Source organism: Pongo pygmaeus, chromosome 1, assembly GCF_028885625.2.
Source record: "Pongo pygmaeus isolate AG05252 chromosome 1, NHGRI_mPonPyg2-v2.0_pri, whole genome shotgun sequence".
Classification (NCBI taxonomy): domain Eukaryota; kingdom Metazoa; phylum Chordata; class Mammalia; order Primates; family Hominidae; genus Pongo; species Pongo pygmaeus.
Window position 1 is genome coordinate 149,459,373 of NC_072373.2, and position 144,179 is coordinate 149,603,551.

General features: G+C 34.7%; 1 long non-coding RNA gene across 1 annotated transcript; it reads right to left on the bottom strand.

The window, feature by feature from the left end:
* Positions 1–3,745: 3,745 nt before the first annotated feature.
* LOC129045039 (uncharacterized) lies at positions 3,746–109,970 on the bottom strand. The gene is made up of 3 exons (XR_008504879.2): positions 109,772–109,970; positions 39,185–39,410; positions 3,746–4,174 (listed from the first exon to the last, which is right to left on the bottom strand). It is a non-coding gene; the product is annotated as an uncharacterized LOC129045039 (long non-coding RNA).
* Between the last annotated feature and the right edge of the window lie 34,209 nt (positions 109,971–144,179).

The window sequence follows — 144,179 nt, forward strand, 5'->3', positions numbered from 1 at the left end:
CAACCATTACAATTTTATTTCAGTAATGGGAGAAACTGAGGCAAAGAGAGTATAAGGGCATCACACAGCATGCCGGTGGCAGGCCTGGGAACAAAACAAGTATCTTTAATTTTCCTGCCAAAAGCATACTCTAAAAAACTGAAGAAATTTCTTTGTCTTCAAAAAAACAGGAGTAGAGGGGAGACAAAAAAAAAATCCTACAGTAGTAGAATATCACTATTGCTGGATGTTATTAGGCCTAATTAATGTTTCTGAAAAATGTCTATGAGGTTTATTCTTTGCTAATAGTACATTTATTGTTTCACAACTTTGTAGAAAGTTCAAGTGCTTAGATGTAGAACAACTACAGAGCGATAGATGATGAGAGAAAAGCACATATAGAATGAATACATTATCTTGAGCTACTTAATCTTTATGCCTCAATCTATAAATTATCAGTTTGTATAATAATTGCATTATTTTCCCCAATCCCTCTCAAACACACACACACACACACACACACACACACACACACCCTTAATGACTTTGCTGAAAACATACAGTAGTTGTCAACAATGAAGAGTTTTAAAATAAAAATTACATCATTAATTTTGCTTATTGCTTATGGACAAGCAGGAAGATGTCTTTGCAAACTAATTAACATATAGTAATGAATAAGCTTAATATAATTTCTATTTAAGTGAAAAATAAAATGAAGTGTACAGTTTTGGGTTAATGCTATATGTGACAGTATTTCCAAAGATTGATCTTTAGTAAAGATATGTTAATAAAGCATTACTGGCTGCTCACTTAATAGAAGTTGCCTTGCCCTGCTGGGCATTAATAACATATGGATGATAAAAGAGTTCCTTTCTTCAGAGAGTAATTGCCTGTATTTCTCATATTTTCCAGAGCCGAAAGCCAAAAATCCTCATAATTGATAAGCATATGGACTGTAGTAGCATATTGCAGAAACTCTCCGGCAATAAACGTACCCAATTCTTTTCAATTTCATTCTACTTCTTTATTTATGCAAAACTCAACATTGTTTCTTCAAAACACCCTGGTTTCATTTCCTCTTCCCTGAAAAGCAGTTACACTTTAATCAGCATCACTGAAACATTTGTACTCCCTCACTCTTGTTATTTGGTTATGAGACTCTATTTTTGGCATATCAAATAATTATATTACTTATGAGCTTACTATTTTAATTTTTATCATTTTATTATTATCTATGAAAACTGAAATATGATAGAATACATTATTTTTAGTTGAATTTTTAATATTCTTCATCCAAATGGTAGCTGCATTTTGTGAGTAATGATATCATCAGACATGAATTCTTGTTGAGATTTCACATTCACTTTTAATTATTTTTGTTTGCTTGTTTAACAATTAGAACTAATAACTAACAATTATTTTGTTTACTTGTTTAACAATTAGAACTAATTTGCACTTACATAATTCAGGTTATGAGAAAATTCAACATATAAGTTAGAATTTAATTTGTATTTACATGAAGTTTTCTTTCTTACTTAATAGCAAAAACTTGTTTCCATAACCTTGTCTGTGATATTGTAGAGACTGTTCAAGCATCAGACAGGGGGTTATCCTCAATTACCTTCAGAGTCACTTTCAACTCTGATATTCTCTGATATCATGATGCTATATATGGAATAATAATAGAGACACCTTTTATATATCCTCCTAGATAGTTTTATGAAACTAATATTACTCAAACTAGAACTCCTTGGAATACTCGGAATTTCATCAAGTATTATTCCCAAAAAGTTATGTTGAGATTTAACAAAAAAAAAAACATATCACATGCACAATCATTGTTAAACAGAATACCATAGGCACTGAACAATTATGGGAAGCCTCAGGCTGTGGGCATTTACACTGGTTTCTTTGATCAGTCACCCTTAATACATTAAACTTCATTGCCCCAAACAAAATATCTAGCTTTCACTGATATCCAGGGTTTATTTCCTTGTTTGCTGCAGGCAAACAAGCTTTCACCAAAGGAACTAACTTAGCTTCTTTGACTAGTGATTTCCATCTTTTTTCTTAAGTCTTTATTTCCATTGTTTTGAAATGGTGTGTAAATAGCTGATCCAAATCTTTATTCTCCTGAACCCTTTTCATGCCACAGTGATTTTTTTTATTGTGGTTAAAAAAACACACAGCATGAGAACTACCCTCTTAGCAAATTTTTAAGCGTATAATATTGTCAACTGTAAGCATCATATTGTACTGTAGATCTCTAGAACTGTTTTTATTTTGCATGACTGAAACTTTATGCCCATTAAACTGCGTCTCTTCGGTTTCACTTCCCTACTATTGGTTTCCCTTTTATGTCCTCTTCTTTACTTTTTTCTTCTACTGTCATTTCCCGTTAGATCTTTCAGTACTTTTTGTATCTTCAGTCTTTCAATGCTTATACACCACTGCTGATTTGTTTAACATAATTAAGAAAACACAGTGTTATCATGTATTGTAAGATCCTTAGATATTAATGTACAGGTAGTCACAGCATCTTCTCATGTAGTAGGTACTTCCTTTACCTTCCATATCCAATCCCTGCTATTGCCACGGTTATTCTATGAAGGATTTGTCAAGCCCTGTTTCTCCTGAATATTATTATGAAGTTCAAGGTTAATGTGTGAGAACAAAAACCAGAAGAGATGAAAGTCTATGATTTGCAACTGAAAAGAACAATTAGGAAACATAGATCTAGAAACAGTAGAGAAATGGGTCAGGAATACCAAAAGGTAAAGTGGACTTAGTAAACAGTAGAGTTTTTGAGATTTTTAGAGAGAGTCTTCAGACGGGAGTTAAAAATATTTTGTAATCAACTGGTATTTGAATTTTTTCAAGAGAGAAGAAAATAAAAATTCAAATTGCTTTCATTTAGTTTTGGTTGATAGGCTATTGTCTAATGGATTTGAATAGGTATCTAAATTTGGGGAACAATTATTTGGGATTTAACAAATAAGATAATTACTGTATATCATACATGTTTAAATGAAGCAAAAACTTACTTTCACAGTGACCACCAAACTGCCAGTAAGCAGAGTGCAGGTTGATTTTAAAAAACAACCATAATCTCACACTTGTAATCCCAGCACTTTGGGAGGCCAAGGCAGGCAGATCACGAGGTCAGGAGTTCAAGACCAGCCTGATCAATGTGGTGAAACCCCATTTCTACTAAAAATACAAAAATTAGCTGGGTGTGGTGGCAGGCGCCTGTAATCACAGCCACTCAGGAGGCTGAGGCAGAATAGCTTGAACCCGGGAGACAGAGGCTGCATTGAGTCGAGATGCCACCACTGCACTCCAGCCTGGTGACAGAGCAAGACTCCATCTCAAAAAAAAAAAAAAAAAACAACAAAAACAAAAAACAAAAACAAAACAGCCATAATGTTTCTTGGAATATGACAGCATTATTGGAGGAAATTTCAGAAATTTCTTTGAATTTTACTTTTGGAAGACAAAGAGATAATTAAAAAATGGATGCTCCAAAAAGGACAAAACTTATGAAACTCACCATATTAAGAAAACCAAATACAACCTCTCACAAAATTATAAAATCAACATTAGTTTTTAACCCATCCTCAGTAGACCCTCACCTTCATAGAAGGTAGATCCTACTGGATGTGTTGCATGACTTTTTCTTAGTTCAGCTAAAGCAGGCAGGGTTCTTGTCCATCCCACAGCCACGAAAATTTAGGCTCACAGACGTTGCAGAGGATGAGTAAAGCAGGATTTTATTGGGTGAAAAAGAAAAAAAGGGGTAAGCAGGGAATCTCTGCAAAGCTAGAGTCTCAAGCTTGAGTGCTTCCCACCCTCAGCTCGAATCCCAAGTTCCACAGAGGAAGAGGAGGGGCCAGGATCCTCCCTGCTGCACAGGTGGAACCTTCCCGAGGCTCCACTTCAGTGAGCAGGCTGGATGGAGTTTCTCCAGGGACCCCCGCCCATCTGGCTGTCTCATTCGCCCCTCTAAAGAAGTACATCTAACTGTCGTTAGCATAAGGATAAGGACGAAGACCAATATTAACTGCTTCCTGCTGCCAGGGGGTGTTGTTCTGGGGAAACAGCAGTCAGAGCTCTTTCAGAGGCCGATCTAAGAGTTCCCAGCAGAAAGGACAATCATCAGAGGCTCCCATTGCATGACTGTTTGGAGTTTGATGATCTGAAGGTAAGAACAGAGAGGGGGTTATTAGGAAACATGTATCAAAATGAAACAAGGGCAGGGGCAAGGACAGCTCAAAAATTCTGAAGCCTTTTACCAGTTTGCACTGGGAGAGGGTGGCCAAAAGCCCAACTGGTTAACAAAACTTTACTTTTTTGCCGGCATGTCAGGCTTCTGGGTTCCTTTCCCCTGAACCCTATCCTAAGCCAACCAGTTTAAGGTTTGGGAAATTAACTCTTTCCAGTTTGGAAGATGCATCTGAGGGAAGTGTCCCATAGTACTGAGTCAGTTACCTATTAGGGAAGAGAGAACAGAGGAGGAGAAAGGAATAAAAAGAAGGCATTTTTTCAAAGGAGTTCCATGGGTTGAGGATGCATTCAAAAGGGGTACAGACTCACGATGAGAAAGAGGGGAGCAGGCATCCCTGGTTCCCTTCTCTTCCTAGCAGATACCCAGGGGTAAGGGACGGGGAGAGAGAAGAGCATCCTCTTTCCCTCTTCTGTTCTTGCATCCCTGAGTTCCGGTGACCTTGGCAGGTGTCGCCATAGGTGTCAAAGCGACTTGTACCCATGAAGCAGGGGGGCCTAGAGAGTAGGAATTATCTGTTCTCACCTATGTCTCTTTCCCACCTACTGTCAGTAGCCTTAGAGTTCCCTAGACCTTATTTATGCCATGGGTATGAATGTGGTCTTTATCCATGAAACAAGAGGCTTGGGGTTGACTTAATCGGCAGTGCTGTGCTGTGCCTTTTAACCTCTGTCATCACCTGTGCTGTGCATTTTAACCTCTGTTGTCATTTGCCTCTGGATCCCTCAGATCCAGTTTTCCTCCCTAGGGCTTTGACCTGAAGCATGGAATTGAGTTCTGGACAAAAATGTGTCTTGAGGGGTTACATGGACTCATTATAAGCCAAATGCCAAAATGAAACTGTGGAACTGAGTCCTCCTCCGACAAGGAAGAGGAAAGAATATCTTGCGACACATCCAGATAACTGGTAGCTAGGGTTATGCTTGCTAGAATTTGAGTGCATGGTGCTTGGCTTTGGTTAGTTCCCTTGGTTTTACATTCCCAAAAAGGAAACCTCCGGGTGATGGGCATTGTATTTATTCCCTATTTATTCTATCACCTGGCAGGATTTGCAGGATAATTGCTCAGAACTAGAGTATCTATCCGGATTTCTACATTACCCATTCCTTTTGTTCTTTCTGAGCTACAGCCAGGGATTGCTGGTTGGTTCACAGAATCAAGCAGGATTAGTCTAAAATGTAGATGAAAACTTAAAAACAACTAGTGAGTTTAGAATTTGATGACAAAGATATACATTTTGAACATAATTTCTCTCTCTCCAGTCCTCATGTTTGTTAAAAAATAAATCATTGTAGGACTGAGTTGTTTGCAAAATAGACTTTAGTTTTATACTTGGCATGATTATTTGCATAATTCCAGCAAGAATAATTATTTCTACATAGGCCTTTTGGATTGGCTTTGATGGAATTCTGTTCCACAAGGAGTCTCAGATAAGACCTTTCAAAGCTGAGCCCAGCCATGAGTTAGTATCCTCAAACACCTGTGAGTTGGGTGATCCTCTCCTGTTAAGGTCCCAAGATAAATGTGGAGGTCCTAGACCTGTTAGAAAGTGACATTCTTTACTGAATACAGGTCAGGAACCCTGTACAGGGACTATGTAGGCAAGGGTATGAGGCCAGTTTGCCCACTGGGCTTTTATTGACTTTGCAAGGAGAGATTGGCTCCTTAAAGGGAAGCATACCCTTCCAGTCAAAGCCTTGGTAAAATTACCAGATTCTCCAATTGTCTCCTGTAGCAAAAGAAAACTGAATTCTTCTTTCACTGATGCAAACAACTATATTGCCGTAAGTTAAGAATACTCACGGACAGTTTCCAAATTTTAGAGGAACCAGGCAGAGAAAAACAAACATGCTCCAAATTTTGATCCCAAGAGTAAACCTTACTTAATTAATAAAGGCCATAAATAGTTTAAATAGTTTAAGTAAATAGTTTAAATTTCCTTGACTCTGAAAAACAAAAAAAATGATCAGCAATATTCCAAGCAAAGGTTAAACAGGTTGCTTCAGTTTTCTGAGTTCAGTCCATTTGGTTAACTCTTGTTTTGCTTGATATTCATGGACATTTTAGCTCTTCATGAGTCCTGTACATTTTCCTTTAATGTCACAATCTCTAATGTTACCAGAAGCCTGTATTTGAGATCACCTGTTTGAGTCCTACAGCTTATTATAAACCATTTTTTTGAAAAGGATTAAAATAAGACAACAATTTTCTGTGAATAGCAAAATATCCAGGGTAGTTACAGTTAAAAACACAATTGAGAAGTTTGGTTAGCTCTGTGGTTTACAATAACTTAAACATAACAACCTTAATTATGATTGATAGCATATACTCAGACATTAGAATTTGAGAAATCCCACAAATTTTGGAGCATGTATTAGCATTATTCACCAAGGTATAACCTAAAGAAGACTGAGCATCATGTTGGCAATCCCATGTACCTAAATATGTGAAATAATCCTGTTCACCTCTCCTTTCTGGACATTCCAGGGGCCCTCTGAAGTATTTGAAAAGCCAGGTGCCAGGGAAGACAATTTTGAAACTAAAGTTTGATTTGGGGAAGGCTGTCAAATAACGTTCAATAAACACTTGATATTATGAAATAGAATTCCAGATTACCATAAGTTATTTATTTTGCCAAAATGATGACTTGGAAATTTTAAAGAAGCAAAAAGCTTTTATAACTCTTTACAAATTTTGTGAAATAGCAGATTAGCGCCTTAAGAAAACTTTGTTATGCTTTTATTTCAATGTTCAATTTACAGAAAAACCATATAATACTCCTTTTGGAATTTAGTTAGTATGTTCACCTAGATGACCTCTTCTGCAAGAAGAATTTCCACAATTCTTCCACTGCTTCTTTGAACTTTCAGCTTTTTCCTATTTTAACTCAAAACAATCCTTTAACCCCAGACAAAAGTTTACATTTCCATGCCTTCTTATAAACTTTTACTAAAAACCACATTTTACTGTTCTTACACACCTTTCATGTAAATCTATTTCTAGTAGTTTCAATTAACTCCTAACAATTTTTAACTTTAAGGAAAACTTGGTAAGTTGTTTTAGTTGTGTGATAAGTGCAGCCAAGGTTTGCCTTCTTAATTAAGGGTGTGGTTAGTTCCATATGGCCCCAGGCCCTACCAATTGTGAAGCTGGCAAATCAAATAGTTCTCAAAACCCCAAAAGCAGTTTGCACCCTCAAAACACTTAGCAAACCTTGTCTCTGGCCTGCATTTTACTAATAATCTTTAAGGCTGTTTTTATTTCTTAAAGATTAAAGTCACATGAACTGAAAGCTTCCACAGTTTTTAACTTCCCTTTAAAAAATATTACATCCAAGTGTTTGTCTTTCTTTAGGCCAAATTAATTAGAGCTCTTTTGACAGACATTGCACACAGTATACACACAGACAGGCAGAGGAAAACCCAGTCACTGGATGGGAACCTTTAAGAGACAGGGCTAGGAAAAAGTGCAGATATGGAGCCTGAGAGGGCTCATCCCCTAAGGCAGGGTTGCCCAACAAAGCCTTGCCAAGGGTTACCACCCATGCCCTCAGGATGTAAAACAAGATGGAGGCTTGATTTCACAACCAAAACTTTGCAGAGAATACAAACAGTGATAGTGTCGGGGAGGGCTGACCTAGTAAAACATCTGATGAAGGAAAAAAACTTTAAAAGTTAGCTCCTGACAAGGTGGAGAAGGGGAAAGAAAAAAGAACAGTTTAAAAATGCCTGGGGAAGAACCTCTAATTCTTAGGCAAGTGGTTCCTCCACCAGGAGAAAATCTTAATTATTGTCCAATGGAGCTGAACCCCTTGGCGGGAGAAGGGGAAGGTTGCAGCAGTACCTGGCTGGGAAACAGCCGCATGGCAGTGCAGGATTCTTGAGCCATACATCCCAGCCTCAGCAGGGAGGGAGGAGCGGCTGGGAACTGCTGCTCACAGGTCAGTCCCAAAAAAGGAAGGAAAAGGCCATGAAAAGGCCCGGGGAGCAACAGGAGTTGGGGGCATGGTTTCCCCCACCCTCAGAAGTCCGAGGATGAAAAGGCTTAGAAGCGACAGTGAGAGGTTTTGAATCTCCATTTCACTCACCGCTTCTTGAGCCCCCACTTTGTGTACCAAAAATGTTGCAGGAATTTTCCTTAGTTCAGCTAAAGGTGGAGTTCTTGTCCAACCCATAGCCACGAAAATTTAGGCTTGCAGACGATTAGAGAGGATGAGTAAGGCAGGGTTTTATTGGATGAAAAAGAAGAAAAGGGGGAAACAGGGAGTCTCCACAAATCAAAATGACTGTATCTTTTCCCACAGTTCTTGAATTAACTTCACTGATATACGTGGCAGGCCTAGTAAGCTACCTATCCTTTGATTATTAATAGTTTTTCCCTTGCTAACAAGATTCCATTATTGTTCTACATAGCATTATGTCCATGCCTGGGTAAAATGGTCTAAACAAAAATGACAATCACATTACCAACTTGTCAGCTTTGCTGTCTATTTTACCAAGTATCACTAAAGAGGGGTAATGGCATATTTTTCTGTGAAGCTCGCACCTTGAATCCTAGGTCCCACATGGGAAGAGGAGGGGCCAGGCTCCTCACTGCTGCAAAAGTCATGAACTTCCCTTCCTGGGGCTCCACCTCAGTGGGCAGGCTGGTTGGAGTTTCTCCAGGGACCCCCTCCCACCTGGCTGTCTCAGATATACAGAGTTCAAAGTTGGATGCTTTTTCTCACATTTCTTCAGAGAGCAGATACATTGAGGACTTACCTGTTGTTGTAGGATGACTAACTAATTTCAGCTAGAAGGCGGTAATAATGCAGTCACAAGATTAAGAAAGAAAGACGTTTTGGGAAGAGAAAATGAAAGGTCACTAGTAGGCCTGTGACATTCACCATATTTTATTCTTCTCTCTCTCACACACACACATGCACACACACACATACACACACATATACACACACACACATACACACACATATACACACACACATTTGGCAGAATTCTTTAAATTGTGTAATTATTTAATCTATATTGAAACGGGAAAGGTTCCCTTGTCCTGCTTGCAGGGCATGTGATGGGGGTGTGGCTCGCTTCTTCAGTGCCCCATTGCTTAAACCTCTAGGGGAAGATAACAGACGAGCCGGCTATGGGGCTCCAACCCTACGGCAGTGTCTAGGGTTGAATATTTATAGCTGAAACCCAGTAGGCATGTGTTGCAGGGTGCTCTTTTAGTTTAGCCATCCATCGGTGGCTTGTGTTAGCTCAGTTAGACCCTGCCTTATAGCAAGGACAGAGGGCTTTATGTATCATGAGGTTCTTGCCTTGGTATACCAGAAGAATCAAATCACACGTGGGTTTGGAGAAGGAGTGCAAGGTTTTATTGAGTGGAAGTAGCTCTCAGGAGATGGGGAGCCAGAGGGGAGATGATTTCTCCTGGAGTCAGGCCGCCAGGCAGCCCTGGCTCTCCTCCGACTGCCTGGCCAAACTCCGCCTCATTCCACTAGTCCACTGACAGCATCTGTCGTGTGGTCTTCCACAGGCATGCACCTTTTCACGTCCTCTCGATGTCCAGCCGCTTGTGTGTCTGCCTGCTGGGTCTCGGGGTTTTTATAGACACAGGATGGGAGCGTGGCAGGCCAGGGTGGCCTTGAGAAATGCAACATTTGGGCGTGAAGGCAGGAGTGCCTCTCCTCACCTAGGTTCATGGGTACAGGCTGGGAGTGGAGCATCCCACCATTGCCTTCCCAGCACTTCCCTTCTCCCCTTCCGTATCGATATTACTCAACTCCACATCTGGTCTGTATCTTTCCCCACAGTTCTTAAATTAACATCATTGATATATGTGGCAGGACTTGTAAACTACCTATCCTTTGAGTATTAATAGCTTCTTCCTTGCTAACAATATTCCATTATTGTTCTACATAGCATATGTCCATGCCTAAGTGGTCTAAACCAAAATGACAATTGCATTACCAATTTGTCAACTTTGCTGTCTATTTTACCAAGTATCTCTAAAGAGGGGTAATGGCATATTTTTCCATGAAGCTTTGACTTTACTAATAAAAGGGGACGGTTGCTGCTGGCACTGTGCTTCCTAATGTAATTCTATGTTAAATCTAGATATGACAATGTGCTGTCTGACAATAGAGCACTCATTTCACAACCACAAGGTGACAAGCATGAGAAAGCCAATGAATTAATGACAGTCTAGCAGAAAAATAGAAAGGGCCTGGTTCCTTGATTGTATCTGTGATCAGTCAAAGTAATGCTAAGACCTACCTACTTCTACAATTGTTACTATGTGAGAAACATAAACTCCAATTTATTTCATCTACCCTTTTGGGAGTTTGTGTAACATGCAGTTGAAAACACTATTAACTTATACATTATAGCTTACAGAATAACGTCAAAGTCTCAGATCAAAGATTAGAAGCAGGTGAGATGAACATGAAACTATAATCTGGAATATGTTGTAATGGCTTTTTAAAAATTATTTACATGGTGAAACAGATATTTTTATTCTGAAATAACAGATAAGTAAATTAATATTTTAAGGAGTTAGTTAATTTTGCAACACAAGTATATAGCCAAAAAAAAAAAAGACAAATCTAATTCTTTCTGTGCCATTTTAACTCTACCATTTTTTCTATATCCAATTAGAGATACTGACTGAATACTTTATTGTTTTGTTTGCAAAGAAATGGTGTTGGGTATAAAATTCTACAAACCCTTAAAGCTAAACAAGGAGAAATATTAAACTGTGACTTCCTTGAAAGCAGTCACTGGATTATGCTTAGTTACTTGAAACGACACAAATTTATTATTTTACATTCCTGGAGGTCAAAAGTCCAAAAGAAGATTTACTGAGTGGAAACCAAAGTGTCAGTAGAGATATTTTCTTCTGTAGGCTCTGATGGGAGAATCCATTTATTTGCCTTTTGCAGTTTCTTGAGGCCGTTTGCATTCCTTGGTTCATGATCACTGTCCTGATCACTCCAATCTCTTGCTTTCATCATCATGTCTCCTACTACTAACTCTGATTCTCCTGCTTTCCTTTCATAAGAACACTGGTGATTACATTGAGCCCAAGCAAATAATCCAGGATAATCTTCCCATCTCAAAATTCTGAATTTGATAACATCTGAAAAGGCTCTTCCACCAAGTAAGGTAACATTGTCATAGGTTCTAGGCATTACCATTTGAACGTCTTTGGAGGATCTTTATTCAGCCTAGCACAAATAGATAAGGGTACAAATGAATATAGAAGTAAATTAATACTGTGAGATAAAATGACCCTATTCATAGTACATTGACATATTAGCCTCTTCTGTTTATTAACATATGGCTTTAATTCAACTCTTGCTCTTCACTATGCTATATGATCTCACTAACATACTGAGAGGCTGAGATACTGAAATGAAGGTCCTGCTGACTTGAAGCTCATGCATGAACTGTAATGGATTTCTTCTACACAGAACATAGTCTGAGATTATCCAGTGTGATGCCATCTAGTCTGAGTTCTCTGCCCTTCAATTGAAATATTTAGATCATTTACATTATTGTAATAACTAATTTTAGGTGAGTTAAATCTTTCTATTTATTCTACTCTTTCTTTTTTATATCTTCCTGCTTTTCGAGCTTTATTATTGTGATATTTTATATATACACATATATGTTATTATATAGATACACAGATATATATGTTTTCATCCACAGTTCCTGGCTTATAACTCCTGTAGCCCTTGTTACTTCCTACGTGACTAAAACAATGAGTATATCTTTTGTTAAAGTATTTGTCCTTGTGTCATTGGTACCTGAAGCAGATCTGGAACAGCTTCAGAATGATAAAGATGAAAGACAGTATTTTGTTATAATGTCAGGATGCTTTAGACCTCAGAAGCAAATCTCCTGCCCTCTTTTCACCTGCTCCTTTTTCTCCCCAAGGCAGACCGTAGAAACTAAAAATATTCTCTGATTTTCTCCTGCCTTTCTGTCTTGGAGCTGGCCATAAAGAAATTCTCTGACCTACCTTGTCTGATTGTAGGTCATAAGATTTCAGATACAATTTCAGAAGGAGTTCTTCCCCATACCCAGGAGGAAGGAATACTGCACAGAGAGACTGAGAAGAGTCTGAACAGACAGGCCTTGTTAAGTTCCTTCACTCAATCTATCAGTGTTAGATCATACTCATTTGATCCAATCACATTTCTACCTGGTTGTCCATGATTCAATTATGCTTATCCAATGAAGTCTCCATAAAATGTTCAACAGGACTGGTTGAGAGAGTTTACAAAAAGCTAAACATGTGGAGGTTTTTCAAGAGGGGCAACCCTGGAGAGCACATGGAAGTTTTGTGCCCCTTCCCCCATACCTAGTCCTACATATCTCCTCATCTATATCTTTTGATATATCATAATGTTTTGTTATCCTAATGCCTCAAAATGGAGTCACTCATGTCAAGTGGCATTGAGCCCACAGTGAAGTTCTTTCCCTCCTCAAAGCAATAAACATATATGTAATAGATTGAGGTGATAAGATACACCTGCTATTGCCCATATGACCCGAGACCTGAAACAAACCAACAGAAAGTGAAAGGTGGTTGAGAAATTGAATATGCACATATCTGTGGAAGATCACAAAAGCAGCAAGGATGCCATCTTATTTGACACACCTTCAGAGGCTCTGCTGGTGAGAACTCCAAGGCCTTCTCCTGACTTGCCAGCTGCTGCAGGAGGCTCTTCCTGAAAGAAGTAGTAACCCCCCACCTCAAGATTATGTCTCCAAGGTGTGGACCCATCTTGTCAAAGATGTTTGAATAGACTTTAAAAAATTATATTGTCTCCTTCCGAAATAGCAGGTTTAATTTCTGTCCAGTATAATAAAGATAATATTTTCTTCCAGGGCAAAATTGGGGCAGGATTTCTTGCAACCCGTTATGAAAGATTGAGACTTCTTTACTTTTGGGTTGCTGGCTTTTAATACAGACGCACTGGGTATGCAGCTTCCATCTAGTCCCATCAGTATCACCTCTGAGGGACTGGAGAGCAGAGGAAATAGGCGTGAACATGAAAGTCATGCAACTTGCTTTATCGTTGTGAACAAATCCTTTGTCTCTTACTGAGGAGTCTCATATTTTCTGCCAGCTTACAGGAAACTGTGGCAAACTAACCTGTTAATTTGAAAATAGGATAAAATGGCAGACACTCCCAGTGTGGTTTTCTTATGTTGCCATGTATATACCCAATTCATTATTTCCGGTGGTTGCATAATAGCTCATGGTGTACCTACCCTACAGTTTACTCCTGAAGTCTCTCAGTAATGAACACCCAGGTCTTTTTCAATTCCTTGACAAATAACACTGTATGAACAACTTCGTATATGTCTCTGTGTGAATTTGTGAGAGAATAATTGCTTGTTTGATGGGGGGGTGTAACATATCCAAGAGTAGGAGTGCTGTAAATATACATACACTTAATTTGTGTACTCGTGCCAGATTGCTTTCCAGAAGGGCTGCATCAATCCATACACCCACCTGCAATTCATGTACATATCACCTTCAACCTTTGGTATTATTTTGTTTTCAATTTTTTGCCAATATAACAACTGTAAAGCTATATATCATTTTAGCTCAATTTGCATTTCTTATTACTAATGAGAATTATGCTAATAAATTTGAGTGTCTATTCATCTGTTTCTTAGGTTTTCAAGTTAACTCTGTAAATTGCCTACACACATCTTTTTCTCGTGTTCTTATAAATTTTTCTCTCTTCTGCTTTTAACTTTTAGAAATTTAAAATATCTTTTTGTTATTAATATCTTGTATATTTTAAAATTTTCAAGTATCTTAGAATCACTAAATTATCTGCTGTTCATATCCTGAATTTTAGATGTATGACATTAATTAAGATATAATTCATCAATAATTTTGCTTTCTGGACCTAGCAACCAAAACAAAACAAAACAACCCTGGACCAGATGGATTCACAGCCAAATTCTACAACATATAAAGAAGAACTAGTACCAATCCTACTGAAATTATTCCAGAAAATTGAGGAGGAGTTACTCCTCCTTACTCATTCTACTAATCTAGCATCATTCTGATATGAAAATTTGTCAAAGACACATGAAAAAAGAAAACTTCAGGCCAATATCCTTGCTGAACATAGATGCAAAAATTGTCAACAAAATACTAGCAAACTGAAGCCAGCAAACACCAAAAAGTTAATTCACCACAATCAAGTAGGCTTTATTCCTAAGATACAAGGTTGGTTCAACATACACGAATCAATAAATGTGACTCACCACATAAACAGAATTAAAAACAAAAACCGTCCAGTCTCTCAATAGATGCAGAAAAGGCTTTCAATAAAATTCAACTTCCCTGCATGTTAAAAGCTCTCAGTAAATTAGGCATCAAAGGAATATACCTTGAAATAATGAGACATCTATGACAAACTCACAGCCAACATCATACTGATGTGGGAAAGCTGGAAGCATTCCTCTTGAGAACTGGAACAAGACAAGGATGCCCACTTTCACCACTCCTATTCAACATGGTACTGAAAGTCTTAGCCAGAGCAATCTGGCAATAGAAAGAAATAAAAGGCACCCAAAGAAGAAAAGAGAAAATCAAATTATCTCTCTTCACAGATGATAGGATAGTATACATAAAAAAACCCTAACTACTCCACCAAAAGACACCTAGAACTGATAAATGACTTCAGTAAAATTTCAGGATTCAAAAATTAACATACAAAAATTAATAGCATTTCTATACACCACTAATGTTTAAACTGAGAGCCAAATCAAGAACACAATCCAATTTACAAGGGCCACAAAAAGAATAAAATGTCTACAACTACAGCTAACCAAGGAGGTGAAAGATCTCTACAACAAAACACTACAAAACACTGCTGAGAAATCAGAGACAACATAAACAAATGGCAAAACGTTCCATGCTCATGGATAGGAAGAATCAATATTGTTAAAATGGCCATACTTCCCAAAGCAACTTACAGATTCAATGCGATTTCTATCAAACTACCAATGTTATTTTTCACAGATTTAGAAAAAACTACTCTAAAATTTATAGAGAACCAAAAAAAGTGTCCAAATAAAGAAATCTTAAGCAAAAAGAACAAAGCTGGAGGCATCACACTACCCAATTTTAAACTATACTGTAAGACTGCAATAACCAAAACAGCATAGTACTGGTACAAATATAGACACAGAGACCAATTAAACAGGATAGAAGATCCAGAGAAAAAAGCTGCACACTTACAACCATCTGAGCAAAGTCAACAATAACAAGCAATGGAGAAAGGACTCCTTATTCAATAAATGGTGCTAAGATAAGTGCAGAAGATTGAAACCTGGCTCCTACCTTTCACTGTATACAAAAATTGACTCAAGATAGAATAAAGACTTAAATGAAGACCTACAACTATAAAAATCCTAGAAGAAAATGTAGAAAATACCATTCTGGACATCAGCCTTGACAAAAAAAAAAAAAAAAAAAAAAAGTATGACTAAGTCCCCAAAAGCAATTGCAACTGAAAAAAAAATTGACAAGTGGAATCTGATTAAACTAAAGCACTTCTGCACAGCAAAAGAAACTATCAACAGAGTAACAGACAAACTATGGAATGAGTGAAGATATTTTCAAACTATGCATCTAATGAAATTTAATATTCAGAATCTATAAGAAAATTAAACAAGTCAAGAAAAATGGAAATAAACCCATTAAAAATGTGCAAAAGACATGAACAGTCACTTCTCAAGGAATACAAACTTATGGTCAACAAAAATATAAAATAATGCTCAACATCAGTAGTAATTACAGAAATGCAAATCAAAACCACAATGAAATACTATCTCACACCAGTCAGAATTGTTATTATTAAACAGTCAAAAAATATGCTGGCAACATTGAGGAGAAAAAGGAATGCTTATACAGTGCTGGTAAGTATGTAAATTAGTTCAGCCACTGTGGAAAGCAGTTTGAAAATTTCTCAAGGAACTGAAAAAAGAACTATCATTTGACCCAGAAATTTCATTCCTAAGTATAAGCCCAAAAGAAAATAAATCATTCCACCAAAAAGATACATGCACTCATATGTTCATTGCAGCAGTGTTCACAATAGCAAAAATAAGGAATCAACTTAGATGCCCATCAATGGTGGACTGGTTTAAAAAAATGTGGTAAATATATACTGTGTAATACTAAGTAGCCATAAAAAAAGAACAAAATCATGTCTGTTGCAGCAACATGGATGCAGCGGGAGGCCATTATCGTAAGCAAATTACCACAAGAACAGAAAATTAAATACAGCATCTTTTCACTTATAAGTGGGAGCTAAACATTGAGTACACAAGGATACAAAGAAGAGAATATACAATGGGGTCTACTAGATGGGGGAGGGTGGTAGGAGGGAGAGGGCTGAAAAACTATTGGGTATATGCTCACTACCTGGGTGACAGAATCATTTGTACGTGAAACCCCAGTGACACACAATTTACCATTGTATCAAACCTGCACATGAACATAAAATAAAAGTTGAAAGCAAAATAATAATAATAATAACAATAATGTTGCCTTCTGGTTTTGCTTTTGATGTTTGAAACATTCCATACTTATCTTTTAGTCCTAAAGATTTTTAAATATAATTCTATATGCATCCCTTAGACTGTAGCTTCTTCTGCAGATTGTACTGTTTTCTCCATAATGTGCATTCAAATTTTTGTAACTGAAAATTAGACTGGGCATGGTGGCTCATGTCTGTAATCCCAGTATTTGGGAGGCCAGTGTGGGAGGATGGCTTGAGACCAGGAGTTCAAGAACACACTGGGCAACATAACAAGACCCCGTCTCTATTTCATTCTAAATTTAAAAACAAAACAGAAAATTAAATTGTTCAGGTTTACTCATGTGTAGGTAGAGTTTTGGTGGCAGGTCATTCTTCAGCGCCACCACTGAAGTGCCACCATAAGATATTATGAATACCTTAATATTAAGGTATTCATAATATTAATATCTTAATATTAAGGTATTCATAATATTAATATCTTAATATTATGATCTCAATATTGTAACAAATAATGTATGCAAATACCTAGCTTCAACTTATTCCTACATTTATTTGTTTAGAAACCATCCTTAGTTTATTTGACTTGATAAATATATTAGACACAAATTTGTCTCTTTCTTATCAAGTCAGGCAAAATCATTTTTGACTGAATATTTCTATGGACATATCATAATTGATGACTCAATGAAAGTATTACAAAAGATCCTAAAACTTTTTGGAAATCTCATGAAGCCTTGGCTTCAGACTGTAGGTAAAATTCCTAAGGTCTCCCTTCAACCATGGGCAAGTAGACTATGCCAAGTCTGGGACAATGCAGATAATATCAGTACTGGTTTAGACATCTTTGTTACAGGATAACTACATGCAGTGGTTCGGTTTGCGTTTGTCTCTTGGTTTTCTAAAATTTTTGTCTAAATGTAATAAAAAGTATCAAATTATAAACTGTTACAATAGGGAGGCATCTCATTTCTTTAAGACCCTAACCTGATCACATTTTCATACGCTGCTAGAAAACACATTAAAGATCTTTCTTCTCTGAATATGTCCCCTCATTTAATAACTCTGCCTAGAATGTACTTGGCCTATATTATCCTTTGGATCTAACTTAAATGTCACTTTTCACCTAGGCAGAATTTTTTCGGGGAGCTGGAGGGCAGGGAGAGTACTACAATATCACTTATTAGATTGTACAACCCTATATCTTGAAATTATTATTAGTCCCTAATAACAAGAACCATTCCCTAAAAGGAAAAATAAAACACATTCAGTTGGCTTGAAACAGACAAGGAGCAGTATTCTACAACAACTGCTTGGGTTGGGTCTCTGTTCTCCTTTGGTTTGGTCAACTCCTATAGTAGCAGCCATTCCCTCTTGCAAGAAGAACTAGGAACCCGAGAGAAATGTGATTCCCTTAAGCCATTTCCATTTTCTTGAATTGTAGTACTATCACTGATAGTAAAGACTGGCTATTTAATAGAAATGAACTAACAATGGACAGAAGGAACTTAACCAGCAACATATGTTGGGGCCAGCTTACTTTGGGGAACTTCTCAGGCAAGTATATTTGTATTCAGCTTTGTTCACTCTAAAGCTACATTGTTTGGCATCAGAATGGATGTGTATATAAATCAAATAATCTATTGATCTATTGATATTGCTTAGGGGAGTTTTTAGGATTTTTACTTCTTAGGTGTAATCTTACAGCAGTTCTCTCAAAAAAGCAGTGAGGTCTGAAGGTTGGACTGTGCTGCGAAGGATACTGCTGGGTGGTTGCTTATTTGTAATATTACAGAATATTATAGCACTTACTGGAATTTTAGAGATAGGCAAGTTTAAATATTAAGGTCTAGCATTGTTTTCTATAAATTAGGATGTTTTACAAAGAGCTAAGCCCCTCCTCCTACCCACTTCTGATGAAACCTTCATATTCCACATTGAAAGCAATGTTCCTACTTATCTATTGGTGTGTTTTGTTAGGTAGTTGAATTGAAACCTGAAGAGAAACAGAATATGCTGGTTGTGGCTAAAGGGAAGAATGGAGGGGATAGGGTAGGTATAATAATTTACATATCTTGACCAGAGTTTAGGGTATGTTTAGAAGAGTGGTAGAAGATAAATTTAGAATATTATCTCATGGAAGTATCCTAGACAAGTAAAAATGAAGTAGGACCTGAAGAATAACTGTAAGATTTTGAGCAGTCAAGTGTCTTTATTAAAAAGAGTTGGATTTGAGAAATTTAATTTGTCAGTTTACTGTTGCATGAGTTTATCTAGAATAAAACAGGAAGCAAGAAGACCCTTTGGCAGCCAGTCAGACTTGTCCAGCTGGAAGGGCAGAGTAGTGATGGTAGTGAAAATGGAAATTAAGGGATGACAGATGCTCTGGAATCTGGAAATTCTTAGATGAAGGCAAAAGGAGAGAATAATTTCTAATGACTTATAGTTTTTAAGACTGAGTTGCTGAGAATACAGTGGCTTTATAAAAAAAGAATCAGAAAGTCAAAACTATTTTCATAAGTAAATGGTTAAGTCTGATTTTAGTATCCACAGCCTTTATTCTGGTGGTAAAATATCTGAATGTAAGTGCTTCAGTAGCCTCTAAAGATAAAGACAATAGGAAAATAGAATGGGCTAGTTTACAAACAAAATAAACATTAATTAAGAACTAATTATTAATATAGGAACAAGGGTAAATTTGTTAAGGAAAAGAGTAGAAGGAAAGCAAAGAAACTCTTTGGGAAACGCCTTTGTTTAGGGAGCAAAACATCTCTTTGTTCCATGATATATTTTGTTTATGTTCCCACCTAAACTGCATCTTCAATTCTCACATATTGTGGGAGTAACCTGGTGGGAGGTAATTGAATCATGGGGGTAAGTCTTTCCCATGCTGCTATTGTGATAGCGAATAAGTCTCATGAGACCTGATGGTTTTAAAAAGAGGAGTTGGCCTGCACAAGCTCTCTCTTTGCCTACTGATATCCATGTAAGATGTGACTTGCTCCTCCTGGCCCTCTGCCATGATTGTGAGGCTTCCCCAGCCACATGGAACTGTAAATCCAATTAAACCTCTTTCTTTGTAAATTGCCCAGTCTCCGATATGTCTTTATCAGCAGCATGAAAACAGACTAATATATCCCATTCTTTGATAGAGATAGTCTTATAAAATCCTTTGTCACTGAACATGAGAGGAAAGTTATATTTACCAATGACAAGATGTTCTACTGGTCAAGTCCAGTGAGTTTTCAGTGGAGGACACTATCAATCTTTAGCCATGGAAACTAAATTTAATATTAGTATCACTTTAGAGTGAGGGATATTCTGCATTTTTTAATGAGAAAGAGAAATCAAATGATTGGCTTATTTTGAAACAAATTTGAACCATCATAAAAATTGGTATAATCAGCGCTATAAATTAATTAATCTATTTTTATTTTTGGAAACTTGATAAGCTCTACTAGATGAGAAGGTAGTTGTGCGGTAGTGGGCTACCTACCAGTAATAGCAGAATATGTTATTCAGCAATCTTGTATCTTTTCATCTAGAACTAGGCATATGAAATTCAGTTGCAACAAGAACAAGGCCATTTGGCACTAAGGGTGAATAGTCAAGGCCAATTGCAGAGGTTGCTTCTGCTAATTTAATCAATGCACATTCCCTAATTAAACACTTGTTATATTCCAAAGACTCTTATAGACAATTAGCAGTAATTCTCAAACTTTTGTTGGTGGAAAAACAATTGCTTCACTTCTTGAAAATTCAGGATTATGGTATAAACACTATTTTGCTGATCCAAAATTGTGATTGATAGGTCAGAGTGGTACCCAGAATTGTATATTTTTAATCCTCAGCTGATTCCAATAGAGGTTATCTACAGAAAGCACTGACTGAAGATGAGGACAAATAAAGCTCAGACTCTGCCTTGGGTAACTAGAATGGAGAGCACACATAGTCTAGGTGCTGTAGAATGTGATTCTATAGAAATATGTATGTAGAAGTATGTGAATAGTATGAGTAGAAATATATACAATCTATATTAGGAGGAACAAAAGGAGGGCATTACCAATTATATTCAGTGCTATCTCAGAAGTGATTCCTTTGCTTGTTTTTATATGCATATCCATACTGATGGTCAACGTGAAAAATATTCTAAACAATGTAACCAGCATGACCCAAAACACAAAAATATACATTAGTATAATATAGTCATTAAAAATGTATTGTGGGTTTTTAATTTGAATTGGGGTAAAAGATAAAAAATGTCATAAGAAGTTTAGATTCGTCCTGTTTGCATTGGAAGCAATTGAAGAATTGGAACATTACAATGTACTATTGTCATCTGGGCTGTATTTCCTTAAGTTCACTGGCAAAAGAATGGAAGAAGATTCGCTGGAAGGTAAAGAAGTGGCTTAATTAAGTGCTGAGTAATCTAGACAAGAGCAGTTTAAACATATCTGAATGCCATGACTCAATTTTTGCCAAGACCCAACATAAGGTTATGAGAATGTCTGTCTGCAAGAAGATAAAATAACAAATAATTTACCTTAGGACCTTCTATTTAAAAAATGCTTTTCAAACTTATTTAAAAATTTGTTTTCAAGCTTATTTCCCAATAAAGTTTTATACAGAATCATAAAAGTTACAACAGATAACAATGGAGCCACTCTGCTCCAAGTGGGTGTGGTAAGAGATAGAGGAAATCCTCTCTCCTCATGGACTTCTTTTCATTTTGTATCCTGGCATGGCTCTTTAGAAAACTCTAGGGTTTTGAAAGAGTGTGAAAATCACTAAATTAGAACATTCTGTAGGTATTTTAAGATTTTATTTAGATTATTATGTGGATCATAAATTAAGGTGATTGCAGTAGCATTGTTTTAAGAATGGAATCTTAAAGGTGTATGCAAGAGAAATCTGTTTCTACAGATTTTCCTTATGTATGTATATATATATGTAACACATAAGGTTGATAGCAGAAGTAGGATATTAACAGTTTTTATGAAATTTAGACATCACCCCTTTTAGACCAACTTATTTTACATTTAAAATTGCACTGAATTGTGCATGAAATATTCTATGTATTTCCATGTCTTTATTTTATTTGATAAATATGAATTCCATTAGCTCCAATCTCAGAAACAAATCACTGCTCTTTTAAGCCTCCATCTTTTTTGTCTTTCTGTGTAACACTTTAGAATAATAGCCTAACATTCTCAACTCCTTTGGTATTTATTGCAAAGACATTAATTCTGATGGGCTCATTTAGTATTAATGTGAATGTCATAAGTACTTCAGTAGGAATAGGATTTCTACTGGAATTCAGCATTAATTAGCCAGGTCATTACTTCAAAGTGTTACTCTTTCCTTTTAAAACAGCTCCATTTCAGCATACTCCTTCCTGCAAAGTACATCCAGGCTGTTTCTATTAGAAGGGGTACTTACAAGTACTTGAATCTATTGAGATAAAGTTGTGGAAGTGAACAGGATACAATAGACAAGGTGTGGTAATTACTAGACAACTGATTAATAGAAAGCTGATGTTTTAATTGAGCTTCTGTGGTTCCTACAATAACTTGAATTGAATAAGGGACTTGACTGCACTTTAAATCTCTCTGGAGCATAAAGAAGCAATAGCATTAAATAAAAGGTTCAAATAAGCCTTCAATTTTTTGTGGAAAATTAAAAAAAAAAAACACCATACACACATCTAAGACCATAGCAATTGGTACATTAATCAGGGACTTTCTTGGACTAGAAACACTTGTATATTTTTATAACTAAAGGTATTTTTAATGCTAAATATGTGTTTTTGAATTTTATGGTGCTCATCTGAAGAAATATCAATGGCTTATGTTGTGATTTTAATCCATTATTCCTATGCCTTTCAGTATGTGAGCATAGTTATTTTTATGTGCATCCATAGTGCCAAGGTCAACTTATTATTCATTAAATAATAAGAAAGTTTAAGTGTCTTAACTATAGTACTGGGATATCTACCATATCACATATCTTTACAAAAAGATTGACTTGATAAGATAGAAATTATTTTAGATTAATTTAAATGGAAGAGTGAATTCGTTCTTTCCCCCACTGACTTCTCAGTAATTCATTCTGTAAGCATTTCAGCATTGCAGAAAATCTCTTTTTATTCTAAGTTTTGTTCAAAGCTAGGACAACTATTTCACCTCCACTTAAAAATTACATTTTATTGTTTTAATTTTATGTTAGAGTCAGGGGGGTACATATGCAGATTTGTTACATGGATATATTGCATAATGGTGAGATTTGGACTTCTGTAGTCATAACCCAAATAGTGAACAGTGTATCCAATATGTAATTTTTTAACCCTCACTCTCGCCCACCCTCCCCACTTTCAGAGTCCTCAGTGTCTATTATTTTTATCTGTATGTCCATGTGTACCCATTATTTAGCACCACTTGTAAGTAGGAACATGCAATGTTAGATTTTCTGTTTCTGAGTGATTTCACATAGGATGATGGCCTCCATTTGTATGTATGTTCCTGGAAAGGACATAATTTAATTTTTAATGGCTATGTAGTATTCCACAGTGTATATATACCACATTTTCTTTATCCAGTCAACTGTTGATGGACACTTAAGTTGATTCCATGACTTTGTTACTATGAATAGTGCTGCAATAAACATATGACTGCAGGTGTTTTCTTTATACAATGATTTATTTTCCTTTGGGCAGGTATGCAGTAGTGAGCTTGTTGGATTGAATGTTAGTTCTATCTTTTACTTATTTGGGAAATCTCAATGCTATTTTTCATACAGTTTATATTAACATACATTCCCATCAACAGTGTATAAACATTTTCTTTTCTTTGCATCCTTGCCAAGATCTGTTATTTTGTGACTTTTTAATGATAACCATTCTGATGGGTGTAAAATGGCATTGCATTTATTTGATGATTAGTGATATTGGGCATTTTTTCATGTTTTTGTCCACTTGTATAACTTCTTTTGAGGATTATCTGTTATATGTCCTTTTCCCACTTTTTAACAGGATGTATGTTTTTTTCTTGTTAGTTATTTGAGTTCATTGTAGATTCTAAATATTAGTCCTTTGTCAGAGACATAATTTGAAAATATTTTCTCCCATTTTTTAGGTTATTTACTTTATTGATTATTTGTTTTGTTCTTCAGAAACTTTTTAGTTTAATTAAGTCCCATTAGTCTATATTTGGTTTTGTTGAATTTGCTTTTTGTGTCTTAGCTATAAATTCTTTGCCTAGCCCAATAACCAGAAGAGGTTTTCTTCTAACATTTTTATGATTTCAGGTATTACATTTGGGACTCTAATCCATCTTGAGTTAATTTTTATATATAATGGAAAATAGAAATTCAGTTTTAGTCTTCTATGTATGGCTAGTCAATTTTCCAAGCATCATTTATTGTATAAAGTGTCCTTTCCCCATTGTTTATTTTTACTGACTTTATGAAAGATAAGTTGATTTTAGGTATATGGATTTATTTATTGGTTCTTCATTCTGTTCCATTGATCTATGTATATATATTTGTACCAGTACCTTGCTATAATTTGTAGTGTAATTTGAAGTCAGGTAAGATGATGTCTTCAGTTTTGCTCTTTTTGCTTATGTTTTCTTTCTCTGTTCAGGCTCTTTTTTTTTATTATTATTCCATAGGACCTTTAGATCGATATAAACTAATTTTGTGAAGAATGATGCTGGCACATTGATAGAAATTCTGTTGAATTTGTAGATTGCTTTGGTTAGTGTGGTCATTATAATGATATTGATTCTTCCAATCCATGAACATGGGTAGTTTTTCCATTTGTTTGTGTCATCTGTGATTTCTTTCATCAATGTTTTGTAGTTCTCCTTGTAGAGATCCTTCACCTCCTTGGTTAAATGTATTCCTAGAGATTTTATTTTTATGTGGCTATTGTAAATGGGATTGAGTTCTTCATTTGGTTCTCAACTTGAGCATTATTGTTGTATAGAAATGCTACTGCTTTTCATATGTTAATTTTGTATCTTGCAACTTTACTGAAGCCGTTTATCAAGTCTAGGAGCCTTTGAGAGGAGTCTTTAGAATTTTCTAGGTATAAGATTATGTCATCAGCCAACAGAGATAATTTGATTCCCTCTTTTCCGAATTGGATGTCTTTTATTTCTCTCTACCTTACCTATTGCTCTGGCTGGGACTTACAGTATTATGTTGAATAGGAGTGGTCAGAGTTGACATCCTTGTCTTGTTCTTAGAGGGAATGCTTTCAACTTTTCCCTATTCAGTATGATGCTGGCTATGGGTTTGTCATATATGGCTTTTACTATTTTGAGGCCAGTTCCTTCAATGCTTCATTGGTTGAGGGTTTTACCGTGAAGAGATGTGGAATTTTATCAAATGCTTTTTCTGCATTTATCATTTATGGTTTTTATTTTTAATTCTGTTGATGTGGTGAATCACATTTACTAATTTCCAAACGTAGAAACATCTTTGCATCCCTGAAATAAAATGCACTTGATCATGATTAATTATATTTGTGATGTTCTGTTGTATTTTGTTTGCAAGATTTTGTTAAGAATTTTTGCATCTATGTTCATCAGGAATATTGGCCTATAGTTTTATTTGTTGTTGTTGTTGTTGTGTCCTTGCCTGATTTTTGTATCAAGGTAATACTAATTTCATATAATGAGTTAGGAAGGAAACCCTCCTATATGGATTGTAAGGAAGAGCAGTGAGATCCAAAAGAAAGTTGAAAGCCAACACAAAGAAACCACAAAATCAATTCAGGAGATGAAAGATGAGATAGATATATTTAATGAAAACAAAGATATCTTCTATAAATAAAAAATTAACTGAAGGAATTTTGAAACACAGCTGAAAGCTTCAACAATAGACTAGACTAAGGAAAAGGAAGAATTTGGGAACTTAAAGATTGGTCTTTTGAATTAGCATGGTCATGCAACAACAACAACGACAAAAATCCTAAAAAATAAATGAAGCTTTCAGGAAATATGGGATTATATAAAGCCAGCAAAACTTTAACATATAGGCATTCCTAAGGGAAAAGAAGGAAAAGTAAGAAGTTTGGAAAATATATTTGAGGGAATAACTGAGAAAAATTTCCCCAATATTACTGTTGATATAGACATACAGATATAAAAAATTTGAAGAACACCTGGAAGATACTATACAAGATGAAGATCACCAAGGCATATAGTCATGAGACTATCCAAGGTCAATATGAAAGAGCAAATCTTAAAGGCAGCTAGAGAGAAACATCAACTCAACTATAAAGAAAACTCCATCAGACTATCAGTAGAAACTTCACAAACCAAAGAACAATCAGGGCCTATTTTTACCCTTCTTAAAGGAAAAACTTGGCAGTCAGGAATTTTATATCCTACCAAACACAGATTCATAAATGAAGGAGAAATAAAGTATTTTCCAGACTAGCAAACGCCAAAGGAATTTGTCACCACTAGACTCGTCCTACAGAAAATATTCAAAAGAATTCTAAGCATGGAAATGAAGGGGGACAATACACTCTATCATAAATGCATTCATATATAGATAGCTCACAAATCCTATAAAGCAATTAAATTATTGAGACTCCAGGGCAACTATCTAACAAAACTATGACAGGAACAAAGCCTCAAATAGCAAAACTGACTTTGACTGCAAAGGCCTAAATATTCCACTTAAAAGATATAGACTGTCAAATTGGATTAAAAAGCAAGACAACCATCTGCTGCCTACAAGAGACCCACCTATGTTTAATGATACCTACAGACTCAAAGTAAGGGGTTGCAAAAACATCATGTGAGTGGAAAGCAAAAATGAGCATAAGTAGCCATTCTTTTATCAGATAAAAGAAATTTTAAACCAACAACAAGTAAAAAAAAAAAAAGAGATAGAGACAAAGAAGGACATTATATAATGATAAAAGATTCAATACAACAAGAAGTTTTAACTATTCTAAATGTATGTGCACCCAACACTGGAACATCCAGATTCATAAAACAAATACTACTAGACCTACAAAATGAAACTGATGGCAATGCAATAAGAGAGGGAGACTTCAAAACTCCAACAGTAACACTAGACAGGTCATTAAAGTAGGAAGTTAAAAAAGAAACTCTAGACTTAAACTGGACTTTAGACCAAATGGACCTAATAGATATTTATAGAACATTCTAACCAGAAACTGCAGAATATACATTTTTCTCATCTCTACATGGAACATTTTCCAAAATTGATCATATGCTTGGCCAGAAAGCAAATCTCAATAGATTTTTTTTAAAAATTGAAATCATATTGAATGTCTTCTCAGACCACAGTGGAATAAAATTAGAAATCAGTACCAAGAGAAACTCTTAGAACAACACGAGCTCATGGAAACTAAACAAATTGCTATTTAATGGCTTTTTATGGTAAAAAAGTAACCATTTTTACTTTTTGGTAGCAAGAAAATTAAGGCAGAAATCTACATGTCTTTGAAATAAATAAAAATAGAGATACAGCATACCTAAACCTCTGGTATACAACAAAAGTAGTGTTAAGAGGAAAATTAATAGCATTAAGTGCCTACATAAAAAAAGGCAGAAAGGTCTCATAATAACAACCAAATGTCACATCTCAAGAAACCAGAAAATCAAGAACAAACCATACCCAAAGCCAAGAGAAGAAAAGCTATAACAAAGATCAGAGCAGAGTTAAATAAAATTGAGACCAACAAGTGAAACAAAGGATCAATAAAACAAAAAAAAGTTGGTTATTTGACAAGATTAACAAACAGACTTCTAGCTAGTTTAACCAAGATAAAAAAGAGAGAATATTCAATAAGCACAGTTGGAAATGTTAAAAAGTGACATTACAACTGATACTACAGAAATGCAAATGATCATCAGAGATTGCTATGAACATCTCTATGTACACAGTACAAACTAGAAAACCTAGAGAAAATAAATGCATTCCTGGAAAAATAAAACCTCCCAATATTGGATAAGGAAGAAATAGAAATCCTGAACAGACCAATAATGAGTAATAAAATTGAATTAGTAATTTAAAATCTTTCAACAAAAAAAATGCTCAGGGCTAGTTTCATTCACAGTCAAATTTTACTAGAAGTACAAAGGAGAGCTGGTACCTATCTTACTAAAACTATTCTAAGAATGACAGCCAGATTCCTAATTTAACCATAGGGAATACAGTTTTAGCTTTAAAATAATTCTGGGTATTCTCTGTGAAATCATCTGGATCAGGCTTACTTTCAAGTCTTCTATGAGTTATCAGTGAATATGATTAAAGGAACTCATTAGTTCTAATAAGTGGTGGTTCCTTTTGTGTTACATAAATATCAAAACAAATGCCTAAATCAACTGAAGACGGTTTTTAAAATTTCTAACACATTTCCTAATGGGTAGATTAAATATTATCTGATATTTTTAGCACAAAGGAAACATTTTTATTGAAACATTTTAAATTTAGAAATGTAGCTTGGATGGTATGGTGAAAACGATGCTAGACTGAGTGCCAGAATTGCTAGATTCTAAATTTGGATCTACCACCAATTGCTTAAGTTTGAGGTTCAGCATTAACTATAATTAAACTTCATCTCTCCTATTGTTAATACAGAGTAAGTCGAGAGTCTAGGAGTTACTCTGCAGTAAATGTTATGACACATATTATCAGTGGCAGTTTTATTCTGGCAATCTAATATTTACATATATTATAAACCATTTTATAATATTTGTTTCTGCATATTTGGAAGTTGAATACTTCCTTTGCTTCTCAAAAATATGGAAAGAATTATCCATAAAACTATTATAATTCAAAGCCTTTGGGGAGGTAATTCTTTGTCAATTTTCTGACTTATTTCAGTTATTGATCTCTTCAGGTTTTAAATTGAATCTTTCTCATCTTTCTTGTTTCTGAATGCTAAATGCCTCAGATCTGCCTCTAAGAACCTCTTCTCTTTTCTTTTTGCATTCCTTTCTTAGGTAACACCATGTACGCACAGAGAACTGATTACACTTCCATGTCGGTGGTCACCAAACATATTTCTCAAATGTCAAACATTTTTAAAAATTGCTTTATATCCAGCTATTTTCTTTACTTCTCCAATAGAAGGCTTAACAGTGATCTCAAATTAATATGACTCAAACCAAACTTGTAATTCCTCTTACCCCAACAAAACTAGTTCTACTCTAGTGATAAAGTGATAACTCCATTCATAGAGCTATACTCTTGCTCTCATGCCCCATTTTCTTTTTCTTTCTTTCTTTGTTTCTTTCCTTCTTTCTTTTTCTTTCTTTCTCTCTCTCTTTTCTTTCTTTCTTTTTCTTTTCTTTTCTTTCTTTCTTTTTCTTTCCTCTCTCTTTTTCTTTTCTTTTCCTTTTCCTTTTTCTTTTTTTTTTTGAGATGGGTTCTCACTCTGTTGCTGAGGCTTGCAGTCAGTGGCAAGATCTTGGCATACTGCAAACTTCTTCTCCTGGGTTCAAGCAATTCTCCTGCCTCCGCCTCCCAAGTAGCTGGAATTACAGGTGTGTGCCACCATGCCCAGCTAATTTTTGTATTTTTAGTAGAGAAGGGATTTCGCCATGTTGGCCAGGCTGATCTCAAACTCCTAACCTCAAGTGATCTGCCCGTGTCGGCCTCCCAAAGTGCTCAGATTACAGGCGTGAGCCACTCCGCTCGGCTCATGGCACTTTTTCAATTAGTTATCTGATACCAAACAGAGTAGTAAATGGTAAGAGACCAATACTGAACCTGGCAATAGCTAAAACATTCAGATCAATTTTAAAAATCATATATTTAAAACCTTTAGATATCTGTTGAGATAGTGAGAAAAGGATAGCTAAATTTCTCAACAACAATGACCTATTTCAATGATCAGGGCTTGGTCAATGCAGAAGGCTGCTATGGTGTGTGTGGCAAGATAGTGGGAGTTAGTAGAGGGGAATATTGAAAAATCAGATGAGTTTTACTGGTCTGATATGGTTTGGATCTGTGTCCCTACCCAAACCTCAATTTGAATTATAATCCCCAGTATTGAAAGTGGGGCCTGGTGGGAGGTGATTGGATCATATGGCCAAGTTCTTATGAATGGGTTAACACCATCCCCTTGGTGCTATTCTCTTGATAGTAAGTGAATGAGTTATCATGAGATCTGGTTGTTTAAAAGTGTATAGCACCTCCCCATCTTCCTCCTGCTCCAGCCTTGTGAAGTGCTGCTCCTCATTTGCCTTCTTCCATGACTGTAAGTTTCCTGAGCACTCATCAAAAGCTGAGCTAATGCTGCCATGCTTCCTGCACAGCCTGTGGAACTGTGAGCCAATTAAACCTCTTTTCTTTATAAAGTACCCAGTTTCAGGTATTTATTTATAGCAGTGTGAGAACAGACTAATACACAGTCCTACAAGGCTGGTAGAACAAGTTTGGAAAGCTGAGAGGGCTTTGGGCACCTGGCTAATTTTCCCCTTAGCACATTTGCTGAAATCTGAGATTGAAGAGGCTAAAGAGTCAGGTTGAAATGTTCAAAAGTGAGAAAAATATGTTCCAAAGTTTCATGCTATTAAGAAACAAATACTCACCCTGAAGCAATAGCCTTCTAAATAAAACAGGCAAATAATTAAAGCCCTGGTGAAAGTGAAGAATTTCAACTAAGATCTGTAACCACTTTTTACTAAGACACTTACAACATCTGGTGCAACTAGGGGTAAATATCCAGGCTTGGCTCTAATCAAGGCCTTTTTGGAGACAGATAAACAAATAATGACTTTGGCATTCACACAAAGCTGGAGTGACCTTGAAATGGCTTAAATCATATGACTTATCTCCTTATCAATACATCTCCAAAGTTTGAAGATACATGAGGAGGAATTATAAAGAGCTGAGCTAGACATAATGCCTCTGAAAAAAATAAAACTTAATATTCTACAGTTATTTGGGACTAAGAAGCCAAAGATTCAGCTCTTCTTTCCACCTTACATAAAAATTAACTCAGGATGGATTAAAGACTTAAATGTAAGACCTAAAACCTTAAAAACTGTAGAAGAAAACCGAGGCAATACCATTCAGGACATAGGCATGGGCAAAGACTTCATGACTAAAACATAAAAGCAATTACAACAAAAGCCAAAATTGACAAATGGGACCTAATTAAACTAAAGAGCTTATGCACAGCAAAATAAACTATCATCAGAGTGAACAGGAAACCTATAGAATGGGAGAAAATTTTTGCAATCTATCCATCTGACAAAGGGCTAATATCCAGAATCTACAAGAAACTTAAACAAATTTACAAGAAAAAAAAATCAAAAAGTGGGCGAAGGATATGAATAGACACTTCTCGAAAGAAGACATTTATGCAGCCAACAAACATACGAAAAAAGCTCATCATCACTGGTCATTAGAGAAAGCAAATCAAAACCACAAAGAGATACCATCATCTCGCACAATCATTAAAAAGTCAGGAAACAAAAGATACTGGAGAGGATGTGGAGAAATAGGAATGCTTTTACACTGTTGGTGGGAGTGTAAGTTAGTCCAATTAAACCATTGTGGAAGACAGTGTGGCAATTCCTCAAGGATCTAGAACCAGAAATACCATTTGACCTAGCAATCCTATTACTGGGTATAAACCCAAAGGATTATAAATCATTCTACTATAAAGACACATGCACACATATGTTTAGTGCAGCAGTATTTGCAATAGTAAAGACCTGGAACCAACCCAAATGCTCATCAATGATAGACTGGATAAAGAAAATGTGGCACATATACATCATGGAATACTAGGCAGCCATAAAAAATAATGAGTTTATGTCCTTTGAAGCGACATGGATGAAGCTGGAAAATATCATTCTCAGCAAGCTAACACAGGAACAGAAAACCAAACACTGAATGTTCTCACTCATAAATGGGAGTTGAACAATGAGAACATGTGGACACAAGGAGGGGAACATCACATGCCAGTGGGGTGGAGAGCAAGGGGAGGGATAGCGTTAGGAATAAATATCTAATGCATGTGGGGCTTAAAACCTAGATGATGAGTTGATGGGTGCAGCAAACCACCATGGCACACGCATACCTGTGTAACAAACCTGCACATTCTGCTCATGTATCCCAGAACTTAAAGTATAATAATAATAATAAAATAAGAAACCAGAGACTCAAAAGGCCCACAATTCAAAGACCTAAAGGATCAGTCTCTAGGAAAAAAATGTAAAGTAGACGTCGACTAAGTTTTATACAATCTGCAGCCCAAGTCCAGCAAACTTCAATCACTGATTGGATTATGGAAATAAGTCTTCTACCCTAAATACCCTAATAAAGAAGAAAGCAACTTGCTGTGGTGAACAAGGCATCATCTCAAAGATGTATACCCTTATAATATACAATGTCTAAGATTAAATCAGGAATTAGCAGATAGCCAAGTTTATTTTATAACTCTTATAGGAGAAATGAATAAAATAGAAACCAAATATGCAATGTAGAAAATCAACAGATCTAAAAGATTTTTTTAAAGATTAATAAAATTGGTTAGCCCAAAGCTAGACTAAATAATAAAAAAGGGAGGAAACATAAATTTCCAATGCCAGAAGTTAAAAGAAGCATATCACTATAGATTCTATAGACATCAAAAATATATTATGAAAAACTTTATATATTTAGGTATTCGGAAGATATTATAAACTAATTTACAACTATAAATTTGATAAATTATATACAATGGATATATTTTTCAAAAATACATTTTAGCAAAATTAAAAATAATTACATATCTGAATAGTTTAATGCCTATTAAAATTTTGAAGTTTTTATTGAAAAAGTTTTCCACGAAGACCGTAGGACCAGGGAAATTTATTAATAAATTATTTAAAAATATTTAAGAAATAAATGACCAGCTTTACCTATACTTTTCTGTGTAACAGAAAAACAACAAAAACTTTTCAATGTGTATTATGAGACAGACACAAAGCCATCATAAGAGCATTTTAAGAATTAAAAAATTGGCCGGGCACGGTGGCTCATGCCTGTAATCCCAGCACTTTGGGAGGCCAAGGCGGGTGGATCACGAGGTCAGGAGATCGAGATCATCCTGGCTAACATAGTGAAACCTCGTCTCTACTAAAAATACAAAAAATTAGCCGGGCGTGGTGGCGGATGCCTGTAGTCCCAGTTAATCTGGAGGCTGAGGCAGGAGAATGGCATGAACCCAGCGGGCAGAGCTTGCAGTGAGCTGAGATTGCTCCACTGCACTCCGGCCTGGGCGACAGAGCGAGACTCCGTCAAACAAACAAACAAACAAAAAAACGGAATAAAAAAATTACACACCAGTCACTCTAGTGAAAAATTGTAAACAAAATACTAGCAAAATGGATCTGGTAACACCTAAAAAATGAAGATACATAAAACCAGGTGGAGACTGTTCCAAGAATACAAGAGTAGTTTAATATTCATATGTAATTAGTGTAATTAACAACATTGGTGGAATAAAAGAGAAATACTTGATTATTTTGATAGATATAAAGCATTTGATAAAGTTAAAAAAAATTTATGGAAGTAATTCTTAGCCAACTAGTAGCAGAATGTAAGTCATTAATCAGTAAAAAATATCTACATATATCTACAGCAAATAACTTTCTTAATATGTGTTTCCCTTAGAAACTGGATACTTGCTATCACCACTCCTACTCAATACTATACTCATAGTCTTAGCTAGTGAAATTATGCAAGAAAATACAATAAAAAACAAAGATTTTTAAGGAAAATATTGTCATTTTCCACAGATAATCTGGTTGTGTGTATATATCTTAGTCAGTTTGTGATGCTATAACAAACATCAAAGTCTGTATAATTTATAAGGAACACAAATTTGTTGTTCGACATTTCTGGGGATGAGGAAGTCCAATATCAAGATGCCAACATTTGGCAAGGGCCTTCTTGCTGCATCATCCAATGGTAAAAGAAAGAGTAAAAGGATAAAAAGAGGGTAAGAGGAAGCCAAACTCATCTTTTCATAAGAAACCTACTCCCATTATAATAATCCCACTTCCACAATTACAGTATTAATCAATTTATGAGGGCATTGGCTCCATAACCCAAACACCTCTTAAAGGTCTTATCTCTTAATACTTTCACAATGGCAATTATACTTTAACATAAGTTTGGGAGTAGGCATTCAACAAATCATAGCATTCTGACTCTGGCCCCCTAAAAGTCTTATTCTTCTCACATAAAAGACAAATTAATTTCATTCCTTTAGCCTCAGAAGTCTTAACTTGTTCCAGCACCAACTCAAAAGTCCAAAGCCCAAAGTCTCATCTAAATCCTATAGGGATGAGTCTCAAGGCAGAACTCATCTGAAATAAATTATTCTTCAGTTCTAAGTCTATGAAATCAAAACAAGTTATCTGCTTCACAAATACAACACTGGGACAGGCATAGAATGAACATTCCCATTTAAAAAGGGAACAACTGGAAATAAAGGATTAACAGGTCCCAAATAAATACAAAAGCTAACAGAACAAGCAACATTAAATCTTAAGACTTCAGAATAATCTTTGGCTCCATGTGCCACCTTCTGGATACCCTGGGGTGAAGGAGGGTGGGCCCATCAGGCCTTAGACAGTTTTACCCCCATGGCTTTACTGGGCTTAGCCCATGCAGCAGCTCTCATAGGTAGGGGTCTCCTGCATGCAGCTCTTCTAGGCTGGGGCTACACCCTGGTATATCTACAGTTACGGGGTTGTGGGGACAGCCCTACTCTTATGGCTCCACTAGGTTTGCTCTAGTGAGCACTCTCTATGGTGGCTCAATCCCTACGAAAGATTTCTGCCTGGATCCCCAGGCTGTTCAATACATTATTTGAAATTCAGGTGAAGGCTGCCATGGCCCCACAGCCCAAGCATTCTGTCCACCTGCAGAATTAGAACCATGTGGGTGCTGCCAAGACTTATTGCTTGTGCCTTCCAGTGCAGAAGCATAAGCAGCACCTGGGCCAGCTTGAGCCATGGCTGGGGTGGCTGGAGGTGCTGCACTGAAATGCAGGGAGCAGAGACTCCAAGCAGCACTGGGTAGTGAGCCCTTTCTACCCTCAAGGTTCTAACATTCTGTGCCTGTGGTGGGAGGCACAGCCTTGAAGATCTCTGAAATGCCTTCAGGGCTATTCTCTCATTATTTTGATGAATAGCACCTGGTTTCTTCTAGCCATGCTAATCTCTTTAACCAATAGTCACTAGGCCACACCACTGATATTTTCTCTCAAAATGCTTTTTTATTTCTTTACATGGCCAGACTGGGAATGTTCTGTATGTTTACATTCTGTGTCCCTTTTAGTTATAAATTCTGTATTTAAGTCATTTTGGTATTCTCTTGCTGTACTATATGCAGACAAAAGAGCTATGTGGTTTCCTCAATATTTTGCTTAGGAATTTTTCCACCAGATGTGCTTGTTCATTGCCCTTAAGTTCTGCCTTCCTTAAAGCCCTAGGTCATGGACACAGTTCAGTCAAGTTTTTGCCACTTCATAACAAGGTTGGCCTGTACTTCAGTGTCCAATAAAATATTCCTCATTTTCATCTAAGACCTCATCACAACGGCCTTTAACATCTATATTTCTATCAGCATTCTGATCATAATCACTTAAGTTATCGGTAGGAAGTTCCATCTTTCTTTTCAGTTCCTCTCTTCTTCTGAGCCTTCACCAAATCACCCATAACACTTCTTTGTTCATGGCATCAGGCTTTCTCTAGACTGCTCCTCCAAACTCTTCCAGCCTCTGCCCACTACTCAGTTCCAAAGATGCTTCCAAATTTTCAGGTGCTTTTTATAGCAACACTCATTCCTCTGATACCATTTTACTGTCTTAGCCCATTTTCTGCTGTTATAGCAAAATATCATAGATTATATTAAATAAATATGAATTTATTAATTTATAATGAATAGAAATGTATTGACTGACAGTTCTGAAAGACAGAAATTACAATATCAAGGTGCCATCATCTAGTAAAGACCTTCTTGATGCATCATCTTATGATGAAAGAGTGGAAGGGCAAAGAGAGGGCAATAGAGAAGAAGAGCAAGAGGGGGCTCAAACTCATCCTTTCATAAGGAACTTACTCCTTCAATGACGAATAACATTAATCTATTCATCAAGGAGGTACCCATATTACCTGAGTATCATATAAAAGTCCTACTTCTTAATACTCTTACCATGACATTTCAACATGAGTTTGGGAAGAGACATTCAAACCATAGTAATGTAGAAAAACCCTAGAAGAAAACCTAGGCATTACCATTCAGGACATAGGCATGGGCAAGGACTTCATGTCCAAAACACCAAAAGCAATGGCAACAAAAGCCAAAATTGACAAATGGGATCTAATTAAACTAAAGAGCTTCTGCACAGCAAAAGAAACTACCATCAGAGTGAACAGGCAACCTACAAAATGGGAGAAAATTTTCACAACCTACTCATCTGACAAAGTGCTAATATCCAGAATCTACAACAAACCCAAACAAATTTACAAGAAAAAAACAAACAACCCCATCAAAAAGTGGGCAAAGGATATGAACAGACACTTCTCAAAAGAAGACATTTATGCAGCAAAAAGACACAAAAAAAATGCTTATCATCACTGGCCATCAGAGAAATGCAAATCAAAACCACAATGAGATACCATCTCACACCAGTTAGAATGGCGATCATTAAAAAGTCAGGAAACAACAGGTGCTGGAGAGGATGTGGAGAAATAGGAACACTTTTACACTGTTGGTGGGACTGTAAACTAGTTCAACCATTGTGGAAGTCAGTGTGGCGATTCCTCAGGGATCTAGAACTAGAAATACCATTTGACCCAGCCATCCCATTACTGGGTATATACCCAAAGGACTATAAATCATGCTGCTATAAAGACACATGCACACGTATGTTTATTGTGGCACTATTCACAATAGCAAAGACTTGGAACCATCCCAAATGTCCAACAATGATAGACTGGATTAAGAAAATGTGGCACATATACACCATGGAATACTATGCAGCCATAAAAAATGATGAGTTCATGTCCTTTGTAGGGACATGGATGAAATTGGAAATCATCATTCTCAGTAAACTATCGCAAGAACAAAAAACCAAACACCGCATGTTCTCACTCATAGGTGGGAATTGAACAATGAGAACACATGGGCACAGGAAGGGGAACATCACACTCCGGGGACTGTTGTGGGGTGGGGGGAGGGGGTAGGGATAGCATTAGGAGATATACCTAATGCTAAATGACGAGTTAATGGGTGCAGCACACCAGCATGGCACATGTATACATATGTAACTAACCTGCACATTGTGCACATGTACCCTAAAACTTAAAGTATAATAATAATAAAAAAAGAAAAAGAAAACGTAAAAATATCTACAGAAAAACTACTAGATTTGTTAAGTAAGTTTATTAAGCACACTGGTCACTATGGAAGCAAAATTGTTTATTTCTGTAACTGTAATACCTAGAAAATAAAAATGTTAAAATATATTACTTATAAGTGAATTTAAAACCCACCACACACCAAGAAATAAATCTAACAAAATACGTGCAAGGCCTCTACCTGGAAAACTGAAAATTATTGAAAGAAAATAAAGAAGTAAATACAGTAAAGATGTCGTGTCAAATTTTACTTTGTTAATCTGTAGATTTAATGCAATCTCAGAGGATAGAGCCACAAGCCACAAAAGATTTTTCCCCTGGCCTTGAAACCTGATGCCTGACTAGATTTTAAAATTGTTTGGAACCAGTGAATTACTTTTCCTTCAATTTTCTCCCCTTTTGAATGAATGTTTACAACTGTGATTTTATGCTGATCTCATTATTGTATTTTGGGGAAAAGATAACTTGTTTCTTCAGGTTAACAGGTCCACAGGTAAAGAAAAATTTCCCGTGGATGGATTCATTCGAATACTCACAACACCTAATTTATATGATGAAACGTGGGTTGTAAAAATAAGTAATTCATAACCCAAGCTGTTGGAACTCTAAATTATTTTGAGCCTTAAAGGAATGTGATTATGGTGCTTGGGTTACATGACAGCCACCTGTAACCTAGGCAGCACTAATGTAGGTAGCTGTAAACTTTGTTTATCTGTTATAGATTAGCCTTCTTCCTTGCTTACTTTGTTTTATAAAATGTAAATAACTAAAGGGCACCAGGGAAGACCCCTTCACACTTCATTGTTGATCTTTATTATAGATTAAATTCCGTCTTACCTTTTTCACACAATGACATCATGGCTATTATATTGCCTTATAATGGAATGTTAAATACAATCTTTTAAATCAGAAAGGAAATGAAAACTAGCTGTAAAGAAAAGAAAACAAGCTGTATGAAAGAGAAAATAAGCTGTATCTAAATAACTTGTTGTAACACATAAACTAGCCTTATATAGAAAATGTTGCAATCTTATCATTATTATTTTTTCTGCCTATATAAGCAAGAACTTAACTTTTAACATCAGGACACTGAACCATTTTTTCTGGAGTCTGTGTCTCCTGGATTGTCCATTCCCAAACTTTTGCTTGAATAAACTCTTTAAAACTGGATTCTGATCCTTTTGATTATTTCAAATTGATAAGTTCTTTTTAGCTGATTTACGTGAAATCATGGACTTCTAGTTGATGTTGTAACATTTTGAGACATTGGGTATGTTGGGGTGGGATTAAAGTATTAATATTAATATTCTGATGAACAGATTCTTTGAAGGTTAGAGAGTAGACTAAGGTAAACCAAATAATGCCCTCTCCCCAAAGCTCTTTATCTCTTAATCCTTGAAGCCTTTTAATATGTTATCTTGCATGCAGTAGAGACTATGAAGATATTAAGGATTTTGAGATGAGCAAATTATGTCTGTGTAGATCCGATGTGATCACAACGGATCTAACAGGGAAGCAAGAGAGTCAGAGAAAGAGAGAGATCTAAGGATGTTTGAGTTGAAGATGGAGAAAGGGGCCACAAACCATGTAATGCAGGTGCCCTCTAGAAACTGAAAAAGATAAGAAAACAGGTCCTGCCCAAGAGCTTCCAGATGGAACACAGTTCTGCTGATGTGTTGATTTTAATTCAGTGAACCCTATTACAGACTTCTGACTCTCATAACTATATAATAATAACTTTATGTTTGTTAATTTTTTATTGTGGTGAAAAACAAATATATTTGTCAGGGCTCTCTAGAGAGACAGAACCGATAGATAGGTAGATAGATAGATAGATAGATAGATAGATAGATAGATAGATAGATAGGTAGGTAGATAGACAGATAGAGAGAGAGAAAGATAGTAGATTTATTAGAGGAATTGGCTTACACAATTATGGAGTCTGAGAAGGCCCATGATAGGGTGTCTGCAAACTGGAGAACTCAGTCCAAGTCTAAAAGCACCAGAACCAGGCAGCTGATGGTGTAGTTCTCAGTCTGCGGCCAAAAGCCAAAGAACCCAGGGAAGGAAATGAGGATGCTCCTCCAAGTCCCAAAGTTCAAGAGCCAGAGAATCTGGAGTTCTGATGTCCAAGGGCAGGAGAAGGACATCCTAACTGTAAGAGAAAGAAAGATAATTTGCCATGAATTTGTCTTGTTTCATCCAGGCCCCCGGTCAATTGAGTGGTGTCCATCTACATTGATGGTGAATCTTCTCTACTGAGTCTGCCGACTCACATGCTATTCTCTTCCAGAAATACTCTCACAGACACACCGGAAAGTAATGCTTTACCAGCTATCTATCTAGATGTTTCTTAATCCAATCAAGTTGACACCTAAAATTAACTATCACAATGCATAAGGTGAAATCTCCTCTCTTAACAAGCTTTTAAGTGTAGAATACAATATTAACTGTAAGCACAATGTTGCACAGCAGGTATCTATGACTTTCTTTTACTTTGCATAACTGAAACTTTGTATCTATAAAACACCAACACTCCATTGCCTTCTCTCCCTAGGCCCTGGAAACTGCAATTTATTTTCTGCTTCTATGAGTTTGACTACTTTAGACACCTCAAATATAAGTGAAATCATATAGAATTTGTCCTTCTGTGACTTGCCTATTTCACGTAGCATAATGTTCCCAAGGTTCATCCATGTTGTCATATATGATAGTATTTATTTATCTTCTAAGACTGAAAATATTACATTTTATGTATGTATCAAATTTTATTCATTCATCTCTCAATGGACATTTATGTTGTTTCCATATCTTAGCAATTGTGAATAATAGTGCAATGAACATGAGACTGCAAATACCTTTTTGAGACACTGATTTCATTTTTTTTTTATGATAAATACCTAGACGTGGGGTTGCTGGAACAATATGGTGGTTCTACTTTTAATTGTTGGAGGAACCTCCATACTGTTTTCCATAATGGCTGCACCATTTTAATTTCTACCAAGAGGACACAGGTTTCACTTTTCTTCACAGTCTTGCCAACATTGTATATTTCCTTTTTTGTTTTTGGTAATGACCACCATAACAGGTGTGAGATGATATCTCATTGCGGTTTTAATTTCCATTTCCTTGTTTATTAGTGATTGATATGGTTTGAATGTTCATCCCTTCCAAATCTCATGCTGAAATGTGATTTTCGATGTTGGATATGGGGCCTAGTGGAAGGTGCTTGGATCATGGGGGCAGATATTTTACGAATGGTTTAGCACCATCCCCTGGGTGATAAGTGAGTTCTTGCTCAGTTAGTTCATACACAATCTGATTGTTTAAAAGAGTTTCGGACCTCCCACTTATCTATATCGTGGTACCTCTCTTGCCATATGACATTCCAGCTCTCACTTCAGCTTCCACATGAGTAAACACTCCCAGAGTCCTCATCAGAAGATGCCAGAGCCATGCTTCCTGTACACTCTGCAAAACCATGACCCAATTAAACCTCTTTTCTTTATGAACTACCCAGCCTCAAGTATATCTTTATAGCAATGCAAGAATGGACTAACATTGTGATGTTGATCATTTTTATATAACTATTGGCCGTTTGTTTGTTTGTTTATTTTTGAGACGGAGTTTCACTCTGGTTGCCCAGGCTGGAGTGCAATGATATGATCTTGGTTCACTGCAACCTCCACCTCCCAGGTTCAAGTGAATTTCCTGCCTCAGCCTCCCAAGTAGCTGGGATTACAGGTGTCCACCACCACATCCGGCTAATTTTTGTATTTTTAGTAGAGACAGGGTTTCACCATGTTGGCCAGGCTGGTCTTGAACACCTGACCTCAGGTAATCCATCTGCCTCAGCCTCCCACAGTGCTGAGATTACAAACTTTGTGTGAGCCACTACACCCGGCCTGCCCATTTGTATGTTGTCTTTGAAGAAAACCCTTTTGAAGTTCTATGTTCATTTGTTAATTTGGTTATTTGTTTTTGCTATTGAGTTGTAAGGGTTTCTTATATATTTTGGATATTAATCCTTTATCAGATATGTGGTCTGCAAATATTTTTCCCATTCTGTAGGTTGCCTTTTAACTCTCATGATTGTTTTCCTTGCTGTACATAAAGAAGATTTTTAGTTAGATATAGTTGCACTTGTTTATATTTAATTGTGTTGCCTTTACTTTTGGTGTCATATTCAGGAAATCATTGCCAAGAACAATCAAGTGAAACTTTTCCCATATATTTTCTTTTAGTTCTACAGTTTCAGGTATTAGGTTTGAGTATTTAATTCATTTTGAGTTAATTTTTAATATAGTGTAAGATAATAATTCTATTTAATTTCTTTTCATTTGTACATCCAGTTTTTCAACACAAGTTTTTGAAGAGACAATCCTTTTCCTAGTGTGTATTTTTGGCAAACCTTTTGAAGATCAATTGACCATTTATGCATGGGTTTATTTTTGGACTTTCTTCTGCTCCATTGGTCTATATGCTTGCCTTTATGCCAGTACCATACTGTTTTGATTACTGTAGCTTTCTGACATATTTGGAAATCAGGAAGTGTGAATGATTCAGCTTTTTTGTTCTTTCTCAAGATCGTTTTGTCTATTCAGAGTTCTTTGTGTTCTATATAAAGTTTAGAAATTTTTAATATTTCTATAAAACAGTGATATGAACATGGGACACCTTTGCATTTATCTGTGTCTTGTTTTTTTATACAGTGTTTTGTTGTTTTCAACTCTTTCATCTCCCTATTTTTATCCCTAAGTGTTTTATATTATTGTGAATGGGATAGTTTTCTCAATTTTCTTTTCAGATAGTTGCAAGTGTATACAAACAAAACTTTTTTGTGAGTTGATTTTGTATATGACAATTTTACTGAATTTACTTATTAGTTCTAACAGGTTAATTTTAATGAAATCATTAGGGGTTCTATGCATAATATTATATCATGGGTAAGCATATTATTTTATTTTTTCCTTTCTGATTTGTATGTCTTTTATTTTCTTTTATTTACTATTGCTCTGGCCCGGACTTTCAGTACTATGTTGAATAGAAGTTGCTAGAGTAGACATTTTTGCTTTGTTTCTGGTCTTAGAAGAAAAGCTTTTGGTTTTTCACTTTTGACACTAGCTATGAATTTTTCATAGACTTTATTAGGTTGAAGTAGTTTCCTTTTATTTCTACCTCGTTGAGTGTTTTTATCATAATGGGCATTGAATCTTGTCAAACAACTTTTCTGCATCTATTGGAATGACCATGTGATATTTATCCTTCATTCTCTTAATATGATGTATCACATTTATTTATTTATTGGAAGTTGATTTTTATTTAGTTTTTATCTTAAGTCTTTTTTAATTTCAGTAGGTTTTGGGGGAACAGGTGGTGTTTGGTTACATGAATAAGTTCTTCACTGGTGATTGCTGAGATTTTGGTGCACCCATCACCTGAGCAGTGTAGTCTTTTATCCTTCACCCCACTCCCACCCTTTCCCTCAAGTCCCCAAAGTCTATTGTATTATTCTTATACAGTATAATAATACCCATAGCTTAGCTCCCATTTATGAATGAGAACATATGGTGTTTGGTTTTCCATTCCCGAGTTACTTCACTTAGAATAATGGTCTCCAACTATCCGTATGTGAATACCACTATTTCATTCCTTTTTATGACTGAATAGTATTCCACGGTGTGTGTGTGTGTGTGTGTGTGTGTGTGTGTGTGTATCACATATTCTTTATCCACTCATTGATTGATAGGTATTTGGGCTGGTTCCATATTTTTGCAACTGCAAATTGTGCTGCTATAAACATGCGTGTGCAAGTATTAGGGTGGTGCAAAAGTAATTGTGGTTTTTGCCATTAAAAGTAGTGGCCAAAACCATAATTACTTTTGCACCAACCTAACATCTTTTTTGTATAATGACTTCTTTTCCTCTGGGTAGATACCCAGTATTAGAATTGCTACTGCTAATCAAATGGTAGATCTACTTTTATTTCTTTAAGGAATCTCCATGCTGTTTTCCACAGTGGTTGAACTAGTTTACATTCCCACCAGCAGTGTAGAAGTATCCTCTTTTCACCACGTCCACAACAACATCTATTATTTCTGATTTTTTGATTATGGCCATTCTTGGAGCAGTAAGGTGGTGTCACATTGTGGTTTTGATTTGCATTTCCCTGATTATTAGTGATGTTGAGCATTTTTCCATGTGTTTGTTGGCTGTTTGTGTATCTTCTTTGAGAATTGTCTATTCATGTCCTTAGCCCACTTTTTTATGGGATTGTTTGTATTTTTTCTTGCTGATTTGTTTGAGTTTGTTGTAGATTCTGGATATTTGTCCTTTGTTGGATGTATAGATTGTGAAGATTTTCTCCTATTCTGTGGGTTGTCTGTTTACTCTGCTGTGTTTCTTTTGCTGTGCAGAAGCCTTTTAGTTTAATTAAGTCCCTTCTATTTATCTTTGTTTTTGTTGCATTTGCTTTTAGGTTCCTGGTCATGAAGTCTTTACCTAAGCCAATGACTACAAAAGTTTTTTCCGATATTATCTTATAGAATTTTTATGGTTTTAGGTCTTAGACTTCAGTCTTTTATCAATCTTGAGTTGATTTTTATATAAGGTGAGAGATGAAGATCCAGTTTTATTTTTCAACGTGTGGCTTGCCAATTATCCCAGTACCATTTGTTGAATAGGGTGTCCTTTCCCCACTTAATGTTTTTGTTTGCTTTGTTGAAGGTCAGTTGGCAGTAAATAAAGTTGGCTTTATTTAAGGGTTCTGTATCCTGTTCCATTGGTCTATGTGCCTATTTTTATATCAGTACTATGCTATTTGGGTGATTATGACCTTATAGTATAGTTTGAAGTCAGGTAATGTGATGCTTCCAGATTTGCTCTTTTTGCTTAGTCTTGCTTTGGCTATGTGGGTTCTCTTTTGGTTCCACATGAATTGTAGGATAATTTTTTCTAATTCTGTGAAAAATGATGGTGGTATTTTGATGATAATTGCATTGAATTTGTAGATTGCTTTTGGAAGTATTTTCATTTTCACAATATTGATTCTACCCATCCATGAGCATGGGATGTGTTTCCATTTGTTTGTGTCTTGTATGATTTCCTTCAGCAGTGTTTTGCAGTTTTCCTTGTGGAGTTCTTTCACCTCCTTGGTTAGATATATTCCTAAGTATTTTATTTTATTGGAGCTATTGTTAAAGGGTCTGAGTTCTTGATTTGATTGTCAGCTTGGTCATTGTTGGTGCAAGGCAGTGCTACTCATTTGTGTACATGAATTTTGTATCCTGAAACTTTGCTGAGTTTATTCATCGGTTCTAGAAGCTTTTTTGATGAGTCTTTAGAGTTTTCTAGATATGTAGTCGTATCTTCAGCAAACAGCGACAGTTTGACTTCCTCTTTACCAATTCGGGTGCAATTTATTCTTTCTCTTGTCTGATTGCTCTGGCTAGGACTTCTAGTAGTATATTGAATAGAAGTGGTGAAAGTGGGCATCCTTGTCTTGGTGCAGTTCTCATGGAGAATGCTTTCATCTTTTTCCCATTCAGTATAACGTTGGATGCAGGTTTTTCATGGATAGCTTTTATAAAGATATGCCCCTTCTATGCTGATTTTGCAGAGAGTTTTAATCATAAAGGGATACTGAATTTTATCAAATGCTTTTTCTGTGGCTGTTGAGATGAACATGTAATTTTTGTTTTTAATTCTGTTTATGTGGCATATCACATTTATTGACTTGCGTATATTAAACCATCCCTGCATCCCTGGTATGAAACCCACTCGATCATGGTGGATTATCTTTTTGATACACTGTTGGATTTAGTTAGCTAGTATTTTGTTGAGGATTTTTGCGTCTATGTTCATCAGGGATCTTGGTCTGCAGTATTCTTTTGTTGTTGTTGTTGTTATGTGCTTTCCTGGTTTTGGTATTAGGGTGATACTGGCTTCATAGAATAATTTAGGGCGTATTCCCTCTTCCTCTGTCTTTTGGAATAGTGTCAATAGGATAGGTACCAATTCTTTGAATGTCTGAAAGAATTCAGCTGTGAATCCATCTGGTCCTGGGCTTTTTTTGTTGTTGACAATGTTTTAGTCACCATTTCAATCTCACTGCTTGTTATTGCACTATTCAGAGTTTCTTTTCTTTCCTTTCCTTTTTTTTTTTTTTTTTTTTTTTTGGAGTCTCACTGTGAAGCCCAGGCTGGAGTTTAATAGTGTGATCTCTGCTCACTGCAACCTCTGCTCCCTGGGTTCAAGTGACCCTCCTGCCTCAGCCTCCTGAGTGGCTGGGACTGCAGGCATGCACCACCATGCACAGCTAATTTTTGAATTTTTAGTAGAGATGGGGTTTCACCATGTTGCACAGGCTGGTCTCAAACTCCTGAAATCTAGTGATCCTCCCACCTCTGCTTCTCAAAATGCTGGGATTACAGGTGTGAGCCATGACACCGGGCTTTGTTCAGAGGTTCTATTTCTTTCTGCTTTAATTTAGGAAGGTTGTATATATATATAGGAATTTATTTATCTCCTCTAGGTTTTCTAGTTTGTGCATGTAAAGGTGTTCGTACTGGCCTTGAATAACTTGAATAATCTTTTGTATTTCTGTGGTATCAGTTGTGATATCTCCCATTTCATTTATAATTGACTTTATTTGGATATTTTCCCTCTTCTTAGTTAATCTCACTAATGGTGTATCAATTTTACTTACCTTTTCAAAGTCCCAGCTTTTTGTTTCATTTATATTTTGTATTGTTTTGTTTGTTTGTTTCAATTTCATTTAGTTCTGCTCTAATCTTTGTTATTTCTTTTTTTTCTACTGGGTTTGAGTTAGGTTTCTTCTTATTTCTCTAGTTCCTTGAGGTGTGACATTAGTTTGTATCTTTGTTCTCTTTCAGGTTTTTTGATATAGGCATTTAAGTCTGTCAACTTTCCTATTAGCACCACCTTTGCTGTATCCCAGTGTCAGTATTATTATCTTTCAGTTCAAAGCATTTTTTAATTTCAATCTTGATCTAATTGTTGGCCCAACAATTATTCAGGAGCAGGTTATTTTACTTTCATGTATTTGCATGGTTTTGAGGTTTCCTTATGGAGATGATTTCCAATTTTATTCCAATGTGGTCTGAGATAGTACCTGATATAATTTTTATTTTCTTAAATTTATTAAGACTTGTTCTGTGGTCTTTCATACAGTCTACCTTGGAGAATGTTCCATGTGCTAATGAACAGAATGTATATTCTGTAATTGTGTAGAATGTTCTGTAAATTTGTGTTAAGTCCATTTGTTCTAGGGTATAGTTCATTGTTTCTCTGTTGACTTTCTGTCTTGATGACCTGTCTAGTGCTGTCAGTGGAGAACTGAAATCCCCCATTATTATTTTGTTGCTGTCTATCTCATTTCTTAGGTCTAGTAGTAATTGTTTTATAAATTTGGAAGCTCCAGTGTTAGGTGCATACATATTTAGGATTGTGATATTTTCCTGTTGAACAAGTTCTTTTATCATTTTATAATGTCCCTCTTTATCTTTTTTAACTGTTGCTGCTTTAAAGTTTGTTTTGTCTAATATAGGAAGAGCTATTCCTGCTTGCTTTTGATGTTCATTTGCATGGAATATCTTTTTCCACCCCTTTACCTTTAGTTTATGTGACTCCTTATGTGTCAGGTGAGTCTCTTGAAGACAACAGATACTTGGTTGGCGAATTCTTATCAATTTTGCCATTCTGTATTTTTTAAGTGGAGAATTTAGGCTATTCACATTCAGTGTTAGTATTAAGATGTGAGGTACTATTCTGTTCATTGTGCTATTTGTTGTCTGAATACCTTGTTTTTTTTTCCATTGTGTATTGGTTTTATAGGTCCTGTGAGATTTGTGCTTTAAGAAGCTTTTATTTTGGTGTATTTCGAGGATTTGTTTCTAGATTTAGAGGTCCTTTTAGCAGTTCTTTTAGTGCTGGCTTAGTGGTGGCAAATTCTGTCAGCATTTGTTTGTCTGAAAAAGACTGTACTTTCCTTCATTTATGAAGCTTAGTTTTGCTGAATACAAAATTCTTGGCTGATAATTGTTTTGTTTTAATGAGGCTAAAGATAGAACCCCTATCCCTTCTAGCTTGTAGGGTTTCTGCCGAGAAATCTACTAAACCTAATCTGATAAATTTTTTGTAGGTTATGTAATGCTTTTGTTTCGTAGCTTTTAAGATTCTTCCCTTCATCTTGACTTTAGATAACCTGATGACTGTGTGCATAGGCAATGATAGTTCTGTGATGAATTTCCCAGGAGTTATTTGAACTTCTTGTATTTGGATGTCCAGATCTCTAGCAAGGCCAGGGAAGTTTTCCTCAATAATTCCCTCAAATATGTTTTCCAAAGTGTTGGATTTATCTTCTTCCTTGGGAACACCAGTGATTCTTAGAGTTTGGTCATTTAACATAATTCCAGACTTCTTGGAGGCTTTGTTCATTTTTTTGTTGTTCTTTTTTCTTTGTCTTTGTTGGATTGGGTTAATTCAAAAGCTCTGTTTTCAGGCTCTGAATTACTTTCTTCTACTCATTTAATTCTATTGCTGAAACTTTCCAGTGTATTTTGTGTTTCTCTAAGTGTGTCTTTTATTTCCAGAAGTTGTGATTGTTTTTTATTTATGCTATTTCTCTGAGGAATTTTCCATCCATACCCTGTAACATTTAAAAAAATTATTTAAGTTCATATTCACCTTTCTCTGGTGCTTCCTTAAGTAGCTTAATAATTGACCTTCTGAATTCTTTTTCTGGGAATTCAGAGATTTCTTCCTGGTTCAATGCATTGCTGGTGAGCTAGTATGTTTTGGGGTATTAAAGAATGACAGAATGTTGTTTTGTTATATTACCAGAATTGCTTTTCTGGTTCCTTTTCATTTGGGTAGACTATGTCAGAGGGAAGATCTGGGAAGATCTTCAGTTTCTCAGGTGGCAGGCAGGGCCATAGAGCTTCCAAGAGATTGTTTCCTTTGTCTTTAGCTACCAGGGCTGGTAGAGAAGGACCATCAGGTCGGGGCAGGCTTAAGTGTGTCTGAGCTCAGACTCTTCTTGGGTGGGGCTTGCCATGGCTCCTGTGGGATATAGGGGTGCCATTCTCAGGTCAATTGAGTTATCTTCCCAGGGGGATTATGGCTGCCTCTGCTGCATCATGCATGTCACTAGGGAAATGGGCAAAAGCCAGGCCTCACCCAGCTCCCATGCAGCTGTAAAGACTGGTCTCACTCTCATCATGCCCACCTCCCCCCACGCCCCTGCCCCCACCCCCGTCACTCCCCAGCAGCACAGAGTTTACTTCAAGGCAGCCAGTGAGCAGGGCTGAGACCTTGCTTTAGGCTACCAGCCTCCCCACTGGGAAAGCAATCAGGAATTTCCAGTTGCACGTCTCCCACAGCTTCTGTGCTCATGTCTACAAAACTGGTTTGCCCCGTTTTCTGAGTTCTGTCCAGGAAACTTCACGTTCCACTGAAATTGTTACAAAGTTCAACTGGAAGTTTCCTTCTCCCTGTGTTCTTTCTCTAATTCCACTTGCAGCCTTCCCCAAAGGACCCGTTTTGAGACAAAGTCAGAAATAGCTTCCCTGGGGACTAGGAATGTCTGCACTGCTTCTCCCACTGCTTTCTCTATGCCTGTATTTCGCTTGGCTCTCTAAATTTATCTCAGCTCCAGGTAAGATCAAATCCTTCTTCCATGATCTGGACTTTCAGGTTCCCTAGTGACAATGTGTGTTCAGGGGTAGACAATCCCCCTTTCACACTTTCCACACTTTGAGCACTCACAGCTTTTCAGCTGTCTCCTGGAGGCTGCAGCAGCAATCCACTTCCTTCAAAGTATCTGTGGATTCTCTCAGCTTTCCTGGTATGTTCCTGTGGTAGTTCTTGGAGCAAAAGTTCATGATGTGAGTCTCCACAGGCTGCTCTGTTCATCCAAATAGGAGCTGCAAGTTAGTCTTGCCTCTGATCTGTCGTTTTCTCCAATTCTCACATTGATTTATTTTTGTATGTTGAACCACCTTTTCATCCCAAGGAAAATTCCCTGACAAAAATGAAATATTGGATGCAAACTCTACTCCTCGTACTCTTGGGTAGACTCCTCCAGTTTTGTTCTTTCTCTCGGTTGCACAAAGCTCTGCCAACCACAGTAAGCTGCTTTTGCTTCCTTTTTTTCTCAGTGGTACCCAGGCATCTGAACTATTCCAGTTTGGTTAGTGCTTCAAGTGAGGTGAGACAAACACTAGTTCCTAAGGCAGTGCTCTAATAGGCAGGAGGTTGGACACATGACCCTCCCAACCCCACCCTGAGGAGTAGTTACTGCTAGGGCTTTCTGTCTCAGCACTGAGGTGTTTCACCTTGGGGAATGGGCTGTGGTGCGTAATGTGAAATTGCTCTTCTACCCATTTTAGTTCTGTTGTTCTCACCTACAGTACTGCAAATTCTTAACTAGGTTATGGAATTCTCATCAAGGTATTTTGGTTCATATGTTGTTGTTAAATCAGTATTTCTATGAAGGAAAAGGGCTTCAATTTTTTGCTCTGTCATCTTGCTGATGTCCCTCTCAAACTTGTGTTATTTTAAGCTACTACATTTGTGGCACTTTGTTACAGCAGCAATAGGAAATTGATACATGAAATATTTAAAATACTATATAAGAATGAGAGACAGGACTAGCTGGATTTCCTAGGCTGACTAAGAATCCCTAAGCCTAGCTGGGAAGGTGACCGCATCCACCTTTAAACATGGGGCTTGCAACTTAGCTCACACCCGGCCAATCAGAGAGCTCACTAAAATGCTAATTAGGAAAAAACAGGAGGTAAAGAAATAGCTAATCATCTATTGCCTGAGAGCACAGCAAGGGGGACAAGGATCAGGATATAAACCCAGGCATTCGAGCTGGCAACGACAACCCTCTTTGGGTCCCCTCCCCTTGTATGGGAGCTCTGTTTTCACTCTATTTCACTCTATTAAATCTTGTAACTGCACTCTTCTGGTCCATGTTTGTTACGGCTCAAGCTGAGCTTTTGCTCCCCGTCCACCACTGCTGTTTTGCCGCCGTCGCAGACTCACTGCTGACTTCCATCCCTCCGGATCCAGCAAGGTGTCTGCTGTGCTCCTGATCCAGCGAGGCACCCATTGCTGCTCCCAATCAGGCTAAAGGCTTGCCATTGTTCCTGTATGGCTAAGTGCTGGGTTCGTCCTAATCTAGCTGAACACTAATCACTGGGTTCCACGGTTCTCTTCCATGACCCACAACTTCTAATAGAGCTGTAACATTCACCGCATGGCCCAAGATTCCATTCCTTGGAATCCATGAGGCCAAGAACCCCAGGTTAGAGAACACGAGGCTTGCCACCATCTTGGAAGTGGCCTGCTGCCAGTTTGGAAGTGGCCCACCACCATGTTAGGAGCTCTGGGAGCAAGGACCCCTGGTAACAAGAAGACATATCAAACATATTTATGATTAATAATGCAGTGTGGGGTCAATTTTTATAATAGAAAAATAGATCACTAGAACAAATAGAGAATCCAAAAACAGATTATATATAGTCACCTAATTTGAGAGAAAAAGACTATTCCACTGAAGTAGGGAAAATAATGATCTTCTCAAGGAATTGTACATAATAAATTAGATATCCATATGGAATCTTTTTACCCCTACCTCATACCATACACAAAAATCAATTCCAGATATATTTCAGATGCAAATATGCAAAGTAAAACAAATAAAGTTGTAGAAGGAAACACTGAAAAACACCTTTGTGATGGGAAAAGCAAATATTTTTTAATCATGACATGAGATTGATAAATATGACTAAAAATTGGTAAATGAGACTGCTTTAAAATTGGAAACCTCTGTTTTTTTGTTGTTTTTTTTTTTTTTTTTTTCCTAAAAGTATGGATTTATTTTGCAAGGAAAAGGAAAGTGTATTTCTCAGTGTACATGGCAGGTTAGCACTAGACAAACTTGCCTAATAACAAGAATCGCCCAGGAAGCTTGTGGAAAATACAAATCCCCAGTCCCATCCTGGACCCACTAAAACTGAATCTCCAGAGTAGAGTACTGGTAACCAATATTTTTAACATGTTTCATAGATTCTTATCATCAGGCAAGTTTGAGAAGCATTGTAACAGGAGATAGCATAGAGCCATGTGTCCATTTCAACATATTCCTAGTCTCAGATACCACTGTCTCTTGCCTGATTTATTATTATTATTTTCAGGGCCTCGCTCTGTTGCTCAGGCTAGAGTACAGCAGCACAATCATGGATTACTGCAGCCTCGACCTCCCGGGCTCAAGTGATCCTCTCACCTCAGCCTCCTGAGTAGCTGGGACTATAGGTGTGTGCCACCACTCCTGGCCAATTTTTGTAGTTTTGTAGAGACAGGTTCTCATTGTGCTGCCCGGGCCAGTCTCAAATTCCTGGGCTTAAGTGATCCTCTCACCTTGGCCTCCCAAAGTGGTGGGATTACAGGCGTGAGCCACTGTACCCGGCCCACTTGCCTGAATCACAATGACAGCCTCAGAATTGTCGCTCTAGGTTTCTTCTTGGGTATCCTTTCAGGATCTCATCCTCAGAGCATCAGGAGTGAAACATTTACTACAAAAGCTGGGGCACCATTCTCCTCTGCTAATACTTCTTTTTCTTTTCTTTTTCTTTCTTTTTTTCTTTTTTTTTTTTTGAGACCAAGTCTCACTCTGTTGCCCAGGCTGGAGTGCAGTGGCACAATCTCGGCTCACTGCAACCTCCGCCTCCCAGGTTCAAGTGATTCTCCTGCCTCACCCTCCTGAGTAGCTGGGACTACAGGCGCATGCCACCACACCCAGCTAATTTTTGTATTTTTAGTAGAGACGGGGGGAAACCTCTGTTTATTAAAGCACATTCTTGCAAGAATGAAAAGGCAATTCACTGAATATGAGAAAACATTATCAATGCACATGTACAACAAAAGACAAATAATGTACTAAAACTACTATGAATAAATAAGATAAAATCATCCAACACAATTTTTTAAGTGTAAAATATTTGAATATACACTTCACAAAAGAGGTTAGGCCAATAAATATCTGAAAAGCGACCTCACATTAATCATCTTTAGGGAAATGCAAAATAAAATCAGAATGTGATATTATGCTTCCATGACAACAATTTAGAAAGATGAAAAATGTCACGTGTAGGTGAGAATTTGGAAACTCATTCAGAGTTAGTAGGGTATAAAATATTACAGCCACTCATACAACTATTTGGCAGTATCTATTAAGACTGAGCCTATATAGCTATCCTATGATTCAACAATTCTACCCCATAGTATATGTCCCACAAAATTACATGCATATATTCTCCAAAAGGCATATATTGGAATCTTCATGCCATCACCCTTTCCAGGAAATGCTTCCTTTCCTTAAACTTGAGGGTGGAATGTTCTAGATAAGAATTTCTTACTGTGAGAGTCAGAATTAAAGTAATTGAAGAAGACCAGTAGCCAACCATGATGAATATAACATGAGAAAGACATAAATCTCTGTTGTCTTAAGTCATTGATATTTGGAGCTTGTTACTACAGCTGACAAATATTAGCAATAGTATTAGTAATATTACCATTTATTATGATTATTATTATTATATGTTAGGAGTAATTGAAACCATGAATAGTCTAAAAGCAAAATCAGTGTGTCCCACTCACCACAAAGTAGTAAGTAGTGTTTTCACTAAACGAAAAAGCTGATTTGTTTAGTAAGACAATTGGCAATCAGAAAACATCTATCAAAGGAAACAATTGATGCTTGATATATATAACCTTAGTTGAATTTAGGCCTTTGGTGATAATTTGTTCTTAAATTTGAAGTGAAAATCAAATCCAAATATAATCTTAAATATTGTGACAGTGCATATCTGGAAAACTCATTGACTCTTGTAATATGATTTTCTCTTATAAAATTTTAGTTATATTTTCAGGTGTTACTAAAATAAGTTTTATTTATAGAATTCTCAATGAATAGAATTAATGTAGATTAATACTGGTTATAGTATCTTTTTATATAAGATGTATTTAGTAGTTGGGGTGTAACATAATTAAAATGTTTGTTTAAATGTATATTATAAATATTGTTAATATTGTTTCTTTGCTGGATTATTTAAGGTTTTCAAATACTGTAGAACTTTCTAGTTAAATTCCAGAATTTCTAGATACTACAAATGAGCTCTTAATGAAAGTGTGATTTACTAATCTCCTAGAATTAGAAATGATGAAAATCATGGAATAAGAATTTTTAAAAAGCAGAAAATTACATATCTAAGCATATTGTCATAAACTGGAAATCATTAAAAGTATGAACAAAACTCAACCAATTAAAATTTTAAAAAATGCTTTCAAATATTTATTTAACAAAAATATCACAAAGTTGCAAATGTAGAATAGTTGGACAACAATAATTGCAAGAAACTCATTTGTCTTAAAAATTTTCTAATATGTATTTTCTAAGGAGGCAAAGTCATAAATTATTAATATAAACTTGCCACATTATGCCTTCCAGTTTCTATGCAATTTCACCTGCATTTGTCTTTTCATTCTGTGGACTTGTGCCTAGATTTTTCGCATTTGGAACTGTTTAAGAAGCCAAAATGTTAATGGGATTAGCTTGTTAAATAGCACAATGTTATTTTTATATAGGATTGTGCTGGATTGCCATTCATGACCTGTTTCTCAGAATTTCTGTGAACTGAAAAAGCATTAAGGAATTTCATTTTGTTTGAGGAATTGGGTGATGCTGGTTTAATAAAACACATTCTATATAACTTTCCTATCAAAGAACACATCTCTATATACATTTAATAGATCTCTATATAATTAAAATGAATGACATATTCTTAAATTATATTAAGTAAGCCTACAATTCCTTTCCCTTTTAATTAGCAGAGTCAATACATTTCACAGTCAACATTAATGAGGGAACAGCAAAATAGAAAGGATAGATAGGGAAACACCATGAAGAATTATGGTTTATGTTTTTTTTTAACTAAATGAGAATTACACTATCCTGTTCCCTGAAAATGCCTCTTCCCAACTCCTCTCAGATTTGGGCTAATGAGAGGAACGTTTCCTAAACTGAAAACTGCTCTTGGTACACATTTGGTACTTCTCTTTTCTCAAACAAAAATCATGGAGACTATGAGAGTGAACGCCATCATTATCATCACCAGTAAAACAGGGAGAGTATATCATGATGACAACATTAGCAACATGTGGGGTTTCTTTAAATCAATTTTTTCCGTAAACAGAAATAAAGATATTGTGTTAATATAATTTGCACATTCATTAATAGATATCATTTTAATTGATTTATGAATTAAATTTTTAAAATTAATATCACCTATGTAACAAAGAAAATATGAATAATTAAACCTAATTAAGAGCACATTCAAGAGTTAGTGTATCTGGCTTCTTAAAAAGTTTAAGAGAGTACTGGAACAGCTACAGTAGACAAATTCATATAGGACAAATGGTGATACTCTGGGAGATTAATAACCACTGTCTACTTCTTTAACTAAGGCCATGCAAAAATGACACCTAAAGAGCATTTTCTGATCTCTGCAGAGAAGCATATGCTAAATGTTTGGGCAGTACCTATCTGCCCATCTGTTTCTGCAAAATGGCATCTTTAGGGGCCTTGGCTTGCTCCAGAAAGCCCACTGTTAAGCTGCTGAATGTTCAGCTGAGAATGTTTGTAGGGCTGTTGACCTAAAATCCATTTATCAAAACAACTCCCTGAAGTATTGTTTTTTCAATTATTTAGTTGTTGTAATTTTTTTAAATTACAGGACGTAAAAGACCAAAAGTAACAAACACCCAGATATCTACCATTCAGAATTAACAAATGCTAACACATATGATGTTTTTGCCTCCAAATGAATAGTAATTTTTTTTTTTGAGATGGATTTTTCCCTTGTAACTCAGGCTGGAGTGCAATGACATGATCTTGGCTCACTGCAACCTCCACCTCCCAGGTTCAAGCTATTCTCCTGCCTCAGCCTCATGAGTAGCTGGTATTACAGGCACCTGCTGCCACGCCCAGCTAATTTTTTGTATTTTTAGTGGAGACAGGGTTTCACCATGTTGTCCAGGCTTGTCTTGAACTCCTGACCTCAGGTGATCTGCCCACCTCAACCTCCCAAAGTGCTGGGATTATAGGTATAAGCCAGTGCACCTGGCCCTGAATAGTAAATTTTTTTAAAAGATTCAGATAAAAGTAAAGACCTTTAAAAAAAAAATACCATCCCTTTTTTTATTTCCCATCCAAACATTTACCACAAATATAATTCTATTATAAAGTCAAAGTGTATACTTCTTGCCAATGTTTTTATTTCACTGCATATCTATTATCCAGGAATAATATAACATTATTAACAACATTAATGGGTATATTAACTTTTTCACAGATGCTATTATACTAGGTTATCTAAGGCAGATTTATGAATAAGTCTCGCATCTAATGGAATGAATCTTTGTGACATACATGGGAGAGCTACAAGGTTCTTGAAAATTTTATATCAGCAGGAACACGGCCAACTTGGAATGAAAGAAACAAAGAAATATCAAATAAACCAAGGGAATTAAATTCTCAAAATTCTTACAGCAAGGAACAGGTTGATAAAACTACTCAGCTGCAAAGACCTGCTACCTTTTTATGAAAAAAGGGTGATTCTGAAGGCAGATCCTTAAAACCAGAGGGCAGACATATAAGCTGCAGAGGATTATTCTTAATGGAATTTGTGTGGCTCAGGCAATTTCTAAATTGTTTGATATGTTTCTGCAGTTTCACAGGCCCACATGTGGAAAGAAATTGTGCCTAATGATAGATTATACTGCAACTCACCCATACTTAACTTAGATGATGAGATTTCAGGATTTTAGGTGACAAAATTTCATTGAGATTGTTGGAGTTTTCATCGATGCTATAATGGGTTGAGATGTGGGGAACCTTGGAATGGGGTAATTATATTTGGGATGGACATGAATCTTTGGGGGCCAGAGGTTGAACTTGGGTAGACAGAATAATGGTCCCCAAAGATGTCCATGTCCTATTTATTGGAAGCTACGGATATGTTACTATGTAGCACAAAAGGGATTTTGCAGTGGTGATGAAGGTTATAGACTTTAAAATGGGGATATTATGCAGGCTCATTTTGGTAGTCACAATCTAATCATATGAGTCCTTACATTTAGAGGATGTTACTGGCTGCAGTCTGAGAGATGCAGTGATAGAAGGTAAAAGAATAAGATTGGTGTAGTAATGTGAGAAGAATTCGGCAGTGTTTTGCTGGTTCTGCAATGTGGACACTATGTGCGAAGACCAGATAGAGGATAGAGACCACTAAACACCCACGAGAGCCACCAGGCTGATAGGCAGCAAGGAATTAGACAACTCAGACCTACGACTACATGGAGCTGAAGTTTTTCAATGCCTAAGTGAGCAAGAGGGAGATTCTCCTCTAGAAACTAAAGAAAGGAAGACACCTTAACACCACATTAATCTTAGCCTGATGAGATCTATGTCAAATCCTGACCCAAAGAACTATAACACAACACATTTATTTCATTTACCACCTAAGTTTATGGTAAGTTTTATGGCAGCATAGAAAACCAATACATTATGGCTAATTCAAACTTATATTTTCAGATACAACTATAGGTTTAAATTTGCAATTAAAATTCATTTTAATTGCTGTTTCTGTCCTGACAAATATTTATGTTGTTTCCATTTCTTTCTATAAGAAACAATGGCCAGGTGTGGTGCCTCACGCCTGTAATCCCAGTACTTTGGGAGGCTGGGGTGGGCAGATCACTTGAGGTCAGAAGTTTGAGACCAGGCTAGCCAACATGACAAAACCCTGTCTCTACTAAAAATACAAAAAATTAGCAGGGAGTGGTGGTGCTGAGGCAGGGGAATTGCTTGAACCTGGGAGGCGCAGGTTGCAGTGAGCAGAGATCATGTCACTGCACTCCAGCCCAGTGACAGAACGAGACTCCAACTCAAAAAAATAAAAATGCAAACAAAAATAAATATAATAAACAACGCAAGAATAAATATCTTTATGTCTGTTAGTATTCAAACCAAAGGTTTCTGTAATACATATAGAGAATTACTGTATTGAGTCATTAATTATGCACATTTTAAACATTATTAGATATTTCCAATGCATATTAGAATGGTTACATTAATTTTAGTTTATGATGATAAACAAGATATCTGATCCTCCTGATTATTTTGCTGCTGTTCTTGGACTCACCTAATTTTAATTTTCTCCACTCTGCTCTATTGAACTTTAAAAGATTTGAATTTTATTTCTAATCTTTTAGTGGTTATTCTTAAATTTTAATATATAGGCTTAATTTAACAAAATATCTTTTGTTTTAACTTCTTTTTGAATAATATCAGGATATTAGTCACTTTAAATCTCCCTCCTCCCCCATCTCATTTTTCCTGTAATCTAAATTTAGTTTCACTTTGTTTTTAAGCACCCCATTCATCATTATTACAAAATTTTCAGTTACTTTTTATTTAAACATACCTGTATTTTAATAATTTCCTTGTTTACTACTACTTGTTGAATAAAACTACTTTCTTTTGAAATCGACTATCTATTTCTCAAATAAATTCTTTAGTAATTTTCTAAGGGATGGTCTGTGATCATTCATTTAAAATTGACATTTCCTTCACCTCAGTATGTTAAAGTTATCTACCATATTCTGATTTTTATTTTCCAAATGAGATCTATGCTATAATTCTAATTATTGTTTTTCTATAAGAAATCTTTTTTATCTTTTGGTAGTTTCAAAGTTTTTGAGGTCTTGCAATTTCACCTTTATATTTTAAGAAGTAGAAGATTTTTGACATTTTCAATTATGGTCGGGATTTGGTAGAATTTTTCAGTCTGATAATTCATAGATTTCTTTTTTAAATTTTTTAAAAAATATTTAGAAAATTTTTGTGAGTACATACTAGGTGTATATATTTATGGGGTACATGAGATGTTTTGATAAGGCATGCAAAGTGAAATAAGCCCATCATGGAAAATAGGATATCCATCCCCTCAAGCAGTTATCCTTTGAGTTAAAAATAATCCAATTACATTATTGATGTTATTTTAAAGTATACAGTTATTATTGACTATAGTCACCTGATTGTGCTATTAGATAGTAGGTAGTATTCCTTCTATATATATATATATATATATATTTTTATTTTTGGTATCCATTAACCATCCCCACCTTCCTCCCATCCCTCTGCAAAGACTCCCCTTTCCAGCTTCTGGAAACCATTCTTCTACCCTCTGTGTCCATGAGTGAGAACTCATGCATTTTTTTAACTCTTGAAAAGGAAATAATCCTCTATTATCATCCCTTTAAACTCTACTTCTTCACCATTTTCTTCACTTTTTCCTTCTGAAATGCCTATTGACATGGAAGCACTTCTCATTATATATACCACATTCATTTTATCTTTTATATTTTGCATCTCTTTATTTCTCTTCATTGCATTCCAGATGATTTTCTCAGGTCTACATTTAAGTTACTCAACATTCTTCTCAGCTGCTTTATCATATTAAATAAACTATTCAACTGTGTTCTTTTTTGCTTTTTAAATATAATTCCCTTATTCTAAATTTAATTGTGTTTTCCATTTCTAGAGTTTCTCTTTTTATTCTTTATTAAGTTGCCCTATATTTTCTATGTGCAGCTAATCTTATACTTTTCATTTCTTTCTTTTACTTCCAGGTGATTTTAAGCATACTTTTCTGAAAGTGTTTTTTTAAGTCTACTTCATTTTCTACGGTGGTTTATGAAATGTCATATAAGTTCATTTGCAGTGGCATTGTTTTCCATCAATACCCTTTGTTGTGAAATTGTCCGTATGAGGTAATTTGGTCAGTGCCCTGCCCAGGGTCCTATGTCTTTCATTGTTTCCAAACTACATTTTAATTTGACTTTGGGTTTCTGCATTGTCCTTCCGGAGTAATGTATATCCTACACATGAGTAAAAGAGGTCTTAATGTTTTGTATTTTTTTTCTCACCATCCAGGTAGATGAAAACTGTCCTCACTGCTGCCCAAGGCTTATGTCTAGAGTCTGTAGTCAACCAATTCCAGAAACAAATGTTAAACCTTCAGACTAACCATTAAAGTTGATGTGCGATTCAGGCATCACTGGGATCCCTGCGTCAACCTTTGTTTATTCTTCTAAGTTTGCATTTCCTTTTATTTCTAGTGTGTCTGGAATCTATTCCTTCTGGCGGGTTCGTGGTCTCGCTGACTTCAGGAGTGAAGCCGCATACCCTCGCAGTGAGTGTCACAGCTCTTAAAGGTGGCGTGTCCGGAGTTATTTGTTCCTCCCAGTGGGTTCATGGTCTCGCTGACTTCAGGAGTGAAGCCGCAGACCCTCGCAGTGAGTGTCACAGCTCTTAAAGGTGGTGAGTCTGGAGTTGTTTGTTCCTCCCGGTGGGTTCGTGGTCTCGCTGACTTCAGGAATGAAGCCGCAGACCCCCGCGGTGAGTGTTACAGCTCATAAAGGTAGCACAAACCCAAAGAGTGAGCAGCAGCAAGATTTATTGTGAAGAGCAAAAAAAAATAAAGCTCCCACAGCATGGAAAGGGACCTGAGCAAGTTGCCGCTGCTGGCTGGGGTGGTCAGCTTTTATTCCCTTATTTGGCCCCACCCACGTCCTGCTGATTGGTCCATTTTACAGAGTGCTGATTGGTCCATTTTACAAAGTGCTGATTGGTCCATTTTACAGAATGCTGATTGGTGCATTTACAGCCCTTTAGCTAGACACAGAGTGATGATTGGTGCGTTTCTAGAGCGTGCTGATTGGTGTGTTTACAATCCTTTAGCTAGACACAGAGTGCTGATTGGTATGTTTTTACAGAGTGCTGATTGGTGCATTTATAGTCCTTTAGCGAGACATACTGCGCTGATAACAGAGTGCTGATTGGTTTGTTTACAATCCTTTAGCTAGACACAGTGTGCTGATTGGTGCATTTACAATCCTTTAGCTAGACACAGAGCGCTGATTGGTGCATTTACAATCCTCTAGCTAGACAGAAAAGTTCTCCAAGTCCCCACTGGACACAGGAAGTCCAGCTGGCTTCATCTCTCATGAGCACTTGATATTTTCTTTGATTTAAGTTGAGGTATACATTTAATCCATTATTCTTGTGTATTGGGTCTGGAATTGAATCATTTTGAGTCAGATTGTGAGCTGGTTTTTCGTATCATCATTTTCATGCTTTTCTCAGTCAAACAATGATGGAATAATGGAGACAATCGATTTTTTAAAAGAGCATGCTATTTGTTCACCCACTTTGAATTGTTTATTTAGGAGGAAAGCTGACTGTAGCATGTTGTCACCCTGAGTTCCTAGTGTTCTTATAGACATCTGTGCCACATGGCAGCAAACCAGAAATGTTGGTACCACTGCTGGTGTTCTTAAAGGTGATGAAGTGTTTTGGTCTGGAATGCATTCAACCCTTCCCACATAGAACATCTCATATGAATGATTGTGAGGAGGAAATGAGGACTAGTTTTAGAAACAAATATGGAATGACTATAAGATTTATGGAAGGAAAGGAGAGTGGAAGAAATAATAATTTTGAAAAGCAATTTAATTCATGTGTACTAGGCTATTCTAGGGTTAAAATGAACACAAAACAGTGTCTCTGATTTTGCCTGTTGTGAATATTGCGTGACTTCCAACCATTTCTCCACAGATAATTGGTAGATTTCTTAAAGGGTATTAACATGCACCATTGAGCTGTTTTCCTTGATGGCTGCATGATTTCTAGCTTTTTTTTTTTTTTTTTTTTTTTTTGCGGGGGTGACATGGTGTTTTGATATCTCTGTGTTGTTCTGGTGCTGAAACCACCAGTGTCATCAGGGCCCACTGAAGGCACAAGAATAAGCCAACACAGGCTAGGTGCGATGGCTCATGCCTGTAATCCCAGTACTTTAGGAGGCTGAGGTGGGCAGATCACGAGGTCAGGAGATCGAGACCATCCTGGCTAACATGGTGAAACCTGGCCTTTACTAAAAATACAAAAAAATTAGCCAGGTGTGGTGGCAGGCGCCTGTAGTCCCAGCTACTCAGGAGGCTGAGGCAGGAGAATAGCGTGAACCCTGGAGGCAGAGCTTGCAGTGAGCCGAGATCGCACCTCTGCACTCCAGCCTGGGTGACAGAGCGAGACTCCATTAAAAAAAAAAAGAATAAGCCAACACAGAATATCCTCTTTTTCTTCTCCAGTATTCCAGATGTAGGCAAATCCAAATTTAGCTAAACCTGTTAAACATATTTTGCACTCTAACACAATTTAATGTATCCTCAAATAAGAAACATACATTTCAATAGCTTACAGCAGCAGCAGGACTAATTTAAGTAACATTTTGTTAAGAACTTAATATGTGTCAGGCATAGAAGTGCATTACTTATATTATTGCATCCAAACATATCTTTAATGTAGGTACTATTACTTATCTGTTTTTCCGTTATGAGGAAAGTTAAATGAGAAAATCTTGAAAAACTTTCCCAAGCTCCCTTAGCCAGTAACACAGTGTAGATCAAAAATAAATTTTACCTGAAAGCAGAGCTCAAGCTCTTAAACAATGTACTATAGTATACATTTAGATAACTAGTTTATTAATAACTTAATTGTGCCTGCCACTGTACTAATCCTTTATATATTGTATTTTATTTTTCCTGGAGAGTAAACACAAACATAGCTATTATTATTATAATCCTAATTTAGATACTGAACTCAGCCTCAGAAACAGTAACTGACTCATGATCACATACCTAAAGTAACAGAGGTTGATTCAAATCAAAATCTGTTGGCATTTTTCAGTCATAACCACTGTTCTGCTACATATTCTCCAGAATAATAGTGCTTTGAATTCTCAATGACTTGCTCAATTTTAAGTAAATTTTGTGCATTATCATTTGTATTTTATTTCAGACTCTTAAAAGACTGAAGCTGAGAGATAAGCATTGGGGGCTATATTTAGAATTGATCTTCCTTACTTCTTCTTACCCTTAATCCTTGAACTGGAATTTTTGTCCTTTGTAAGTTTTGCAAAGAATAAATTATTTACCTCAGAAATTAATGTAAATGAATTTCCAATGCACTGAACATTAAGATTGAGGCATGACCACAGTTTAGGATCAGTTTTGGAAAAGATAATATGAAGTCCTGCTCTTTAGCATAATACGTAAACAAAACAAAATAGAAGTTGAGATGTGCATTGAGATATCTCTTAATATCATAGCAAAAATATCAGTTATTTCACATATTTTTTTTCCTTTAGAAGTAACACAACTTTTAAAAGTTAATGTCCATCCTATTTGCCACTTTGTGGAACAGCTAAAACTATAATGTCATCCACGTGTCTTTATTTCAGTAGGCTTGAACTGTTTCTAAAGAAATTTGGAGAATCTAACTTATTTTTCATGATTTGACACAGGCATAGCAAAATAGTAAACAGTAAACTAATCATTTGAAGAAATGTTGATGATTTAAAATGAATATTATTATTGATGCTGTTTGCCTTTATCAATACATATGTTTTCTAAAATATGCAAAAGAAGTTCACTAAATCAAAAGTATTCTCAGTAATATTAAGTCAAAAGTATTTCTCAAATGTAATTAAAACTAAGTAACAGTTCAATATTTTTTTTTCTTCACTACTTTACAATATAGCAATGAAAAATCCCTGGAGAAAGTTATAAATGTTTCCAACAAACAAACTGAAAAGAAACATTAGTCAGTTCCAAGCCTCATTTACTCAATGATGGGTGGTAACAGTGTCATAAATCACTGACTACCTTTTAAGTCATATGATCTTTTGTGCCATGGGCCTTTCAATAATTATTTTTTGTTTAACCAACATAGAAATATGTAAAAAATAAGTATTTTAAGAGCATAGGAACATGGAATATGAACAACACATTTGAGTAATGAAGAGTTTTAATTAACAATCCAAGGCAGTTGGTGGCCCACAGTTTATAAATGTCATGTATTAACAATATTTGATAAAATTATCTGTATAAAGAAAAATCTATATCAGAGAAATGCATATTTAGTAATCATTATAAAATACATGCTGCAATATTTTAAGAGAGAATTTCAGCATTTCCAAAATGAAATACACCTTCATTTTGACTGAACAATGCAACATTATTGCTTAGCTAATTAACGACATATGTTTTACATTGTATCTTAAGGATCTGTTCTAATATTTAGGATGGAAACAAGACATTTTAATGGAGATGCAAGATTATGAACAACGGCTTATACTTGAAACCTAAACCATGTAATAAGAACATATTTTGAATTGTGTATCCCTATTTAAATGCCAGATTGGAAATTGTAAATTATATGCAATTTATTTAAAGCTTATATTCATTCCTCATTTCAAAATGTCACTTCTTTTGGGAAACAAAAAAAAAAGTTTTCCATTTTTATTATTGGAAAACAATGTTTTAAAACCAAAGGAATTGCTTCGAGAAAATAGTATGTCTGGAAGAATCATAGCTCTAAGCATATTACATGTTAAATCTACTAGGAATACAAAATAATTGCATAGAAGTACTATTTAATGCACATTAAACATTTGAATAGTGCCACTGATACTTTTTAAAACTTCAAAACAACTTTGTAAAAATTTTATAGCATTTTGTGCTTCAGTATTGAGTAAAAATTAAAACAATATTTGCATTCCAAAATGGAGCTATATAAAATAGATGGACACATTCACATATTTTAGTAAAAAATTAATCACATTATGACCATATCTATATCTATGAATATCTATTAGATATATGGATGTATAAACTTTTAATACCTATGTATTCTTCCTGTATTTCCCTCTGTCTCTTTCATATGTAATCTTTGGCTATTTTTTTCTCTCTCTTTCAGCAGTGAGACTCTCGTTGTCTTATTTCTTTTGTTGCCCAGTATATATTCTACAAGTGTAGGGTCTCTAAGAGAAGAAATAAATAAAATTTTGTTTCTTTGAAGATGTTACAGAAGTAATAATATCTTTTATAGAAAAATAAGGTTTTAGACTTTCTGAATGTCTTTGGCAAAGCCAATTGCAATAGGTTTTATACTTCGGTAGTGTTGAATTTAGGGAATAAATGATGGCTTTTGTATGAAATGTTCACCTATCCTTTTTTATTGTCTTCTGAGGAGGAAGTGAAAAAAAGAAATGCTCTAAAAACTAGACCTCTCTGGTTTTTGTTGAATGTAGATACACCTTTTTTTCATTCAAAATGTTGCAAGGAAAACTTTAGACAAATTAAATTTGGTGAAGATTATTTCAGCAAAGAAACAATTCATGAATTGGGCAGCACCCTTGATTAGTGATGCTTCAGAGAGCTCTACCCAGCAATGAGGACAGAGCATATTTACAGATAGAAAAAGAAAGTGACAGACAGAAACAGTCTTAATGGTTAGAGCTGGTTTTTGTTATATTTGGACATGTCTGAGCAGTTTGCAGCCTGCGATTGGCTGCAAGTTTGGCTCCTATGATTGGCTGAGACTCAACTACTTGTTACAAGTTGTTACTTAAGTTAGGATGCTGTTTGTTTACATATTAAGTTAAAGTTTCCTGTTTATGGAAGCAGCTTCAGGCAAAATGTAACTTAATATATCTAAATAGTCAGGCCTTTGTATACATGGATTCAATCAACGATGGTTCAAAAATATTAGGAATAATAATAAAATTAACAAGTTGACAATAAATAGAATGCAAAAGAAATATAGTATAACAGCTATTTACATGGTATTTACATTGTACTTTATCTTATAAATAATCTAGAGATGATCTAAAGTATGTGAATATGAATAGGTTATAAGCAAATAATATACCATTTTATATAGGGGACTTGAGCATCCTTGAATTTTGGAATCCAAGCAGAGTCCTGGAATCACTTCCCCACAGGTACTAAGGAACAACTGTATAACCAACTTACTCAACAATCTAAAATATGAGTTGCTTAAAAATGGTTTCAGTCTTTATTTTTTGAAATTATCATAAAGTTTCAAGAGTTCCTTATAATGATATTTTATAAAAAATTCACTTTCTATTATACCAAGCCACCTACAATTTGCCCAGTGACATAGAAAAATATAACTTGGCAGAAAAATCATTACTATTTTACAAAACAAATATCTTTATGTGACATTTTACTCTTTTTATCAGACTTGTAAACATAATATTGCTAGTCAGAACAAATGTTTAGTCAATCAAGGACCAAATTCAATTAAAGTTTTAATTTGAAAAATAAGGAGTAGGTGCCTTACAGTATGCATTCATTCTAGTAGATAATGTTTCAAAACTGAAAGGAAAAGGTAAAACAACAAAAGCAAAATTTAACAGAAAGTACTTTTGCTATATATTGACTTATGCAGTTGATAATGTTAGAAAATAGAGTTGAGAATGTCATTTTAAACTATGTATCATTACAGTACCATTAACATCATCATCAAAGCGAAAGTAATTCCCTTTAGAGAATTTATATATGTACATATTATGTATATGTATATACTCAAATAACAAAAAGTATATAACAATAAATTTATCATGTATGTGTATATACATATAAAATAGATCATATATATATATATATATATATATATATAATATGAGAGATGTTCAAGTGCCCTTGGAAGTAGGTAATTTGAGGTTCAATCTTCTGCTGTGCATCTTGAAGTATTTGCATGAGTTGGAGCAATCTACTTAATTTCTCACTTTGAGTAAAGTGTTTAAAACACTGCCTAGTACTTAATGAGAAATAAATGAGTGATATCTATCATTATTACTTTGACTATTATTATTAATAATATATTTTGTTGCCCAAATAACTCTATAAGACAAGTACCATAATTATTCTCCCTTTTATAGATAACTAAACTACTAAAAGTTGCCTTAGGTGATGTGTCTAGAAACAAATAAGGCAGGAATATAAACACAGGCAGTCTGACTCCATACCCTAAGCTACCTATGTGGTTACCTAAATGGAAAAATAACAATGCTAAATTATCTTTCTTAGTGAACTGTAAGCTTACTCAAGACAGAATTCATGTTTGAAAAATGGGATATTATCAATAAATATCTTTTGGATGAGCAACTTCTTACAAAGCATGTGTGAACTCAAATGCACTGCAAACATACAATTTTATGTGTGTTTACATAATTCTATCTGATTAATATGAATAAGCAAATTTGATTAAAACAAAATAAAAATAATCAAAATTAAATTAAATTTTAAAATAAATCTGATTAAAATATTTTGTCATAAAAATGTTAAGGTTTTCAGTCACACATAATCTTTCTTTTTCTAGAATAATTTAGATATAAACAAATCAAAATTAATCACCTACCATCATTTGTAAAGTAGCAAACAATACAGCAAAAATCCAATCATATGATAAATAATAAATATTTTAGCCTGGGTTTTAAAGGAAACCAAATAAAAGAATAAGAATCAGGAACATCCACTGTCAGAAATTATTGCAATTATTGCAATCTACTATAGAGGAAATATTAAAACAAAACAAAAACAAAGCAAAACAAAATGTAAGGGCTAAACTACTGGTTGACATTCTGCTACAGAAAGAAGTCTAACTGAGATTAAGTTAGTGATAGAGAAAGATAAAATACTAAATTTCTCATAGCAAATCTTTGGAGAGGAATTGTTTACAATGAATTGGAAATATAGCATTAAGACACAATAGGCTGTATTTACTGGTCCATTATTATATGCCTAAGGTATATTCTGAGGCAGAAGGTCATAGGCTCTTACCTGTAATATTTTTAAATGAAATCATTTCACAGAATCAAAGAAATAATATTAGCCACATATATTCTGAGCTGAAATATACCTTACAAATAAAATCAATCAATCAATTAATTTTATTGAAAGGCTCTCCATTTGATTGAAATAAAATTTCGCTAGGTATACAAATTAATCTCTGAGGAGCAAATTTAGTTTGATTAAGAAAGATGCTTCACTGAGAATTAGTAAAGAATATCTTGGCCTTATGCATATGCATTAAATGGCAATTTTCCAGAAAGTTCTTACAAGTCTAATTACACTCAATTAAAAATAGTTTATTTTTAAAGCCACATGGGATGCTTAAGTAAAGAACAAGAAAAAATAATGAAGAGAATGCACACAACTTGATAGAGAAGGGAAAAATGGTAGTTATAAAACATGAATATCAGCATGTGATGATTAATATTGAGCGTCAACTTGATTGGATTGAAGGATGCAAAATATTGTTCCTGGGTGTGTCTGTGACAGTGACTTATTTTGTGGACACCACTCAGCCTCTTTCCCCAGCCACCCCTGTATTTTCCCAATGGGCCTATGAACAAAGTGGCCATGGTGGCAGGGGATGGAGATAACACATGGGCTCAGTGACATGGACTTCCGCTAACCAAGGCTGGCCTGACTACAGCTACTGCTGAATGCCCAATTTGCCAGCAGCAGAAACCAACACTGATCTCTTGATATGGCACCATTCCTTGGGATGATCAGGCAGCTACTTGGTGGCAGGTTGATTATATTGGACCTCTTCCAACATGGAAAGGGCAGCGGTTTGTCCTCACTGGAATAGACACTCTGAATATGGGTTTGCCTATCCTGCATGCAATGCTTCTGCCAAGACTACCATCTGTGGACTCACAGAATGTCTTATCAACTGTCATGGTATTCCACATAGCATTGCCTCTGACCAAGGCACTCACTTTATGGCTAAAGAAGAGCAGCAGTGCGCTCATGCTCATGGAATTCACTGATCTTACCATGTTCCCCAGCATCCTGAGGCACCTGGATTGACAGAATGGTGAAATGGCCTTTTGAAGTTACAATTACAATGCCAACTAGGTGACAATACTTTGCAGGGCTGGGGCAAAGTTTTCTAGAAGGTGTATATGCTCAGAATTAACGTCCATTATATGTAACTGTTTCTCCCATAACCAGGATTATTCATGGTTCTAGGAATCAAGGGGTGGAAGTGGAAGTGGCACCACTCACCATCACCCCTAGTGACCCACTGCAAAATTTTTGCTTCCTGTTCCTGTGACATCATGTTTTGCTAGCCTAGAGATCTTAGTTCCAGAGGGAGGAACACCACCACAAGGAAACACAACAATGATTCCATTTAACTGGAAGTTAAGATTGCCCCCTGGCCACTTTGGGCTCCTTCTACCTGTAAGCCAACAGGGTAAGAAGGAAGTTACAGTGTTGGCTGGGGTGATTGACCTTGACTATCAGATGAAATCATATACTACTTTACAATGGAGGTAAGGAAGAGTCTGTGTGGAATACAAGAGATCCCTTAGGGCATCTCTTAGTATTACCATGCCCTGTGATTAATGTCAATGGGAAACTACAACAACCCAATCCAGGAAAGACTGCAAATGGCCCAGACTCCTCAGGAATGAAGGTTTTAGTCACCCCAGGAGGTAAAAAACTACAACCAGCTGAGGTGCTTGCTGAAGGGAAGGGGAATGCAGAATGAGTAGTAGAAGAAAGTAGTCATCAATACCAGCTACAGCCACGTGACCAGTTGCAGAAATGAGGATTGTAATTGTCATGAGTATTTCTTCCATATTTTGTTAAGAACATGTTGGTACATTCATACATTTGTACTAGGAAAATATCTTCATTTTTTTTCTTTTTCGTTTATCATATGACATAAAATTTATTGAATTCGTATCAACATTTAAGTGTCATTAACTTTATGTAATAGCATTTGAGTTGGGGATTGATGCATTTTCAGTTGTAAGAACGATAGCTGTATTACATTAGGCATAGTTATGACCTTATTATTGTCTTTATTTAAAGATTATGTATGATCTCAGGAGATGTGTATGGGTTCAAGTTGACAAGAGATGGACTTGTGATGGTTAATACTGTCAACTTGATTAGACTGAAGGATACAAAGTATTTTTCCTGGGTGTGTCTCTGAAGGTGTCACCAAAGAAGATTAACATTTAAGTCAGTGAACTGGGAGAGGCAGACTCACCTTCAAACTGGGTGGGCACCATCTGATCAGCTGCCAGTGTGGCTAGGATAAAAGCAGGCAGAGGAACATGGAAGGACTAGATTGTCTAAGTCTTCTGGCCTCCATTATAAATATTATAATGAAATACTTTATAAAATTTGATTGATGCTTGTACCATTGAATAACGGTAGGGTCTAATCTAAACTCATTCCAAAATTATTGATGATTATAATCAATGTATTTGTTGGATTGCCCAGTGAATGAAATCAAGAACTGTTTTGAACCTGATGATATTCTGCCCTAAACACTCTGATTAAATTCTGTAGTTCTCTGCCTAATATTCTAGCTACTTCTTCCACAGTGCCAGGTGCCACCTAGGCACTCAGAAACTACTTTCTTGTCAGAAAGCATTGGTAGGTCTTGCTTGACATGGCTCTATCTAATTACTACAGATAAAGTTCAGAAAGAATGCAGATACAAGTAACTAATTTACTCAAACCCCGATACAACGTTGATTAACAGAATAACAAGAAGATCTACACAGGAGAGAGAAAGAGGGAAGGAGAGAGAGATATTGAGAGGAGGAGAAAGACAAAAAAAGCCATAGCAGAGGAGCTGGCAGCTGGGAAGTGGAGGGAGAGACTATATATAGCTGCATGAATCCACTGCATTGCTTACAGCCCACCTCCCGTTTTTGCTGTTAGAGTTAGTTTACATATAGACCCCATCAGCATACTGAGTGCTTTATCTATAGTTATGGGTTTGTTTGGCAGAGTTCTGACTCCAGTGCTTTTTCCCGGAAGAAATTCTCAGTAGAGAATTCATTCAAGTTTCTTCTAGTTAATCATCATTATCTTAAACTACATTAAGCAAAGAATTAGAGTTTTAAATGAGGTCTAACCCATCCTCTTCCTCTGAAGAATATTACAATATACCAAGGTAAAATTGTTGCACATATTATTCTGTGTTGCATATCCCTCTAGGCTAAGAGTTTCTGCATGATCTTATTCTCGAAATTCTGCATCTAATGGTCCTTTGGGAAAGTTTTCCCCCCTATAAAACCTTAAAGCCTATAAAGGCTTCTGTTTTTTTTTAAAAAAAAAAAATTTCCTTTTTTATTATTTTTCAATTACAAAGAATCACTAGACAATCTCTGCACCCTTGGCATGCTTACCATTGTAATGATTATAATAGCAACAGTGATGATGGCAATATCTGTATTAGTTTTCTATTGCTGCTATAACAAATTACTACAAACTCAGTGGCTTAAAACAACACACATTATAGCTCTGGAGATCAGGTTCTAAAATCAAGATGTCAGCAGGGTAGCTTTCCTTCTAGAGGCTCTGGAGAAGCATTTGTTTCCTTGCCTTTTCTAGCTCATAGATGTCATCTACATTCATTAGCTTGCAGTCTCTTCCTCAATCTTCAAAGTCAGTAGCTTAGCATTTTTACATTTCTCTATACCACTGAGAGAATTTCTATTCTCTATTCTGCCTCCCTCTTTCACATGTTCGGGCACTTGTGATTGCATTGGGCCCACATGGATAATCCAGAATAATCTCCTCATTGCAAGGATAACTGATTAGTAACCTTAATCCCATTTTGCAACATTATATCCCTCTCACTCTATTACATATTATATTCACAGGGTCTGTAGATGATAGAAATATTTTTGGGAAAGTATTTTTCTACCCACCACAATATCTAACCTGTATTGAGCAATTACGACATGACAGGCACCATGTTAAGAATTTTGCTACTGTCTTATTTTATTCGTTGTTCTTCTGAATAATAAATCCTTTAACATTTTCAAAAATAAGGAGTTTTTATATCTTCAGTTGCTTATTTGCTGCCTTTGACTCTTTTCTCAACTGTCCATGCCTTACCCTATGACATAATTGTATTTGACAGGGTTTTCTAACTGGTGTATGAATAGTGAAAAAACTATGCAATGGAATGAGTGCTAAAATTATTATTTGAATGTATAAGAATAAAAGCAAACATTTATTGACCATCTGCTATCATTATTTGCACTACTTCATAGGACTAATCTTAATTCACACTACTACCTTCTACTGCTATAGATGAATGCATGTATACTTCCAAAATTCATGTGTTGCAATCCTAATCTCCAATGCAATGTGATAGTGTTAGCAGGTGGGGCCTTCACACTTGATTAGGTCCTGAGGATGGGACCCTGATGAATGGGATTGTGCCCTTATCAAAGGGACCTCAGAGAGCTCCCTCATTCTTCCAACATGTGAGGACACAGCAAGAAAGTGGCCATCTATGAACCAAGGAGCAGGCCCTCACCAGACACCAAATCTACTGGCACATTGATTTTAGACTTCTTAGCCTCCAGGTCTCTGAGAAATTCCCATTGTTTATAAACCATCCAGTCTGTGGTATTCTGTTATACCACCCTGAACTAAAATAAGTGCTTAATAATAAGTACTATTATTATCCTTTATAGATACAGTAACTGAAGAAAAATGATTATATAACCTACCTAAAATCATGAAGTTAGTAAGTCATAAAAGGTAAAATTCAAATTCAGGCAATCTTGAACTAGAGATAATTCTTGGTATGAACAAATGCTGCTGTCTCCATTAGCAGGAACAGCAGCATACTTAATGATTTATTTTATGATTTTTCTTTATGATGTTCCTGGCCACAACAAACTCTCATGCTATGAAGATAATAATTTATGTAATTGCCCCAAAGTATATGTTAAATTGTTTAATTGATTTCCAAATTTGGGATCATTCTTGTCTCTTGAACCATACTCCCCACATTACATGAAACCTATATCCCACTTGCACGTATCAGTGAAGAAAGTATGCTTCTCTAAGCCAGAGGCTCAGTGCCCTGGACTCTGAGAGAATAGCCATGTTGCTATCCTCCACATAATTCATATACACCCACTTACCATATGCCCCAATGTAAGCCAGAAAATCAGAACTTCTTTGATTTCAATAAATCTAAGTTATGCCTATGATTTTTGCCACCATCCAGTGGATGTTCAGTGCCTGATAGATAGCATGATAACTCTTACATACTCTTTGACACACTCATAATCCAGTTTGGAGATGAAGACAAATATACAAACAATGCCAAAGAGATTATTAAGTAAATTAACTTTATAGAATTATTCACTCTCTCTTACTATAAAAAATGCTAGGATACTTTCTCTTCTTTTATATGATAAAAGCAATAAGGCAGATATAAAATGACAGAGTTCACGGAACAAAGAGACCATTCACTACTTTGAGTATCTGTGAGTTTCATAAAATAAAAGGCATTTGAACTAAACCTTAGATAAGTTTTGTTATTTTGATTTGTGGAGGAAAAGCTATGAAAATTCTACAAAAGTAAGAAAAAGGGAGATATTGAGAAGTGGTCAATAACCCTTTGCGGCTGTGAACCCATGTGAAGGGTCAGAATAGAAAAGAAGGGCAGAATCGGTGTTGATGATGGATCACAGAAGCCACAAGCACCAGTTAAGATGACTTTGACTTTCCTCTTCAGGCAATGAGGAGCCCCTGAGAGCTTTTGAGCAGGTGAGCGGCAGGATCAGAGATGTGTTTTAGTGCAATTCATTCATCAGAGGTGTGCAGAATGGATTGAATGAAGTGTGTTTGAAAGATTACAAAAACATCTGAAAGATTTATTGAAGACTGACACATATTACATAACACGAATTGAACACTCATTCTCTAGATCTTCACAAGACTGGCTTCCTAATTGGATTCCAATATTTTCTCAATTTCCACCTCCTCAGAAAGGCTGTTCCTGATTACCTATCTCCTTCTTGAAATACAAGACCTCAGTTACTCTCTTACTTTCCTTTATTCTTCTTCATAGCACTTACTGTTGCCTATTTATATATTTAACTTGCTTTCTTTGTCTTCCCATTATGAATGGAGAAACTATGAAGACAGTGACATTGTGTTTTTTGTTCAGCACAGTAGCCCTAACCTAAAATAGTTTTGACACATAGGACACCATATATTGTTATTAAAATGAACGAATGACTTGAAGACTACGAATCCACATCAAGGTGACAGTGTCACTAACAGAAAATAGGGCACCAAGAATACCTATTATTACCTGGAAATGAAAAATGGTTCAAAATTTCTACCTGCCCTATAAGCATAAGAAATTATAAATCTAAACAAATATATTTCAAATGTATTTGAAGATAATCTCAAAATTTAGTGGCACCTAACTCCCAAACTGATTTGATCCTAACATATTTCTACTTTGATTCTCCAGCCATGAATTTTTAAATTTCTTGTTTCCAAATTCAACTTGCCACACTCATTCTGGTTTGGCATTTATCTTAACTCTTATTTTTCATTTGGATTTAAGAGGATATGCTCTTTAATTTAATAGTCCCTTGCTCTGAATTCTGTTCTTCCCCGGAAACCTAAACCTCTTACTAATCTCTTGATACCCCTGCACAGGTAGGGATAATTTGGATCAAAATTCAGTGAACTATCAATCTTCAGATTCAAAGATATGCTCAACGGTGTGGGTGTCATTTTTCCTGCTATTGAAAATTTCAATATTCACGCTCTACCCAACAAGTATTTAATTAATACTTACTGTGAGTAGAATCTAACCAACTTAGACTTGAAATGAAAATGTGCCTTTCAAATGTAATTAGACAAAAACTACTACCACCCACTTAGATTTAAGGGACTCAGTCAAATTAAACTTAAGAAATAAGTCCATATCAGAAAAAGGAACGTGAAGCTATGTTGTATAAAGCTCAATGTGTTGAAGTGCTCCTGTTTATACACAATGGCAGTATTAATTAACTAATACATTCAAAATGTGTGATCTGGATTGCTTTTCAGTTTTTTTGTTGTCCTTGTGAAAAAATTGGGATCATTCTTTATTTCCTAATGTAGCTTTAAAGCATGCCCTTAGCTGTATATAATGATCTAAACTGCACACTTATTCTCATAGTTTTATTTCATCCATGGCCTTATATTATATTGCAGCTCTTTGTACCTTAAAAAATAAATGCAAGCTATTAGATTCATAAAATTCATGTATTTTGACATAATAAAATAATTTTTAGTCAACTAACATGACATATGTTTGAATAAGAAACAGTAGAACCAAAAGAATTATCTAGGTAAGAAATGTTGATTAACATGATGAAAACATAATGCAACTTCTTTTCTATTGTTATACAATATATTTACTATAATTTTGAGGTTCTAGTGCTAAAAACTGCCTGTGATATCTGATAAATGTATTAAACAAGGAAGAAATTTGATCTAAAGAAGTCATTCTCATATTTTTCATATCCTGCAAACCTCAAAATAAAAGCTGAGAAAGAATTTAAGCAATAAGCTCAGATTTTGAAGTATTCGTTTTTTTGCTATTTAGAAGTATCTATGTATAAAAAAGGCAAGAAGCTTTTTAGTCATAATGGTCTTTCTTTCTCATGAACAATTAAATCTCAAGGGTACATTTCATTATTGGACATTGTCTTCTTTTGAGGTCTTCCAAACACCTCAAGAGTAAAAATGCTGTGTTTCTAACTTAAATATTTTGATAAAATACAGACTTTGGAACCTATCTATATAGCTACAAACTTTTCTTAAAAATTTTTTTCTGAGCAAAATATTTATTTAATTGAATCCTTTTATATTCTGGATATAGCTCAATATAGCCTGCCTTCCAGTTAATGTATTTATACAGAGATCATTTCTCTTACTAAGACCTGGCTGTTTTTTGTTTTGTTGTTTTTTTTTTACAAGAATCAGTTAGTTCAAGTTACTAGTTGATTACTATTATATTTGGGATCCTAGAAAAGAATGAGAAAAAAATAATTATTTCATTTTCTGTATTAAGAAAGCAAATTACTATATTATACTGAAATGGTTTGTTTCACATCTTTCTTTCCCCTACTATTATTTTTTCAGCTTTATCTCCAGTGCATAGTACAGAGCATGACATACAATAATTGCATATTAAATGCTATTTGAACAAGCCTAGCAACCACAAGTGATAGAAAAATTATTTGAATGTAATGAAAAAGTTTCATATAAAGGAGAAAAATTTAAGTGTTTCATGGTGTTAAGTATTTAAATTTAGTTATTAAAATCCTTAATATTATCATCATCATTAACCCTATGGAACTGATAATTTTGGATTTATGTTATCCAAATGTGAAAATTTAGGTTTAAAGAGGTTATGTAATTTTTTCAAGTCTATAAAGCTCGTAGGTAGGTGCTAATGAACCTCAGATATAAACTGAGGACTATCTCCAATTGCAATTCTTAACTACTACTATATTGCATCTATTGCTATATAGAAGAGTAACTAAAGAAGGGTTGACCTTGGTTCAATGTGCTGAATGAGAAAACATGCAGCATCTTTGTATGTGCTGGCATAAAATCAACATTTTTCTAGGCAAGTTTCTTTATTTAGTTGTTTTTGGTCTATTTTCCATACAGTGTTAACTCCTCAAAGGTAAGAAATGTGTCTGTCTTTTTCACTATCGTATCTTGTACTAGAAGTGGACTACATTTTATTATTGTAATAGAATTTTACCTAGTAAAAGCTAAATACATCTTTATTCAATAAATGAATGTGTGATAATATAAGAAATAATACTGTCAGTAATAATCTAAATTCATTGCTGATTTGCAATGAAACTATTATTACAATATTGCTTCTCATTTACTGGCCTAAGATCAAGTGTAATATTGCCATATGGGTAGAACAGAAGACAAATGCCATAAAAAGTTTTTTATACTCTTAACATCTTTAATATTTAAAAGACCAAACATATGCTAGTATCTTAGTATACGGTAGTTTTCTGCAGTGTAATGGAGACAAGGAATCAAGAAATCCAACAACCTAGGTTCAAAACAGAGCTCATGCGCAATGACAAACATGAAAAACAAATACAACTCAAACATGTATTTGTTATGTGACTTTTTATAAATTACTCAATCCCAACTGTATATGGCAATAATAATAGTGTCAGACTCTTAGCTTTGCTGTGAGACTAATATATTTTTAGAAAATAAATCCTTTAGCTCAGTGTCTAGCATATAATATGCACTTTTAAAAATTAATTATTGTTTAAGTTCTACCTTTCAATTACATCCAATTACTTCATAAACTCTGAGTCGAAAACAAAAGATAATTTACATATTCGGTAACAGGCTTTTAACCTTCTTTATAACTTAAGGAAGTTTTTATTTTGTTTTATTATTTCTAAAAGAGTGATTTGCAAGTTTTGGGTTTATTTTTCTTATTGGGCAATGCTAAATGACTAAATGTAAACTGCTCATTTATAGCTTCTAATTTTAGTAGTAGTAATATGTATGAATAATTGCAACAAACTGCTAATCCAATAATAGAAAGTGACGTTGTTATAGTCGGTTTTTAAGTGTGCTTATTATACCTTATTTTGCTAAGCCTTTCCTTCAAACTCCAGCTTCCCTGGGCAGAGTACAGCTATGTAAAGTTATCTAGCATACGAAGGGAAACTTTGAAAAGGGAAAACAAACAAAGCTTTACTTCTTTAAACCACTTGTTCAATGTGTTAACACACTTATCAAAGCTATCTGACCAAGAGTAATTCTAACTAAAGTACCCCGAGGTGCTAACATTTGTTTCAAGGGATCTAGAAATGAGTTAACCACATTAGTGAGTTAAGTGCATTTATTCACTGAATATTCTTATCCGTTAATGTAAAAGAAGGAACATCATCAACTTAACTTTCTGTGTCAATATTGATTTCCTAATTGAATCATATTAAAATTTCAATTTCAAAATAGTTTTTATTTTTTCACAGAAAGTTTCTTTTTACAATCTTATTTCTTGAATTATATGCTTATTAATGTGTTCAAATTAGTAACTAGAAAGAAAAAGTTAGATTGCATTAATTCATTGACACTGTCACTGCTGATCACTGACTAATATTCACGTGGAACTTGCCAATAGTCGAATGACTGTTTTAAAGAATTCAGTAATTGTTGAAGTCTAAATTTTTGTACACCATTGGAAAGATTTGTGTTATCAAAATTAGGTAATTTTGTTTTTGTCACTATCAGTTCTCTTGTAGGTGCAGAGGTCTTACTCTTCCTTATCACATTCTTGTCAATAGGGAAAAAAGAGAAAGCTTCAGAAACCTTTGCTCTTATGTATTTCTGCCAATCAATGTAATCCAGGAGATAAATGCAACAATAAGAAAAGACCTTATTCCTTTGTTCACCACTAATTCATCACACTTTTCACAGCTGTATCTTAACTGAAGCAACACAGATTTGACCTTTAAATCTTAGCTAGGTTGCATTTGATCCTATCTCCCACAGGTATAACTTCATTGAATTCAGTACTTCCATTGCCCTTTTTCTATAATTTGACTTTGATTTATCTTTTAACTATCAGCAGTCAACATTAACACTCTAAGCTGTAGGTGTGAAAATCAAGTGCGAAACATTATCAGGCCTGTAATCATATATATCTATTCAATACCATTCTATTAACTGTGAGGCAAAATTACAATTTGATTTTACTGATGTAACAACAGAACAAATTTGCACAATTAGTTATCTCTTGTTGTAACTACTTTATCTGCCTTGGGATTTTCAGGCTGAGGTACATTTTCACGAAGAAAATAGAAAGTCATTAATAAGGTCAAAATATGGCAATGGTTCAGGTACAATATTTGGTTGTTTCTGTGATTTCACATAAAACATTTTTATCAATATATTTCTTTATTTTTCCCCCTTCAACAGACACGTGGTGCATTCTAAAACTGCACTGAAAGTTAATTCAAGGAGGTTTACGGAACAATAAAAACTTAAATCCTTAAGGACCATTCCTTCTTAATAATTGTTTCTGTTAAACTGGTATAAAACCTACTTGACCCTCCAGTAATTTTTTACTTCTAGCCAACTGAAAGTTAATGAACCACAAATTACACTGGGGAAGAGAACTGGCTTTTTACAAGGAGCTGGAATGTGTTGAATGTGGTGAGAGAACATTAACAAATCTGTCAATTATCCTAGAAGGTGTTTCGAATTTTATGTGTTCTGTTTGCTTGCACAATATAGCAAATATAATTCCCTTCATTTTGTTTAGTATTATTTTTAATAATAACAATATCCAAACATCCTTTTTCTCAATCTATAATGTAACCTGCATGGCAGGTTTCTCAGAAGTTTCAACACAAACATTGTACCTAAGTGAAAACTTTTCAGGGTGCGGTGTAACTGTTATACTTGTGATCTTGCTTCATAGCTCATAGTACAGTAATCTCTGGAGAGTAGATAAGGTTACTTTTTCATAAATTTCTTATCTGTTCATGCTAGTAACTGATCTTAATTTGAATCAGGGTCCTAACCATATTATTTTAAAAATCTCAAGTGGAGAGCAATATATTATAAAATTTCCTAAAATTTTCAAAGCCTTTTAAATAATAAATCTGTTCTAATATCTAGAATAGACTATCCATTCATTGATAACTTGGGACATCATTAATATTCAGTCTTTCATAATATTATTAACAATTTCCCCAAGTGCAAAGCGAAGAAAGTTTATCTACTAACACTATCCACTACGTTTTAAGCCAAAGGTTTCCAAATCCTCTTAAAACTGAAAACCTAAATTTAAAACAAATTTGAAATTGTTAAATTCAAATAAATAAAATTGTTTCGAAAAGAAAAAGCAAGAAAGAAATGACACTTTTCTATAGTGGGAGAGAACCTTTATTTCCATTTATTTAACTTTCTAGGGCTCAGTAATTTTTTAAAAAATTATTGTCTGAAATATCATGAGCTAACATAAAAATTAATTATGCCATCTTTGGGGAAATAATAAAAAATTGAAGTATCAGGATTCTTCTTCTTTTGCCATAGGTATATAAAATTAAAAGGAAGTTAGGATTATTAATCTTTAGTCTAGAATTTTGTTAATTGCTTTCCACCAGGGTTTTTTGGTCTCGGAGTAAGATCACAATATAAAAGAAGATTAACACTTAAGGTTAGAGGTTACCTATGTTGATTATGAAGGAATTATATTACATTTGATATTTATCAATGCTCCCAATACCCAATTTATACTTCAGTATCATAACAGCCAAATAATGACACTGTAATACTTTATGAATTCAGTTGTGGAAATTATGCACAAAACAACTTATTGGCCAAATGGGGACCTATAATGGTTATTAAATTACAAAGATGTATATGCTATATCTAGTCATACAAATAGATTGGAAAATAAGAAAATGTTTTCTCTGAATTATTCCACTGCTAAATAGAACAACAACAACAAAAATAGGTACCAAATACTTCTGTCCCATAAATAATTTTTTAGACGCTATGATTCTTATACTATTATTTTGAGAACTCCATTTATTTATAATACATAATTAAAAACACATTCCATAAAAAAATTCTTATCTTTATTGGTGATTTTAAATATAATCGCTAGAGAGAGCCATACTACTGCAGAGCTTAACATTTAGTAATTACCTTTTTTTTAAATTTGTATTGACAACATTCTTTGGATTCATGGGGCATCCTGTTTGACTATGATTTTAGCCACATAAATGATATCATATGACATTCCAATTAATAAAAATAAATTATTTTCAGAAATAAAATTTAAATTTCCTTGATTATTCTTTTTTTTTACAAGTAGGTCATGAATAATCAAACAAAATTATTCTCAAAAAAAGAATGTTTATGTGATGATAGATCTCTCACTTAAACTACAAGAACAAAATTCTGGCTTTAAATTCATTAATCCAACTTTAATATTGTATTTACATTCTAGAGATAATGAACAGTGTATTTCCTTGCATGTTAGAAAATATTTATGGATAAACTAATAAGAGATTGAAGTTATCAATATTTACCAAATGTGAAAACCTCTCATTTATCTTTGACTCCTCCCCAATGTATCAGTTATCTATTGATAAAATAATACTGTAAACAAACGTACACACACAGCACACCACACACATACACACACACACACGCGCACACACACAAAATTCTCACTGGCATAAAACATCTATTTATTATTTTTGGGGAGCGAGTGGGTCATCAGACTCGTTCTATTGCCTTGGGTCAGGCTTGCCTGATCTGTTATGGGCTCACACATGTGGCTACAAGAAGGCGACAGTTCGGCTAGGGGCTGACTGGCTTATTATGGCCTTAACTGGGACCATTCACCCTTGCTTCATACCATTTTTTATCCTAGAGTAAGCTGGCTTGAGCTTGTTTTCATGTTGGTTGCAGTGTTTCAAGAAAGAAAATGGTAATTTGAAAGCACTTCTCAAATTTTTACTTGTGTCAATTTTGTTATTGTCTTAGTGGGCAAAATAAGTCATATGGCTAATGCTAGAGTTAATTTGGAAAAGGGGACACCACTTCTTCATGGAAATAGCTACAAAGTCAAATGGCAACGAGCTTAGGCGCTTGTATAGGTAGAATGTTGATAGAACTTTGGTCAACAATGCATTACCCCCTACATCTAGTTGTTACTAGTTTTCCTCTGAATGTGAAACCATGTGTTTCTGCCATGTTTCTAACATTACCACTCTTATGCAAAATCTTCTAACTCCTACTTTAATTATAGTATTGATCTTGTAACTAGATTTTATGTCTTCTAAGTCTTACTCCTCAATATTTCCTATACACATTTAATGGGTTTTCTTCTATGTTATTTAGTGACAATAACTTGAGAATAGGATTGCATTCTTCTTTATATCTTCGATAGTGTTGTACCTATTGGACACAAAATATACATACTTACTTTTGATTAGTGAAATATGTTAACAAATAAAAGAAAAAACACACAATAAGCAAATCTAAAATTCAACCTTAAGCATATTCATATATAATCATTTCACTGGAATCCCCATGAATTCAGGTCACTTTCCCAAAAATTCTTAAAGTATGACAGCTTTACTCAAGTGTTAATTATATGCTTTGTTTACTGTTAGATATGGGATACCAATTTTGTGATATTCTAAAACCTTCCAAATTCAGTTATACTCATTTGTTTTTTCATTATGATTGTCTTTTACATCTGTGAAATACATTGGGATATTTAAAGTAGAAGTGGTTGTGTGTTTCATGTTACATTTGCGTTTGAAAAGGTATCGTTTTGAGATAACTCTTACATCAGCAAAGGAGTAATATTAGAACAAATGCTCAATTCTTCGTTGGATTGATTGTCATCATGATTGTTGTTCCATATCCTCTCAGTATATATATCAGAACTGAGGGGTAAATTAGTCCTTTGGGAAGTTTTATCAACTCTTTAAAATATATGCTTCATAATTATTGCTTTAAGAAACTAATTGATAATAGTGTGGCTTGGAAATTTTTATAATGTTTTCCAAAGGCTTAACTACATCAGCTAATAATATATTCACTGTATTTTATGGCTCATTGCAGGTTCTAAATGCATAGTTTATATCAGATAGCTGATAGAAGATAATAATTTTTTCAAAATACCTGTAACATGATAAATCAAACCTCAGTAGAATGAGCATATAATTTATCCAAACAGGCCACTGTTTGGAGTGAAAAGAATGCTATCAATACCTATAAAAAGAAATAAAGAATTTTTTGAGGCAAAATGAGACTTATGATTACCAAAGATATTAGCAACTTTTGATAATACGATTACCAGATCAAACTGGGTGTGCAAATGTGTGTATTTCTCAGGGCAGATATTTGGAGAGCGATACTAAGATCATGTGGATAAATTTTCTTAATGAAGTTTATTGATAGTGATAAGAATATGAGTGTAGAATGGAAAAGTGATATATTCGGTGTTGTAGAATAAGTAGCTAGTTGGCCAATAGCTACAGCTGCCTTTCAGTTTTCTTCCTTTCTTCCAAAATTATTTGTTATGTAGATATAAAGGAAAGTTAAAAAATCTCAGGACCTCCAAACTCCTTATGCAAAGGAGAAGGTCAAGCTTGGAAGCTGAGTCATGTAATGCCTTCCTCCAAATGAATAACTGTCACTAGGATTATGTGTCAGCCAGATTCTGTCAAGGTAAAAGGCCTTGGGCATCTATAAAGGACGGCCCTCACAGATGATTCCTAAATAAATTCTTTGCTGGCCTCTCATAGACAAGGGCCTGACAATTGTAACTTCAGGTCTACACTGTAAATCTAGCTCCTAAAACTAGAGTCTGTTTTATTCCACACTGATGATGTCCATTACAAGCTTATCTTCCCAGGAGCAGAACAAAGACAAGATGGACCAATCATTCCTCCACCTACCTGGAGACATCTCCATAACTGAATTTTTCTTTACTCCTTTTTTCTCTTCAAACATTCACATTAGGTTATGTAAAATGTAGATTTACTGGGGGGCACTAACTAAAGTCTCAATTTAAGAAATGTATTGATTCACCTTACTGCCTACCTGCTCTCTTCCTACATGCCTTCCCCCACCTTTAAGGAAATAAATAAATACTAAATCTCCTGAAAAACCTCTTCAGAAAAATAGCCTCGAATGTGTCTGTGGCTTGTGTTTTTTCCAGACACTTCCTAAAGTTGGCTTAATAAACCTTGATTAGCTGAGACTTTTTGTCTCAGTAATTTTGGTTGTCACAGGCTCTGGGGGATATAACAATAATAAATATATATTTAGTCCTTGTCTTAATGCAATTCAAATTTTAGTGGGTGAGGCATGTGTTTAATTAAAAATTACACTATTAAAATTTACTTGTTTTTAAGACTGCAGACTACAGCGTGACAAAAGATCTGATAGAAATCTAACATTTTGGACTGCAGATGGATTTGATCAGAAAAATGTTTTCTGAGGAGGTAAAGTTTACACTGTGATCTATTCAATAATCTGAATTCTGATAGCCGAATGAAGAGGAAAAAATTGACTTTCAGTTAAAGGACCAAGGCAAGGCTACTGAGGTAAAAACAAGACAAAACAACAACAACAACAACAACAACAAAATAAATGAACAAAAAATATTCTCAGAATAGCTAGAAACAATAACTGGGAAGTTATCGAGAATGAGGGAAGAGGCTAGATTATGGAGAAAATTATAGCCAATTTAAGAATTTTAATTTAATACAAAGATCATGGTAAGTTAGGGTGAGTAAGAGTCTTATTACATTTTTGTTGCTATAAAAGAATACCTGAGATCGAGTAATTTATAAAGAGAATATGTTTATTTAACTTACAGTTCTGCAAGCTGAGAGGTTTAAAGGCACGGCCCTGTCTTCTGGTGAGGACTTTCATGTTACATCAAAACATGATGGAAAAGGTCAAAGCAGAAATAAACACATGTGAAGAGGGGAAAACCTGAGGGATGTTCTGGGTTTATAATGACCTACTTTCTCAAGAGAACAAATCCATCCTCATGAGAATTGATTCAGTGTCTTGAGAGTGAGAACTTACTTACTACTATGAACACAGCACCAAGCTATTTATGAGGGATTATTCCTCATAATCCAAACACTTCTCCTTAGTCCCCACCTTGCAACACCATCATGTTGAGAATCAAATTTCAACATGAGTTTTGGTGGGACAAACAGACCATATTCAAACAATAACAGTAAATCAGATAAACCTCCCCAATTCAGCAACTTAATGCAATTAAATATTATTTTTTTGGTATCAGAATACTATATGCGATTGACAGATGTTGTGGCATTGTTAGGGGAGGGAGTGGGGCAGAGGTAGGAACTCTGAGCTGTATACATTCACTCAAGGATTCAAGCTTCGTCAATTTCAGAGCTCTGCCACATTGTACTTATATCTCCAAATGTTGCAGTAGGCCTTCTTATTCAGCCACTAGATGAGGAACAATAGATATTTTATAGGCCAGTGTACATTTCTATCTCATTATATTGGCCAGAACTTAATCACTGAGCCTTACCTTACTGGAGAGAAAGCCAAGAATTGTAATTTGTCTGTATTGCTAGTGTGCAAGGGAAAAACAAAATAAGTTTGATAGGCACACAGCATTTTTGTGAGGACTAAAATCATTTACTCCCTCATTTATTCTGAACACTGCAAATAATAATACCTACTGTCTACAGTAATATGACTTTGCCTTTCCACTGTCTTTTCTAACAGTACTTTGCTTTTCCATGAGTTTCCTGCCTAGGCAAAGGATTTGGTTTTTCATTATAGGAACTTTCTGAAAGATCCATCAGCTCTTCAAGGGAAAGCATTAAGAGAGTTGTGTTACAGGATTATTTCACCTCAAAACTCACTCTGCTGTTCCCACTCACCCTTACCAATTGGTAGGAAATTCTTAGCAATTCTTAATCTATCCCTGCATTGAAAGACTCATCTTACATTCTTTCTTAATAAATTCTGACCTTACCACCCCTCTTTAAAAGAGGTGGTCTTCTTTTAAATTAAGGCTTGTGTTATTAACAATTTATGTCAGTGGTACTTGGAGAAGTCAGCATTCAAACATTTTTTACATTAAAGCTTTTATTTATTTAGGATATGTAGATTTGTTTTTTTTAAAAAGCCCTTGTGATATACTTTAGAATTTCCCTACGATTTGCACATGATTGTGCAGCCAGTAGTAGCTGGAAATAAATAAATGATCAAATCTCAGGAGATTAGGACTAAATCAAAAAGGTGTATCTTATATTCAGTTGAGATGATTTATAGTGTTAAACAAGAGAAGTTATAGAATCAAAATATATCTAAGTTGAGGGAGAGAGAGAAAACATTTACAGATTATGGTAATTCTGACAAATGCTCCTGTTTCATAAAAATTCAGTGTGGATAAGTAAAACCATTTTAAAACTCAAGTGAATTTTATAACTGAGATAGAACCAACAAAATAAAACAGACATACAAAAACCAAGAGTAATAGCGTAAATAGAGATGATTCATTCCCTAAGCTATTTTTCTAAAACACTGCCACTTGAAGGATGAATTATGTAGGGAATCTAATGAAAAAAAAGCCATTGTTATACACCTGCATAGATTTCTGTATGCAGAAATACATACAGTAGCAGAAATACATACTGTATGCAGAATACATACTGTATGCAGAAATACATACTGTAGCAGTAGAATAGTGATAGCTAAAATTACAGAAACAGCACTATTAATGAATCTTGGTCAAATTCTCAACATTGAACAAAGGTAGGTGTTGAGGCAAAGATTGCTTTGCAGTTATTTCTGCAAAAAACTGATTGTTCTAGTGGAACTATTGAAAGCAAGCTTATTGAACATACTTATATTCAATTACATAATTTCTATAAGTTATGTACTTCGGATCATAGGACACACGTAAGACAAAAGTGAGAGATGGAAAAATGTATTTTATTCAAACATAAAATTGTGACCAAAGAGAGCATCAGTGACTATAACAATACAAGATAAAATAGACTTTCAGTCAAAAACTGTTACAGAAGACAAAGAAAAACAATATATAATGATAAAAATCAATTCACCAAGAAAATATAACAATTATATATGCACCAAATAACAGAGCTCCTAAATATATAATGCAAACATTGATAGAATTGAAAGTAGAAACAGACAGATATAAAATATTAGGAGACTTCAATATTCCATTTTCAATAAGGAATAGAACACTAGACATAATATCAATAGGTAAATAAAAAGTTTGAACAATGCTATAGATCCAATAGACATAGCAAATATATACAGCACACTTCACCAAACAAAAGCAGAATACATATTCTCAAGTGCCCGTGAAACACTCTTGAGACTAGGCCATAGGGTAGACCATACAACAAGTATTAATAAATTTCATAAGAGTGGAATTATACAAAGTATCTTTTCTGATCACAATGGAATGAAATTAGAAATCAGTAGCAGAAAGAAAACTGAAAAAATCAAGTATGTGCAAACTAAACAACACAATATTAAACCAGTAAGTCAGAAAAGAAGTTACAGGAAATTAGAAAATACCTTGAGACAAATGAAAGTGAAAATACAGCATATCAAAACTTATTAAATGCAGGGAAAGCAGTGCTGAGAGGGAAAATTATAGCTGCAACTGTTTACAGTATAAAAAAGCAAAATCTCAAATAAACAACCTAACTTTATATCTGAAGGAACTAGAAAAAGAACAAACTAAACCTGAAGCTAACAGAAGGAATAAAATAATAAAGATTATAACAAAGATAAATGAAATGCAAAATAGAAAAAAAGGAAATTAATGAAACAAAGAGCTGGTTCTTTGAAAATGTCAACAAAACTGATAAACCTTTTAGTTAGACTACAATTTATACTCTGCCATTTAGGAAATAGAATCTGTAAGTGTCTCATTTTCCAAAAGCACTCATTTGAATTTGGCTCTGTGAGTCCATCAGTAAAATTATTTATAATATTTTACTCACAATTATTAGCATAGACAAATGTATATATTTTTCTAATACAAGTCGAGTACTTTTTTTTTCTTTCTCAAATCACCAAATAAAGTTCAAAAGCATTAAAATATTTGAGTGAAATAAAAGTTTGGTTTTCACCTGAAACAGACCCCAAAATAAAAACTTGGTGACCTTTATTTTATTGAGAATGTGATTGATGCCAAGAAATAGAAGGGAGGCATTGAGGAAAGTGGGCCAGTGAAAGAAGTAAAACCAGGAAAGAGTGTTTTAACGAACTGTTTACTGCTGAGGGTTACTGGAGCTCAATCATGCTGGGGACCTTCTAAGGAAATATGTAGAATGTACTTCAAATTTCCTCATTAGTCTATGTAAAGGCTGAGGTTTTTATTCACAATTCCATGTCCCATAGGTTGATTACCCTGAGAGATATTAATTTCCCCACAGTTTGTTGCCTACTGCTGCTTTGAGGAAACTGAACTAAGATATGCTAAGTTGTATTCTTAATTGCTTGGTCTAGGATATTGGCAATGATGCATTGGAATTGTTCCTTATAAAACTGCTGCAAATGGATGAGGGTGCCAGATATGGTACTGTGCAACAAAAGTGTCTAAGTTCATGCTTTGCATCACTCTGATATGCTCCATGCTGTACATAATTCCACTCTATCACTATCTCTTCAAAGTGGTGGATGATCACAATGTCAGAAAATTTAAAGAAAGACTTAATTATCTTTAACAAGAGAGTTTAGTTTCATACTTCTAATTATAACCTATTTTAATGTGAAAATGTTAACTTATATCAGTAAAATATATAAAAATGCCCTTAAAAATATTTCTAAGATAGAGTAAAAGTTTTACCATTTCATTACAGTGTTATTTAAAGTGATATATTTCTCTAAAAATGAAGGCCAGAAAGTGGCAATATATATTTGATAACATTTTAATTGAAACTTCTAAGATGATTTAGAAAATTGGCAGATTAAAAGGAGATAATTTAATCATTAAATGTGTTTGTTGTGTGAATAGAATGACTTTTGATAACTTTATCAAAATATTTATTTCACTTTTTCATTCCTTATATACCAAAAAAAAAACACGGATAATATAAACCTAATATAAAATTCCAAATGTCTTGCTTTTGGTGAACAGTGATTTCATGGCACAGAAGTACAGATTTTAAGAGATTATTTTTAGTATGCATAAAATTGTGCATATTATTCAATATCAGTTTGAGAATGTATTAGTTGTCATTTATATCTCTCCTACATCACAAACTAATTTGAAGCTACTACTGAACAAGAGAGATTAAAACATTTTTAAATGATTTTTTCTTGATGCTTCAATTTCAAGCATTAGCACCAATTGAAAAAATGCCATCTCAGTATCATGTAAAGTTGTTTTGTTAAATGTGTTTATTTCCTTTCCACTGTATGCTGTAATTTTTAAAATTCATGAATAAAATTTGGAATAAAAGACATAGTGTTTCAACATTAACTTTCAATTATGTAATAAACTAAAGGAGTTGGGAGAAAGACTTCCCTTTCTTTACTCAAAAAATATATATCTTTGCAAGAGAAAAATAGGTACAGCAAGTATTTTTAAAATCGAATCTCAAATGAATAACAAATAAGAAAACAATATCAATCAAAAGAGAAAGTAAAAATCGAACCACTTGAAAAATAAAAAGTACTTTTTAGTTATTCTTGAGCCAAAGAAAAATAGAAACTTATTGCTATACTCACTTAAGAAGTGTATCTATCAAAACATTGACTGATATCAAAGATACATTAGAAAAAACTTATAGCATAAAGTGTTTAGAAAAAACTAAAACAAGAAAAATGAGTAATAAGCACATTTTGCTTAAAAAAGTCCTAAAAAAAGATAAAATATAGAATAATAAATTATAAAAATTCTACTTAGTAAAAATGCAAAATTTATTTATTTGAAGAAACAAATACAAAATGCAAGCTGATGTCAAAAGATAAAATAAATACAGAATATGACAAATGCTAAAGATGATAGTACAAAAATTGTTAAATATATGATGGTTAAAATATATGATTTTATGGTAATAAATTTTAAAATTTTTAAATAATTATCTTATTGGTCAATGTTAAATTTGAGACACATAATAATTAAAAAACTTGTCCAAAAATTGACAAATTTTTAAAATGCTAAATTCCAAATAGATGGTTTCAGGAAATTTTGTGAGCAAGTTTTTCAAGGGACAGATCACAAATCAGTAGACATCATTGCTCTTAGTTTTGAAATACTAGACTGCTAATAAAAATTACTAAAAGAAATCAGTGATGCCCAATATTACTAATTTATTTGGCATTCTTCATTACCTATAAAACTAAAATGAAATATAAAGTATAAAATATTTTTATGTAGGACTTTACTGGGAAAACAAAAAAAATTAAAATGTTTATAATCAACACAAATATTCAACACAGCATCTAGTTACAAAAACAAAGATTGAAGACACATATCAGGAAGAGACTAAATGTATGCATTATCCTGTAAACAAATTTCTTAATATGTATCAAAAGACTTAAATTGCACATATCTTTTGAATTAGCAAATTGTCTCCTAGGAATTTATAATAATGAAATATTGACACAAATGTACTAGAACTGATGCACACATATGCTTATTACAGCTTAGTTTATAAAAGCAAAATATGAAAAATACATTAAATGTGTAATTATAATACATTAATGATATGCAATGTTATATAATTTATATTAGTAATTTCAAGTCAGGTTTTAATAACTTAGGTTTGATAGCTATTGAAAATGAAAATATGTATTTTTACAAACCAACTGGTATGTGTTACATTAAATGATTTATAATATACTAAGTGTACTGTTTGGAAGAATATATCCCAAAATCTTACATGTCATTATTTATTGTGGGATTGTTTACTATTTTCTTCTACTTCATTACTGTATTCAAATAAGAAAAATGGAAAAAAAGAAAGAAATAGCTTTTTCTTAAGGGGGAGAGGAAAACTAAAACTTACTTGAGGATAACTCATCCAACTAATGCAGCCAGGGGCACATTGGAGTATTAGGATGATTACACAAAGCTGAGAGCCACAGTTCTGAACAGAAGTACCATTCACTGAATAAAAGCCACCATCAGCCAGCATTATACAGAGCACAATAAAAGCAAACTGCTTATTTGAAAATACTGTTCCATTAACAAGCGATCTTTAAAAATTTCTAGACAGAAATATTAGATGTTCTTTGCAATTAGTACTAAACAACTATATATGGAGACATTTTTATTATGATACAATCATGAGATATCAACAAGGTCAGTAAGAAATCTTAAGAACAGGATGGAGACATTTTTCATAGTTATGCTTGGGTAAGATATCCACCCATTAGTTGGTGAGAAGGATTTGGAAACTAATGTTACAACAACACTCCAGCTTTTTTTAAAAAATGTGTATGTATTCCTTACTTAACTATTTACTTGTAAAGCATTTTCCTTCTGTATTAGGATTCCCACTTTCTTAATATTTTTGTTTTTATTATCAAGTACTAAAAAAGGATCTTTGACCCTAGCCAAAATTATTACATCAAGGCCTAGATCCAGACTGCTACAACCAACTGGTTTTTTGTTATTCATTCAATACTAGCCTTTAATAAATATTTTTTGAACACCTATTAATGCCATTTATATGTCTCCATAACATTATCACGTCCTAAAAATGAACCCAAATCTTTTCCCACAAACTCAGTTGTGAAGTCCAGACACATTTCCAGGAACTTTGTATCATTTCCCAAATACCATGTGTAATCCATCACTAAGTCTTGTCCCTTTTGCCACCTAAATTGCTCTTCGATTCATTTACCTTTCCACTATTCCAGTGTCGTCGTAATTGTAGCAGTTCAAGTCTCCATCATTTATCTTCGGGATTGCTACACTGTTTTCCTACTTGGCTTTCTTCCTTTCGCTGTTGTTTTCTCTCCTGCATTTCTTACACCTTCTTTCTATTCATACGGATATGATCATAGTACTTCATCTCTTCTACTTAAAATTCTAGAATGGCTTTCTTTCCCTTTGCTCAACAGATAAATATGAAAATCTTAACAAGGTTCTTCAAGGCCTTTCTGATTCTATAGATTCATCTCCCTTCATTCAGTATGTCATTCTGTGTGCTCAAAATTTATTTTCTTAAGTTTCTTAAAAGTTATGCCCCTTGTAGTCATCCCTAGCATCAGCTCCCACCGTCCCTTGTACCTTTGCTTCATAATACCAGCATTTTTGTTGATACATTTTAATATAATTCTCTCACATATGTCTGTCTTTTACATTACACTATACACTGAGGGTTAAAAAATGTGTACCTTTATCCATCGCATATCTCATTCCTGGCACTTATTAAGCATTGAATATTTTTCTTATTGCAATGAAGCCATAAAAATATTAGCACTTCTTATAGAAGTGTTTTTTTAAACTTTGTTTTGAAATAATTCTGCAGCCATCATCACTATCTAATTTCTGGAATTAGATACCCCTCAGAGAAACATTCACTGCCAGTCACTCCTCATTGCATCCTTCCTCTAGCCCCTTGAAAATAATAATCTACTTTCTGTCTGTATAAACTCACCTATTCTGTGCATTTCATATAATGTCAATAATATAGCACATGGCTTTTCTGTTTGGCTTCTTTGACATACAATACATAATATTTCAGTGTTCATCCATGTTGTAGCATGTATCTGTACTTTATTCTTTTTATGGCTAAATAATATTTTACGGTATAGACATACCACATTTTGCTTATTCTTTCATCAATTAAACAATTTGTGTTGTTTCCAGATTTTGGCAACTGTGAATAATGTTGTTACAAACAATTGTGTACAATTCTTGGGTGCACATATGTTTTTATTTCTGTTGGATACATATCTAGCAGTGGCGTTTTGAGGTAACACAACTCTTTTACTTTTTTGAGGAATTGACAAACTATTTTCCAAAGGAGCTGCACCATTTTATGTTCCCAGAAACAATGTAGGAGTGTTCCATTTTTCTACATCCTTGACGACATCCTCATCTTTTTAATTGTAGCAACATTATTAGTGGGTATGAAGTGGTATTGCATTGTGATTTTAATTGGCATTTCTCTAAAGATGATTTATAGTGAACATCCTTCTGGGTTCTTTGGCTCTTTGTATATCTTATTTGGAAAAATGTCTGTTTAAATTTCTCACCCATTTTAAATTTGGTTACTTGTCTTTTTGTTGTTGATTTGCAACAGTTCTTCATATACAATCTCAATACTACAACCTTATCAGAATAATATTTCCAAATATCTTATTCCATTCTGTGAGGTGTCTTTCCATATCTTTTTCTTGATAGTATCCTCTACAACAGTTTTACTTTTGACCACGTTCAATTTATTCTTTATTTTTCTTTTTGTTATACGTGCTTTTGGTGTCATATCTGAGAAACCGTTGCTTAATATAAAATCACTGAGATTTATGACTATGTTTTCTAACAAAAAGTTTTATAGTTTTGCCTCTTTTATTTAGGTAGTTGGTATATTTTGAGTAAATCTTTATTTATAGTGTGAGGTAAGGTTCCTATTTCATTCTTTTGTATGTGAATATTCAGTTGTCTCCTCATTTATTGGAAAGACTATTTTTTTCTTATTGAATTATGGCACCCTTATTGAAAATTATTTCACCATAAATGTAAAGATTTATTTCTGAATGTTCAGTTCTACTTCATTGTTATATATGCCTATTCTTATGCCAGTACCACAATGTCTTCACTAAATTTTGAAATGGGAATTCAAGAGTCATTACAAATTTAATTTCGAAAGTGTGAATCCTGCAACTTTGTTTTGTTTTATTTATTTTTTTCTCCAAGACAGCTTTCACTATTCTGGATCTTTTGCCTTTTCATATGAATGTTGGAATCAGGTTGTCAATGTCTGCAAAATGGCAGTTGGGATATTTATAGAGATTGCATTAAATCTGTAGATAAATTTGGGGAATATTGGCATCATCATAATAATGTCTTCCAATTCATGAATTCAAAAATGTCTTTTCATTACCTTAGGGTTTTTATAAAATTTATTTCAATAATGTATGTCATTTTCACTATATAATATTTGCACTTATTTTGTTCAATTTATTTCTAAGTATTTTATTTTTTATTGCAATTGTAAATGGAATTGTTTTCTTATTTTGGTTTTTGTATTATTCACCTCTAATTATTGAAAATATAATTTATTTTTCTGTATTTGTCTTCTAACCTGCATTATTGCTGAATTTGTTCATGAGCTATAATAAATAGGTTTTTTGTTTGTTTGTTTTATTTTGTTTTTTTTTTTTGTTCATTGGGCAGAGGCTCGCTCTGTCACCCAAGCTGTAGTGCAGTGGTGTGATCTCAGCTCACTGCAACCTCTGCCTCCTGGGTTCAAGCGATTCTCCTGCCTCAGCCTCCTAAGTAGCTGAGATTACAGGTGTGCAGCTAATATTTTGGTGTTTTTAGTAATTATGGGGTTTCACCATGTTGGCCAGGCTGGTCTCGAACTCCTGATGTCATGATCTCCCTGCCTCAGCCTCCCAAAGTGCTGGGATTACAGGCTTGAGCCACTGTGCCTGGCCAATAAATAGTATTTTTGTGGATTTCTTAGCATTTTCAAATTTGCAAGATCATGTCCTCTACAAATAGAGATAGCTGTACTTTTTCCTTTTCAATCTGATAATTTAAATTTATTTTTGTTGCCCAAATGCCCTGGTTAGAAACCCCAGCACAACATTGAAGTGTCAAGAGTGTATATCCTTGGCTTGTTCCTTGCTTTAGAGTGAAAGCTTGTGTTTCACCATTAAGTAGGATGTTAGTTGCGAGTTTTTCATAGATGACCTTACTTGGTTGAGGAAGTTTTCACCTATTTTTAGTTTGTTAAATATTTTTATATATAGCCAAATTCCCTCTACTCTAGTCTATGGAATTAATTTTATAAATTACAACTTTATACATATGTCCATCAATCCAGAATTATAACTATTATTCTACAAGTTGTATTTTAAATCAGATGTAAAAGTTACAGATAAAAACACATTAATGCTGTCTTTATATTTATCCATGTAGTTAACTTTGTGCTCTTTCGTTTCTTCATGTGAGTTAGAGTTACCATCTAGTAGTCTTTCATTTCAGCCTGAAGAATTCTCTTTAATATTTTTTCTAGGGAAGGCCTACCACTGACAAATTCTCTCAGTTTTTGTTTATTTAGAATGTCTTAATTGCTCCTTGTTTTTTGTTGAATAACATTGCTGGATATAGAATTCTTGGTTGATATCTTCATTTGATGCTTCAAATGTGTCATCCCACTGCCTTCTGGATTTCTTTTTTTTTTTTTTTTCCTAATTAGAAATCACGTGCAATTTTACTAATGATTTCTTATACATGATGAGCATCTTCTCTCTTACTGCTTTTAAAATTCAACCTTTGTGTTTTGCTTTTGACAGGTTGATTATGACATGTCTAGATATGGATCTCTTTAAGTTTATTCTAGTTTATTGAGCTTTTTGGATTTGTAGATTAATATGTTTCATCAAGTGTAGGAGTTTTGGGGTCATTACTTCTTCAATTATATTTCCTGCTTTTTGCTCTCTCTCCTCAACTTCTGAAACTCCTATTCTGTGTGTGTTGGTGTACTTAACACACACACCTATGGTAACCTATGTTACATGTCATAGGTCTCTGAAGCTGTACTCATTTTTCTTAATTATTCTTCTTTCTTTTCCCATGACTGGATAATAGTTATTGACCTATCTTAAAGCCTACAATTCTTTCCTCTGCCAGCTCAAATGCTCTGTTGAGCCTCTCTAGTAATATTTTATTCCAATTATTATACTTCTCAACACCAGAATCTGTACTTGATTCTTGTTAAAAAATCATTTTATTATAATAGTATTTTCTATATGCTAGCTGGTGAGGTACTGTTTTATAATTTCCTTTAGTTCTCTTAACATAAGACTCCTTTTTATTTTTATTTATTTATTTCCCTGTACAGGCCATACTTATTTCTATGTCTTGTATTTTAAAAAACTGGACATCTTAAATAATATTGTGTGGCATCTCTGGAAATCAAGTTTTCTCTTTGACCCAGAGCTTGCTGTTGTTGCTATTTGTTTCATGACTTTCCTGAGCTAAATCTTTATGGTGTGTATTGTTTTAAATATGTTGCCATTGAAGCTTCTGTTTAATTAGCTTAGTGGTTGGTTAATAATTAGACAGAGATTTTCTTAAATGACTGAAAGCCAACAAGTGTCCTAGCCTTTGGCAGGGGGATCCAGTGATTTAGGGTATGCCTTCAATGCTCAGGTAGGCTGTTTAAACTCTTCCTTAACCTGTACTATTTGCTTTCATAAAGCACCAAGGTCAGCCAGAGGTGAAATCTTCAAAACTTTTCAGGTGTTTCTTTGGTGTGTGAACAGCCATATGAATTAATGTGTCTTTCAACATTCCCAGGAATTTGTCAGAACTTTTCAAATCCTCCTATGGCAATTTCATTCTCTTCTTTTCCTTTTAAGTTTTTGTTCAGCTTCTTGTTAGCCTCAACTGCTATCACTGCCCCAGGCATGTGTGATGTTAAGCAATTGCTACTGATTTTTTTTTGACAATTGTCCCTTGGGAAAGGACTGATTATATTAGCACATCTATAAGACAGGCCAAATAAAAGCAAATACTGAGATTTGGGTTTTCCAGGGAATTTAGGAGAGCTACAAATCTGTTAAGTCATCTCCAGTGGCTGCTAGGCTGCTCATTGTCACTGTAATTGTGAGCTGTTGGCTTTCAAGAGTACCATGAAGTTGGAAAGAGGAGGATAAAAATAAGGTAAGTTAAAGTACCACAAAATTCACTATTTTAAATAAGATTAAACTGCTTTTCTTCATTAAATGATCCTTGGATTGTTGCACATGTTACATTATTTTCTAGAGTTTTAATAAAATGTTTTTTGCCAGTGTTTTCATTGTTTTTATGAAACAGAAAATTTTGGGAGATCTTAGAGATCTTTTTCCTACAATTTCCATTCTTATTACTCATAACAGTGGTTTTTAACCTTTGTTGTGTAGACAAAAAGAGTCAAACTCTGTAAAAATATTTGAAGAGATTTATTCTGAGCCAAATATGGGTGACTGTGGCCCATGACACAGCCCTCAGGAGGTCCTGAGAACATGTGCCCAAGGTGGTTGGGATGCAGCTTGCTTTTATAGATTTTAAAGAGGCATGAGACATCAAATACATTTGAGAAGTACATTTGTTTGGTCCATGTTAGAAATGTTTGTTCTTTGATGTCACAAAGAAATAGCACTTGAACATAAATTTATTTTTTTCAGCAAGGCTTTTTTTTATTTTTTTTTACTTTCTGCAGAAAGGGTACACTTGCTAGCAATTTTGTCATGAGAGTACACTGAACAAAGGAGACAGGGTCATTTATAACCAGATGTGTCCACCTTACTGCCGTGTCTGGTTTTTATTGGCTGGAACGGGACTTTACATTTTCTGTTTGTCCAGACTGGCTAGCAACTTAGAACTTTTTAAAAGAGGCGAAGGCAGAGGAGAACAAAGGAAGTAGGAAATAACTTGTGGAATGCTAAGAAAGGTAGAAACATCTTCAGATAAGGAAGAGGACCAGGCTATGGCCTAATGCCTGCTTGGACTGGTATAAGAATGCTAGGGCAAATATTTAGGCTAAATTGTGGGAGCTAAGAACGTAAAGTACATTGATTTCTGTATTATGGCTAGCAGATATTTAAGAATGTTAGTACTGGTCTTTGAATAAATTTTGCTTCTTTTTTTTTTTTTTTTTTTTTGAGGTGGAGTCTTGTTCTCTCTCCCAGGCTGGAGCGCAGTGGCACAATATCGGCTCACTGCAAGCTCCACCTCCCGGGTTCATGCCATTCTCCTGCCTCAGCCTCCAGAGTAGCTGGGACTACAGACGCCCACCACTGCACCCAGCTAATTTTTGTGTGTGTGTGTGTATTTTTTTAGTAGAGACAGGGTTTCACCATGGTCTTGATCTCCTGACCTCGTGATCCGCCTGCCTCGGCCTCCCAGAGAGCTGGGATTACAGGCATGAGCCACCACGCCTGGCCTAAATTTTGCTTCTAAGAGAAGTTACTATGTATTCCTAATTAGACTGGGAGGAAAGTCTCTTTCAAGAGGAACCTCTACTTTGTGTTTTACAGTCCAGAAAGGTGAGACAATTTGAAGTGGAACAGGTGGGCTTCCAGGCCATGAGTAAATTTAAACATTTTCTGGTTGACAATTGGTTGAGTTTGTCTAAAGACCTAGGATTAATAGAAAGGAAATGTTCAGGTTAAGATAAAAGATTGTGGAGAACAAGATTCTTTGAAGTCTCATAGTGGCTGACCTTAGAGATGATGGATGACAAATATTTCCTATTCAGACCTATAAAAGGTGCTAGACTCTCAGTTAATCTCCTCAGGATTGAGAAGGCCTGGAAGAAAAAGATCTAGCTATGTTAATAGAGATTCTTTACAGATGCACATTTTCTCCCAAAAAGGACAGCTCTGCAGGGCATTTAAAAATATTTAAACATATTTAAACATGTTTTGACATAAACTATTTGGATTTTCTTCTTTGTCAGTAATGTTATGCCAGAGTCAGATTGGAAAGTAAATCATGATATATAGAGTTAAATAGAACCCATCTGATGAAAATTTATAGTTTGTAGGGCATGACTCACCAAACTGCTTAGGTAGGAATTTGGGCAAGATTAAAAAAGAATCAGAGCTTAATCCTCAGTTGGTTCACCAACATTTTATGGCAATCTAATATATATTATACTCTTGATATGCTAAGCATTGCATTTCCTTATACCTATAAATTAATTATGGATAAAAAAATAATAAGGATGTGATACTGATGATAGGCATTTATTGTGTCTTTGTTACAGGAAAGGGGTTCAGATCCAGACCCCAAGAGAGGTTTCTTGAATCTTGTACAACAAAGAATTCAGGGCGAGTGCATATAGTGAAAACAAGTTTATTAAGAAAGTAAAGAAATAAGAGAATACCTACCCCATAGACAGAGCAGCCCCAAGGGCTGCTGGTTACTCATTTTTATGATTATTTCTTGATGATATACTAAACAAGGGGTGGATTATTCATGCCTCCCCTTTTTAGACCGTATAGGGTAACTTCCTGACATTGCCATGGCATTTGTAAATTGTCATAGTGCTGGTGGGAGTGGTGGGAGTGTAGCAACGAGGATGATCAGAGGACACTCTGATTGCCATCTTAGTTTCGGTGGGTTTTAGCCTGCTTCTTTACTGCAAGCTCTTTTATCAGCAAGGTCTTTATGACCTGTATCTTGTGCTAACCTTCTTTTTTTTTGAGTTGGAGCCTCGCTGTGTCACCCAGGCTGGAGTGCAGTGGCACGATCTTGGCTCACTGCAACCTCTGCCTCCCAGGTTCAAGTGATTTTCATGCCTCAGTCTCCTGAGTAGCTGGGACTACAGGCACATGCCACCATGCTCGGTTAATTTTTTTGTATTTTTAGTACAGACTGGGTTTCACCGTGTTAGTAAGGATGGTCTGGATCTCTTGACCTCGTGATCCACCCGCCTCAGCCTCCCAATGTGCTGGATTACAGGCATGAGCCACCTTGCTTGTGCTGACCTTCTATCTCATCCTGTGATATAGGATGCCTTAACTGTCTGGGAGTGCATCCCAGTAGGTTTCAGCCTCATTTTACCCAGCTCCTACTCAAGATGAAGTTGTTTTGGTTCACATGCCTCTGACACCTTTACTATATACCAGTCATTGTTTAAGTACTTTACATATATTACTTCATTTAATTTCTCATTCATTCTATAATTTTCAAGTTTATGTAACTGAAGCACAAAGAAGTTCAGCAAGTTAATGGAAGAGGTTTGAAACGGTATCTCAATAAACAATGAAGTCATAAAACTCTAGAAAATTTACACAGAATATACAAATTTACATAACATGTAAATTTTACATAAAAGTGTTAGAGATTCCCTGAAGCCTCTTAAGGGGCCAAATGTCAAGTACCAAATTACAGAAGACTATTTCTCAAAGATTTCTGTCATTTTTGCTTCATATTAAACATTAATAGAGCTGATGCATGATTTAAAGGATAAGATTTCACGTTATTGCATGCCAGGAATAAGTTTTCAGTGAGAACCTAGCATGTGTCAGACACTAAACTATGTTGTAGGCATTATCAGCTGTGAATAAAACAGACATGCTGATGAATAATGTATTGCATGTTATAGAACTTTCAAGGCCACTCCTCACATTAATGATAAGAGTGAGAATTTGAACTAAGATATATTTGATTCAACGTGTCTTGTTCTACTCTGCTGCACTTAAGATCATAACCATTCCTTGAATTAATAATTACATTAAAAATGCCCATTACATTACAAATAAAGTGGCCCTATATCAACACCTATCTCTAGGTGTAGACGTAAAGTTGTATCTACTCTGATAGGAGTAACTTAGATGCTTTTAATAGGTAAAATGTTGAGTAAAATTTTAAGGACATTCTTAATTCCTTCTAAAAGAGATACATTCTGTACCAGTAATAAGGTTTAACTCATCTAATTATAACTGTAGGCAAGAGTCCAGCAAAACCTGGCCTGATTCCATCAGCCCCTCACCACTTCCCACACAATCCTTCACCCTTTTCAACTGCTTCAAACATAATTCAAAAATGTAGCTCCTAACCTATACCACTGGTTTTTACACTGATTTATAGTGGTTAATAATGCTTTCATATTCTAATAGTTCATAATTAAACATGGGCAAAGAAAGTGAGAAAGCGTTGAATACTACTTTTTCAAACTTTAAATTGTTTTTAATTTAAAAACTGCTTTTGCATTTATTTTCTCATTTTATTTGTTTTGTTGAAATAGGTTTACTTTTAAAGTATCAATTAATTAGAAAATACCCTTAACTTTTACATTAAATCTCTTGATTCTGTAATTCTTGGATTTGTCATATAATATTGAGCTATTCATAGCATATGGAAGTTAATTATGTTGCATTGTACAATCCTTAAAAAAATCTCAATTTAGAATGTGTGACATTAACTTACAGGAAACACAGATCCTACTGTAGTTTACAAACTCTACAATAGCCAATCACCTTCTCAGTTTTCACAGTACATTGAGATCACATTTTATATATTACAGCCAGGAGCAATGTAATGTGTTTGATATTTATTTTTTCAAATATTAGAACACATTTCTTTGTCTTCCAGGAAAGTCATTTGATTTTCTTTTATTTTCACAGAAGTACTTACTTTGGGTTTGATAGTTTTAAAAATAATGTTTGCTCAAGGAATTCCAGTTAGCTCTTTCAGGGGATGAATTAGGCAAATAGGAGTTTCTTGCATATTGTGCTATTTCGTTTAAAATCCATTAGAACTATATTAATAAATATATTTACAATTATTTTTCATGGAAATAGGTATTTTCAATTGCTTTGTAGTGTAGTAACGATTGTTCATAAATGACACAAGATGTACTTTGTGAGCAGTCCTTTATTTTGATGAATAATAAAACCTACAATTATAGTAGTTAATAATTACATATAATAATAATTATAGAAAACTACAATTAAGTAGTTTTCAATTACTGTTTTAATGACTTAGGATGGGTATTACCAAGATAACAACTGCCTGAACTAGAAGAGGTAATATTTGGTTTCATCATAAGCAGTGTAGTATTGAGCTCAGAAGCACCTTTGTTTTATATTGTCTTCTCAACACAAGACAAATTATGACATTACAAAATAAATTCAGTTGCTCACTGTGTATCCTCATGTGCGCATAGCAGAGAGATTTTATTAAGAAAAGTCACCATTTTCCTAGACTTTTACTGATTTAATAACCAAGTGAAACTGCTTCATCAGGCCTGGTGTGGTGGCTCACGCCTGTAACCCCAGCACTTTGGGAGGACAAGGCGGGCAGATCACCTGAGGTCAGGAGTTCAAGACCAGCCTGGCCAACATGGGGAAACCCCGTCTCTACTAAAAATACAAAAATTAGTCAGGCATGGTGTGGCAGGCACCTGTAATCCCATCTACTCGGGAGGCCAAGACATGAAAATTGCTTCTACCGGAGAGGTGGAGGTTGCAGTGAGCCGAGATTGTGCCGCTGCACTCCAGCCTGGGTGACAGAGTGAGACTCCATCTCAAAAAAAAAAAAAAGAAGCTGCTACATCACAGGAATTATACAACACATAAAATGCTTTGCCACTATAATTTTGATGTCTCAATGAATTAGTCTGCCATCCATATCTCATATAGTAACATTATATTTCAATAATATTTTAGTTACATATTGGTAGAGTGTATTTTACTGTAAGTAAATGTGGCCATAAAAATTTATTATGTTAGGTGATTGAGACATCCAAGGGTTTTTTCCATGGCTAGTCTCTAATAGGGATTAATTGACTGACAGTTTTGATTTTCTATAGGGTTAATGATGACCAATGACTAACACATTAATAAATCATAATAAGTTTTTACAGATATGATGCAGTAATATGAATACTGCCTGTGACTTAATCTTTTATAATTTGAGAACTGACAAATTCAACACTTGGCAATATAACCCTCCATGGTTCAAGTGTTGTTGAGTTGGCAAATTTTTGCGATCAGTGCTCTTTCCATTTGCACATAATTAATTAGTAATAAGTGTGGAGATTGTATTATGACCTAGTTATATATCTCTGTGGAAATCTATGTATTGAGATAAAATGATAATACTAGATAGAATGCATGAAATCAATCTCAAATGCCATTTAAATTTTGCTTTTCCATTTATAAATGTACTTGGTGAGATGTATCTCATTAGAATTTTTTTAAACTGTTGTTACTGAATATGCTTTAAATATTATGCAACATATTGATATTTTGAACATGTATCTCAATATCTTTATATGTGAAATATCACCTCTGGTGAGATTATTATTCATCTAAACAGTTATCAATAACTAGTTGGATCTTTAGGAAAACATTTTTTTTGCTTACTCTTCTCTACTTTAATGCATATCAAGTTTATTAGAAGTCTTTAAACCACATACCTTAAATAAAATTATAGACTTATGATATATGATCCTTCCACCTAGACAAACCGACTAAATTTATGAACACAAACGGTATCCTTCCTCATTATTTTTGGAACACCCCTGGTAAATTTGTCTGATGACTTGTGGACATATAAGAAGAAAAAGTATTTGTCATTGGAAAGGTTAACGTTATTAACATTTTTTCAAGTAGCATTTTGTAAAAAGGTTGTTAGAGATGGGACTGCGTATATGTGTATATTTTATAATTTATGTATGTAAATTAATGACGTGCTGTGATTGCATTTAAAGATGATTTCACTGAAGCTCATCCTATGGAGAGGTAGCCTACATCAAAGTCTTAACTAAGAGTGACTAAACTAATGAAAATAAACACAATTACTTTCACTTTTTTTTAAATCAGCAAATGCCTCTACTTTCAGGCACAGAAAGGCCCCATGTAATCTATAAACTGTATTTATTTTATTAAATACCTATTCCTGTGTCAGGAGCACACACTCAGTTTCTTTTCTTTACACTCATCCAAAAATGTTTCAAAAATTCCATCCTGTGATTGATTGCTGCATAATTCCAACACTTGCTGTACCTGATATTCTACAGGATATCCCAGTTTCTTGAGTCACCTTATAAAAAGTGTGCTAAAGGAAATATATTCATTTTTGTTATTGTTTTGAAAAGAGGATCTTACTAAATTTCAACAGAAACAGCTTCTAAGAAAAAAATAAGAAATTATGCTGCAATGAAACTTATCACTTAACAATAATTACTAATTAAAAGATCATCAGCACTTTTTTTTAATGGTTCACTCAATTTTAGCACCCATATATTTGTTCGTTTGCTTCAAAAATAGTTAGGTGTCTACAGGTGCACGTTCTTGTGTTTGTTATTGGGGATATAGAGGAAAGAAGTCCCTGCTCTCTTAGAACTCAGTCTTTCAGGACACTGGATGTTAAAGAAATCATGACTCTGCAAAATATTTAGTTACAATTATGATTTGTGTTACAAACAGGAAATACAGAGTGCTGTAAAACATACAAAAGGGAAACTTACTAAATCTATAAGAGGGGCTCGGAAAGACTCCCATGAAGAAGTAACATTTAAACTAAGATTTGATGAATAGTAGTTATTCAGGCAAAAAGAACAAGGGGATGGGTGCTTCAGGGAGATGGAACATAAATAGAAGGCTTGGACTTTCTCCCTCCACATAGCAAAAATAAGCATAGCATCTTAAAAGTTCAACAATAACTACTACTATATGAATTGCTTTAACTTTAACCCAAGATTTTATAATAGCTGTACGTGCAACATGAAAGAAGCCATAATGGTATATAATTTATTCATCTTTGAAATAACTGGATTCAAAGAATACCTTCAAAGAAACATATTTCCCATGCAAACACATATTCAATTGTGGAACAATAAATATGTATTACACAGTGCTCCAAATTTAGAACTTCTTTGCAAGTTCCAAGATGTATGACTCATATATACATCTACTATGAAAAAAAAAAATTACACTCTGCTCCATGGAATGTCATTTAAGATAGAGTAGAATGAATGAATACTTGTAAGCAAGTTAGAAAGTACAGGTCCTAGTTGCAGTTTTACTGTGACCAGCCTAAGTTTTCATTTCTTTTTGCAGTGTAGGTAACATTATTTCCTTACAGGGGCATTATGAGAATAAATGTGTAATGTTTGTTTTGAATTTTGAAAATTGGTATAAACTATACAAATGGAATATTTTATCATTTTTTCCCCTGAAAATTCCATACCTATTTGGGTTTTTCTTATCTTTGATCTGATGTCTTCCCTTTATTGGAATGTTTACAACATGTACTCTTCTTTTTTTCCCCTAAAGGTCCAATTAAAATCCCATTACTTTTTTGAGAATTTTTTTCCACCATAGAAGTTATTTTCTCTTCCATCTCTAAACTCTCTTAGCACTTACAAATTATCTGGTGACTGGCATTTATTGACTTGTATGCTTATTTTAATGCGTGTTTCAAACGCATAGTATTTTGATGTTGAAAGGGAAATTAAAGTTTGGTCCAATAGATTTCAGAGGTCGGGCTTTCCTTTGAATCATTTCAACCCACTTGTCAAATAAATTTTGCTTGAATAGCTCCTCTGACAGATAGCTTGGTATCCTTTGATTAAGTATATTTTACTTCTTGACATCTCTAAGAGAAAGTTATTTGTTTTTAATTGAGACTAAATATGTCAAATTGCTTTCATACCTGGCAACTATTTCCTGATCCTTTCTACCATCGTCTTCCTTTTTCTGGGCAAAGCAAGCTTTCAGAGTTTCAGGTATTTTAGTTATACTTACTTTTCTTGCCTAAAAATATTCCAGGAGAATATCTATCTATCTATCTATCTATCTATCTATCTATCCATCCATCCGTCTGTGTGTGTATGTGTGTGTCTTATAGAGTATTTAGAACTGAATGTATTATTTAACTATAATAAAATGATTATCTTTTGTTTTAAATATTATAATTCTGGCATTTCAGCCTCAAACTTTATTACATTGTTGATGATCATATCAAGTTTATCTTACTTTATATTAAATCCACATGTCTTAGTCTCAGGTGATTCTGCTAAATCATATATACCCATCATAGATTACCGCAATATCTTTTTTAGATATAAGTTCCAGGATGCTAAATTATGTCCTGTTACTTCTGATGGTGGATAGTAGAGAGTAAGCCAGTAAACCATAAAATAAAAATGTATGTTTTCTTTTCTTAAATATACTTCAAGCTGCTTACAATGAGAAGCCATTTGCTTTTTACCTGAATTCCATTACATAATGAACTTCAAAGCAAATAGGTGCCCATTAAATACCTAAGATATGATGATGATGATGATGATGATGATGATGATGATGATGATAATGATAATGATGATTTGTTTATATGTATTTGTTGTTCATATGTATGTATGACTAAATTTGCATATCCATTGTGAAAATACATAGAATCATTGTCCAAATGATGACCTGCCCAAGAGTTTATTTACATATATGTGAAGATGCATTGACATACTCATAATATTGAGAAATAATAAGACATGCCCTTTCTGTAAATGGCAAGGAACACATACTTATTTGAGTCACTAGCAGGGACAAAATATTTTATCATATTGTGAAACACTTGATGTTTTGTGTTTCCAGCACAATAGTATATCTTAATCTTAACATAGTATAGTTAACTGAATATGTTTGACACATTTTCCTCTTTCTAATGTTGTGCTTACTTTTCTCATGACATGTAGCCACGAGACCTACCTTATTTATCTTGTGTTTCCATCAGTGCTTTATTTTTGACCTTTCGTTCTTCAAAAGCAGAAAAAAATCAAAGAGGTTACAAAAGGTAGTACTCCTTTATGCTATATAAACTTGAACCAATCTAGTGGATTTCTGCCCTACTAGTACATCACTTTCTCCTTTTATCTTGGTAGAGGATTCATTTAAATGTCATGATTAAACAAAAATGTTTTTGTATGCTGGCATATTCCCAAAGTTCTGTGTCATGTTCAGATCACAAAGATTAAGTCATATTTTAACAGATAATGCAATCTTCTGCACTTTAAGAAAAAAAATTTAAAAACACACCAACTGTTTCAGTCAGCAGTGTCACAGAGAACAAAATCTGTTCTACTTTAAAGACAAAGGGACTTATCACAGGCAATTAGTCACAAAGCCATACTGTAGAACTTGACCATAAAGGAAACTGCTGCCTCAGCCAACCATGATTAGGCAAGATGTGGAATCAGAAGGCTAACTATAGAATTGGGACATTTCAACTATATTTGCTAGTCCAGAACTGCACATCAATATTACACTCTCCAGCAGCAAAATGGACACTTTCTGTCCTGCCTCTCATTCCATGAAGCTCCAAATCGAAGTCTTACTTCCAAAACCATAATTATAAGGGAAACTATACATTGTATTAAAAAAATCTTGACCGGGCATGGTGGCTCACGCCTGTAATCCAGCACTTTGGGAGGCTGAGTGGGGTGGATCACTTGAGGTCAGGAATTCAAGACCAGCTTGGCCAATATGGTGAAACCCCATCTCTACTTAAAAATACAAAAGTTAGTGGCCAGGTGCAGTGGCTCTCGCCTATAATCCCAGCACTTTGAGAGGCCGAGGTGGGTGGATCACTTGAGGCCAGGGGTTCGAGACCAGCCTGGCAAACATGGTGAAACCCTGTCTCTATCAAAAAATACAAAAATTAGCCTGGCATCATGGTGCAGCCTGTAATACTAGCTACTCAGGAGCCTGAGGCAGGAGAAATGCTTGAACCCAGGAGGCGGAGGTTGCGGTGAGCTGAGATTGCACCATTGCACTCCAATGTGGGCAACAGAGCAAGACTTTATCTAAAAAAAAATAACAAAAATAAAAAAAATTAGCCAGGCTGAGACAGGAGAATAGCTTGAACCCTGGAGGAGGAGGTTGCAGTGAGCTGCAGTGAGCCGAGATTGCGCCACTGCACTCCAACCTGGGCAATAGAGCGAGACTCTGTTTCAAAAAAAATAAAAATAAAAAAATCTTTCCAGTCTTAACAGCAGAAGAAAACATACTAGAAGGGGATTGGTGTGCATATTAAGCAGGATGGTCTGTGTTATACATCACATCAAGCATTTATTTTCAAATTTTCATGTTGACTGATATTGAAAATAATCCTGTGTATTAAGAAATATCTATCATAATTCAATCCTAGATTATTAAAAATTACATGTTCACAGCTTCTAAAACTAACTTATTTCCGTTACCCTTCCTGTTTTTCTCTCTTATCGTGGGAGAGGAAGTGAGCCCTCTGAGGGGAGCAACATTCTAGACAGAAACAAAAACAAGGGAAAATAATTTTGTCCATATTTTTTTTATTAAAGAAAAAAGAAGAGGAAGAAGAAAAAGAAAAGAAAAGGAATAAAAAAATAGCACATGTAAGCCAAAGGCACTGGAGAAGAGTAAGTAGGAAATTAGAAGAAGGTGAAGTCAAAGAAGTTATGGAAGAATAGATTTAAAATAATCTTGTCATCAAACGGAATTTGTCTTTTACTCTGATAGGAAGCCCTTAGGGTTTTGAGCAAAGAAGAGATGAATTCACTTGACTTCTATGTTGAGAACAGACTGCAGGGAATACATCATGGGTATAATAAGGCAACTAGTTATCATACTAGTAATATGGGAAAACAATGATAGTGAAATGGATCAGGTTGCTATCAATGGAGGCAGGTTTTAGAGGTAGTGATGAGTGTTTAATGTACGTTTTTAGAGCATTTTACATAATTAGAATTAAAAGTAGTAGACATTGTAAATTGTTTTGAAAATTAGAAATAGATTTAACATGTAGGGCATTTGGTTAACACAATTTAGCATTCTTTACTGATCAGAAGATGCATTGTCAGTTCATGTGTAAGAAACAAAATTTCAAAATTTCAAAATTACAAATATATTGTTGGTCAGATATAGAGGAAATATAATTTCCAACTTTTGAAATGTCTTGGCTGAATTAAGCAATCTATACTGTTCTAAAGAACAAGATAAATCTTCAATGTCTCAAGTAAAATACTTTACTATTGGGAATACAGTCTGTATCAATATCAGGAATGTGTATATGGATTTCCAAAATTGTTGGTGATAGTAGAGAAAACTTTCCAAGGATTCTTCACTTCCAGATGACACTATACAACTGAGTGACCCCAGCCAATACAGCCTATTTTATTGATGGCTGACAACTAAGATTTTACATTTAAGTATCTTATTTTGCAAGTCACTTTCATAAAATGTTGAGAGTGATTTACAAAGCCTTTATGATTTGGAGGAGAAAAAATCAGTCAGAAAACAAAAATACATCTCCCTAAATAACAATGTTATTTAAATCTTCTACCATACAGAAACTACAGGTTTCTAAGGGGTATGAAATACATCTTGATCTACTAGTTACTGAAAGCATAAAACTAATTAAAAAATAGAAAAAATAAATATCCTTGCCACATGAACCATATTTTATTTACATTTGGCACTGTTAAAAATGGGATCAAGCACACAGAATTTCCAGTGTGTTAGATGCTAAGAAAGCCAGTTGTTGATAATCAGAAGTAATATGAGGTAGAAATTCTGTTAGTGAAGAAGACAGGTATAGCCTAGGATAATCCTGCTAATTAAAGCGTAACAGATTGCATGTCTTCTAGAAAAGAGGGATTCAAGATCAAATAACTTTGTGAGGAGCTGCTCAATAACTGGAGGTAACTGCAAGTCAGTGGTAGAAAGGAAGAACTGTAGAAGGAACCAATTAACCAGAGGCAGTTCAAGTTTGCAAGGACAAATCTGAAGGTTTCTCAAATAGTCATGGGTTAATCTTAGCAGGAAGAAATTAAAAAACTAATATGTATAATATGAGCTTTAACCAATTTATTGTGAGAAAAGAAGATAATTAAGAGAAAAGAGTTTTCTAACAAATGAGTAGGGGCATGCATAATAACTTGAAAATGATTAGGATAATTTATTTGTATACAGTTCACTTCTCTAAAAGAAAATTAGGAAGAGAAATATAGAATATTAAGGCATAATAAAGATCTTATTGAAATAATAACTGCATGATAGGTAGTAAAAGGAATGCAAGGGAGGTTTAGTTATTTAGATATATTAAGCAGCTGCTTTACAAATAAAATGTCAGAGGCTTAAAAGTGTTAACACAGTGTCAGTATCACCTCTACCCCTTACTAGGTGCTTGACTAAAGACTATGTCCTCAAACTTGCTGTGATCAGTTTTCTCCTTTATAAAGATTAAAATAGCATTTACCTCTTGGACTTGTGATACTCAATTTGTACAAAATGGTTAGAAAAGTCTGAGGCACTTAGGGAAGATTTGATAAATGTCAACTATCATCATCATTATTATTGTTATTTTAAATTATTACTTTATAATTAAGCAGAATCTATTACATTGATGATTGATTCTGCTTTCTACGTTATGTAGAATCTGAATTAATATAACAAATATTTGTTGTTTGCCTGCATTATTTGAGACTCTGTGTTAAGTGCCGGGGTAAAAACTGACCAAGATAGACACAGTCATTCTCTTTAGGCAGTCTGACTGGGGACATGTGCAATTAAGTGAGTTGAAGTGGAAAAAACAAATGCCTCAAGAGAGTCAAATGTGGATAAAAGTGCTTTAGAATCAGGTCTTTTCAAGCAGTAACTTCAGAGATCTGGCCTGGTATTTGTAAAGCTAAGGAAGCTTTCATTAAAAGGTAGAAGCCTTAGTTACTGCTCTTTTCTTAATCTAATTAAGTCTAAGGAAATATATTTTGAAAAAGTGGCTGTGAGATAACACATTATGATGGAAATTATGATAGGAAAAAGAAAGGGTCCTGTGTAAGAATCTAATGGAGCAAGTAAGTGTTCTGGGAAGAGGGAGCAGGGGTATGAATAATCACAGAAACGTAGTAAGAAAATTATATTCTCTTAATTAAATATTTTATAGGTCTATAATAGGAGTATTATATTAAAATACACCCTTTAAAACTTGTGATCTACTAAAGAAATGGAAAGATTGGTTAATAATATTGAAAGACTTAAGAACATAAACACTGAGATATGGTAACTGTTATTGAGGCTGCCTTTGACAAAAAGAGGGAAAAACATTTTTAAAACATAAAAATAATTGAGGGAATGAAAATTGTAGTTTGATATAAGAAATATCACGATAATGTTTTATCTCATGTTTTTTTCATAAACTCCAATCTTAACAGGATTACTATATGACATTACTGTAAAATATCTTTTCTCTTCCTTCCCCACTTTCACCACTCCATACAAGAAAGTGCCACATGTGGTCATAATCTGAATAAATGATAGAGGAAAGGAGAATCAACTCATAAAACTCAAAAAATAGAAGTCTTAGAAATAAGCATAATGTAAATTGAAACTAGATGTCCCATTTTAAAGACAACACCTTACCTTGACAAATGCTGTCAGGAAACACCACATTCATTTCAGAGCAGAACATTTTTTCTCTATTCCTTCCCTTCCATCCTACCTCATGAGGAGAATATTATACCAGTAAATCTCAAAATCATCTGGAATATAATTTCAATACATGAAAAAAATCTGTAATTTGTCAATAGTCTATTTAAAACTAACACTCAGAAAAAATGGCAGCACACTAAACATTATATGTCAAGTTAGGAGTACTTAAGACATCATTGTTGAAGTCCTTTCTGTTAACCTTTAACCTCCTGGTGTTTAGATAATAACTTATTCATTAAACTGCTAACTCCCTTTCCAGCAGGATTTGCCTATGAATTTTTAACTGGGGCCGAACCTCCAGATGTCTTCCTCCTCCAACTAAATTCTTACTATTTCTTTTCCATGCTGCTCACTTCTTGCTTCCCATAATCACTTAGTATCTAAGAGAGCCCAGTCTGTATGGCTCCCCAACTAAATATATCATTCTGAAATTATTCTCTCCACATAAGTTCAGTACACATTAGGGCTATAAAAATATTTCAAGTTCTGTATAGGATGTATTCTAGGCTCATATTTACTTATTTTTTTCTCCATGCTGATTACTCTGATTTTCACATTATTGAAGTAGAGTAAAATGGTCTCTTAACACCCATCTGTAACTCTATTTTCTTTTATGTTCAGATTCCCTAAATAGCCTCACAAGATGATCATTCCTTTCCATAACCTCTAAGAGAAGATCTAAGAAGGAGCTATGAAATCAAAGACCAGAGATCTGACTCTTCTGTGAGTCACTCTGCCCTCTACAGCGACTGTTCATTACTTAATTTTACAGCCTAGTGTTGGGGTCTGCCTTCAACTGTTCTGTGTCGTGTCCAACACACTTTGTCATTTTCTTTCTAATCTTTGTGATTATTATTATTGTTATTGTTAGCTTCCTATGTAAAACTAGTTCTCAGCTTGATGATATAAAAACTATTTTAGCCATAACTTTTATCTCTTGTATTTATATAAAAGGAAAAAGAGTATTTTAAACACTTCTGACAACTAATAAAGCCAGGGGTGTGTGTGTGCGTGTGTGTGTGTGTGGAGAGAGAGAGAGAGAGTGAGAGTGAGAGTTTAATCTAGGTGTTAACCCTGGGGTCTTGGAAAAGTTCCCATTTGAGTAATTGAATTTTTATTAACTCACTTCCTCTTGCAGGTATTTTTCATTTAATGCAGCACAGTGTTCTGTATTATTTCTGGATGCTAAGTTGTTGCTACATTTCTCCCTGTGGTGACTACATTTCGTCAATGAATAAAGCCGTAACTGATACATGAAATCATTTTATTTTGATATATGTGCTTTGGAATCCTCCCCTATTTTAAAACAGATACTGGAAAAGAAAAGAGAGATGATAGCAATATAGATAGAGGAAATTGAGATATCTGGGGGATTCCTATTATTGAAAAAATAGTCTTATTTCGTTTTGGTATTATTCCCTAAATTCTGTAGACTTTTGTTTCAGAAAATAAAGAAAATGAATGGATTCACTCATTTATAGGTGATCCATTTAGAGAGTCCTTGGGAAACAATAGCGTAGACTTAGAAAAAAAAGTAATAGGAGATAGATCTGGCAATTTTTTTTATTCTCGTCCTCTGAATAATGGCTGGTGACAACACAGATGTTAAACACAAAATATTACAGGGATTAATTCATAGCGCTCTAGTTTTCATCCAAGGTCATGTGCAGTGCAAACAATAAGTTCCAGCCAGGCAATCTGTAGTGGCAATTAAGGACCACCTAGGGTGGGGGTGAAGCTGAAGGTGGCTCTGACCCTAGGAGGTCTACAGTCACTTCAGTGTACCTCCTTGGAATGCCTTCTTGTTCGTATAAATTAAACAAAAGTGAATTTTCTCCCCTTTAGGGAACAAACAATCCATGCCTCAGCTCCTGCAGCCTAAGCATTTCCTCCTTTAGAATTGCAACTGAATCTCCTCTAAACAGCAATTAGCATTTTAATAGTATTAATAACATTCACGATTTTAACAATCTGAAGCTTTCTGCTTTTTATTGATGTCTTTTGTCGCAATTTTGTCTAATAGTGTGCCCAGGGTAGCAAAATATAACCAATTAAAACATTTGCCAAACAGCAAGGAATCTGGAAAGTTTCAATGCTGCTCGATTAAAAATGAAAATGGTTGTATGAAAATAACATTTCCAGCCAACAAGACCAGGGGACATACTGGCAGTCCTTTATGTTACGATTCTGCTTCAGAACTAAGGTGAATCAATCAGTGTTACCTTACTAATATCAGATTAGAAAAACCAAAGCTGGCAGTCTCACATAGAGTTCCTGGAAGCCTCAACTCCATATAGTTTACAGAAAGCATAAGTATACAGAAAACTGAGTAGTTTTAGTTTAGTATAAGATTGCACTATTTGTATGGAATCTTAATTAGATTCCTTGGTTATATATTCTCAAAACACCTTGTGTTTTTCTTTCAATTAACACAGCATATCTACTTATACAGTAAAATATTAACATTAAATACTGCGTGCTAGGCAATGAGTCAGCCATTTACCATGAATCATTTAATCTTCACAATAACTCGAATACTGGGATCTATTATTAACTTTTTCTTATAGACACTAAAGCTTAAAGATGTGATTTGTCCAAGGTTAAAGAGGTAGTCAATGATAGAGCAAAAATACAAACCCTGGTCCCCCTGACGTCAGAGTCTATAACCTAGCGTGTACTTTGGATGTGTAGGGAGGAGGGGTGTTGGTTTTATTTTGTTTTGTTACAATGTCTGCCTCAGTGACAAGGCTCTAAAATTGAAGAGAGAAAGAATTGTTCTTATTTGCTTCACTGCCTTCTGTCTCTAAATTAGGATGGTGCTCGGTGCATCGTAAGAGATTGCTAGATCTTTCCTAAATGAATGAAAAGTATGCATAGATTTGCCTCGTCTAACTAGATTACCATTGGGCTTTGTTTTCTTGCTTGGCGTCATTTATATCTTCTATGTTCCTGATTCCTAAAGGAAGTGTACAGAAGTTTGAGCGTTTATTAGTGCTTTATCTTCTTGGTGATGTTCATTTGCTTCTAAAGGTGTATGTTTATATACATGAATAATGTTATATCCTCTATTCGTTCCAAAAAAGTATTTAGGGTATATGGTTCTAAGAATTTATTCTGCCATTCGTGAAAGTTCTTGCTTTCCACAATTAATCATCAATTTCTCTATTTCCTAAGTTTCTTGTAGCTCCTATTCCTTCCAAATAAATACTTGTGCTTGTGTATACACTAGCCTGAGAGAAAAAGGTCACCATAAGAAATGGCTTTTGGAGCATTTAAGTGTTGCTCTTACCCAAATCTGACCCAATTCAGCTCAGGATATTACTATATAAAGCCTATTAAAAATAGTGATAGTTTATATCAAATATAGGAAACTATAGAGAGAGTCTTTTGACATGGTGAGATAGCAAGATGAATAGTAGAATTGGAATAATTTGTCCAAAAAAAGGGAAAAAGTAAAAAGAAATTTAGGGAATAGAGAAATGGCTGATTACTTGTGGGAAGCAAGAACTTTCACGAGTGACAGAATAAATTCTTAGGATCATATACCCTTTGATAGTCATGCTTCTCAAATTTAAGGATCAGAATCACCTTGAGGGCTTGTTAAAATACAAGTTCCAGGGCCCATATAGTAAAGATTCTGATTAAGTCTGGGGTGAGACTTGATTATTTGTATTTCTAACAAGGTCTCTCATGAGGCTGCAAGATTATACTTTAAGTAACACTGAACTATACAGAACTACACTGGAAATATATAAACTATATTAGAGCAGTGGAAGGTTCAGAAATCAGACATTGAGAAGAGTCATAGTAATGCTTCTGATTCTCTGCTATCTGATGCCTCAGCCTCAGTAGACCAGTCATCTAGTCCTAGAGGATGCCATCAAGCAGTGTGATGCTCTTCAATGTACCTCTTACAGGAAATATAGAAAACTACAAAAAAAAAAAGAACAGCTAGCGATTCTGCATCCAACTCTTGTATTCTTTCCACAATTCTGGATTTGAACACAATATCTAATTCATGGCCTTGTTTTTAAACATATTAAGCATGAAACAAATATATTTTTATTATTTTTTAGCAGATGGCTATTTAATATTTTTATTCAGTTTCCTATTCATAGTGGTTGCTGTTGCCAAACCTTTGACTCAGCCAACTATGCTCCTTTCTTTGATTTATTAGGCTTTAAAAAAAACTTTGTCTTTGTAAATTATATGATTAGGAACTCCAGGAAGAAATGACAGTCCAACCTATGGCTAAGTATATGCTCTGTACTTGACTAGTGAAAAGTTAGTCCTCATTAGACTATAACTCCCAGCCCAAAGGTCCACATTAAAACAAAGCAACTGAGAGTGATATCACTTATGCTGATCCAATCTGTGTAGAGGAAAAGAAGTGGGCCTGACTTCCATAATTTCCTTGGTATAACCACAACACAGCATTTACTTCTTGGCATTGACTCTACTGAGTTATTGAATCTTTCACTTGACAGGAAGCTCTTTGATGGGAGGAAAAAACCTCATCAAACAAAACCACAGTTTCTTTATCACTGTGTCCCTAGTGCATAGCACAGAATTTAACTCATTGTGGATGCTAAATTTCTATATACTAAATTAAAACCAATTCCCTCCTTGAATGACAATTTGTATTCTAATAATATTTTAACATGGGATTTGAGTACCTTCCAATTCCAAGTGAAATTGTGGTAGAGAAAAAATAATGAATTTCCACTTTAAAAAGTTCAAAATTTTCCATGTTTTGTGTGAAAACTTTAAAGGCATTTAAAATTTTCTATTTATAATAATTATCATGAATACAAAACTCCAAAATAATTTTGTTGCTATTCAGCTTTTAAAACAAGCTTCCCTTATTCTTTTTTGATCCATTAAGATCTGAATGAACTCAACACCTAACTTTTGTTGTTACTATATGAAGTACTAGGCATTCTGAAGTTTTACATACTTTACATCTAGCTTTTGCTAGCTAGGGAGCTCATTAACAGTTACTTCTTGTTGGCGAATAAACTGCCCCATGAGAGTAAAAGAACTGCTTAATTCATAAGTTCACATTCTTCTAAGAGGTCACTTAACCTTCTAAGTCAATTATAGGACATTAACCATGCTCTGCCTCCAACAATTATTTTTCTAGGTTATGTAGATGTAGCTGTTTAAGGCCTGACCAGATATATTCAGGCTCTATCACTCAGGTCTGTCTGCAAAGGCAGGGTTAAATCACTTTCTAATGAGATTCAAGATATCAAGGGAAACACTTCACAGTTATTTTGACTGCTGTAATATCAATATTCAACATGATGTATGGAAATAATGAAAAAAAGTAATAAAATTATTCTTTTTTATTAAGCTAATGCAGTGATTGATTGTGATAAGTGCAAGAATACTCCAGGCATCTGAAGTATTCTTTTATAAGAACAGAAAACATTAATAGCAGATAGGTAAGTTTCCTCTTTCTTTACAGTATATCTCAGTCCTTTCAAGAGTGAAATGGAAAGAAAGGTGCCGATCTTGGCATAGAGTTGTTGCATATTAATAGGAGCAGTCATAAAATGACTAACAATAAATGTGGTAAGTATCACAGAAATACAGACATAGGCATGGTCCAAACACATTAACACCTGCATTCTAAATTAATCCTTTTTCTTTCCAGAGGATTATAAATATGAGCCATTTCAAGTGTAGACTTCTGAACGATATAAAGTAAGCTTCAGCAATGTCAGTCTCTCTTAGAAAATAGACGAGTGGGAACCTTGATTACATTTATCCGGCAATGTAAGGAGATGAAAGTAACCAATACCTTAAGCCACCTAGGGTTGCATATTTTGACTAGCATAACTCTAAAACTTGAAGAAATGCTTGGAATTAATATTTTAAAAAGTTCTTATGCATCAAGAAATGTGATTCATCTACTAAAGTTTAATCTGTAATTGAAATATTATTCTTCAAATAAAAACCAAATAGATTTAGGGCATGGTTACTATTTTTTAATATTATTGTTAGAACTTTGAATAATGTTTCAGTAAAGCCACTTAAACATTACAAAAGCACACCACACCTGATACTGTGTTGTCAGCCCCATGTTCTATAACTAGTTGGTGTTTTACCTGATACCTTGTTAGCTTTCAGAATTGCTATTCAATTCTTTGCTTTGAATTTACAACATTCACAGAGCACTGCTGAGGGATTTGGAGAGTACTTAAGAAATATGAATTATAAATTGATACCCCCGTATCAAATTTTGCCATTTTTACTTGAAACTACAATTCTAAATTGCTTATTTAAATAGTTTTAGCTAATGTTCCAAACAAATAATGCCTTCAAGGGAATGGAGAATGAGAATCTTGCTACTTTAAAAATGTACCCTAGAGGTAGAGACTCCACATATGGTTGTAGTAACCAAGTCGAAGAACCTGGCCCAAGTGGCAAATCTATTACTTTGCAAAGGAAGAAGATAGTATTTCACTTCACACTGGCGATGGCTATGAAAATCTGCACATTGTGCTGTCTTTATGGAGTGCACGAATGTAAGGTCAGTCAGGAGATAAGGCAATAATTTGGGGTTATTTCTCTCTGGAAAATATATACCTTTCTGTTGTTGCTTTCTATGATTTTTTATATTAAAACTTTATTTTGGGCCGGGCGCAGTGGCTCGTGCCTGTAATCCCAGCACTTTGGGAGGCCAAGGCGGGCGGATCACCTGAGGTCGGGAGTTCGAGACCAGCCTGACCAACATGAAGAAACCCCGTCTCTACTAAAAACACAAAATTAGCCAGGCGTGATGGCACATGCCTGTAATCCCAGCTACTAGGGAGTCTGAGGCAGGAGAATTGCTTGAACCCGGGAGGTGCAGGTTGCGGTGAGCTGAGATCGCGCCATTGCACTCCAGCCTGGGCAACAAGAGCGAAACTCTGTCTCAAAAAAAAAAAAAACAACTTTATTTTGGACTTTTGATTTTGACAGAGAATTGAGAGATCCATGTTTCCTTTACGTGTTTTCTCACCTACAATTCCCAGTTTCTTGCATAAAGAGCAACCTGCATCACTATGATATTCTTCTAATATTCTCCTGGTAAAGCATCTGCACCATGTGGTGAAAAGTCTGATATCTGTTCCAATTGGTTGGTGTCAGTGCTGTAAGTTTTTAAATATTTTGAAAATCATCCTTGTAATATGACCATGGTAATAGCTAGGCAGAACAGGGAGGCCACAGTACTGCTCTTACTTAGTAGTGCTAGCTTATAAAATAATGAAATAAAATTGTATAAAGTTAAAATACCCTTAGGGCTCTATGCATTGCGTAGCTCTAGAATTGACAGGAAACAGCATGATGGTTACCAGTCTAGTAAGCCCTACACTTTCTCTTTCTCATACATTCATCTGCATCATATATACATGATTAGTAACATGTCTCCAGTGCAAACCAATTGGCAAGAAACCTAAGGAATAAGAACATGGAGAACAAAAATGTCTTCTAATGTATCTTCTTGGTCAAGACCATTGCACTGTTGATAATGCAGCTATCTTGTTGATAAATCCTTTACATAATTACATCACTAATTTCCCTTTTTTGTCGTCAATAATGAGTCTAGCAGGATTCACATGAGTCAGTTGCCTCATTTCAATTTACTGAATACTTGAATGTGTTAGAGTCATACATTTGAAATGAGCTTTATCAAAGACCAAGATTTAGATAATAAAGTAGTTAGATTATATTTGTCCAAAAGTTCTTCTATTACAGCCTCTTTAAATTTCAACAAATGTAGATGCTATGAAATATTTAGCTTTCTGTAAAATATTTGTATCAGCTTATGCTCATTATGAATGTTTTCATTTCAGTGGGTAAATGAAACTTTTTTGTAAGGCACAACAGTGTTCAAATATCAATATATTAAGCAATGTGTTATGTAAATTCATGAGTAAAACATTTTCCTTTCATTATTATAAATATATTTATTTAATGCAATGGTATTAATATTGTGTTTATCTTTTTAAAGAAAATGGTAATAAACTGTTGTCAGAGGCATATCAAACAAGTTTCTGCTGGGCCCAGGTAAATACAACTTAGGCATTATCGATTGAGAATGAAGACATTGTTTTCCTTTACTGATTCTTTAAAAGAATTCTACCCATCATTCTGCTACTCAATGTTTTAGTTTCTTTGTTGATCTAGTGGGAATTAAAAAAAATACCGTACACATAGTGATAAAAAGTAAATTATTTATTGTTTAAAAAAGTTTTGAATTTTTATGAACCTTTTAGGTATTAGGACTTATTACTTAAATGATATTCACTAAATAAATGAAAATGATAAATGTTGAGTCACAAGGGACTCAATTCTAAACTATTTTTCCAACATGAAAGAATGTTTCTCTATTATTTCCATAAAAGCATTTTTTAAATAATGATCTTTTTTATTTATCCTTGTTTCATTTAAGCTTTGAAATAAAGGAATCTATTAAAAAATCCTTCAATCCTTCAGTTGGAGTTAAATTATTTCTCAAGTGAGAAAAAATGATGATAGTATTCACATATAGACACAATCATTATCAGGCAATCTTGGTACTTATTTTGCCAATATAACTGCTAAAAGCCAAAGTTCCTTAAATCTAAATGAGCCTTTCCAACCCATGCTCTCTGGTGATTAAAGCACAGAATTTTTAGAAGCAGGCAGATCACAGAAAGAAATATCAAAAGCTAAGGTTGATGTCCAATCAATGCCCAGGTTTAGCTGATTCTTGTTATATTTGGTTTCAGCATTGATCTAATCTAGAAAATGCTGGGCTCACTGTGAACTCCAAACAGTGTACTTTTTACAGTGTAATGGTATATTTCATAATAAAACATAATGTTTGAAACTGCAAAATAAAATACCATCAAAATGTATATAAACAAAAAGGTATCTTCCTATAAAAATTACTGTTTTGTTTTTCTGTTATCTATCTACAGTACACATCACTAAGGAGTCTAGCAATCAGCGCCTTAAAAAAAGTTATCTTTCTAGTCCTCCTCAGGACCCAAATCTGTATTTCATTATTTCTATCACATTTTAGATACCCAATATATTTTGTACCTTTTAGCAGCAAAGCTTTATAAATGAGGAGACATGTTGATTTGACATAGATTTCATTGTCAACTATGTTTTTATGAGGGACAATATTTTAGCTAGTCCCTCTCTCTCCTCTATAAACAGATATTTATACTGATTGGATTTTGGTCTTTGGTATTAATAACAACAAGGTTATCACAGTTAGCTCCTAACTCATTAACAGATAAAAAATCTACTATTTGATGGTCAGAGTACTAAGATCACAGATGGATTATCTATGTTGTTATTTATTTCTAAAGAAAAATAAAATAATCTGGTAGGCCTTCTGCTTCCTAATTGAGGTGAAGCTTTTTTGGAAACCTATTTGTTTTTGTTTTGAACATCTGAATTACTTGAATGTAATGTATTTTATAACTACCGAAAGCAAGATGATCGATAAATATGTACAGGGGTTGTGAAATCAGAGTTTGTAGCTTTGGTAACAATACTTGTGAAAACAACAATATGAAGTGTAACCTATTCAGTAAAGAACTTTTCTCTCCTTCCCCTCCAATTCAATAGCCTAAGGATTGATTTTGAATGTAAAGATAATGTTTTCACTAAGTCCATTAGTTACTAACTAACTTTTACATGCTATAGCAAATTTAATAAACCCTATATTAATACAGTTTATATTTTCTTAAAATCATTATTTGTACAAGTGAATTTTACATCCTGGACAGTTAGAACTAAACTTTATCATAATTAGTCTTGCTTTCATAAACTAGTGTGAATATTCTTTTTGGGCGAGTGCATGAAGATAGACGATATACAAATAAATAGATTTATAAGTCTGGTGATCTATGTATCTATACATATCTCTATTCCAGTTATATTTAATAAAATCAGTTCTATCTACAAAGGTCAGAATATACTGCATTCTACCACTGTGGCCGAAAAGTTTCTCAATTTTAAAGATAATTCCATCTCTACTAAACAGTTGCATTTACTGCAAAACAAACAGTACTCTGATTCAGGGGTAATAATGAGTATTAAACGAAGCTCAGTTTTATTTTGGTGCAGTTTACATGACTCAAGCCTCTTGTAGTTACACTTTCCAGGTGAAAACTTCTCAGGTGTAGTAAATTCATCAAAGTTCACAGAAAAGCAACCTATTAATTACTTAAATGCTATTGCAACATCTTCAGAAAGGTAACAGAAAAATCATTCTGTATTAAAGCAAAGCATGAATACAGCCCTCAGTCTAGTAAGTCTGCAGTTTAGAAGCCTGGGAGCCCTGGGAACCCTGGGAAGATTAACGATATCTCTGGATGCCAGATCATATTCCTGGTAGTTGTCTTGCTTCTGTGTAGTATGGTTTTGACAAATGAAATTTCATATTCCCATCAAACAAGAGGTCCTTTCAAGGATTATAATGATTAGTGCAATTTGTAGAAAAGGAAAATCGTATTCACAAAGAGAATGGTAATGAACCAAAATCAGAGAATGTGATAGTTGGAGAGTAGATTATGAAACTTAAATAGTTGTTGATTCAGGTAAATGGTAAAAGAGTAATTGAGAAAGGAAAATAGAGCAGCCTTGTACAAAGTGTTTGTACATAACCTTTTAGAGGAACAATGAATGTGTGATTTAGTGAAAAGGCAGATTTGGTGACAAACTCAACTTCGATCATGAAATTAAAGCCCTGAATTCAACAAACTAGAACATTTCAAAATGTTTTATACTATTGGTCAGGTATTCAGGAATGTGTAAAGAAGTGACAATGATAGTCTTCATTGATTATTAATATAAAAACAAACTAAAATGTGGAAAAATAAATTAGTTGAAAATTAATAAAAATATTACTTAATTTTTTGCCACTGAATGGGTAATAACTATTAATTTGTTGGTGTCTCTCTCTCTCTCTATCTCCCAACTACTTTTCATGCAGGCAAAATAAATAAAACACTCTCAATTATAAAGGTAATTGACTAGATGAATTGTTGATTATTTTCTATCACCATTTCATATACTCATTTTCCAAAGGCATATATGAAAACGGAGAGGACTACCTATTTTTGCTTTATCACTGGTCAACATTTACTTTCTTCATTTCAGACTGACAACAAGATACAAAAAAATGAAGGTCATGTTTTTCCAAAGCACAACACTGATCTACTCCTTAGACCAACATTGTTGCTGCCCATTTATGACGTATTATTGCCCTGAGCTATGTACGGCTGTCTTCCAGTGCCATATTTCTTGAAAATTTGACATAGAAATCTATGACACAATCTGTCAGCTTGGTGTGGAAAAATTCAGGTTCTCTCATTAATATTAAACTTCTTGGGGAAAATATGTTGCTGAAACAAGCATTTCTTTTAAGGATGAAGGAATTTATATTTTACTATTGACATGACAATTGAAATCATATTCAACAAAATGAATGATGAAGAAATTATACCCATGTATTCTGAAAGAAGGGACAAAGATGGATCAGAAGAAGGAAAAGTGTGTATCACAAAATATGCAAGCACTCAGACATCCTTACCAAAGTAATGAAATAACGAAAAGGAAAATTATTGTGACCATCTATTATTATTTCCAATAAGTATCAAAGGGATTGTGATAAAGAAAAAATATTGTCAGTCATCGCAACAGAATATAGCTGAATTGCTACATCTTTTTATGGCAATGCAGCCAAGTATAATTTGGATGTAAATCATGTGTCTTATCCCCCACTTTATAACGGACTTACTTTCATTAATTATACTGTACACAAAATTTGGAACAGGAAGTGACAAAAAGTCAGATACTTGTCTCTGGCTTCCCCTCTAAGGACTCCTTATATAGAACTCCTGGTGACTTCAGAGGACACAAAAAACTGTGCACAGTGCAAGATCTGCTCTTGGGAGCTAAAGAGAAATGACACTACCATTTCTACCTTTTTTTTTTTTTTCATGTGGCATAAAAACTAGAGGCAATTTTAATTTTTCTCTATATCTCAACTGAAATAAATTCCTTTGATGTGAAACATTGGTGTAGGTTTTTTTATTCCCCCATTTTAATGTGCCAGTTTTTTCTTCCTTTTTCCCTTTGGATATATTCTGTCCATTTGAATTAAGAGATTTTTATTTTGGAGAGAAATTTGGGAGCCAAAGAAAATAAAACCTTAGTCTTGTTAGAAAACTGACTAAAGGAATTGGACCCTATATGTTAATGTGTAATTGTTGCCATAATAATGACATTATATGCATGTCAAGGTAAACTTATCTTCCAAATTCATTTAATAATAACACATATTTAAATAATGTTTTAAAGTTAGCAGGCATATTAACACACATTGCTTCTTATGATCCTGATAACAGTGTGTCATTTTATTGTCACTTCAAATATAAGCAAATTGAATGTCAGACATACATTAACTTTCTTGATGTCATGCATCTAGCAGAAAGCAAAGCTGTATGTCTTAAACACAACATTTCTAACTTAATTTTGGGGTTCTTTCTACTATATCACATAACCTCAATTGATTATTTATTTATTTATTTATTTATTTATTTATTTATTTATTTATTTTCCAAGATGGAGTCTCCCTCTGTTGCCCAGGCTGGAGTGCAGTAGTGCCATCTTGGCTTATTGCAACCTCTGCCTCCCAGGTTCAAGCCATTCTCCTGCCTCAGCCTCCTGAGTAGCTGCGATTACAGGTGCATGCCACCAGGCCCAGCTAATTTTTGTATTTTTAGTAGAGACAGGGTTTCACTATGTTGGCCAGGCTGGTCTCAAACTCCTGACCTTGTGATCCACCCACCTCGGCCTCCCAAAGTGCTGGGATTACAGGCATGAGCCACCATGGCCGGCCAATTTTTTAATATATATTACATTTTATTTGTTATTTTCATGGGTACATAATAGGTTTATATATTTATGGGGGATATAAGATGCTTTGATACAGGCAGGCAATGTTAATAATCACATCATGAAAAATGGGCTATCCATCTCCTCAGGCATTTATCTTTTGTGTTACAAATAATGCGATTATACTCTTTTAGTTATTTTTAAAGAGTACAGTTAAATTATTATCAACCGTAATCACCCAGTTGTGCTGCTACATACTAGACCTTATTCATTCTTCTGAAGATTTTTTTTTTACCCATTAACCATGCGCACCATCCCCTATACCCTCCCACTACCCTTCTCAGCCTCTGGTAACCATCTTCCTACTCTCTATCTTCATGGATTAAATTGTTTTGATTTATAGATCCCACAAATAAGTGAGAACATACAATGTTTGTCTTTCTGGGCCTGGCTTATTTCACCTAACATAATGACCTTCAGTTCCATCCATGTTGTTGCAAATGACAAAATCTTATTCTCTTTTTATGGCTAAATAGCATTCCATTGTGTATATGTACCACATTTTCTTTATCTATATCTATTAATCTATTGATGGACACTTAGGTTGCTCCAAATCTTGGCTATTGTGAACAGAGCTGCAACAAACATGGGAGTGCAGCTATCTCTTCATTACACTGATTTCCATTCTTCTGGGTATATACCCAGCAGTGAGATTACTTCATCATATGGTAACTCTATTTTCAGTTTTTTTAGGCACCTCCAAACTGTTCTCCATGGGGGCTATACTAATTTACATTCCCACAAAGAGTGTACGAGGGTTCCCTTTTCTCCACATCCTCACCAGCATTTGTAATTGCCTGTGTTCTGGATACAAGCAATTTTAACTGCAGTGAGATGATATCTCATTGCAGTTTTGATTTACATTTCTCTGGTAATCAATGACGTTGAACATCTTTTCATATGTCTGCCATTTGTATGTCTTCTTTCAAGAAATATCGATTCAAATGTTTTGCTCATTTTGTAATCAGATTATTGGATTTTTTCCTATAAAGTTGTTTGAGCTCCTTATATATTCTGGTTATTAATCCCTTGTCAGATGGTTAGTTTGCAGATATTTTCTTCCACCCTGTGAGTTGTCTCTTTACTTGGCTGATTGTTTCCTTTTCTATGCAGAAGCTATTTAACTTGACGTAATCTCGTTTGTCCATTTTTGCTTTTGTTGCCTGTGCTTGTGGGGTATTACTCAAGAAATTTTTGCCTAGACTAATGTCTTGGGGAGTTTCACTGATGTTTTCTTGGAGCAGTTTCATAGTTTGAAGTCTTAGGTTTTATTATTTAATCCATTTTGATTTTATTTTTATATGTGGTAAGATAGGGGTCTAATTTCATTCTTGGTATATAGATATCCAGTTTTCCCAGCATCTTCAACTGATTTTTTTAGTCATATAGTTTTTACAATTACCAAGTGAGGCAGGAATTAAAATTTTGGTGATTGCCAATTTTTTTAGGGCCTAGTATCACATAAAAGGATAAGTATTTTTTTCATAATGAATAAATAATTTGTTTTAGAGAGTTGAAGGGAACCTGAATTCAAGACGTAGAGAATTAGCTGGGGTGTTTTTTAAAAAATGTACAATCCTGATTTTAACACTCAAAGATTCTGATTTAGTACATCTCAGTGAGACTTTATATTCTGAGTTTTTTTTTTTTTTTTTTAAACCCACATTTGTAAAAACTCTGGTGTAGAACACTGTTTGCTAATTCAATGTCACAGGTCAATACACTGTATCAATACACTGTATTTTCATCCACAGGACACACATTTTTTCTTCACCTTTTCCTTTCCATTTCTTCCCCTCCCCTCCCCTCCTCTAACCCTCCCTTCCCCTCCCCTACTCTAACCCTCCCCTCCCATCCCCTAACCCTCCCTTCCTCTCCCCTCCCCTTACGCTTCCTTCCCCTCCCCTCCCCTCCCCTGTCTTTTCCTTCCTTTTTTCCTTTCTCTTTGTTTTTTGTACATTTATTTATCAACTTCATGTTCCCCAATTCTATTGTTTCTCTTCATTCATTTTCAATTTACCTGTTAAGGAAACATTTTAGACTGTTTACATGTACATTAAAATGTGTGTAACACAGCCAAGATTCCTGTAGAAGTTAGCTATCTCATGGATTCATTATTTCTTGATTGAAAATGAATACATATGTCTTGGAACTAGATGAGGAGGAGGTGGCAAGGTTCTAGGGTCCGATAACCTGGGTTCAAATATTCTCTGCCTTTGCTACTTTGAAAAAAATTTTAATCTCTCTATTTCTAAATTGCCACATCTATAAAATGAGAATCATAGCATTTTATGTCATGAAGATTTTTATGAAGATTAAATAAGATAATTCTTGCAATTTACTCAGTGCCTAGCACTGTCCCCAGAACATGGAGACTGATCAATGACAGCAGCTATTATTGTAGTTGTCACATTTTTACTAAAGTTGTTACTGTTATTAATTAGCTAACTTTATAATTAGGAAAAAAATAATAATGTTACCACTGACCATCTGTTTTTGATTTTTGGAATGTCTCTCAGGAACATTTAAATGAATTAATTTTCACAGCAGAGTTTCTTGATACAACTATTGGTCTTTAGAGAATGATGGCCAAAGGCAAAGAAAGATTTGCCTTTTGTACAGTTGCTACAAAACAATCCTGTTAGTTTGCTATCATGATCAGTCATATATTGAGCCATTTTTGTTCACCATATATTTTTATATTATTTGAGGTTTTTTTTTTAATTGTGGTTGTTGGTTTTGTTTTTAGTAAATTGTATAAACTCCCCGGGTTATATACACTTGTACAATTTCAAAATTTGAAGTGTGGTTGGTACTTAGTGATGGGGAGAAAAATCTACCTGAAATACAATATATGAAATTCTCAGATATATTTTCTCAAAGTGCAGTTGGTACATGGTAACTTCAGTCAATGAGTGCAAGTATCCAGTGATTGCATAAAAATGTCATTCATTATTAACATATAGATGTTAGCATTTATAGATGACAGGCAGGTGGATGATAATTTTAGGAATTCTATGCCTTTCTGATAAATTTTCTTAATTTATATTAAATTAGATCATCTTATATTAAACATGTGCTACCTATATTGATCTGAATGCATACAATAAGAACTGTAACCTCCTCTGCACGTTTATTTACTTAGTCAATGTTGCTTAGGCATGCACCTACTTATTTAAAGTTTTGAAAGTTCTAAGAAGTGTGAAATTGACTGAACCAAGTTTAAAAACTGTGAAGACCCTTAAAGGAAACACTAATGAAGCATTAAAATAAAGAAGTAAATGGAAGAATAGAGAGAACACTGAAAAATAAATTATAAATAAAATATAATGACATGCCATAGGACAAATAAAAGGAAAATAGACATATTGAATTTAAAAAATAAACTTATTTCAGCCTCAGAGTATTTTTATTTGCCATTGCATTCACCTCAATTGGTTTTTTTGGCTAGATACATTTATAATTTCTTCTTTTTCATCACATTAACTTATCTCAGATACTCTCTATTAAATAAGGCCTCCCTAGGCCATGGCACTAGTAGTAACACAAATCTCAGTCACTATCTACTTCATTATTTTTCTCCTACATTCTGAAAATGTCTTCCCTCTATTTTCCCCATTAAATGTAAGGAATATGAAAACAGATCCATTTACCCCAAGCAACATGGAAGTGCACACTGTGTATGGATATATGCACACACATACAAACACACACTTACTGCTTGATCATTGTGATGCAGGATTTTGAGCAGAAGTATAAAACATCAAATAAATACATTATTGATTGATTGTCACAATATAATGATGGAACAGTTCACTTGATTCATTCTCTGAAACACCTCCTCTATTATGAGAACTACTATTTACAGGGCACATAGTTGAAAACATACACACACAGAATGTTTGATTCTATGTTTGAATATTGGGCCATTAGATGTTTTTAAGAGAAATAATATTGCTTACTGTAATTTACATTTATAAACTCATAATACCTAATAATATTTAATTCTGACATATAATAATTTGACACTACTCTTACAGTTTTCATAAATTTTCTCATTTAAGCCTCAATCCATCCTGTAACAGGTTAAAGGGAAGAGGTGTGCCAGCTAAGGGATAGAAAGGGCAGTAAGATAATCAGGTTCTAAACCCAATACTATTCTGAACTTCAATAATTTAGATTAAGATATGACATAAGTGAAAATATTTAGTAAATGGCATTTAAAAGCAAATTTATTAAATTTATGCCATTAAAAACAATGTATTACAATATACTAAAATGGTTACTTTTAGTAGAAATACAACTTTTAAATGGCAAATGGGACTAATGCCTTGAATGCTATAAGAAGAAAATCATTTATCACTCATAGATTAATTATGTCAACATATGTCCTAAATTATAAGCTTAAAAACTATACAAACCATTTTATAAAAATTTTGTATATATACACAACATGCAAAATAATATCACATAAGTATTTTATTAATATGACACTGATATGACTTTTTGTCATGTTTTATTATCTTTTAAATTAATTATGTAGGATATTATTTTGGAGGCCTACTCTCAAATATTTTCCACATATTCCTTATCATTTATTGATTTTTCCAGATTATAAAATATTGACATAAAAATATATCCTATCCTTTGAACTTAGGGCTGGCTGAAAAAAGAGGCCTTTAAAAACATATATTTCTAAGAAAACTTGCTATATGTGTGATTAATATTACTATTTTGAATTTATGTTTTTAAACACATAATATTTCAGCAATTATAATAGGACATGGTGTTATTTTAAATACATAATTTCCTTGAAAATAATAGGAGCTTGGAAAAAATTACTTGTTTCATGAAGATCAGGTGCTAACTAAATTAATTTTCTACTGAGTGAAAGACTCATCAGATTGAATAAATGAAAGAAAAAGAATAGACACAATCTATCTATCTGATTTTGATTTTTTATTTTATAAATTAATTTTCTTAACACTAAATAGAGAAATACAGGTTTGATAGTGTAAAAATTAAGGAGTGATTACGTTAAGTGGTGTGTTATGTCCACTATAGCAACCATCATATTATGGTTAAAGGGGCATAATTTACACATTAATTCCTTTTACAAATATATATTGAATATCTATGTATGGAAACAGACTTCCTTATTAAAAAGAGATTCCCTCCAAGATACGAGTGGAAAATTGTTTCAGAAAGACAATATCAAGCTTAGAAGGGGATGAAGATTAATTTAACCCTCAGCCATCCATTGTCCTTGATAGTCTCTTACATTGACCTCTACCACTAGAGAGCGAACCCTTCTCTTTAACAACTAGCCAAGAATGGAAAAAACAATATCAGCGTTTCCCTCTCTTTCAACATGGTCACAGAAACAGGATGGGAACAAATGTTAAGCATAAAAAATGTGCCCCCCCTCAATGAGTGTATGTTCTAGTCCTGAACTTATTATACACACACAGACAATTGATATATAAAAGAGGAATTGGTAGTGCCATAACAGAGAAACATACAGAACTTCACTGAACTGCAAAAGAGACTGAGTTAGTACTGTTTTAGGGCTGTAGAATGCTCAGAAAGTGGACCAAGAAAATAGGCTTTGGAATAAGGTATTTTTGCATTGTGCATAAATATGGATGGGGTCTTACAGGAATAGCTACAGGATCCTGATTATTTCAGGCAGTGGAAATATGTTGAACAAATACTCATATATGAGAAGATATGTGGCACTTTTGGAGAATTATGGTAAGTTCAATTTGAGTAGTGGGTAGAATGTTTGAAGAAATATATAGTAGGAGGAAGGGCTGCAAAAATAATCTGTAAATCCTGAGTATCACTCTAAAGTAAAATGAGTATTATTTTGTAAAGACAGGGAGTGAGCTTGGTATACTTTCACATTACGAAGAATTGTGGAAATTAAATCTTTCTTTCTTTCAGAGGAAGAAAGATATGTCAGGTTTTCAATACAAAAAGAAAAAACATATATGTATTTATTGAATGCTTCATTCTGGACCCAAAATTAAATACATAACATCTTATTTAATGCTCACAACATTTTATGAGGCAAGAGATGAGATGTTCATTTGATATATGAAAACAGTGACTATACTAACACGCAACCTACAGATTGGGAGAAAATTTTTGCAATCTACCCATCTGACAAGGGCCTAATATCCAGAATTTACAAGAAAGTTAAACAAATTTACAAGTAAAAGACAACCCCATCAAAATGGGCAAATGATATGAACAGACATTTCTCAAAAGAAGACATTTACGTGGCCAACAAGCATATGAAAAAAGCTCAACATCACTGATCCTCATAGAAATGCAAATAAAAATGGCAATAAGATACCATCTCATGCCAGTTAAGAATGGTGATTATTAAAAAGTCAGGAAGCAATAGATGCTGGCGAGGCTGTGGAGAAATAGGAACCCTTTTACACTGTTGGTGGGAATGTAAATTAGTTCAATCATTGTGGAAGACAGTATGGTGATTCCTCAAGAATCTAGAACCAGAAATACCATTTGACCCAGCCAGAAATCCTATTACTGGGTATATACCCAAAGGAATATAAATCATTCTACCATAAAGACACATGCACATGTATGTTTATTGTAGCACTATTTACAATAGCAAAGACAAGGAACCAACCCAAATGCCCATCAATGACAGACTGGATAAAGAAAATGTGGTACATATACACCACAGAATACTATGCAGCCAAAAAAAGGAATGAGATCATGTCCTTTGCAGGGATATGAATGAAGGTGGAAGCCATCATAGTCAGCAAACTAACACAGGAAAAAAAACAAACACTGCATGTTCTCACTCATAAGTGGGAGTTGAACATTGATAACACATGGACGCAGAGAGGGGAACAACACACACCAGGGCCTGTATGGGGGATGAGGGGTGAGGGGAGGGAACTTAGAGGATGGGTCAATAGGTGCAGCAAACCACCATGGCACACATATACCTATGTAACAAACCCGGATGTTCTGCACATGTATCCCACTTTTTTAGAAGAAATAAAGAAAAAAGAAAACAGTGACTCTAAAAAAGTTATTCTAGAACCTTCCTAGGGAGCACAGTATCAATGTTGATATTTAAAGCTAGTTTCCAACCCTAGCTACTTGTTAGAACCATCTAAAGGGCTTCTTAATCAGTATTTAAAAATTCTGATGCCTAGACCCAGTCTAAGAAATTGTAATTTAATTGACCAGTCTTCTAGACCATAGTTTCTCACAAAGATAAGGCTAAAACTCATTGATTTTTTTTTAATTGAAGGAGTGGTGATGAATAAAAATTGAGTTATTCAATAAAGTTGGATAAAGAGTAAAACAGAGCTTGGAATTAAGAAGAAAAAATAGAACTTTGACAAAATAATTAATTAAAAGGTTAATATTCAAGTTTTCTTCCAAATGTATATTATGCATAAAAGTAAAACAAATTTCCAGTTAAACGTATTTATATTGGAATATATGTACACATATGCACATGCACACACACACACAGAATTGCTTATTATTCACGGGTTCCGTATTTGTAAATTTTTCAACTTGCCAAAATTTATTTTTATTCACAAAATTAATACTCATGATGCTTTTGCAATTTTTTATGAACATTCACATAGTAGGAGCAAAACTTTGAGTCATCCAACACATATGTTCTGAGCTTAGATCTAATCCCAGTTTAGATCAAACAAGGTGATATTCTGCCTTCTTTTTTCAGCTCTCATATTGCAAATAAATGTTCTTTTTACCATCTATGTAGTGTTATGTTTTCCCCCATTTTTGTGAGATTTTTTAAAGACTATTTAAAATGGCCCAAAATGTCAAGGACTTCATGCCTAAAACACCAAAAGCAACAGCAACAAAAGCCAAAATTGACAAATGGGATCTAATTAAACTAAAGAGCTTCTGCACAGCAAAAGAAACTACCATCAGCGCGAACAGGCAACCTACAGAATGGGAGAACATTTTTGCAATCTACTAATCTGACACAGGGCTAATATCCAGAATCTACAATGAACTCAAACAAATTTACAAGAAAAAAAACAAACAACCCAATCAACAAGCGGGCAAAGGATATGAACAGACACTTCTCAAAAGAAGACATTTCTGCCACAACAGAAACATGAAAAAATGCTCATCATCACTGGCCATCAGAGAAATGCAAATCAAAACCACAATGAGATACCATCTCACACCAGTTTAGAATGGTGATCATTAAAAAGTCAGGAAACAGCAGGTGTTGGAGAGGATGTGGAGAAATAGGAACACTTCTACACTGTTGGTGAGACTGCAAACTAGTTCAACCATTGTGGAAGACAGTGTGGCAATTCCTCAAGGATCTAGAACTAGAAATATTTGACCCAGCCATCCCATTACTGGGTATATACCCAAAGGGTTACAAATCATGCTGCTATAAAGACACATGCACACGTATGTTCACTGTGGCACTATTCACAATAGCAAAGACCTGGAACCAACCCAAATATCCATCAATGATAGACTGGATTAAGAAAATATGGCACATATAAACCATGGAATAGTATGCAGCCATAGAAAAGGATGAGTTCATGTCCTTTGTAGGGACATGGATGAAGCTGGAAACCATCATTCTCAGCAAACTATCACAAGGACAAAAAACCAAATACCGCATGTTCTCACTCATAGGTGGGAATCAAACGATGAGAACACTTGGACACAGGAAGGGGAACATCACACACCAGGGCCTGTTGTGAGGTGAAGGGATGGGGGAGGGATAGCATTAGGAGATATACCTAATGTAAATGACGAGTTAATGGGTGCAGCACACCAACATGGCACATGTATACATATGTAACAATCCTGCACGTTGTGCACATGTACCCTAGAACTTTAATAGAAAAAAGAAAAATTGGCCCAAAATGTATTGCTAAAGGGTTGTCTAGAGTCTCCTAGCACAAGAAGGCTATGATGATGTGTCTCATGCAGAAAACATATGTGTTAGATAAGCTACATTCAGGCATGAGTTATAGTACTGTTGGCCATGAGATCAGTATTAATGAGTCACCAGTTATATTAAATAAGTTGTCTTTAAACAGAAATACTTAAAAAAAGAAGGTTATATATGATTGGTTGATAAAAAATGTTGTGATAAGAGCTCCACAGAACCTAACCCTGTATTTCATCTGTGAGCAATGATTCAGCATTCTTTAATTTAGTGTTCACAGTGACTTTACAGAATATAATGATCATGAAAACAAGAAATGACTGTATACATAATGATACGATTTGGCAGTGTCCCCACCCAAATCTCATCGTTCCCATAATCCCCATGTGTAGTGGGAAGGACTCAGTGGGAAGTAATTGAAACATAGGGGTTGTTCCCTCATGCTATTCTCATGATAGTAAGTTATCATGAGATCTGATGGTTTTATAAGTGGTTTTGCCCTTTGCTTGGCTCTCATTCTTCTCCTTGCTGCTGCCATGTGAAGAAGGATGTGTTTGCTTCCCCTTCTGCCATGATTGTAAGTTTCCTGAGGCCCCCCCAGCCATGCTGAACTGTGAGTCAATTAAACCTCTTTCCTTTATAAATTACCCAGTTTCCAGTGTATCTTTATTAGCAGCATGAGAACGGACTAACATATATAGTTTAAATGTGATAATAAAGGTACAATGCTTGGCGTAGTGACAATATGTGCTCAAAAGATAAATAGTATTTATTTCATTTGTTGTTATTATTCTTATCATTACTAAAATTTTCTAGGTATGTTAATTGATCAACAGATGGGTTGGACAGTAACAGGCTAGGATAATTTGCTTTGAAATATAAAGCTGAGATTTAGCTTGGAAAGATACATATACAAGCAATAATATGGGGAAATAATCACTTTCTAGAAAAGAAAAGAATGCAGGCTACTATTTTTAAATATGTCTTATTATAATAGGCAAGTGACTATGTAAAGACTACAAGTCTATATTTCACTGAGTCCATAAAAATACAGGCAAAAAGGTTTAAACCAAAGCATTTTAATTCACTCTCTGAAAAAGAAATGTTGTTAAGCTTTTACCAAATTTTAGTTTGAATATGCATCTTAGTATGTCTTTTAAATACTTATCTTTGAATGTATTTTTAAAGTAATGGATTGTCCTTGAAAATGTTTTAAATAAGTGTACTTACTGAGGATAGGACAATGGAATATTTCCCAAGCATTCCCACCCAAGCATTTGACTTTAGAGACTCTGAAGTTTGTGTGTTGTGTATTTGTCATACGCAGTCATTAAATAAGTGATGAAGAAGCTGAGTAATTTTAGGATAATCAAATTATGTTATACTTTGTATACCTGAGAACCGGATTCTCAATGTGGAAGAAAATAAACACATATAATATAGAAGAAAGAAAGTAAAATCCTGTAGTCAAGAATTTTAATTGGATGTCAAGTGTAAAATCAGGAGGTATTTTATCTTCATATATCTAATCTAAAGGGCCTAAAAACAATAACCAACTCAGTAACAATGACTATGGAGTAGTTACTCCATATACTCAGGGTACTGGTTCTAGGACCCCCATGTATACCAACCCCATGAATATTCAAGTCCTGCAGCTGGATCTGCAGAACCTGCCTGTAGAAAAGTATGCCCTTCCTATGTGGGTTTCACATCCCATGAATACTGAACTTTCTATATGTGGATGTAGATGCAGAACCCTGGATACAGAGAACCAACTTTATTTATTGAAAAAAATCTGCCTGTAAGTAGACACATGCAATTCAAACCCATGTTGTTCTAAGGTCAATTGTACTTATAACCTTGATTGTATTTTTGAAATGCCATTTTTCCATTGAATGAAGGAAATTAGGGCTTCTTAGAAAATGGTTGAATCCAGTCTGGGTCAGGAGACATACAAAATTAGCATAGAACAAATTTGTCAATGTGATGAGCAGGACTATCAAAAATTAATAGTCATGAACAAAGATCCCCATTTTTCCCAAATGAGGCACTCTGAGCTTCAATAAAGTAAAGAATGTTAGTAAATTAAAACCGTCGACCAGTTTAAATCCATGAGCTCAGTTTTGGATATTTGTTACTTATTATTAAGTAACAAATTACCCCCCCCCATTTAGTAATTATTTATCTCACAATTTCAAGGCTCTATTGGGACAGAGTCTGCTCTGAATTTTACTCATGTGGCTATTGACAAGCCTTGGGTAGCCACTAGTTGTTGGTTGAAGACATCAGTTCTTTGCCACATGGGTTTCTCCATAGGGCAATTTATAGCATGGTAGCTGACTTCTATCATGGCTAGTGAGGGAGATAGCAAGACAGTGTGACGATGACAGAAGACACAGGCTTTTGGTAACCTAATCTCAAATATGGCCTCCATACTTGGCCATATTCTTTTTACTAAAAGTGAATCATTTGGGCCAGCCCATAGATTAAACGAGGGCAGAATTATTGGGGGCCGTCTTAGAAGTTGCCTTCCATGAACTGAAAATCAATTCATTATCTAAAACCTGGGTAAATATATCAAACCTTAGGGTAGAGAATCAAGACTTTTTTATATAAACTGTATTACTAAGTAAACTAGTAGATGAGATAAAGTGTCTTTTTATATGATCATTTCAGTTTAATATATAAAACGTAAATTATAGAATGAAAATATCAATATTTGAAATTCATATCAAATTAACGAACATAGGTATGGAGCATAAACTTATCTTAATATTTTAAAATAAGTGATTAGGCAATAAACAGGGAACATAGCTTCTTCAACAGATTAAAAAAGTGATGGAAGGGAAGCCTGCAGATTAAAAAGATTTAACCAACTAACCAAGTTTAAAAACTAGACAAGATTAGGCCGTAGTATCTAAGGATGTGTACTGAATGATTTAAACATAATGAAATGATAATATTATGACTACAAAGGCAAGGTGGTGGTTAAATTTGAGGGAAGGAAGGGGCTCTGATTGGGTGGGGTGCATGAAGGGACTTCTTGGAAGGTTTTTCCAAGGTGGTTCACCTAATGATAATTTATTAAGCCATTCATTTGTTTTAAGCAGATTTTCTTATCTGGGTTATTACACAGTAAGAAAAAAGTTTAAAAACACCTAATATCTTCATTATTTTAATGCAGTTCCTGTATTTCAATACAAGAAATGGCAGGTTAGCACCACTTGCCAAATTAGAAAGACATAATTGTGTCAGAATAAAAATCCTGTTTTTCTTAAGAAAGATTAGCTGAACTTTTTGCAGTATTGCTACTATACCAGTACCCTCAATGGGTATTCTTTTTTTTTTTTTTCTGGTGCTCATAGCTAGTGAGGGAGAGAGCAAGTCAGTGTGAACAAGACAACATGTAGAAAATTTAAGATATTGTATGTGTAATATCTTAAATTTTCTGAATCATTCTTATGGCCAATCACATTTGTCCAAAATGTCTTCAACGATAACTCCTATCCCATGTGCACTTTGGCAGTGAGATCTTGCTAGTTTCTCATCAACAGGTGGAGTGTAATTCTGTGCCTTAGAAACTGGGTGACTTAGTGACATACTTGATCAATGGAATGAGCACAAGTGACATTCTCTAAATTCCAAACCCAAGCCCTATGAGAATGGCAGCTTTTGACTGGATCCCTTGGAATACTCACTGTTGTAACATTTCTTGTGACTCAATAGTCATGGTATGAGAGGCTCAAGCCACAGTAAGATGCCACCCACTGACACTGGGCAAAGTTCTGGCTGAGTTTCCACTCAACAGCCAGCATCAACTGCTAGTCTTGTGAGGAACCATCTTTATATTCCAGGCTAACTGAAACTGCAGATGATTGCTGTCTTATCCAGTAATGATGTAAAATAGTAGAATCACCATCCAGAGATAGTCAACATAAGAGCAGTAACAGATAATAAATAGCTGTTATAAACCACTAAATTTTAGTGTGGTTTGTTATGCAGCAATAGATACCAATCATGGACATCATGTAGAGCAGATTACTCTTCAAGATCCCTACATAGTAGCATTCAATTCAAATTAATCCAACTATTGCCTTGTCTTTTTTGGGCAGTAGTTATAAATATTATCATTCTAAAAAATATAATTTATAATACTTGTGTTACACATATTTTGACTAAAATCAATGTTATAATCTTGTTGTGACATGATAGAGCTATACGTTCCTTTCTGTGAATGATCTAATTCACGATACTAGAAAGACTATTCTTTTTTTTTCTTTCTCAATTTTGAGAAATCTTTAACCACTGCATAAATATTTATAACCTCTCAAATAATTTCTGGTTTTGAATAGATAGGTAGATGACAGATAGATAGATAAATGATGATAGATAGATAGATAGATACATAGATACATAGATAGACAGATGATAGCAGTATTGGCATTGGATTATTTATTTCCTGAAAGATCTCCTTTTTGTTTTGTTTTGTTTTGTTTTTTTAGCTTCTAAATTTCACTTATATTGTCTTAGTGCTATGTAGCTACTTAATTCATGGGTTATGCTTGTATTATTTTACCCCAATGAAGTATAGGATTTGTACCCAAATTTAACTAGTTACCAATTCAAATTATACTTAAGGGTTTTCATTGTTTTGATTAAATAGCAAATCAAACTGAGACACTTTCAAATGTCACAAAATGTAACGAATTGGTGAATTTGCAACTAAAAGTTTGCATAAAATAACTTTTCTGTGTTTACATCTACTTCTATCTTAAACTTTATTATTTTAGATATATATCAAGCTAAATATCAGTATCTACATTGATTTTGTTTATAATCAGTATAAACAAATTGTAGCTGTGTGAGGTGTCTGGGGAAGTCTTCAAATCTTGACCTTCACATGTTAACAAAACACATTTCATTATGTTTTATTGTTGTTGCAATCTTTACTATAGAGATGGACTAAGGTTATGCCCTTTCCTTTTCTTCTAATTTTTTACTCGAGAAAGAGGAAGGATAATTAATGCTGGTTATAGTCTGAGAAATGCTATCACCTTTTAGTAGACTTACTAAAGTATGTTTGGTTTTTTAAAACATACTGTGTGTTTTAACTGCCTATTGAAACTCTCATGGGTTCATGGGGTCATTTAAACATAAGAGGATGTAAATACTCAGTGAGAATCAAAGTGAAGAAAAGGAAGATCAAAGTGATTTAGTTTACAGCTTTCATGAAATGTGAGGCCAGATTTTGACTTTTTTTCCCTAATGATACTAACCATATACTTTGCAGACTAATGTATCGGTGGTTGTACCCTGCTGAATATACTATTTAATATATTGAAATACAGGCCTACTCCATTTTTTCTAAAATGATATTAAAAGATGAAACTTAAAACTGGAACAAAATGGAAATATTGGAATAAACTGGAAACTTCAAATAGAGTCCACAAGTCTTGGTCAGGGTGGGTAGAGAAATAACAGGGTAGATGCTCAATCCTTAAATTGAGCACAGACATATTTTTTCCACAAAAGTAATAGAATATAATTAGTGAATTAACATTAATTATGCAACTGTAAGTGGACAGGATATTCAAAAGGTTATAAATTTGGTATAAGATATATATATATAAAAATATATATATATATATCTTTTTTTGAGACGGAGTATTGCTCTGTCACCCAGGCAAGAGTGCACTGCTGCAATCTTGGCTCACTGCAACCTCTGCCTCCCAGGTTCAAGCAATTCTCCTGCCTCAGCCTCCTGAGTAGTTGGGATTACAGGCGTGTGCCACCAGGCCTGGCTAATTTTTGTACTTCTAGTAGAGACAGGGTTTCACCATGTTGGCCATGCTGGTCTCGAACTTCTGACCTCAGTTGATCTGCCAGCCTCGTCCTCCTAAAGTGCTGAGATTACAGGTGTGTACCACGGCACCTGGCCTAAGACTTAAAGTATATTTCTAAAATGGATTCAAACACTTTCAAAGTCAAGATATTCCTTTTTGAAAAAAGATTTTTGTCTGCAAACCGGAACTCTTCACATGCACCCCAGTGAACACTGTGCAAGATGAGGACATGTGATTGGTTGAAACGCCCATTTACTGTCCTTCCATCATATCTTTTTCCTCTCCCCCAGCTCCACGCCTTACCTTGTGTTCAAAGGATTTCAGGGTGCTAAGATTTTAAATCTTATTTTAAATTCCTATTTGTGAACTCTGCTTGCATGCCCACTGTGTTGCTTTCTTTTCTTTCTTTCTTTTCTTTTTTTTTTTTCCGTTTTGAGACGGAGTCTCACTCTGTCACCCAGGCTGGAGTGCAGTGGCGTGATCTCGGCTCAGTGCAAGCTCCGCCTCCCAGCTTCACGCCATTCTCCTGTCTCAGCCTCCCGAGTAGCTGGGACTACAGGCGCCCACCACCACGCCCGGCTAATTTTTTGTATTTTTAATAGAGACGGGGGTCTCACCGTGTTAGCCAGGATGGTCTCGATCTCCTGACCTCGTGATCCACCCGCCTCGGCTTCCCAAAGTGCTGGGATTACAGACGTGAGCCACCGTGCCCGGCGTGTTGTTTTCTTATAGTCTTCTCTCAGTTGAGAAAAGAAATAGAGAACACTTCGTGGTGAAAAACATCATTTCAATAATGCATTTTACTTCATCAATTAGACGGAATCACCTTGGTGATTCTCCAAGAACTCTAATCCTCCAATACCTGTTCCCCCTCCTTCCATTAGAATTGTACTTTAAAAAAATCCTTGGCAGTTGGCCCTTAGATATAGTCAAGTGACTGATGACTTAAACGGGGTGTTTTAAATGAGGATGCTCTGGGGACACTTCCAGAAAGCTCTCTTGAGGGTAAGCTAGCCTATGCCCTTTGGTCTCTTGAGAAAAAAAATTTATCTCTCTTTTCATATGCAGTCTGTATGGATACCAACTTGGAGCATGAGCAGGAAGGACGCACCCAAAAGATGATGAATGAATGAATTTGAAGGAATCCTAAATTCCTGAGGACTTGATAGAATAGAGCCACCATCCCGGTCCTAGACTACGAAGTTCCAGAACCTTATAAAGGAGAGAAATACATTTCTGTTTCATTCAGAACAATGCCTTTTAAATTTTGTTTGAATGGTGACATTTATTTCACTTAGCCAAATATAATTCCAGTATATTTAGTCATAATCAGATTTTTCTACCAGTCTGTGTATTTGTGACAATATTTAGCCCTTGGTTTGGGATTTACATTCTGGACCATATGTATCAAGAAATTACTGAGCACTTATCAAATGCAAAGTTATTTGGTGCACAGGATGGCAAGTTGATCTTTATGAAAATAAAGAAGACTCTGTAGGGAGCTATCCACAGCCTGCATGCTGAGACTGAAGCTATCCACAGCTTGCATGCCTAAAGAAAGTGACTTTGGACTTTATAATGAAAACATTTAAATCTAAATCTGTGCCTCCTCATTCTGCCCCACCCCCATGCTTGCTCTTAACTAGAAATGCATGAAAACCATATTGTCTTGCTAATAAGCATGCCATTTACTGAATATTATTGCTCTCCATTTCTACTTATGCTAACCTTGTCTAAGGGGGACCGCAAACATTAAAATTAACATTCAGAGCTTTTCACCTGGCACAAACTTTATTTGCCTTAGACATGTGGATAAAGTTGCTTTTGGTAAAAATATAGAGTGTTTGTTATTGTTTAGGCTTATCCACATCCATTCAAGTAATAGCCTTTAGAAGCTAATGACCTTTAATCAATTCTTTTTCTATGCTAAAGACCATGCAATATTTTCTAGAAAGCAACAGTAGAAGTGTAGCCTAAATATCAAATACCTGGTTGGGCATGGTGGCTGAGGTCTGTAATACTAGCATTTTGGGAGGCCAAGGCAGACAGATTGCCTGAGCTCAGGAGTTCAAGACCAGCCCCAGCAACATGGGGAAACCTCGTCTCTACTAAAAATGCAAAAAAATTAACCAGGCATGGTGGCTCACGCCTGTAGTGCTAGCTACTTGGGAGGCTGAGGCAGGAGAATTGCTTGAATCTTGGAGGTGGAGGTTGCAGTTAGCTGAGGTGGTGCCACTGCACTTCAGCCTGGGCAACACAGCGAGACTCCATCTCAAAAAAGAAAGGAACAAGGGTAATGACCTTGTATGATAGTGGTAATAACACTATTATAAGATGATCAAATTGTAGCTTGAAATAATTCTAAAAACTAATGGCAATCTTGTTTATGAATTTAATAATGGGTGTTCTTGATACAACTATATCAATAACCCCATTGTTAATTAACAATATTAATAACTGATAATTCAGTTTCATACCTAATTTTCAAGCTTTCTTTGAGCAGGAAATCCTAAAATCTCTTCTGGTAGAGGTGCCAAAATGTTCTAAAGACAGAAGAGATAGGGAGAAGACATAAATGATTCACAGTAGAGATTTTTGATGTTTGAAAATTAAGGAGCCAAGTGAATATAGCAGCCAAGTAGATTTCTTGGTTTACTCAAGAAAGAACAGGCTTGCTTTTAAGAAATCAAAACAGTTTTCTCAATTGTAGTCCATTCCAACATCACATATTAAGTGGTGGTACTGTGGGATCAAGAATAAGGCTCTTCTCCATAGAATTTACCCCTCCTTCAGCATCTGTGAGTCTACAACCTGCACAACTGCACGTGGCTGCCCTGATCCACTATCCACCCATTCGCCTAAACTAGAAATATGAGATTCATCGTTGATTTCCTCTCATATTTCCCTTATCCACTTCTCTCCCCCCTGACTGCCACTTCCTACTTCCCAAGCTGCTTCTGGGAGTGTTTTTCTCCTAGCAAAGAGCTCAATAAACATGTGTAAGAATAAATGATTTGATTAGATATGAGCTATGATTAACCTCTTTCCTCAAGGAGTGCTCTGCCAAGAATGAGAAGATGGACACAAAAGCTCCTTGTTCTTTAGGCTGTTCAGGTATCACCTCCTCCAGGAAACCTTTGGATCCTCTCCCACCAATCAGACTGGGGTATGTGACCTTCCTCTGATTTTACAAAGCACCCCCTCCCCCCAAAAATGAAAAGATCAAATATCAAATGTGAACTAACTTCAGCATGTTACCATTTCTTTATGGGGTCGATGTAGGTCTCATTTCCTCAGAAAATAGGTTCCCTAGGAAAACTTTTTCACCTTCAAGATGGCTGCCAGGTAGGACATTTTATAGAGAGCTGGTGTCAGCTTCTCTATAGAGCTTAATTTTTGAACCAGGGCAAAGTAGCCCCCTCTAGGCTCACAAACACCCCACAGTTTCCTCTTAGGCATATCTGGCTGAGAGGCAGCTGCTGCTGACAATGTCCGCTGGGGTCTGGTCCCACAGCTCCTGGGATGAAACAAGCAAGTGAGATCGATGTGAAAGAGCAACCATTAGGTGGAAGCACAGGGCGAGGTTGTCTTTTTTATATTTTATATGAAACATTTCTGTGAACTAAGAAAAAAACATAAATTGAGTAGGATTTTACAGCAGGGAGTATTGATGATGTTCAAGTTGATTTTCCCTTTCATCTTTTATTTTAAATTTGACAGTGTCTGCTTATGTATGTGTAAAATGACTCTCCCTGAACAAACTTGAGTAGATGCCCTGAAAGGTTAAAGGAAATATGGATGAAATAATTTCCCAGCTTTTTGGATGAAATAATTTCCCAGTTTTTATTACTATGTTTAAGTAGTTTTCTACAGGGAAATGAATCTATCATTAAAATACATCTTCCTCTATCCTGTTTCCTTTTCTGAGTAAAACGTGTAATTTATAGAAAGTTTTTAATGACTGTATTTTAAGTGATCTATTTTTCAAAAAGATTATGGCTCAGGTAAAGGGAAGGGTCTTACTCCCCTTCTCAAATGTATCCTGTATTCTCATGGGGTGTTTTTGCAAGATCGGAGATAAAATTTCATTCATTTTCATGACAGATTGAAGAAGTATCTCTCCTCAGCAATGTGTTCTATCACATGTGAGAAAGTCTTTACAGATTGGAAACTATTTTTCAATTTATTCCCAACTTGATAACCATGTTTCTTTGAAGAAAAATTATTTTGAGGAAAAATTAATAGAATATCTGAAGGAAAATTAAGGAAGGATGATTATGCATTACGAATGATCTAGGTAAACTACACAACTTTGATTTTTCTCAAAATGAAAAAAAAAAAAGCACAACAATTACCTTTTTCTTTCCTGTTTTCTTTCCTAAGTTATCCGCTTTTCCTTCAAATGCCTTACCTTTCTGAACAGATGTGCATGTGGACACATGCATGCATGTGCAGACACACACACATACACACACATACACACACACACACACACACAGGTTCCTTCAGACAAGTGTTCAATTCCCTTACCTGTTTTGACAAGAAATGCTTAGTGCAGTCACACGCCAGAGACTATGGTTATACAGAAGTCACAGACCAATAAAGATCACTTACATTTCTTATGAGCATTTTCATCTCCCTTTTGAGGCAGTGCCGCTAGAAAAGGAAAAAGATAAATGTTAGGCATCCTGACTATCAAATTCTTAGAGAAACTCTCATTCCCTCCAAATAATTTGATAGCCATTAAACTTTTGTTATCTTGCCTTAGGAAAAATGACCTTTTCCAATCTGCTCCTCATCATAAGGTGTTTCCTCATTCAAAATGAAGTTAAAGCTTTGACCCTTTTCCTGGATAACATATAGTAAATTAAGAAAAACTAGTAATTTTTTTAAATCATTGTCCTTTAAAAGGAAACAAGGGGAATGATCAATATTATACATTAATTTAATATATTTGGCATATGTTCTGTGAGCTCACACGTGTTCCTTGGAGGTCATAAACATAGGATTTGCAGAATTAAATTGACTTTGGGCAATTTTGGGTATTTTTTCTACTGTATGTGTATATTACTAGTGTTTAAATGGTTACTTTCTTCCATAAGTGGACATCTTCATGATTAGAGATGACTGACTAGAAGTAATATTATCACTATGAAATCCATGCTATCCAGATTATGCTGAAGATAAAATAAAGGAAACTTTTAATAGTCTAACCTTTTCATTTTTCTTTGGGAAATTTAGAAATATTGTAAAAATTTAAAATTTTTCTATCTCAATATTCTACTTAGACAATGTACTAAATTAAACACATTAACAAAAAAAATCATGCTCAAAAGGGACCTGCTCAGGGAGCTTACTCATCCTCAGAGAATATCCTACAGTTGATTCCAGGAATCATCTAATACAGTCTCATTATCATAAAAAGTTGATAGCACATAATAAGGTCAAAACTATGATTAGAAATAGAACCCAGATCCTGATGCCTATTTAAATATTTAGGGTCAGATCATGATAAATGTGTACTTAGTTTGTGTGAATATTTGTGGTTTCTTCTTTAAATTGTACATGAAAGATAAATAGCTGGTTTTCAATGTTTGGTGGGTAATGTACATACTATAATAAAAGCAATTGAAAGATTTGGCTACATGACTCTTTACTCTTTTTTTTTTCTTTTAAAACTCTTATTCCTGTTTATTTAATGCAAACCCTAAAACTTTTCTTTTTATTTTTTTATTGTTTTAATTATACTTTAAGTTCTAGGGTATATGTGCACAACATACAGGTTTGTTACATATGTATACATGTGCCATGTGGGTGTGCTGCACCCGTTAACTCATCATTTACGTTAGGTATATCTCCCAGTGCTATCCCTCTCCCATCCCCCTACCCACGACAGGCCCTGGTGTGTGATGTTCCCCTTCCTGTGTCCAAGTGTTCACATTGTTCAATTCCCACCTATGAGTGAGAACATGCAGTGTTTGGTTTTTTGTCCTTGTGATAGTTTGCTGAGAATAATGGTTTCCAGCTTCATCCATATCCCTACAAAGGACATGAATTCACCCTTTTTTATGGCTGCATAGTATTCCATGGTGTATATGTGCCACATTTTCTTAATCCAGTCTATCATTGATGGACATTTGGGTTGGTTCCAAGTCTTTGCTATTGTGAATAGTGCCGCAATAAATATACGTGTGCGTGTGTCTTTATAGCAGCATGATTTATAATCCTTTGGGTATATACCCAATAATGGCTGGGTCAAATGGTATTTCTAGTTCTAGATCCCTGAGGAATCGCCACACTGTTTTCCACAATGGTTGAACTAGTCCCACCAACAGTGTAAAAGTGTTCCTATTTCTCCACATCCTCTCCAGCACCTGTTGTTTCCTGACTTTTTAATGATCACCATTCTGACTGGTGTGAGATGGTATCTCATTGTGGTTTTGATTTGCATTTCTCTGATGGCCAGTGATGATGAGCATTTTTTCATGTATCTTTTGGCTGCATAAATGTCTTCTTTTGAGAAGTATCTGTTCATATCCTTTGCCCACTTTTTGATGGGGTTGTTTTTTTCTTGTAAATTTGTTTGAGTTCGTTGTAG